At 43.5% G+C, this 108,129-nt stretch overlaps 2 protein-coding genes across 2 annotated transcripts in view; one reads left to right on the forward strand and one right to left on the reverse strand.

Annotated features, from left to right (window-relative positions):
* Positions 1 to 992: 992 nt before the first annotated feature.
* Positions 993 to 95,287, reverse strand: LOC144268742 (nardilysin-like). Its single transcript, XM_077823922.1, has 31 exons — positions 95,088 to 95,287; positions 81,615 to 81,906; positions 81,155 to 81,236; positions 75,751 to 75,904; positions 73,936 to 74,009; positions 68,918 to 69,013; positions 67,628 to 67,750; positions 64,043 to 64,100; positions 61,987 to 62,060; positions 61,674 to 61,743; positions 58,349 to 58,426; positions 57,702 to 57,822; positions 57,555 to 57,613; positions 51,286 to 51,340; positions 41,143 to 41,247; positions 40,750 to 40,873; positions 40,033 to 40,119; positions 39,223 to 39,342; positions 32,230 to 32,281; positions 30,905 to 31,055; positions 27,071 to 27,198; positions 11,718 to 11,880; positions 10,310 to 10,341; positions 9,799 to 9,937; positions 9,108 to 9,155; positions 8,587 to 8,639; positions 7,169 to 7,252; positions 3,349 to 3,439; positions 2,705 to 2,821; positions 2,024 to 2,113; positions 993 to 1,172 (listed from the first exon to the last, which is right to left on the reverse strand). The coding sequence occupies exons 1-31, from the start codon at positions 95,285 to 95,287 to the stop codon at positions 993 to 995; spliced, it is 3,300 nt and encodes a 1,099-aa protein (XP_077680048.1).
* Positions 95,288 to 106,046: 10,759 nt separating this feature from the next.
* Positions 106,047 to 108,129, forward strand: part of MAGOH (mago homolog, exon junction complex subunit) — a 7,267-nt gene continuing 5,184 nt past the window's right edge. Inside the window, exon 1 of the mRNA XM_077824944.1 lies at positions 106,047 to 106,237. Coding sequence (XP_077681070.1) covers positions 106,150 to 106,237 — 88 coding nt within the window. The 5' untranslated portion in view covers positions 106,047 to 106,149. The remainder of the gene's footprint in view (positions 106,238 to 108,129) is intronic.

Here is a 108,129-nt window from a genome sequence, read left to right on the forward strand (position 1 = left end):
GTCATAATTAAGTTGCCTGAATTGTCTGCACATTACTTCTGCATCATTAATTTGTCATATTTGCTGTTTATTAGTCTCTCTGGTTTTGCTAATCCCACAGATGGCATGAAATCAGATAAGTCATTCTATCTTTTCTAAACTAGAAAATAAAGCTGTAACCATGATTTAAATGCTTAGGGCCTGTTTCTTTGCTGCCTGACACATTGTGTCGTCTCCCCTATGCAAAGTGGATGTAATATGTTACCAGTCTGATCTGTAGTATTTTACACCGACTTTGCAATCCCTTTGCACAGATAAAAATTATTTCACAAGGTACCATTATGATCCCTTTATGCTGCTCTCATAGCATAATGGAGTCCAAAATGCCCCCTGGGGAATTGCTCCAGCAGCGCAGATGGTCCTATGCTGCTTCCCTGTGCAGACACTGGTGTAAGGATGTGTTGGGGACGTGGCTAGTGCAAGAATGGATGGAGGCTATTCTGGGCTGTGAGACGGCCCACTGGTTAAAAAGCTGTTTGAAGGCAAATTTTAAGTACGGAAATTTGCTGATATGGTGCAGTATCTCTTTAAGGCTCTTACAAGTACCTTTGCAGCGTAATGAAGAGTTCAAAGAGATCTCTGAAATAGTGTGTCTAAAATATAAAGACTAGATTATTAATGTTTTAAGTTTACATAGCATGTTGTATTAAACACAGTAAGAACACAATAAAAAAACAGGGGAGGGAAAATTACTTGAAGCATGTTAAGAATGGGGACAGGAGTTATACTTTCCATTAACAACTGTTAAAAATTAATTTGTTTCAGATTTCAGAGGAGGAGTGGGAGAGAGCAAAGTGGATGTGCAATGCTGCAAATCTTCATTAAAATAAGAGAAGAACTCATCTACCACTGCTGAAAATACAAATTCATTTAGTGAGGCTAAATGATTCGTAGTGTTCTCAAACTGAAAATTACTTAAAGTACACTTAAATGCAGGGGAAAACAACTATAATTTATTTTAATATCTTGTGGTAAGGGAGGAAGTTACGCATTAATGTGAAATTTCTAATGTCCCTGATGTAAGAGGTATTCTTCATATAGGAGGAAGGGGGTAAGAATGTGAGTTGATATATTTCACCAGGTAAGGACTGCTGAACATCTGAGTCGCCTTCTTGTTTACCAAATCCAACCACCTGAAAATTCAAAGGCCAGAGGGTTACCAAGAAGACAGTAGAAGTTTGCATGCTTAAAATCTAGACTAAGAGTGAGTCATTTTAAGCATATTTTAGCTAAACACTAAGTTTCAATCTGGACTCCATGGACACTCAATAACTATAGCAGTGGAGACCAAATTAAGGGTATGTCTCCGCCGCAATCAGAGGTATGACCACAGCCCGTGCAGACATACCTGCGCTAGTGCTGATCTAGCTAGCTCAGACAACAAGAGCAGTAAAGCCACAGCAGCATGGGATAGCTGATAGCCACTTAAGTCTACACCCAGGGTTCTAGGTGGGTTTGTACAGCCTGCGCTGCCAGTGCTTCACTGTTACGGTTATTCACACTAGCTAGAGAACAAAACTCGCTCTAGGGTGTCTACACTTTGCTGCAGTCACATCTCTGATTCCAGTGTAGACATATCCATAGGCTTTTACTTCTTTCTGCAACTTTCAGAGTTAAGCAATTTATTCCTAATACTATGAAAACTTTACATAGACAAAATTAAGGTTTATTCCTCTCCTCTGATATGGGTTTAAAGCAGTAACAAGAGTTCAGATATTAATAGCTATAGGAATAGATATTTTCAATTCTATCATTTAACTACTTTTTAAAAAGTGAAGGTTGTTCTTTCTGTTAGGGTGCTTCAAAGTGCTGCAAAGATGACTTACATAAGCCTCTTCACAGGAGTCTATTTTAAAAGAAGTTAGTCACAGAATGTGGGAAGGAAGAAAAGAACAGGCCATAGAAATTAAATAAGGAGGTTACTCTTAAGTCAATGGTGTGAAGCAATCTCACCTAACATCATGATGATTCCAAACATACTCACATGTATACTGAGTGCTTTCCTCTCTTTGCCTCTATGAGCTTGGAACCAGTCAACAAGGTCTGATTTAGTTAGTGATTGTAGTGCTTCAACCTAAAACCCACAAGAGTACACTTTTCAAATGTCCAAATTTCACACACATCTTTTAAAAGCACCCTAATTCCAAACAGTTGAACAGTATTTTGAACATCTCTACAAGTTTTCTGCCCTTGTCCTCCAGTTCATCCCAGAACAAACACTTGTAGCAAAATTTTAAATCCTGAAAGCAGCAGTTAGTGACAGAAACACTTGCTGATGCTTATGAAATGGAATTGCTAGAAGTGTCTATGAATTCTGAAGATCAGGTTTGAGTTGTAACTACTATTCATCTTGACACACTTAAGATAAAGATTTCTTTATACAGGTCTCTCCAGGTCACAATGCATTCAGATGTTGAGGTACTGACTCCACCCTCCAGGGCTCCATATTAATTCCTAATACTAGGTCACTGTATTGACAAGAGGTTAAACTTTCTATTCATGAAGCAATATTCATTATTGGCATAAGCCTGGCGCCAGTAAAGTCAGAGAGAATTTGCCATTGACTTTAATTGAGCCAGAATTTCACTCTATATTTCAAATATAAGTATCTAGTGAGACACAGTAAGACAATAACATTGGTTGATTTTTAAGTTTCATTCACTACCTCATAGGCAAGTCTGTCAAAAAGATACTGCTGAGACATTACTTCATTCCAATTTCTATCCACCTCTTCTCCAAGATAGGAATCTTCACATTTTTTAATATGTATTAGAGCACTGACCTGTAAAAACACACTGATTATTATTACTCTTACACAGAAGGCACCATATCAGGAAAGGGGTGGAATTCTGCTTCAAAAGGGTTTAGCTAGCTCAGGCTGCTGTGTATCGTATGATTCAAAGTAAAGGTTGAACTTGTGTTAAATGCAACTGTCGGCCTCTAAGGTTGGGACATTTGCTTTGAGTACTGAAATACTACTAGTCCTGGCATCCATTGAACAAGGCTGCATGTGTCCCCTGAGCTCATCGGGAGCCTTCCAGAAAAACAAGAGTCCAATCTCAGGAAGGGAAGAGTCCAAAGCCAAAAAAGGAAAAAAATCGAAGTGCCCTGTCCTTAGTTCAGTGCCAATTTCAGAAAATGCTACTGTGCACTGCAGCCCATGCCAGGAAGCATGACCATGGAGCACCAGTATCTCATCACTTCCACTTTCTCCCTCTACAAAGATCTTGCATGTTCTGTTTTTAACAATATGGGAACGATCAGAGCCATTCTTATGAGGCTGTGTTTGGGCTGCTTTTCCAATTTTACCTGAGTCCTGAATGCTTTTTCAGTTAGAAGCCTCATTTTCCCCTCAAAGTACAAAAGAAATTCTTCTATTTTCTTGTCAACTAATTCAGAGCTGAAAGGAATAAGGGAAATGTTAGGAACCATATGAATAACATTAGCAGAACTTAATAAATATGTGGGGTGAAATCAGTAGTTTTAAATCTGGAGCTAAGAACATGCTTTGCTGTTTGCAAAAGTGAGTCCTTCATTATCCTAAGGAGAAACTAAACAAGAAGGGATGAGGAAAAACAAGATTTTTGAGAGGCATGGAAAGCCCACAGAACACAACCTGTTTGCTCAGGAGCATATAAAGGAAAGACACTGTCAGTTTCAATTTTTAACCTTTCCCTGTCCTAAGAAATAAGGTAACTTGACAAATAAAACTAGCCAGTCCTTTCACATAAGACCACTAAAGATTTATATGCAGGAAGCCAATACTACTTCTACTTCTTTTAATCCTGATAGGTAAGGGCATGGCAGAAATTTGCAAGCAAGCAGTTCTAAGCCATCGAGAAAACATGAGCCTGGGTCCCAGACACAAGCTAAAAGACTGTAGGGAAGCAGGTGTGATAGAGGTGTGAACACTGTTTAAACAAGCGTTTCCCAACTGCTATGTCCATTGGGCTGACATTTCCAAGGAAAAAACATGCAGCAACTTGGAGGGGTGCACAGACAAAGAAAAGAAGGCTGTATATTATGATTGTTTCCAGATTCCCTGCTTCTGTTTTGTTAAAAATTAATGATCAGCAATAAATCTATTTAAAATCAGTGATAAGATGTTGAATCAAACCAGTTTATCATGAACTCTGAGTTTAAGATAAAATAGCATTTGAAAGGGCCATTCACTTAGATCGTTGAAAACTGAGATGGGTTTTACTGGCCTATGAAAAGTAAGTCAAGTATCATTTAATATACAGTAGTCTAATGTTCTTGTGTGTGTCATAAAACATTAGAAATGCTGTGCCGTGTGACACTGAAATAGAGAAAAGGAGGAGTGTTCTCAAAAGTGATGATCTTGAAAAGTGAGTGGGGGAAGTAGTTTGCCGAGCCCCCTCATGAGGGAACACCTTACACTGCACTTTATCGCTGACCACCCATCAGGATTTCAGAGGGAGAGTCCCCACAATGCCCCTAGGGACTATGGGTAGACGAAAAGGGAACCCTGACCTTTCCCCCTCCATCTGAGCTCTTTGTAGCATTAGAGCCTAAGATTAAAACTGTATGTGGAAAGTATGAGTCATGGCTGTGATTACACAGAATCTACTAAAGAAGTGCACCCTATGGAGCTAACTGAATACCACACATGCATACAGCTTCAGAGAGAAGGCATGCAAGAGTCATCTTTGAAGCACCCTAGCAGAGTGGACAATAAAAATCAAAGGTGAAATAAACCCAGCAAAAAGATTAAAATGCTTCACTCAGTTCAGTGGTAAATGAAGTTGGAGGAAATATAAGCACATCATTGTTGTCTTAAATAGACCACAATGTGTGGCATGAAAAGACCACCACTGGTTGATCAGATTCACACATGCTCAAAATTTTCACCATTAATCACTAATTTCTTAAAACGTCAGTAAATTCTCTATCAAATAAGGTTGATATGTTAAAACTATACATATGTCATATGTCATAGGGGCATTTTACACGCTCGAAAATAAGAAGTCACCTAACTTAAATGGAGAATCTGTGGTGTGATACTTGTAATATGGACATCAGACTCTGCTCCTAAACAGATTGCAAATGAGAAGAACCACCCAGGACCAGCTCTATTGTGTGAGAGCCATGAGGACACTTTTCAGTGCAGGCAAACTGTATTACACAGGTTTCAGAGTAACAGCCGTGTTAGTCTGTATTTGCAAAAAGAAAAGGAGTACCTGTGGCACATTAGAGTCAAATAAATTGGTTAGTCTCTAAGGTGCCACAAGTACTCCTTTTCTTTTTGTATTACGCAATTCAGCCACTAGGTGGTGCAATGGACAGATTGGAAATAACATTTAGCAAGATTTTACTTTGCAACCAAACTCCACAAGGAAACTGGAGACATACAGACATAGTCTTTAATTTATGCTATGGAGAAGCATATCTTTAAATATTTTACATTTACTGAAGACAGTCACAGAAATTACTATGAAAGGGCTCTATCTTCGACGCATACTTTATACCTCAGAGAAATGTGATTTATAAAAGGGCATGTTTACACCAAAAAATTCAACCACCAGAAGAATCTGTTGACTCTTTTATCACAGCTTTACTTGCATTGACAGAAAACTGATTTTGAGACTGTAAAACATGAAAATATTGGAGATAAATTAGTTACAGGGCTTGCAGATAAAAATCTTTCACAGCAGCTAAAATTAAAAACAGACTTAATCCTACACACAGCTATTTAAATAGCAAACTAGTCTGAGTTGATGAAACAGCAAAACCAAGAGCAATTCACCAAACCTAAAAAGCAAGAAACAGCTTAGGAGCTGTAAACAGATGCAGCATAACTGTTGAAAGTAATTATCATAAGACCCCTGAGAATAAAATGGACAAATTCCAAGCTAGCTACAAAGCCTTTCAGCCTAAATGCAGGAGAGATGGAAAAATTCATAGCCCAAGACATGTATTTACAGCCAAAGGCGCAAGATATAATAAATGCACAAAATACAGACATTTTGCAGCTCGTTGCTGCACCGAAGCAGTCAGGGAGTTGACCCATATTACAGACAGACAATCAAGAGTCACTGTTTCTTGGATCTATCTCATGTGATCATACAGAGCCTGCCTGGAGAGTGAAACTGAATATTCATGGAAAGACTATTTACTTTAAAACTGATTCAGGAGCAGATGTGACAGTTGTATCAGAAGAGACTTACCATAGCCTACAACCCCTCTCAGAGGTGAAATCATCTGAGATCAATAGAGCAAACTTTACAGATGGCAGATGCAGAAAAAGAAGATGATGACTCAAAGACTCCAAACTGACCAGAGACAGTCACTGCAATTAATGGACAGCCAGATGACCAAGTTGTTACACATTTGGGTTGTGTAATTAGAAAACCCATACAATTCAGAAACACTTAACAAAATGATATGTACTGAACTTTAAAGATAGCATGATAGTGTTTATTTTGTAAAATTTTATACATGGTAGGACTGTAAAACTTAAAGAGGGAGATGTAATGCTAAACTGTACTATACTGTTACCCACTAGGTGAAGCCATGTATAACATATCTTATCTACACATACAACAGCTCTAACTGGCGGTGCATTAAAGATGTCTTAAAGAAAACACATCTCCTGTATCTCTCTCTGGGATGGAAGCTCTATAACCAGTCCAAGACAGATTGCCACAAGACAGATATCAGTGCTAAAGTACTGTGGAAAAACATCAGGGGTCCTGAAATATTACTTGGCTATATGCTTACAAGGTGGTAGACAGCTACTACTTCAGCTGAGATCTGGAAAGTTTAGCTCTGAAAAGCCACAGAAGCCCAAAGGCCCCTGAGATGGAAACACTAACATGCAATTTAACCACTCTTTTAAATTATTAAGAGTAATAAATTCAGTTTAAGAACAGAAGGGACCACCAGAGCATCTAGTCTAACCTCCAGTATATCACAGGACGCCAACATCACCCAGCTACACCACACTAACCCCATAACTGGAAGTAAAGCAAAGAATTACAGCCCTCTGGAGATTTAACTATTGTATGCCCCAGGCAGAAAGCAGGAGAAGGAACTGAGGTAAACCAATGCTCGAGGCCTCTGCAATGGCCAGCAATTGATTAAACGAGATATACCCATAAAAACTCACTTGTTCTTGGTTGCTTGTGTGGTTACAGTAACAGAGAACCCAAGAATTCCAGATGTATTTCTACATTTAGGGTACACATGGTAGCTTAAACCAAAAGGAGAAAAAAAAAAAGTTCACAATTACAAGTCACTTTACATTTACCATCCACAATTACTAAATTAGAATATTGTCAATACATAGATCTAAGGTTTTAGCAATGAGGCAGCTATCAATTCAAGATTCCCTCTGAAATAACAAATATCAAATCTTTGCATCAAGTGCCCTTGGCCTTTTCTTGTTCAGCAAACAAGTTAAGGTGAGTACTCATGTTCTGAGAAATCCTGCACTCCAGCTCTGTGAAATTACAAGAACCCTTATAGTAAAAGCTAAGATTCTGTCATGGGTATTTTTAGTAAAAGTCAGGAACAGGATGTGGGCAATAAACCAAAATTCATGGAAGGCTCTGACCTCTCCCTTCCCTGACTTTTACTAAAAATAACCAGGGTGGGGGAGGACTAACAATCAAGCACTGCCAAAGGGCTGACCTCAGACAGTTTCTCCAGCCCCAGGAGGGCTGACCCAACCCCAGCTGCTGCTTCAGCCCTGGGGACCACTGCTCCAGCAGTCAGCCCACTGGCCAGCTGCTCTGGAAGCCCCAGGGCCAATCGCCAGCCATTGCTCCAGTGGCCCAGGGACTGCCCTCCAGCAGTGGCTCCAACCCTGCCACTGCTCCAGCCCCAAGGGGCTGACCCAATCCTTGGACACTCCAGCAGCCATGGGGCTGACAGGTACTCCAGCCCTGCCACTGCAGAAGAAGTCCCATCGGTCCCAGAAACCGTGATTCTCCACGACATAATCATACCATTACCGACAGTCCAGGTACTGTGCAGTCAGAGTTATTGGAGCCTCTTAGTTCACAGTAAAGAGCCTAAGTAGAACGGGTTGTAGCTGCAGTTGTGACAGGAGTTAATTCAAGTTCAGCAATCCCCACCCTTTTCATATGTGGTCCTGGTAAAGCTACAGTGGTGGCTACTTGGAAGACAGAGTGAAGGCATGTTACTTTTGAGGAAGTCTAGTTCCACAGCCAGAGTCAATGCTGATCACCAAGCTAAACAGATAGTCTTCTGCTTAGTCAAAATTATGTTGCCTTCTGGTTATGTACTCTAACCTGGAGGACAAGCCCTTGCTGACAATTATTTTTTCTGATGAGTAACTTGACCAGTTTAGAGGAGCTTTACTGCACATAACCTTGCCATTCTTACATGGCACCAAAGAAATTGGTGGTTTTGGCTTTAGTATGTTACACTGTACTTTCAGCCACACTGTGTCAGGAGTTAGTTATCATGCAGTAGGGAGTTTCCATAGTAACAAAGTACACAGGACTCATCATATATGATAAAGTAGCTGAACAGGAGCTGTACCCAATGCAGTGAACTTACCCAAGGGTTTGCTTGGTTCGTAGGAAGTTGAAGCAAGGCTCCTCCATGTGCATCTGAATACAGCATGAGTTCAGTCAGAAGACATTCATACTTAGAGCAACAGATATCCCACAATGGCCGCTTTCACTCAGACTTAGTACCGAAAAATTATCAAAACAAGAAACAATGGAAAGCCTAAACCTCAATGAATCTCCTCGCCCCAGAAAGAAATTAGCATGGAGTAAAACTATAACCATGTAACCGGATTACAAGATATCCTGATATTCAGGAAGTTTTATAGGAAGAAAGTTTACTCCACTGAATTCATGAGTTAAACCACTCATTGGGTTTCCCCAAACACTTATAGGAGAAATAAAAGGCTAATTCAAGTGGGTCACATGTATCACTAAGATCTGTAGTCTCATCTTGACACCAGCCATTGTTTTCATGGCAGACACTGTCATGTATAGGACACAGATACTCCCTCTATGGACACACATTAATAAACACTCAAGCGTTATTAGGAAATGAACAAAACTTACCACAAGCAGCTCCATAAGGGTGTATTCTCTTAAACTCCTAGCCCCAGACTAAAACCAAAAACATTAATTGAAAACAGTTTAGGGGTTTCTCATGGAGCTAAGAGCTATGGTCCAAGTTACTAGAGGGGCCTTTTTGAGAGAGAGAGAGAGAGAGAGAGAGAGAGAGAGAGAGAGAGAGAGAGAGCGCGCGCGCGAGCGCCATTCAGAGCGGATTGCACCATTAAGTACATTGCAATTTAAAAAAAGCAATCTGACTTTCTGGCCTCCAATGTGTCCTCAAAGAAGCCCTCTGAGTGGAAGACAAGGGCTGCTCATGGCAAAGGGACCAGAATGGGTGAAAACACAATCTTGAGGTAATCAAAGAATAGGGGGCATCAACAGGCACAATCTGTGGGAGAAAAGGCGAGGAAGGAAGGCAATATCACAGTGGAAGTGGATGCAACAGGCCTGCATAATGCATAATAGATCTAGAATTTTCACAAAACAATACAGACTATAACTTCATTAAGAGTTTTTAGAAACTTGGGCCTTGTTCATGTGTTTATGGGATGACTAGAATTCAAGACATATTCTTAAAATAACGGTTGGAGAATTTTTATGCTGATGGCTTTCCTAATCCAGACTGCACAACAAGTAGCAGCAGTCATCACAAGGAAAATAAATGAGTATACACAAATGTTTAACACATTACCTGATAATAGACTGTCACTTCAGAGTTGGCATCACCTCTGTTAAGGGTTTTCACCTTGCAGAGTAGGTGTGTGTTTGGCAGGTCTACCACTCGAAATTGAACAGGACATGGGTGTGGCAAGGGAAAGAACTGCAGTTTTCTGAAGGGAGTCCAAACAGCAAAGTGTCAAACACTTGTCCATTCCTTAACCCAAAACAAAGAACCATAATCTTCATAATCTAGGTGCCTCAATACTCAAAACAGCTTCAATCCCCTCCCCCTTCTACAACAAATCTAAAATCACATCCTACTTGAACCACCATCAGATCTGAACACCAAAACCAGAAGATTTCCAGAAAATAGTGACACTATAGTTACAACATTTCTTTTAAAAAAAAGGAAATTTCAATTGTTTACAACATTCTTCTCCTCTCCACAAAAGAAAAGTAAATGTTAACCAAGACTTATAACTTTGTAATATAATTATAGTTCCCAAGGGTGAAAGGTGAAAGAACCAAAGAGAGATACTCACAGAACAACATAATTCAGAAAATCCTTTGATTCCTAGGAGATAAAACATAAACATAGCTTTATTTAGAAGAATGGGATTATTAACCCTTTAAGCATCAGCTCCAATACATTCTACATCCATCCAGAAAGGGGCCAGCAAATACAGAACTGTCCAGTCCTCCCCAGCTTTGCCACATAGTACAGCATTTTGGCTAGAGGTTAGCCCAGCAACAAGTTTCTCACTTCCCCTACAAGGTGACAGCATGGTCTCATCTATGTTATTCTGTGGGAAGAAACAGACATCTCCAATCCAGTCTCTTGTTTGGGAGTTTGTAGCCTCTCAACAAGGCCAGCGTGGAAGACAGGAAAGAAGAAAGGAAATGAGAGAAATGATTTACAGAGTCTGCTGAGACTCTAAGCTTCAAGGGATATGCACAAAAGGAGTCAGTGGGAATCTGTGAAAGAGCAGCTTGGGCACCTGCTGAGGCAGTGCCAACAAACAAGAGAAAAACAGCTGTTTATGGTAAGTGCTGCAGGACCTCGCTGTGCAACTGCAGGGCATCCAGGGTCCTGAAATTCATTTAGCTCACAAACTACAGCACTTAGTGCAAAACATCTCAAATGCTCCATAATACCCATCCATCACTAAACCTCAATTTCTCCTAACAGCCGATGCCCATGTTTGTCATTACAAGAATCCCCACTCCCGCCAATATAGGGGTGTATTTCCCAAAAGGCTTGACGATCTAAGGACAAATGTTACCGATCAAGGGAAAAACTGATGAACACAAAGCGAAGACAGCAAATGGGTTCATGCACCATACTCACTGATCACACAACGTTTGTGACACTGCATCAATGGGGCCAAACCCTGTTATATCCATGTTTAAAAAAGCCAGTTAGACTAGATCAGACCTATGGCTGGATCCAGCAGTCCCCAGGAAAAAGCCTTCATCGACTTCAATAGGAGTTTTGTACGAGTAAAGATAACAGAACTGGATCCTAGCGAGGCTTAACATGGTTTGACTTTGCTACATAGGCTGTACCTACATTGGCAGTTTTAGAGAAGTTTTCCACAGTTGTACCAGCACCAGGGGAGCTCCACTGGTAACAAACACTGGGAGCACAAGTGCGAACAGGCTTTGGCCTTTTTTACCACCACGCAGTTTAAAAATTACTGAGCATATTTAAACGACATGGGGGGAAAATCAGCAGTGGCCAGTCTACATTTGCTGTCCCATAGGTTAACAGGGTAAGTTGCACTTCCATGAGATACCTCTAAAACTGCTAGTATAACAAGTAGAGTTATAGGCTGGCAAAACAGTGTTATAAATGCGGTTTGTGGCAACTGTGTTTGAACAACTTCTAAAAGTGATGGTTTGACCAATTAATATAGACTTCCAGCTTCAGCTGCTGAGAATAGTACTCACTCTGCTTGTGACGTTTCCTTGCACTAGCCCCTCCACATATAGATGTGATTTGAAGCCCTTAACAAAGGATGAGAGGGACTCAGTGTAAAGGCCCTTCATTAATCTCCTGTATCTATCTATCATAGACCACTTGCCATGCTCCAAAATTAAAGAATGCACATCTCTGTAATAAACAACAAAAAAGAATAGTTTTAATTAAGTGTCAATTCAGAATGCGTTGCCCAATAGGGACTTTAAATCCTGAACTACTTCTATCCACGCTCTGTGACCAGCACAATTTCAGCTAATCCTAACCAGAAATACCAAAGTACTGGTTAATCTGCCCTAGAGCTTCAGTCCTACCTCAGCTCCAAAATGTCTCGGGTAACCTGAGCCCTCAGTGGCACAACTGCTTTGGAATATCCCTGGGGGAAGACTTAAATACTGGTTTGCCAGGATGTGTCATAACGCAGATTGTTTTTCTTTTCTAGGCCACTTATTTAACTCTGTGGACCTCTATTTCAGACTGCTGGTGTTTTTTAACCCACAATGTTACTCAGCCAGCTATAGGAACTCCACAAAGTGAGCTGTCATCAGAAGCAGAATTGCAGAGTAGCACAGGCTGTTTAAACAACAGAAGAACATATTAATAAAAACATCTTAAATTTTCACTCTATATATTTGAAAACTGAACAGGCAGAGGGTTAATTATAGGGTCCAACCAGTAAGAGCTGAAGCCAACTCTACCTCCCTCCCTCTCCTCCTACTCCCTCCCCGCCCAGCATCTCCCAGCAATATCAAGCCTGGAGGAAATAGAAGTGAACCCAAATATGCTATGAGGGCTAATGTGATTCTTGGATGTAGGGAGGAGGTATGAACCATTGATAAGATGATTATTGGAATACTGTGTCCGGTTCTGGTGTCCACACTTCAAAAAGGATGTTCAAAAATCGGAAAGGCAAAGCCAAAGGCAGCAGAGAAGGAACTGACGGGGGGGCTTGGTTGCACAGCACTATGTAACCGCCTGTGGCAGCGCAAGATGGGGACAGCACATGTACAACCCAACCACGCACTGCTACCACAAATCTCCGATTACAAGTGCAGTGGCACACAATTAACTGTAGCCCCTGAATTTAATATTACTGTGTATGCCCCAGAATTTGACAGTACTATAGTCAGGTATCTTGTGAGTTCAGCCACTGTCAGCTGAAAACCAAACATCAAATAGCTGCATGTTTGCAATTTTTCTATCAGAATGGAAGGTTGGGACAAAAAGTGAAGATTCCATTAAAATAGAGGGAATGTTTCGACAAAGACCTTGGTTTTAGGTGCCTCTAATTTGGAAGTTTATTGTTGTTATGACTAGAAATGCTTTGATGCTAAGGAGAATAATGAACTGTTATTGTCTGTTACTAGAGAAATTGTTAGACTATTAGAGGCTATTATGAATTATGCACTTTGTCTGGAGAAAATGTATAAAGAGTTTAGTAGAAAGGGTGCTTTGGAGCAGTTTGAGGAAGTTTTCTTTGGGCAAGGATCTGATATCTAAGTTCACCAGCAGCTAGATAGAAGGTGGGCCCCCCCGAAGCCTGGCTTCTGATTCCTCAAAACCATCTCTTGGATTTAAGTAAATAAAAATGTTTTAAGATGCTCTAAACCTACTGCAACAGCATACGTATAGGTCAGCTTGAGATCTCAAAAAAAAAAAAAAAAAAAAAAAAGTCATTTTCGGTGAAAGCAAAGACAGTTACCTTTTCCGTAACTGGCGTTCTTTGAGATGTGTTGCTCATGTCCATTCTACATTATGTTCATTCCATATTAGGTGTACGTGCTCGCCACATGCACCGATGCCGGAAGTTTTTCCCTCAGCAGTATCTGTAGGGGACGGGCTCTGGCTCCCTCTGGAGTGGCGCCCACATGGCATGGTATAAGGGGCACCACCGGCTCGCCCCCACCATCAGTTCCTTCTTGTCGGAAACTCTGACAGTGGGGAAGGAGAGCAGGTCACTGAATGGACATGAGCAACACATCTTGAAGAACACCAGTAACAGAAAAGGTAACTGTCTTTTCTTCTTCAAGCGCTTGCTCACATCCATTCCATATTAGGTGACTCCCAAGCAGTACCCCTGGAGGTGGGTAGGAGTTCATGGACATGTAGATTGCAACACAGCTCTGTCGAACCCAGCATCATCCCTGGCCTGATGAGTGATAGCATAATGAGCGGTAAATGTGTGAACAGATGACCACGTTGGGACTCTACAGATGTCTGGGAAAGGGATGTGCGCCAGGAAGGCCGCTGAAGACGCCTGTGCTCTTGTTGAGCGGGCTCTGACGATCAGCAGCAGCAGAACCCCCGCCAGGTTGTAACAAGTCTTTATGCATGATGTAATCCAATTGGAAATCCTCTGTGAGGACACGGGGTGACCCTATCCAGTGTAGCGACAAAGAGTTGAGTCAATTTTCGGAAAGGCTTGGTACATTCTAAGTAAAAAACCAAGGCCCTTCGGATGTCCAGGGCATGAAGACACCTCTCCTTGTACGGTTTGGGACAGAACACCGGGAGGAAGATGTCTTAGGTCACATGGAAAGCGGAGACCACCTTTAGCAGGAAGGCCGGGTGGGGCTGCTACTGAACCTTATCTTTGTAGGAGACCATGTACGGAGGTTCTGAGGTCAAGGCTTTAATTTTAGAGACCCGTCTTGCTGACGTCATTGCCACCAGCAACGCTGACAGATGGGAAAGGGAGCAGGAACCCAGCGGCTAAAAGGGCAAGCCGGTGAGCCTAAAGAGGACCAAGTTAAGATCCCACTGTGGGACAGGGGCCCATACCTGTGGGAAGAGTCTCTCAAGCCCCTTCAGGAATCTGACCGTCTTGTCATGGGAAAACACTGTCTGTCCTTGGATCAGTGGATGAAAGTGGAGATGGCCACAAGATGCACTCTAATGGAAGAGTGCGCCAGGCCCTGGTGCCTCAAATGAAGCAGGTAGTCCAGGACAGTCTGTATGGAGGAATGCGAGGGAGAGATGCCCCGTTCAGACGCCCAGAGGGAAAACCTCGTCCACTTAGCCAGGTAAGTCAGTCTAGTTGAGGGTTTCCTACTTTCCAGGAGGACCTGTTGCACTCCTTCTGAACAGGTCCACTCCTCCAGAATCAGCCACTCAGCATCCTCGCCGAGAGGTGAAGGGACCCGAGGTTGGGGTGTAGGAGTTGACCATAGTCCTGTGACAGCAGGTCCGATCCGTTGGGCAGGGGCCAGGGAGGGGCCGCTGACAGGCTCGTGAGCGTGCTGAACCAGGGCTTGCGAGGCCATGTTGGGGCAATCATGACAACCTGTGCCTTGTCTCTCTTGAACTTTGCCAGGGCCCTGCTGATTAACAGAATCAGAGGGAAAGGGTACATCAGGCTCCCTGACCACGACAGGAGGAAGGCATCGGAGAGGGAGTCCTTGCTTAGACCCTGTTGAGAACAAAACTTGAAGGGCTTCAGGCGTCAATGGCACCTGAAGCTGTCTGGGGTCTGCATCACTATCTAGAGTCACAGGCAAAGCATGGTATGGGCTGCACTGCTTGATTTGAATGGGGGCCCAACTTCCCGAGGGGGATGTTGAGCTGCCCGACACGGATCTTGGCTCTCCCCCTGCCCTTTCCTTTCCCTGGTGGGAGGTAGGAGACCTTCCCCTCACAGTTTTTCAGCTGCTTGACTGGAGCCGTGGAGGGAGACTGGTGCCAGCTCGTGGACGGTGCCAAGAGAGCACTGCGCACAGAGGCCACGGTGCTCGGTGCGGAGTCAGACCGCTACTCCTTTATCGGAGTGAGTGCCGACTCCATTAGGAATGCCCCTAGAGAGATATCGTGCTCCTTCTTTGTCCTAGGTTTGAAGGACTTGCAGATACAGAACTTGTCATTTATGTGCCCTTCACCTAAGCACCTTAGGCAGCTGGTATGTGGATTGCTGATGGGCATAGGCCATTTGCAGCGATTGCAGGGCTTAAAGCCTGGGGACTGGGGCATGGCCTGATCCCCGGCAGGGTCCCGTCCACACTAACGAAGAGTTCGAGAACTACTACTCAGGGTAACTAAGAAACTACTAACTATATATAACTATTTTACAGGATTTCAAAGTTCGCAAGAACAGAGAAGAAACCAATGCTAGCCGAAGCAGCAGATGTTCCAGCAACATCACTGGTGGCAAAAATGAACTAAGGGTGGGGGGAGCTGGCGGTGCCCGTTATACCTTGCCATATGGGCGCCACTCCAGAGGGTGCCAAAGCCGGTCCCCTACGGATATTGCTGAGGGAAAAATTTCTGGCACCGGTGCATGTGGCGAGCACACACACCTAATATGGAATGGACATGAGCAAGCACTCTAAGAAGACCTTTAGCTTGTGTCAGTTATTTATCAGAGAGATGAGCTGTGCCCCATTGATTTATTGCTGACCGCCTGGAGAGAAACAGATAACTAAACTGCTTTGGGTTCTGAAAACCCCGGGTAATAGGACCTTCCAGGATAAAAAGGGGAAATGGGCAAGTGGCCGCGAAGGACACCGCTTTTCAGAAGATTCCGGAAGATTGTAGCATAGGCGTCTTGATCCCACAAATGGGAATATGCAGAGGCCACTCAAGAACCATAATTATTTGGGGGGTGGGGCATGGAATGAAAAAAAATTCTTTTCCCCAATTCGTAATCCAAAAGACTTGTTTCTAGGTATGTACAGATATGAACATAAGAACTGTGGAAGTATAACATTGCATAAGGGGACATGCTGGATACATTGTATATGAGAGGGCATGCCAAAACATGTTACAAAGTATCTGAGGGAGCACACGTAGGGACAGTTAGCTTTTGAATGGAGAAGCAATTAAGATAGAGCCAGCACATCTAAGAAGCAGGCATCAGAATGGAAGGTGTGAAGGGCAATTAGTTAAGTTAACTGGAAGCTGTTAAAGGAGATTGTTAAGGGTGGCAGGTAATTGAAGATACATGACTGGTCTCAGGGATCTCGAAGGGTGGTGACTAAAATCTTTTTTTTCTTTTGTCTGCAACTTCTCTGTAACTTGTTCTCCGAAAAACTGTATAAATTAAAAGACACAAGCCCCACTCGGGGGGCTCACTTCTAAATGTATTATTAGCAGAGCAGCTTTGCTAATAAAACAGAGTGGTCTGATAAATTGTGAGTCTGAGTCAAACTTTGACAATTTAGAGGTCCCACCGAGATGGCAAGCGGCTTCACTGAGGCTGTGTGATCCCTGACTGCCTTGCAGGACGATCGTGGCAGCCGGCGCCTGGACGCTTAGTCCAAGGGATCCTCCACAAGACAGAAAGGTACACAGCAGCAGCGCAGTCTACGCCATTGAACTTGTTGGTTCCCACTCTGTTCGGGTAGGGGTCTTTGGATCCAGCTTCTGGAATCAGATGTCTCAGGTAATTATTATTTTTGTGCTTTAACCGGTTTGAGGACTGTCTTGTCTTTGTGTCTATCCGTCTTCCCCGTGGTGTGTGTGTGAATCTGGGAGCCATCTCTGTCCAGAGACTGGCTGACCAAGGGGTCCCCGTCCCCACGGTCTGAATAAGTGGAATCTGCGCAGCTGCAGCCGCACCACGCCTTGGATATAACCCCTGGTGTGAAAGCAAGGGCAGTTGAGGCAGTAGCCTGTGGGCTCCTTTCTGTGTGTTGCACCGGGTACCGCTCTGCTGAGCCCGAATTTCCTTCTTGTGTGAGTGCTGTGTGAAGTCCTCCTGGATGGGTAATCAGAAGTCTAAGGTAGAACAGTTCCCTAAGGGAACTCCAGCTTATTTTATGTATTTTAGGAGGGGTCCGGACTCTTGTAGGTTTCTTGAAAAATGGTCCAAATTAGCTCTAGAGAACCCCAAATTACAGTGGCCACTGTTAGGTTCTTGGGACAAGGATCGAGTGGACGCTTTAAAAAGCAAACTCGTCCTCCCAAAAACCAACTTGGAGAGAGGAGAAGTAGACTGCTTCATGCAGTGGTGGGAAGAGGCAAATCGTAGATGGACTGAGTCAAAACTCACCTCTCTTAAAAATTCTATCAAAAAACTAACAGTTCAATTGGATGCAGTCTCTCCCACCACTAGTCCGAGCGCTCCCCTTTGCCCAGTCCTGTGCAATGATCTGGATCAAACCCAACCCCCACCATACTCCTGCGCAAATAAGAAATCAGAAAAAGGAAAAATCTTCAGTGACTACAGATAATGAAAGTGAAGAAGATACCCTCATTGGCCTCACAGCTCTGCAAAATATTATGAAGAAGAAATCCAAAGCAGACTGCAAAGATTCTCTTGACATCTCTTCTTGGAAAAGAGAACCTGATGGGAGGTTAATGAGAGACTCTGATCAAACTGTTGTGGCACCCTTACGAGTCCTTAAGATGGGAGAAAGTGAGTCCATATGGGATTATAAGCCCTGGACTCGTACGGAACTTTTATCTATAGTTAAAAGTTTTCCCAAACGACAGGAAAATTCTGTCAAATTTGCTGAGGAGTTTCTGTTAATCTGTGAAACCTATGAACCCTCTGAGACAGATCTCCTCCAACTGTGTAAATTGTTAGCTCCTGCCAGTTATTATGAAAAATGGTTGGCTGCCGCAGACTGGCCAGCTGAGGCACGCCACTCAACCATAAAAAGTACTGGCCCAGATTTGGCATACAGAGACCGGTGTATGGCTCTTTGGAAGCGCCTGCATCAAGCCATTCCCAAAGCGTGGTCTCCTAAAACAAACTGGGCAGCAATACGTTGCTGTAAGCAAGGGCAAGGAGAAAGCCCAGGCGACTATTGGTCCCGGCTAACTGACATTTTCCTACAACATTCAGGAATACAAGAGCCCGATGTAAATGGGCAGGGGTCTTGGCACATGCATTTGTTGTTGGTCTTCTCCCTGCCACAGGCAGCGTGTTAAAACAAATAAGTGTGTGATGGGAGACTGAAACCACGGATAAATTGCTGGCAGTAGCAGAGCATTGCCACCGCACTTTAAAAGGAAAGGAGGAACAGTCCTCCCAAAAGTCAATGGCTCTGCAGATACAGCATTATTCAGGACTAAGCAGACCACACCGGGGACAGGGACGGGGTTGCGGAAGGGGGCGGGGGGCTGGATTAACTGGGGTTTGTAACTACTGTAAACAGCCTGGACACTGGAAAAAAGAGTGTCCAAGACGACCTAATAAATGTATGGGAAATCAAGTGAACCCCTCGCTGGTTCCTCCAGCTGATCCCCAACCCTATTTTTCACCCCAACAATGACGGGATGCTGGGGAACCTCACAAAGTTTTAGCTCCCTTATTACCTCTGTCCCCTACTGGAGAATGTGTCCTGACTGTAAATGATCTCTCTCTCCCTTTCCTTGTTGATACTGGAGCTTCTCTTTCTACAATCCGCACCACTGACTTGCCTGAGGTTCCCCGATCTGGAAAATCTGTGTCTGCTGTTGGCATTACAGGGATCCCTACCTCTTTTCCCCTCTCAAAACCTTTGTCTGTTCAGGTCGGTCCCCTCTCTGAGGAGCATGCATTCCTCCTCTCTGATTCCACCCCTGCAAACCTTCTGGGACAGGACTTGCTATGCAAACTTGGCTGTTCTATTTCCTGCTCCCTAGATGGTGTCTATCTGCAAATCCCTCAGTCTTCCTTATGTGATTCTGTAGCCTCCCTGCTGTCTGAAACTTCCCTCTCCACTCCGGTCCCTTAACTCCGTCCCTAGAGCACCTAATCTCTCAGGTTCCTTCCTCCCTATGGCCATCTCACCCATCTGAAGTGCGCTGATTAAATACTGACCCAGTTCGGATTACTGTAGACAATTCCAAACCTCTGCCTCGCCTGTCTCAGTATCCTTTGAATCCTGAGGCACAGGCTGGGATTGCTCCAGTTATATCTGCATTAAAAGAACAAGGAATTATTGTCCCTTGTTCCAGCCCCTGTAACACCCCTATCCTCCCAGTTCAAAAGACTGAGGGCAAATCATAGCGATTTGTTCAAGACCTTCAAGCTATTAACCGTATTGTCATACCTTCTTTTCCAGTGGTTCCTAACCCTGCTACAATACTAGCGTCTATTCCTCCAAATGCAACCCACTTTACTGTTGTAGATTTGTGCTCCGCTTTCTTCTCTGTCCCAGTTCACTCTGAATCCCAGTATCTCTTTGCCTTCTCCTACAAGGGTCAGCAATATACATGGACTACCCTTCCCCAGGGGTATACAGAGAGTCCATCCTATTTTTCTCAAGCCCTAGCCAGGGATCTCGCTGATCTGGTTTTCCCATCAGGATCCACACTGATCCAATACATGGATGACTTACTCCTGTGCTCCCCCTCTCTGTCTGCCTCAGAAACTGATTCACTAACACTTCTCACAGCTTTAGCAAACAAGGGTCATAAGGCTTCTCGCACAAAATTGCAGCTCTGCCAAACCTCTGTCACATACTTAGGCTTCCTTCTCTCCCAGGGCTCCCGTATACTCTATCCAGCCCGGGTACAAGCCATCCTTAGCTTTCCCCAGCCTTGCTCTCCACGCCAGGTCAGAAAATTCTTAGGCATGACAGGGTTCTGTAGGCAATGGATTCCCCAATATGCTTGTCTGGCTAAACCAGTCCAAGAACTCACTCGATCCTCTGTACCTAACCCCATGCCATGGCCACTTGAAGCAAATGCTGCTTTCATCTCCCTTAAGCAGAATTTAGCCTCTGCCCCTGCCTTAAGGTTACCTAACTATGACAAGCCTTTTACCCTTTTCTGTCACGAACAATCTGCTTGTGCCCTCGGTGTTCTTACTCAGGAGCACGGTGACAGAAATCGCCCGGTGGCTTATTTTTCTGCAACCTTGGACCCTGTAGCCCAGGGTTTACCCCCTTGCCTACGCGCTGTAGCTGCTGCAGCACGCCTGGTCGAGATATCTGAGTCCCTTGTCCTCCGCTCTCCTCTCACTCTCATGGTTCCCCATTCTGTGGAAACTCTCCTTCTGCAACGCAACACTGCTCACCTCTCCTCTGCTCGCCTCACTAGGTATGAACTTTTGCTGCTTTCAGCCTCACATATCACTATTAAGCGCTGCTCCCAGTTAAACCCTGCTACCCTCCTTCCTTTACCTAGTGATGGTGAACCCCATGACTGCCTTGCAACTGTCTCCGCTATCACTGTCCCGCGCCCCGACCTTTCAGATGTACCTCTCCCTAACTCTGACCTGGTATTATTCACTGATGAGTCCTGTTACAGAAATGACCAAGGCCACCTTCTTGCAGGGTACGCTGTGGTCTCTCTCTCTGAGACCATAGAAGCTGCGCCCTTACCCTCTGTGACCTCTGCCCAGGTGGCTGAACTGATTGCTCTAACCCGTGCCTGCTTTCTAGCCAAGGGGCTCTCTGCCACTATTTTTACTGATTCTCGGTATGCCTTTGGGGTTGTGCATGACTTTGGCACCCTCTGTCAGGCTCGAGGTTTTCTTACCTCTACTGGTACCCCTATCAAGAATGGCCCCTACATTGCTGCCCTCCTGTATGCAGTTTTACTACCGTCTGCCTTGGCAATTGTTAAGTGTACTGGCCACTCAGCAGCAGACAGCGAGGTGGCAAAAGGTAATGCACTTGCTGATGCTGCTGCAAAACATGCCGCCACTATAAAACCTTCACCAGAAGCGTTTCTTGGTCCCCTCTCTGTCTCTGTAACGCCACCATCCCTGTCTCATCTCGCTCAGCTCAAGGATTCTGCCCCAGAAACAGAGAAAGACTCCTGGAGTGCTTTGGGTTGCTCTTTGCATTCTGATTCCCTTTGGCGATCACCCACGGGTACCTTTGTAGCCCCCCTCTCACTCTACCCATCTCTAGCCGCCCTGCTACATGGTGTTTCGCATGTCGGCAAGGAGGGGATGGTCTCTGCTATGAGTAAGGCGGGGTGGTGGGCTCCCCATTTCAGCTCCTTTGCAACCCGCCACTGTGCCGCTTGTGTTACTTGTCAAAGCCACAATGTAGGCAAATCTGTAAAAGTAACACAAGGGTTCCGGGGTTTGCCTCAAGCACCTTTCCTACACTGGCAACTTGATTTTGTACAAATGCCAAAGTGTCAGAAATATGAATTCGTTTTAGTTATAATATGTCTGTTTTCGGGTTGGATTGAAGCCTTTCCCTGTCGCAAAGCTGATTCATTGTCCGTTGCAAAATGTCTGTTAAACCACATTATCCCTACCAAGGGAATTCCTGCCACTTTGTCTAGTGACCGGGGAACACGTTTTACTGGAAAAATTGTTCAACATCTAAACCAGGTATTACATGTCACCCACCTGTTGCACTGCCCTTACCATCCACAGAGTGCAGGGGCAGTTGAAAGGCGAAATGGTGTGCTTAAAAATAAGCTGGCAAAAATCTATAGTTCCACAGGGTTAAACTGGTCAGCTGCTTTACCACTGGCCCTTATGGAAATTCGGTCATCCCCATCCCAGAGACACAAATTGAGTCCATTTGAAATCATCATGGGACGCCCTATGCGAACAATGGCTACTATTACCCCAGCCCCAGACCTAAACCTAACTCACAGCACGCTCCTCCAGTACTGCAAAGGGTTAATGCAAGCTGTGAGCTCCTTCCATTCGCAGGTGCGAGCAGCTTGGCTGACGGAACCCACCTCTGCTGCCTGTCACACTCTTGAGCCTGGTGATTGGGTCTACCTGCGGCACCACCTTCGGAAGCACGCCTTGGAACCCCGGTGGAAGGGTCCATACCAGGTACTGCTCACCACCCAGACAGCAGTGAAATTATCCGGCATCGCTGCATGGATCCACGCCTCACAGTGTAAGCCAGCGCCACCTCAAGGGGACCAAGCACCTCTGCAATACCACGCAGAACCAGCTTTAACCCCAGAAGACAAAGAGGAACAGCCTGCAATACCTTACAATCTGCGCTCTCATAAGGGTTGCCAGAAGCAGAGGGTAAGCAGACAGCAGGACCCAACAAACAAGAAGCAGTAGTGAGCCTAGTGCCTGCTGCCTGGTGGACGTAAAACCGTGACTGCGGTTCCCTCGAAAGGGGTTGTCGGAACCAGAAAGGGTCCTGCTTCCAACATGTATCCTTTGAGAAGCTTAATCCTCAGCTACTGTGTCCTGAGGGTCTGGGGAATCCAGAGTGACAGTGACAATTCTTTCATCCAACAACAGGTGCAGAAAGCCCAGATCCTGAATATTTCTAATTGCTGGGTCTGCAGCCACATCCCAGCTCACTCACAAGCTAGTATCCCCACCATGGTAATCCCTTTGAATTCCTCAGAGCTTGCTGGAGAACCCCATCCACTTAAAAGGACATGGAAGGAAAATGACACTTGGGGGCTGGGAAAAACTATGTTCCTAAACTTATAAGTGTGGTGAAAGGAAAGGGCCACTGGTGCTGGGTGTGTAATGGGACAGGGCTGAATCTAGGGAGGAGCAGCTGTCTCCAATACATCATGTCCCATGGTGTATGGGACTATTCAAACAAGGTTGGAGAATGGCGAACCGGGTATGGAAAGATAAACTTCCTCTCAACCTGGGATCAAACCAAAGATTCAATCTCTTGCTCCCCCTACAGCCTCCCTGAGAAAAACAGCACCATCTACAAATGTCATGTGAATGCTACCTCTTCTCCCAGTGAAAATCATCCTGTGCCCTTTGGGGGATACTATTCCTCCTTCGTAAATTCTTACATGTCAAAGGGTTGCAGTCAACCCTTCCCAGCTTTAATGGGACATCATTGGGTTTGTGGGGAAAATGCTTACACTGTGTTACCAGCAAATTGGTCAGGTATCTGTTATCCTGCTCAGCTTTTCCCACAATTCCGGGTGCTTCAATCCCTCCCACGAAATCGCCTCCGTAATTTCAGGCGAAAAAGGAACGACTTGCCAGATGCTAAATGGTATGTGGATAACATAAGCCCCCTAACTTGGGAAGAAGCTGTTGGCATTTCTTTAGTTGCAGTAGGGGGGGTAATCCACCATGCAAAAAGGCTTTTAAGGTTACAAGCGGTGGTTGAGATCATGGCCAATGAAACAGGAGAGAGCTTAAAAGCTCTAGCCAAAGAAGCAGGAGCGGTCCGACAAGTGGCCCTCCAAAACCGTCGGGCATTAGATATAATACTGGCAGCCAAAGGAGGGACCTGTGCTCTAATTGGAACAGAATGCTGTGTATACATATCTGATAATACTAATGAGGTAATAAATCGTGCTAGCCATCTGAAGCAAATTGCATACCTTCCCCACGAAGAACCAAGTTCCTTGTGGAAATGGATAAGTAACTTATTCAATTTCTCTAGTCTGGGAAACTGGTTGTTTCAAGGAATCCTGACTATCCTATTTGGAATTCTAATAATCTTTGTGCGTTTTCAATTGATTTCTTGTTGTATCCAAAACTGCACAAGACACACCATCCATCAGGTTACCCCTAACCAGAGTGCTAATCTAATGTTGTTAAATGTCACCAGTGAAAGTAATGAAAAAGAACAACTGATGTATGGAATCCAGTAAGTCATTGGTCATGAGCGTAGCCTTGACCAAAAGGGTGGATTGTGGAAGTATAACATTGTGTAAGGGGACATGCTGGATACATTGTATATGAGAGGGCATGCCAAAACATGTTACAAAGTATCTGAGGGAGCACACCTACCGACAGTTAGCTTTTGAATGGAGAAGCAATTAAGATAGAGCCAGCACACCTAAGAAGCAGGCATCAGAATGGAAGGTGTGAAGGGCAATTAGTTAAGTTAACCGGAAGCTGTTAAAGGAGATTGTTAAGGGTGGCAGGTAATTGAAGATATGTGACTAGTCTCAGGGATCTTGAAGGGTGGTGACTAAAATCTTTTTCTTCTTTTGTCTGTAACTTCTCTGTAACTTGTTCTCCAAAAAACTGTATAAATTAAAAGACACAAGCCCCACTCGGGGGGCTCACTTCTAAATGTATTATTAGCAGAGCAGCTTTGCTAATAAAACAGAGTGGTCTGATAAACTGTGAGTCTGAGTCAAACTTTGACAGAACGGCCATACTGGGTCAGACCAGTAGTCCATCTAGCCCAGTATCCTGTCTTTTGACAGTGGCCAATACCAGGTGTTTGAAAGGGAATAAACAGAACAGACAATCATTGAGTGATCCATCACCAGTCGTCCTCTCTCAGCTTTTGGCAGTCAAGAGGCTAGGGACACCCAAAGCATTGGATTGGAGCCCTGATCATCTTGGCTAATAGCCATTGATGGACCTATCCTCCAGGAACTTGCATTCTATTTTGAACACCGTTATAATTTTGGCCTTCAAACTTTCCCAGGCAATGAGCTCCACAGGTTGACTGTGCGTTGTGTGAAGAATTCCTTTTGTTTGTTTTAAACATGCTGCCCACTAATTTCATTGGGTGACCCCTGGTTCTTGTGATATGTGAAGAAGTAAACACCACATCGCTCACTTTCTCCGCACCATTCATGATTTTGTAGACCTCTATCATATTCCCCCCTCACTCGTATCTTTTCCAAGCTGAAAATGCCCAGGCTTTTTTCATCTCTCCTCAGATGGAAGCTGTTCCATATACTTAATCTTTTTTGTTGCCCTTCTCTGTACCTTTTCCAATTTTGATATATTTTTTTTGAGATGAGACGACCAGAACTGCATTCAATATTCAAAGTGTGGGCATTCCATGGGTTTATATAATTGCATTATGATATTTTCTGTCTCATTATCTGTCCCCTTCCTAGTAATTCCTAAAATTCTGTTAGCTTTTTTGACTGCTGCTACACACTGAGGATTGTTTTCAGATAAATATCTATATCATCTCCAAGATCTCATTCTTGAAATCAGCTAATTTAGATCCCATCATTTTGTATGAATAGTTGGGACTATGTTTTCCAATGTGCATTACTTTTCATTTATCAACACCGAATTTCATCTTCAAGCCTGTTGCCCAGTCACCCAGTTTTGTGAGATTCCTTTGTAACTCTTTGCAATCTGCTTTGGACTTAGCTATCTTGAATAATTTTGTACTGTCTGCAAATTTTGCCATCTCACTGTTTACCCCCTTTTCCAGATCATTTATGAATATGTTGAACAGCACTGGTCCCAGTACAGATCCCTGGAAGATACCGCTATTTACCTCTCTCTCTCTCCATTCTGAAAACTGACCATTTATTCCTACCTTTTGTTTCCTATCTTTTAACCAATTACTGATCCATGAGAGGACATTCCCTCTTATCCCAGGACTGCTTACTTTGCTTAAGAACCTCTGGTGAGGGATCTTGTCAAAGGCTTTCTGACAGGCCAAGTGCACTCTATCCACTGGATCACCCTTGTCCAGATGTTTGTTGACCCTGTCCAAGAATTCTAATAAACTGAGGCATGATTTCCCTGTTCAAAAGCTGTGTTGACTCTTCCCCAACCAATCCAGTTCATCTAGGTGTCTGATAATTCTGTTCTTTACTATAGTTTTAATCAATTTGCCTGGTACTGAAGTTAGCTTTACCGGCCTGTACTGTAATTGCCAGGATCACCTCTGGAACCTTTTTTTAAAAATTGGTGTCATATTAGCAATCTTTCAGTCATCTTGTACAGAAGCGGATTTACATACCACACTTAGCGGTTCTGAAATTTCATATCTGAGTTCCTTCAGAACTCTTGGGTGAATACCATCTGGTCCTGGTGTCTTTTTACTGTTTACTTTATCAATTTGTTTCAAAACCACCTCTACTAACATCTCAATTTGGGACAGTTCCTCAGATTTGTCACTGAAAAAGAATGCCCTAGGTGTGGGAATTTCCCTCACAGCGTCTGTAGTGAAGAATGATGCAAAGAATTCATTTAGCTTCTCCACAACGGCCTTATCTTCCTTTAGCACCTTGATCATCCAGTGGCCCCACTGATTGCTTGGCAGGCTTCCTGCTACTGGAGTACTTAAAAAAAAAATTACTTTTAATCTTTGAGGCTTTAGGTAGTTGCTCTTCAAATTCTTTTCTGGCCTGCCTAACTGCGTTTACACTTGATTTGTGAGAATTTATGCTCCTTTCTATTTTCTTCAGTAGGATTTAACTTCCAATTTTTAATGGATGCCTTTTGGCCTCTAACCGCTTCTTTCACTTTGTTGTTTAGCCATGGTAGCACTTTTTTGGTCCTCTATGTTTTTTAATTTGGGGTATACATTTAATTTGAGCATCTATTATGGTGTTTTTTTAAAGTTTCTGTGCAGTTTGCAGGCATTTCACTTTTATGACTGTGCCTTTCAACTTCCATTTAACTAGCTTCCTCATTTCTATGTAGTTCCCCTTTCTGAAGTTAAATGATACAGCGGTGGGCTTCTTTGGCATTTTCCCCCCATACATGAATGTTAAATTTAATTCCACTATAGTCTATCTAATTAGCCTTCTCACAGACACTCACTTGGCCAGCATCTCTGGCTTGATCAGAATATTAAAGTAAGTCTTTTTTAGCTGCTCTGTTATCATCTCAAAAACCGCTGCAGTAAAACTGAAGTCAGACAAGTGGTCAATGATGAGCTGAAAGAGCAGCTGGAAAGAAAATAAAATATGGTTTTCTGAACCATTTTTACCAAATAAAAGAATATTTTTTTGCCAGAGAAGATTATTTTGAATTATATCTTATATGAAAAAGGAGGCTCATCTAATAATCCATGGATCAACGTGAACTGCACCGTACAGATCTAGTAAACATTCTAATAAGGTCTTGAATAAATACATTAATTGGTTAAGAATAAGCTAACAACTGCCAGGATATCTCATGCTCAGAACATTCAGATCAATGAAGAATTTTGTTAAATCTGTATGGATCTCATTAAGGTTAAAAGAAAACTAACTATTTTTATATAGCTAATTTTTAATAATGTAAAATGCATTCACAGTTTGTTTTATTGCAGTGTTATAAATTAAATGCATAAAACTCAGGAAATGAAAGTTAAGATTCTCCTAGTGTCAAACTCACCCACACTGCACAAATATTTTGACTGCCGTGTTTGTAATTTAGGTGAATTAATGCAGTTTTGCCAATTTCAAGAGATTAAAAATCATGAGAAAGACACACAAAAATCATGAGATTGGTTCAGAAAATCATGAGTTTTTAAAAGAAGTTTACATGGTTTTTTAGGTCTGTCCTTTGAGTTTTGAACTCCCCCTGCCGTGTGTGCACATGCGCGTGTTTGCATGAATGCATTTTCCCTTTAAGACCTTCTCCACTCAGTTTATCCAGAACACCTTATTCAGTTCTGGGAGAGCACTTCATCCAGTTCTCTGGGATCCAGAAAACTTAGTTTGACTCTAGATTTCGTCAGTCAGGCTCCTTTATTTGGTGTTCAGAAAAGCTATATTGAGTTGATCAGACCCAAGTGTACATGGTGGGTATAGGGCGTACCACACATCCAATGTTACACAGAAAACCTCTTCCTTTATATACATTTACACATTACATTGCACCACACATTTTGGGATTGACTTGGTTACTTTTCAGGAACGAATCCATGTGCAGCATGCTCTGTAATGCATTCTCCACACTCCAACTACTCTTTACCTTCTCTCTACATTCCTAACTTATCTCTTCCACTGTTAGTAAGTGCTTTCTTGGGTGTTCTCCTCTTACCTTAGCTGGCTCAGATATTCTGTTTTCTTAGCTTACTAACCTAGTTACTGATCTTATTTAGCATAAACATTCTGTTTTCAGCCTAATGATCCTACCTTCCTAACTCTATCCTTCCAGACATGAGGCCTCCCTTCACATACTAATTACTCATGACAGGCCAGACCTCAGCTACAGTGAGTGTGTGTATGTAAGCGAGACAATTAGTGTTGCCCACTCTTACAAATGTATAGGGTAAGGTGATTTTGGCCCCTGCTGCAGAAGCTCTCACCCCATGTCCACCCATCCCATGCCCAGCAATTAATCCTTTTCCCACATCCCCCCATTAGTTCTGTCCCCACCAAGTTCAGCACCCACATCAGTCCCCAGCCTCCTCACTTCAGCCCCCACAACCCATTGCCCCACCACCACCTCTGCTCCTTCTAGGGGTTTCACCCTCCTCTCCCAGACCTGGGGGGAGGGGAGCTGCGGCAGGGTTCCCTCTTCCCCTTTGCAGACTAAGGGGGGCAAGCTCCAGGGTTCTTTACCCCCTTCTGCCCTTCCCAGGCAGGGTGCAGTGGAGGGAGAATGGGAAGGAGGAGCCAAGGTACCATCCTGTCAATTTTTCTCACAGAAGGGGACAGGGGAGCAAGGGAAGGAGCCAGAGCTGCCCTGAGCTGCTGGGCTCTTTGCTCCCTTCTTCTCCTCCCCTCCGGTGAGAATGGCAGGCAGAGCGGACCAGGAAGGAGGGAGCAGAGCTGCACTGAGCTGCTGGACTCTTTGCTCTCTCCGCCATCCCTGTGAGAAAGGCAAGGGGAGGGGAGAGATTCTGTTAGCTTTTGGCAGGCTGAACTTCATGAAGGGGCTGGAGGATATCACGAGACAAACTCTAGCACTTCTGAAATCCCATTATGCACCAAAAAAAAAAGTCATGGGAGCTGGAACTACTGTTAACATTACCAAGAAAATAATTTGCTCAATATGTAAGGATCCTGTTATCAGTGGCTGCGTTTGCAACTGATCTTCTACACCACCGATGGGTGGAGTTAATCCCATATCAAAGATTCTTCATGTAGATAGGGAACCCTGTCATATTGAACAAATTATCAGCAGTCACAGGCACCACAGAAGAGCAGTTGAGAACACACCTGTTGACAACAGGAGCTATACTTATCCAGGCAATGGCAGCAGCAGTCAGTAACTGATACGCCCATCAAGCCTGTTGCCCATACAGCCTACTAGGCATTGCCTGTTGCCCACCAGCCAATGCATCACCATGCCTCTCCCTGGCTTGTCTACGTTCCATGACCCAGATCTGCTCCCTCTCTTGATGGTAGCTCACCCTTCTTGCTCTCTTCCATGCTGTGTTCTTTGCTTCCCACTCCAATTTCACATGACATGGGGTATCTATGCCTCCCCACAGATCCTCCTCACCATTTGCCTTGGTCTCTAGGACACTCCTACAATCGGGGGGAACTTGCATCTTATCCATCTTTGTCTGGAAGGGCTATTCAGAAGTCACAGCTGTTTGAGGAGTGCACCAGCTGTGCTCCTACTGCAGTCCCCCTAGTGGAGTCATCCCTTCTAATTTTCTCCCCCAAATCTCCATGGCCTTCAGACCTTATCACCGAACACATACCTTTAAAAAAAAACCTCACCCCAAAAGATATTAATATGATTACATTTACACACACATCACAGAAAGACACGGTCAGTATTTACAAAAAACTATGAAAACTTAAATTATAATTAAGGTTCTTTATAACTCCACATACCCAGTGCTTTAAAGTGAAGAAAATTAGAAGTTAAAGTTCTTCACATCTGCATACTTAGCTATTTGAAAAAAAAAAGTATGTATCATTTCAATAAGTGTTCTAAGGCATTATGTAATGGGATATAATCACATTTATCTACTAGATAAACAAACATTCAAATCTTTTTAAGGAAAGCTGAGTGTGTGCATGCAAACAAATGCATACAATAAAGAAGGTAGAGGTTCAAGGTCTACATCATATTTTCTGTTATTTGGTATTATATATAAATATTAAACCAAAGTGAGGCACCTTTCAAAACAGCAACTTTCCTTACAAAATGTTTAAAATACTCCTGCCTCTTTGTTGTGTCCACATGCTCAGCTGCCCTTCTCCTGTCTCAAGGTTCATATATCTCAGAGAGCAAAGATGGCAACTTCCTGATTCATTGTTAGTTTGCTATTACATGACAAAGATATCCTAATCACTCCATGCAATTAAAGAATAATCTTTTTTAAAACTTTGGTTAAGATAAAATAAAGTATGTCAGATTTTGTTACTTTTAGAATCTTTTAATTGGATTTTCATGCCCCAATGCATCAAAGAGCCTGGTTCTTTCTCCCTTCCTACCCACTCATTATCAATCTTTGTCACAATGTCTCCCTGTTAACCTGCAAATCACTGATCCTGCTGGTTTCTGAGCGACTCTTCAGGAAGTCCATGAGTTAACTGGACTAATAGTATGCAAAACTATTATCAGTAAATAGTTGAAAAACTATTAATAGATTAATTGAAATTAAGACACCAATATTTCAGGCCTTTGAGTTGTTTAGAAAGTGACATTCAGCAAAAGGTTAGTTGGTCTGTAAGGTAAGGAGGACATAGCAATAGTACTTACAGGTAGTTTATGATTGAATCCTTTCACTCGAATGACCAAACCATGCTCTCCAGACACCAGTTTATATTCCAACTGAGCAACATTGGCTTCGTATGCCGGTTCAGCAAGGTTGTGAGAAAGTATATTTACAAAAGTCTCAAAAAGTACCATACTGTATGAATGAGGAAAGTGAGGGTGGGAAACAACAAGGGAGAGTGAAAAGAAACAGCCTTAAAGTCAATAGGTTCGAGAGTACACAGATAAAAAAAGTGTCCAATAGAAATAAACTATTTCACTGGGCAGCTAAAAACATTTAAAACTTAGAATTTAAAATAGTACAAAAACATTTATTTTTCTACAGAGATTTTTCTCTGGGCAAAGCAAAAACCTGAAACACAGGGTTCTGCATTTCTCTTTATTCAGTAAGCACACAAAGCTACTTAGTAGTTTTTTGAGATTAAATTTAAAATCTTTTTGGGTCAAAAGAAAAACATATTCAAATTACAAAGTATTTCAGAACAGTATAACAATCAAGCCAACTACTGCAGGATATGTGGGTAAAAACCTACCTGGTATAAATAATGGACTTTTTTAGGCAACATGACAGCTTTCAGTAAAATTTGTTTGTGGAATATTGGGGTAATATAGAAAATTATGTGTTAATGCTATTTGTGTAAAGGCATTTGGGAGACTCACAATTTTATTTAGCATTGGAAGTGCTATAATGGAGAATTAATATGTACAGAATCATAAAATCCAGAGGAGAACAAAAAAAAATTAGGTTTAGAAAACATGACCTACAAGGAAAGGTTGAAAGAATTGGGCATGTTTCGTTCAGAGAAGAAAAGGATGAAGGGGACATGATAACAGATTTCAAATATGTAAAAGGTTGTTATAAAGATGACGGTGACCAATCGTTTTCCATATCCACCGAGGGTAGGACAAGTAGTAATTGGCTTAGTTTTCAGCAAGGAAGATTTAGGCTGGATATTAGGAAAAGCACTGTAACCATAAGAATAGTTAAGTCCTGGAATAAATTACCAAGAGAGGTTGCGGAATCCCCACCATTGGAGGTTTTATGAACAGATTAGACAAACACCTGTCAGGTATGATCTAGGTATACTTAATCCTGCCTCAGCACCGGGGATGGACAAGATGACTTCTTGAGGTCCCTTCCAGCCCTACATTTCTGTGATTTCTATGATCTTGAGGTTTGTTTCATTCAAAGGAAGGTCTATGGGTTGTTGTTTGTTTCACCTGAAGACAAATTTTAACTGCTAATGCTATACTACAATTATAGTTGTGTCTTGTTCTGTAAGACAGATAAGAGAAAGATAAATCTTTACCTCTTTGCAGACTGCTGTATCAGTGGGGAGATCAGATGGAAACATACGTAAGCTGAAATTTGAACAAGGTTGACATGAGCAACTGTAGAAACAATAAAAAGAACTAGGAGTACTTGTGGCACCATAGAGACTAACAAATTTATTTGAGCTTTCGTGGGCTAAAGCCCACTTCATCAGATGCATGCAATGGAAAATACATGCATCTGATGAAGTGGGCTTTAGCCCATGAAAGCTTATGATCAAATAAATTTGTTAGTCTCTAAGATGACACAAGTACTCCTTGTTCTTTTTGCTAATACAGACTAACACAACTACCTCTCAAACCTGTAGAAACAATGGCAGCTTCAAACATGTATTTTTTTTCTCCAAACCATTTCTTATCTCCAGTTAATTTTCTATAAACTACATATAAATGGTTATTCAGAGATGGTATTTTTATCTGTATTAAGTTATCACCTCCAACACTTACTCAATATTATCTTTTTAACTGAAGATTTAATGATAAGCATAAAGTTGTACTTCAGCTTGCAAAACATTGCTTTATATTACAGGATACTTAAGGAGCACACATTTTTGGTGACAACAAATAATACTTATACAGGATAAAATTCCTCAGGGCAAATACCATATCTTTGTATGTTTGCATCATGTTTGCTTACATAAATTAAGTTTACACTTTTCTTTCTAAAACAACCTAAAGATGCTGTACAACAAAAAATATCTATATTATATATATACCCTATTTTAAAAAGCTTCTCACTGAAAATTAAAATGAGTCATGTTTCTGAGCAGAACAGCAAAAATGGAAACAGTTTTCATGATTTATGATTCCAGATCACATTTCCTCAGTTTGCAGGGGGAAAAGAGAAGTTGGTTTGCTTTTTTAAAAACTACTGGGCCTCCAAACTCAAGTTTGGTTCTTTCCCTCTCAGGTACTGTCACCTGTAAGATGCTTTTGGTGCCAAATTCGGCCCTCAGTTACTCCATTAGAAGAATCAACACCTGTCAAGCAACTATTAAACAGTGGTATCAGAGATACTACAGTCTCTCCCTGTACTAATAAAAAAAAAACAGTAGCATCAGCTATAATGTCACTGTATTAGAGGTACATTATTTTTAACGATCTACACTTCTATAGCACTTACCATTCAGCATTCTCAAATCTCTTTACAAACATTAATGGGCTAAACCTCACAACAATCCTGTAAGGAAGAGAAGCGTCATCTACATTTTATATCTGGTGAAATAAGACCCAAAGGGATAGAGCAGGACTGTAGAACGGGACACCTTCCAGGACCTTCTCGCGATCGGTCCACAACTGCAGTGATGGTGACGATCTTTTCCAGGTGGTCCCTGGATTGGGAATAGGTCGACGCCAGCCATTGCTGCGGGGGCCGCATGCGGAGCCTGGCATGGCGGACCACATATGTGCAAGCTGCCATGTGGCCTAGCAGGCGCGGGCACACCCTGGCCATTGTCAGGGGAAACGCGGACACTTCTGCAGTGAGGTCCGTCAGGGCCTGAAACCTAAAGGTAGGAATGCTCGCGCCCAGGTCGAGTTGAGCATGGCCCTGATGAATTCTATCCTTTGAACTGGAACTAACGTGGTCTTTTTGTGGTTGACCAATAGTCCCAAGTAGCGGCACATGGCTTATAGTACAGCGACATCGTGTTGGACCTGAGCCTTGGAGCTGCCTTTGACCTGCCAGCCGTTGAGGTATGGGTAAATCTGGATACCCCGACGCCTGAGGTAGGCCACGACTACCGCCATGCACTTGGTAAACAACCTTGGTGCTATAGCCAGGCCAAACGGAACAACCGCAAACTGGTAGTGGGCTAAACCCACTGTAAAACGGAGAAAGCATCTGAGTCCTGGGAAGATCGCTAAGTGAAAGTATGCGTCTTTCAGGTCGAGGGCGGCATACCAATCTCCCAGATCCAGGGAGGGGATAATGGAGGCCAGGGAGAGCATGCAAAACTTTAGCTTCTTTAGGTTATCTGTTGAGGTCTCACAGGTCCAGGATGGGACACAGATCATCCTTGGCCTTTAGGATCAGAAAATACAGGGAACAGAAACCCTTGTTCTGGTAAGGAGGCAGGACCTCCTCCACCACCCCAGCTCTAAGAGCCCCTGACCCTCTTGCTCAAGAAGACTCTCGTGAGAAGGGTCCCTGAAGAGGGACGGGGTGGGGGTGGAAATAAACTGGAGGGGGTAGCCGTACACCACTGTACTGAGGACGGCGTTATCGCTGACCACACTGGGAGGAAAAAGGAAAGGTGGTTGCAAAAAACTGGGAAAATCGGATCCAGAAACTAGACTGATAGCTCGCCCTCGGTTGTACCCTCAAAATGACTTTTTAGCTCCTTGCTTGGAGTGGGTTGAGCCTGACCAGGCAGAGGGTGGTGGCGGGTGGCTCGTATGCAGTCTATAGCCCTTGGGCTTTTTGTGCAGCGGGTCCTGCCAGGGCTGGCTCCCTTGCCCCTGGGGTAGTTGTGCTTTGAACTGCTTACGTGCCGGGCCCGGAACATGGAGCCCCAGGGTTTTTAGGGAGGTTCGGGAGTCCTTCAGCCAATGTCATTTGTTGTCCGCCTGCTCTGCAAACAGGGCCTGGCCATCGAAGGAGAGGTCCAAAATCGACTGCTGAGCCTCAGAGGACAACCCAGAGAGGAGCAACCAGGACGCTAGGCACATGGAGATGGTGAACACATGGTGCAGGCAGTGGAGTCTGCGCATCAGACACCACTTGAAGGGCCGCCCCTGGCAGCGGCTCTGCCCTCATCGAGGATCGCCCGGAATTCTTTATGGGAACCTTACGGGGGGGGGGGGGGGGGTGGCATTCTCGAACTTGGCCGCGATTTGACAAATATTAAAATTGTAGCAGCCAAGGAGGGCCTGGTGGTTGGTCACCCTCAACTATAAACTAGATAAGGAATAAACTTTCTGTCCAAACAAGTCCAGTCTCCTGGAGTCTTTATTTTTGGAGGCAGCTCCAGATTGCCCATGATGTTCCCCGTGATTAACTGCCTCGACCACCTGGGAATTTGGGGCACGATGGGAGTAAAGGTATTCGTGCCCCTTAGTCGGGACAAAGTACTTACGCTCTGCCCATTTGGAAATGGGGGGCAGAGAGGAGGGGGGTTTGCCACAAGGCATTGGATATCTTCAATACCCCTTCGTGGAGGGGAAGGGCCACCCTAGCAGGGGCTGTGGAGGAGAGGATGTCGAACAGGGAGTCCACTTGCTTCTCCAACTCCTCCACCTGCAGGCCAAGGTTGGATGAGACCCTCTTCAAAAGCTCCTGGTGTGCCTTAGCATCATCCTGAGAAACCGGCTGAGGGGGCTCCGTGATGGCCTCATCTGGTGACGAAGAGGAGGAGGCCAGTACCGCTGGTTCCATGGCATCCATAGGTGGTCCAGCAGGCTGTTCCCCTTGGTCCACATGGACTTGCATGGCCTTATCCCCTGGGGCCTCAAGCACCAGAGGGAGTTGGGTCGTTGAGACCAACGGCCTGTCCGAGGCACCCGACACCGAGCGGGCAGGCTGGGAGGGCTGGGTGAACCCCCATGGGTTCCTAGGGTACCACAGGGGGGTTTCAGTACCGACAATGCAGGCGGCACCGAGAGTCTGGGAGGCTGCCCCATGTGGAGCCTTGCACCGTACCAGAGCCACATCCAGAGCGATTGCTCCTTGGTGACCAGGATTCACTGGAGTGGTGAATCCATGCCTGGTGATAATCGTAGTTGCACCTAGAGGAGGACTTGTCCAAACGGAACATGCGCCTCCATGGGGACCTCGGTGACTGGCGGATCCGCGACAGAAGACAGACGATCCACACCTCGCACTTTGAGGCTGGTACTGGGACAAGGAGCAGGACCTGGAGGTATCACGGGCTGGGCACCAGGGGGATATCCTCGAATATGGTGACACCCATCTTTATGCATTTTCCCTGTACCCTGAGTTCCCAGATGTGCTCCATGGTCTTAAAGTGAAGCATCTGATGTTATTGTAGTAGGGGGAATCTGCAAGAATGGAACATCTGTGCAGGGTTTGATCAGTTCCTCTCACCAGCTCAGTGCTTGTAGAACACACCGGGGAAATGACAGTAACCTGCCTAGTCTGTGTTGGTTTGGTTTGTAAACTGTTCAAAGCCCTCCATGTAGATCTCAGAGGTGTAATCTGGCATGTTGGACTACAAAGACTCAAGATAACATGTGTCCCAGCAGTTGACAACAATCTCTTACAGTTAACTTGAGGACTTCCCTGAATCTTTGATATTGCCTTATACTCACCCATTTGTCTATACCCATCTGTTGTCTCTTCTCTTATACTTCGATTGTAAGGTTTTTGGGCAGGTACTATCTTTTTGTTCTTTGTACAGCACCTAGCACAATGGGATCCTGACATTGTAATGGCTCGTAGGCACTATGGTAACACAAATAGTATATAATAAAAAGTCCCAGGAAGGGTGAGGTTCCCCTGTAGGAGGGAATACATCATCAAGTCTCTTTAAGAATCTAGCAACCATAGTGTGTGAGAAGAAAAGGCCTTCCCTTAACACACTGGTGGTTTGCTGATATAGATGACAAGTAGACTCTCAAAGAAGAAGCAGAATCCATGAGACTTTAGATGGAGCACATAGTGTAGAATGAGAGATATCTTAGCTTGTGATGGGACCAATTGTTGACTCAATAAATAAGAGGAAAATCCTTTCCATCTATGGTCAAAGCATTTAAAAGTAGAGCTTTTCCTGGAGTGAAGCAGTGTAGTTTTCACCCTCTCTGAACATGACTTGTCTGTGATGATCAGCAAATTATCCTCTATGTTGCCAAAGAGTCTCTGTCTCTCGATTGGGATATAGAGTACTTGTCCACTTCTCTGAGATAGGAGATTTTGAGACAGTGACAGAAAGAGAGGTGATTCTCTGGACAGCTATAACAGGTTTACACACCAGTGTTGTTTGGGTCATGCTGGGGCTACCAGACTGACTTTTGATCTGTCCTTGACTTTTCATTGCACTCTGAGAATGAGGTCTTTTGCTTTACTCCATCAGGAAGGTGTCCATTACTTTGTCTCTGCATGCTTTCATTCATTACAGCGGGCAATAAGGTATTGTCCTGAGATTCAAATAGGTCCACCTTTGGATATGCCCACTTCCTGAAAAGCTGGGAAGTCACTGATGCTTTTGAGGACCATTTATGCTGGTTCTGAGTCCTCCTGCTAAGAGATTCTGCTTACACATTGTTTTCTCTTATCAGATGCAGAGCTATTGGATGAGAAACTAGAGATGGTCACTTTGCTCCTGAGCATATCATCAGAGCTGCTGCTTGAAAGAAGAGGAGGTGAATTGTGTTGAGGAATGCTGGAGGTTTTTGTTCTTCTAGTGTTGAGGTCTCCTCTGGTAGGCTTGTGTTGGGTGTGATTAGAACCTCCTTTGAAAGTAGTAGGTCTAAAAAGTTGTTGATTAATCCTGCTTTGCAATTGGAAAGCCGACAGGAGGATTACTCCTGAGGGCATTCTGTGCCAAAAAATGAAAAATTCTGCAAGTTTTATTTGTCAATAAATAAATACAGAGGCTCCAGCATGGCAGTGGGGAGCACAGGTCACTGGCTGCACAAAGGTGGGAGATCACCCTGCAGCCTCCCCAACCCAGGGACACAGACTCTGTGGTGAGACTGCACTTGACCCTGACAAAGCACAAGGCCTGGCCTGTCCCAGAAGCACCCTTGCACCTTCTTTTTGCTTCCCTATCAGAAAGTCATTTTTCTGCAGGGAAACAAAGAAATCTGCGGGGGACATGAATTCTGCATACGCACAGTGTCGCAGAATTCCCCCAGAAGTAGAGGATGAATGCGTCTCAGAAGAACTGTAGGGCTGGGGAAGGCCAAAGGATCTAGCTGTGGCCCTGCTGGATATGATCTTCTCAAGTACTTTTACTATGCTTCTCGTTAAAGAGGCTCTGGGATTCTGTAGTCAGGCCTGAGGGGCAGAACCGGGAATATCTTTGGTGTACAAGGGAGTAGCCACAATCTGAGAAGGGGCCTAGGGCTAAGGCCTGGAGAAATAGAAGGGGTTTGTGGGACTTGTATGGGTGAAACTTCTTCAGACACCACACCAGCCTACTTGGGGCCATGGCCTCCAGTGCTAGAAGCTGTGAGTGCTGCTCTGAGGATGCTGACACTGAGAATCATGTGTCAGAGTGCCAGGTGGTTAAGAGTCACAGTTCTTCTTCTTCTTCCTCTTACGTTGAGTATACTCAGTGCTGGAGTGCATACATTTTTCCTTCTGTTCAGAAGGTGGGTCTTTAGAAACATCCTCCAGGGCCAAGAAGTCAGTGCCTGGACCTGATGGGATGGGTCAGTGCCACAGTAGATGTCGCCGACCCTTTAGTAGGGTTTAGGGCAGGAGTAGGTGTCCATTTAGTTGGTGCCATAAAGGCAGTCAGAGGCACCATAGCTGGCTTAGGCACAGGAGTCTTAGTAGGTGCTGGCAGCTCCCCAGCCCAGATTTGAGTTGAAAAGACCTGGAATTCAAGCATTTTACTGAGGCTGGTGCTAACACAGGTGTGAATATCTGCTTCTTGGGCCCTGGAGGATGACAGCCTGAGCGCAGAACTAGATCCCTTCTGTCCTCTGCAGTGGTGAAGGAGGAAACGGGACAGTTAGAGGTACACATTTCCTTATAATAACTATGATATGTGAAGTAAGACAATGCATTTAGGAACCTGCATACTCCCCAACAGACACGGCTTGGAAAGAGCATTCCACATGCTCACCATAAGGAGTTAAACACCTACAAAAGTGGGTTTATAACCAAAATGCCAACTGGCACTTAACAACAGTGACATTCTGTGCTGCTTGGGATTTTGGAAAAAAGAGGAGCTACAAGTTCTACCTCTAAACAAATTGCCAGTACTATTTAGGTGCCAGTACTATTGCATAGGAAAAGCTTTGTTTTGCACATTTTGTTTAATACATCAGCGAACGGGGGTTACCTTTGGGGATTTTGAATTTATTGTCCTTCTTGTACCACACACAGCTGTGTTGTGTACTCAGAATTTTGACTGGGTACTCCGTGTCAGGGCAATCAGATGCCTTCAGAGCGAAGTCAGTGGCTAATATAGAAACAGAATATGTGGGTTACTATATTTCAAATCCACAGCCACTGGCAAAAGTGTGCAACTTGCAAAACTGTAAACAAACTGCTCTCCTCTCGTCTATGTCACCATAGTGTATTTAATAGCACACTGCCTTCTGGAACTAAACGTCATGAATTTAGATCCCATACCAGATCTTTGGCTCATATCCAGTGCCAACCCTGAAGTGAATAACAGATAGGCTAGTGAGTCTCATTCAAGAGATAAGTTCTTCATTCTCTTTACTTCTGATGACAGATGCAGTTGCTACAAGAGTCTGTGTTACTTTTCCCAAAAGAACCGGGATAACCAAACAACATGGCCTCTCCCAGTAGATGAGATTCTAAGGTCTATAGCTGCAACAAGCTACTCATGAGTGCATCATGGCTGCTCTGTTGGGCTACATGGTCCATGCACTAAGAATATCTTAAAACAGACATTTTCAGATTAAATTTGCCCTAAAATTTAAACTTATTAAAAGCATGCTTTTATAAAAGCTCAGACAAACAAATGATTCCATGTTTTCTCTCTATTCCAAAAGGAACAGTTTAAAACCACACATTCATTTAAAAGAAAAAGATCATTTCTCAGAACCTCCCATTCTGAAAATGAGCAGAATGGGGAAGAGAAACATGACAGAGTCCAACCAAATACTAGTGTCTCACTCACCTATATACTTGTTTTCTTCAGGAAAGTGCAAGTCCTGGTTTAACTGAAAGTCACTGGCCCATAAATCACTCCAATATTTGTCAATATCTGTGAAAGACATGAAATTAGGCTATTAACAGCAGATAGATTTAATAGGGCAGCAGCTACTGTATCAATACCTAGTTGGTGACCACTAGAACTAGATACCTTCCTTCTGATGTTTCTGTCTGCGTGTCTATTTGCAGAATGACTGGAGCTCTTTTCCTGATGCCATTTTGGCTCACCTTCACCCTTTCCTCTTAACTCCCCTCTTAAAACTCATTTCAAGCAGAATTAGAAACAATAGTCATGTTTAAAAGTAACTCAGAACAGCGTGCATTAGCATTGCAAGTTACCACATCGTAATCTTGTCTTGACCTGCAATACATGTATTTTCACCACCATTCATTATTTATTTGGGATGGGGAGGAAAGCTCACTATGATCCCTCTTTCTCCTTCATCAGAAAGACTCTGCCCTTCAAGACAGATGGGCTGGACTCAGCTAATGCTAAACAGAAGAGAGTTGCCAAAGCACAAAGCAACCAAGCCATTACTGACTCATAATGAAGTCAGGATCACAGCTGAGACTTCATCCTCCCACTCTCACTCCTGTGTGGTTGCACGTTGCACTGTCACCTTTTTAATGGTCTCAATGAGCACTTTAAAAGATCTCTATATGCTTTAACAGTTCATTTTACCCTCCACACTGTACTGTGTTCCAAACCATCTCTCCTTTAGATGACACTCTCTTTCACTGGCAGCAGACAACAGAACTAGGTTTGCTCTCAGAGGGCAGAGCTGGTTAAGGACATCAGCAATGATCTACAAAGATAAAGGAATAACAACTCAGTTAAAATGCAACTTTAGCTACTCCTGTCCAACTGTATTTTTAAATTACTCCAAAAGTTCAGAAGACAAAGGACTACAAATAAAATCCTAAACCAAGCAATTAGTTTTCTGCACCCAAAAAGTATAAAAGTGATCCAGTTAATCTAGAAAACCTGATTCAATATGCCTAAATTCCCTGTACACCCTCAATAAATAAATTATCCAGCTCAAATATACACATTGAAAGCTATAGTGCTACTTACTTCAGGCTTGTATTCAAGCAGAAGCTGATCGCCTGTCAAAAAGTCCTCCTTACAAAAGATATGTATGTTCTCACAAAGACTTTCAACATAATCAATTGGATCAGCCTGTAAAATGAGTAAAATTGTGTTTCACACAACGGACAACTAAAACTTAACATTTTTTGCTGAGTAGAGCTTGTGTGCTGCATTGCAGAGTTTTGGTTTTGGTTATTGAGTCTAAATGTAATTCATAAACAATTACGCATCATTAGAGGGGCCTTCCTTAAGAAGAAACAATGAAGACATGGTCCCTTCTGACTAACTAGTGATTAAGTAAAGAAAAATAATAAGGTTTGATGCTACTTTTACAAAAACAAAGAGAATAACCATATTATCCTAGCTAGAATTATGGCCTTGTCTATACCATTGGTTGAAACACATATATGCCCCATATTCACAGGTAGCAGCTGTCTGTGTTGTTGGTGGGCTTTGGGGGTTTTTTGGTTGTTTTATTAAAGGTGCTAGTTGTACCAGTGGGTGGCCACAGCTGGGGCAAGCTTTATAGTTCACACGTGACTAATGCAGTGAAGGCTACAATAGTTTCTTACCAGTGCAGAGGGGAATCCATAAAATATCATTACTTCTGCGCTAATTCAATGATTTAGCCTAACTCCATCCCACAATTCAGACTGGCCTTACTTTCTGAAATTACCTATAAGCATTGCTCTCAAAAACAGTACTGAGGAGACTCAGAATGCACTGGTGCAGCCATGGTAGTAAAAAGCACGTGGGCATGTTGAAAGAGTTCTGTCAAACACAGTGTTGCTGCATGAATCCCCACACTATTTAAAAGATAAGCAAGACAATCAACCATTTCATGCAATCAGTGTCCCCACAACAGCTCCCTCACTTATGGCCTATCCTGTGATTTGCTGAGGACATTCACCTCCATTTAAATCAGAGGGAATTGAGTGCATTAGGTCCCCTTGCATGGGAACCCTCTCTGAGCTTCAGTTTCTCTCACCGTTATCCTTGAGAAAAGAAATGAAGGTTACTTACATGTAACCAGAGTTCTTCAAGATGGATTCTAAATGGTCATACTCATGGGATGGGCAGGGAGATGCAACTCAGAAGGGGGAACCTTCTCACAGCAGTGCCCATTGGAAAATTCATACACCCTTCCTACTCTTCCCCTTCTGTGTTCCTGAACATTTTGAGGACAAGGCTATAAAAGGGGCACCCTTTGCCATCTCATTTTATTCTTTTAACCTCCTCAGAGTCAGAATTCTATTAGAACTCCAGCAAAGGTGGGGAAGGAATGTGAATATACAGAATTCATCTCAAAGAATTCCAGCTACAAGTAACCAATCTTCATTTCTTTGACCATCCTCTACATACTCCCACTCACAGGACAGTTTGGCAAGCTGTACCTCACAAACAAGGTGGGACTCAGAGTCCTGATTGAACAGGAACTGTAGAACTGCTCTACCAAATTAAGTGTCTGATCGACTGTGACATTATCCAGAGTACAATCTGGACTGATGAACAACTGTGCCCCTTCAGTTCTCCAATCTGGGGTGCCTTTTACACTGCTTTGCTGTGAAAGGTACCACTCCTGGTCTGCTCACACACAGCCTCCAGCATGTAAGTTACTCCCAGTTATATTGTAGGAGTGCGATAGCCAGCCACACTTGAATTACACTGCAGAGCAACAGCAGCAAATTCCCAGCCCCAAACTTTCTCCAGAAATGTAAGTCTTGAACTGCCTAGCTCTCTCCTGGACAATACAAGCTCATATAAAGTCTGTCATTTTATTAATAGAAAATTATATGCACAAATCCTGTTATCCCAAATGGAGTTTCCCAAATGCTTCAACCAAACACACTGGTTTAGATAAAACAAGTTTATTAACTACAAAAGGATAGATTGAGTGAATACTAGTAACGAGGGTATAAGAGTCAGAACAGATTACAAGAAAAATAAAAATAAAAAGCATCTAATGCCTAACTTAACAACTGAAGTGAATTCAAAGCGAAGTCTCTCTCACCACATTTCAGCAGTCTAACTGGATGAATCTCCTTCAGTCAGGATCCCTCCCTAAGTCCAATGCTGCTTCAGGTCTTGTGCATGTCGTGGGTAGAGAGGAAGAGATCATTTGAGGTGTCTATTGTCCCTTCTTATAGTTCTTTCTCTTCTTCAAGAAGCATTTCCAGCTGAGGTTCATGAGTTGCATTAGCACTAAATTGAGGTCCCAAGATGGTATTTGGGTCTTTTATAGGCAGTTGCATATTGGCATGTCCCTTCATAAATTTCTTGACTTTGTTTTGTGCCAAGATAGATTTATTATCTGTTAATGCACAGTGGACTATAGTTGCTACATATCCTTTAAAGGAGGAAATAGAAAGACCTGGAAGACTTGAATGAACCAAATATTCAATAATATAATGTACTGGTGCGCCAATGCTGATCAATATGTTTCTCTCTTATTCACTTCACAAATCTAGTCCTCCTGTGATTGTTGCTGGTTTTCTAATGTTAATATTTCCTGCACTTCTAAAGGGCAAGATTTTCCAAGGACCATTCAAGTCCTATAGCCCATGCAGTCAGGTGTAGTGATTAAGGGTCCAGATGATAAATTCTGTTCTCCTGTTGAGTTAATAAGTTCAGTAACACCAGGAGAGGTCTGTATACTCACTGGAGAGCTGAAGAAGTCCGAGTGCCACTGTTGCCATGGCAGTGGTGGGCAACCAGAATTATCCTTGCTCCATCCTGTCTTATCTATTTAATCACAAAATGGATGAGAGGGAAGGGTGAAAAGCATAGAACAGACACTTCCTCAAGTTCAGGAGAAAAGAGTCCAATATGGGTAGATTGATTTTCCCTGCTCTCAAGCAAAACTTGGGACACCTTGAATTCTGTCTGATCATGATCAGATCTATGTCCAGAAATCCCCAAAGGGTGAAGATCTTGTCTATCACCAATTTCTTTAACCACCACTCAAAGTTCCATTGTATCTTTGCTCTGTTGACCCACCCACCACCAGACTGTTGTCACTGTCTATTAAGTATACAGCTACCTGCTGTTGTACTAGATACTCCAGTCCCATAATGTCACTGCTTTCTTGCATAACAAAGAAAAGTGAACCCCTTGCTGTCAGTTAATATAATACATTGCTGTCATGTTGTGTGTGATGGCCTGCATGCAGTACCTCATTCCGATGCAATATAGAAAAGATCTGAGAACCCAATGAATTGTTCTCAGTTCCAGGATATTTGTACGCAGTCTCCTTTCCTGAGTATTCCAATTACCTCAGACTGTTAACTAGTTGAAATGTACTCCCCATGCCTGGCTGGAGGAAACGAAGGTGATTGTTTTCAACAGAGCTGGAAGGATAAACACTACTCCAAGGTCACTGGCACACTGAGTCCATGTCAAAGATAGCAGTGTCTCTTTTAGGGTAATCAATCTTGTGAATGTGCTGTCTATAGTTGGTCTGTAATTTAACGCCAGTCAGTGCTGCTGACTTCTCACTCTGAGCTGAGCATAAAGAACACCACAAGTGTCTGAAGACACAAGGCCCATTAAACTTTAAAAGAACATACACAAGAACCCTGTTTATCCGATCTAATTGGGACCAGGGCCTGATCGGTCAGATAAGCTACTACCAACAGGAGAGTGGGGTTGGGGGGGGGGGAGAAAACCTGGATTTGTGCTGGAAATGGCCCAACTTGATTATCATACACATTGTAAGACGAGTGATCACTTTAGATAAGCTACTACCAGCAGGAGAGTGGGGTGGGGGGAGGTATTTTCTCATGCTTTGTGTGTATAAAAAAGATCTTCTACACTTTCCACAGTATGCATCCGATGAAGTGAGCTGTAGCTCACGAAAGCTTATGCTCAAATAAATTGGTTAATCTCTAAGGTGCCACAAGTACTCCTTTTCTTCTTTCAAAGAATGGGAAAGTGCAATGCTGCTGCACCCTCTAGTGCCCACAGGAGATATCACCCCCTTCTAGACCTGTGTTTGCTGGTTCTCTGGTTAACACAGAGCCAGAGATAACGGATGGTCAGATAAACAGGGTTTTACTGTTCTTTCCAAGTAGGATTTTGATGGGTCACCATTTTGGCAGATAGAAGTTTCAGAAATATCTTCTGGAAGAAATGGTCTGACCTCCTTAGAGTTGAGAACTGCTCCTATAAACTAAATCCACTGTGAAGGTAGCTGAAGAGACTTACAATCATAGAATATCAGGGTTGGAAGGGACCTCAGGAGGTCATCTAGTCCAACCCCCTGCTCAAAGCAGGACCAATCCCCAATTAAATCATCCCAGCCAGGGCTTTGTCAAGCCTGACCTTAAAAACTTCTAAGCAAGGAGATTCTACCACCTCCCTAGGTAATGCGTTCCAGTGCTTCACCACCCTCCTAGTGAAAAAGTTTTTCCTAATATCCAACCTAAACCTCCCCCACTGCAACTTGAGACCATTACTCCTTGTCCTGTCCTCTTCTACCACTGAGAATAGTCTAGAACCATCCTCTCTGGAATCACCTCTCAGGTAGTTGAAAGCAGCTATCAAATCCCCTCTCATTCTTCTCTTCTGCAAACTAAACAATCCCAGTTCCCTCAGCCTCTCCTCATAACTCATGTGTTCCAGACCTCTAATCATTTTTGTTGCCCTTCGCTGGACTCTCTCCAATTTATCCACATCCTTCTTGTAGGGTGGGGCCCAAAACTGGACACAGTACTCCAGATGAGGCCTCACCAATGTCGAATAGAGGGGAACGATCACGTCCCTCGATCTGCTCGCTATGCCCCTACTTATACAGCCCAAAATGCCATTGGCCTTCTTGGCAACAAGGGCACACTGCGATCCAGCTTCTCGTCCACTGTCACCCCTAGGTCCTTTTCCGCAGAACTGCTGCCTAGCCATTCGGTCCCTAGTCTGTAGCTGTGCATTGGGTTCTTCCGTCCTAAGTGCAGGACCCTGCACTTATCCTTATTGAACCTCATCAGATTTCTTTTGGCCCAATCCTCCAATTTGTCTAGGGCCCTCTGTATCCTATCCCTACCCTCCAGCGTATCAACCACTCCTCCCAGTTTAGCATCATCCGCAAATTTGCTGAGAGTGCAATCCACACCATCCTCCAGATCATTTATGAAGATATTGAACAAAACCGGCCCCAGGACCGACCCCTGGGGCACTCCACTTGACACCAGCTGCCAACTAGACATGGAGCCATTGATCACTACCTGTTGAGCCCGACAATCTAGCCAGCTTTCTATCCACCTTATAGTGCATTCATCCAGCCCGTACTTCTTTAACTTGCTGACAAGAATACTGTAGGAGACTGTGTCAAAAGCTTTGCTGAAGTCAAGAAACAATACATTCACTGCTTTCCCTTCATCCACAGAACCAGTAATCTCATCATAGAAGGCGATTAGATTAGTCAGGCGTGACCTTCCCTTGGTGAATCCATGCTGACTGTTCCTGATCACTTTCCTCTCATGTAAGTGCTTCAGGATTGATTCCTTGAGGACCTGCTCCATGATTTTTCCGGGGACTGAGGTGAGGCTGACTGGCCTGTAGTTCCCAGGATCCTCCTTCTTCCCTTTTTTAAAGATTGGCACTACATTAGTCTTTTTCCAGTCATCTGGGACTTCCCAGACTTTTTGATGTTTACCATGGAGTCCTAACTTCTTGAAGAGGAAACATGTGTAACATAGGTCTCTGGAAAGGCCATCTTCTAATGAGGCTTTATTGAGCCAATCTTTAAATAAGGATAAACTAAAATACCCTATTGTGTCAAACAAGCAACTACTACAGATAGGTATTTTGTAATTTCCGAAGTGGGGGAAAGGGCAGAGGAGTAGAGAAGTTAAACATTGTATTGGAAGTTACCTTGTCCAACAACGAAACAAAGGTATTTGCAATGCCTTGGTCTGATAGAGATAAGCACTTTTTAGATCAAGAGCTGCAACTTCAGCTCTGACCCTGGATTCCCATTCCTGAGTATGGATTCATGCTCTAACCACTAGGCATGACTCCTGCTCTTATCACTGGGCACTGTCCCAGTTGCTGACATTCAGCTGTCACGGCTGGGTCTAACTGCTGATATTCTATTTGAGCAACAGGCTCGTCTTCTTCCTTAAATAGAGTATCCAGAAGTATAGTGGGAGATTCCTTACTGAAAGCTGGTGAAGGGAAGGATCCAAGGATTTCAGCTACAAGGCACAAGCCATTTTCAGACCCCTGCTGGAAGAAAGGTACCTGCACTGATGAGACTACAGTTTATTTCTACAATTCCTAGGTGACCACCAATAGGGCCATCCAGCTTACAGTGGGATCTGCGGATTACCATATTATGTTAATCATGCTAATAACCATATTTAGGCTCCATCTCCTGTCTGGAAAGGTATGGAGATCTGTAGTCACAATATTTAGAGGCATAATCCTTCTTATTGGAAGTGGGACCGAGAATATCTGTAAGTCTAATATGATTTGATTCTTCATTGGACTTTGGATCCGATCTTAAATTGACCTTGGATCCAATACTGACATTAATGGGGAAATTACAGGACCTCGGATGTGTAAAATGGAGAAGGGAAAAACCACCTTATTAGGAGAGTCTGAAAGCATTTTAAGGAGCCACAAGGAAGTGTCTGAGGATATCTGAAACAACTCATCCAACCTCCTTCTTTTCTTTGTGGGGAGATCCAAGGAAAAAAGTCTTCCTTTAGGCAAGAAAACAATCCCTGCCTCTTGTGAATCAAGTAAACAATCCAATTGCAGATCTTCATAGTGCACTTGTGCCACAATTGTAATGGTTAATGCCATATAAATGGATGATGAAAAAACTACTGCCATCTCCAGAATAATCTTCTGCTCCAATACTATCTTTGGAACTGGGGAATGCATCTCAGGCAGAGATTTACCCTTAGCCACAATCTTGGACTTTAATTTCAGATCCAGTGCTCTTGGATCTGGGACCAAGGTATCCAAAGAGTCTCCTGAATGTGACTTGTCTCTGCTAACAAGAGCTTGCTTGTCTTGCACAATCTTTTTCAGAACCAAATGTAAGTGGACTGGAAATTTTCTCCCGTCTTCGGCTCTTATCTCTGAGACTGGCACCAAACAAGTCTCTGAGCACTTCACGTTGGATCCATTGACTTAGGAAACAACTGTACAGAACCCTTAGAAACTAATCCCAATGCAGAGATTGGAATCTTCTGCATAGCCTTCTTCTTAGTCCCTGAGTTGTCAGGAGCCGACACTGGTGTATTCACTCGGGCTACAGATCCTTTACAGGAATTAGATCTGGGAGGCTTTATGGCCAGATCTTCTTGAAGCAATAAGACTTGCAGACTAATCTGGAGCTTGTTATATACCCTTGGGGTAAATGAACTGCAGAGAGAGCACCTTAAAGTGGAGTGACCCTCTCCAAAGCACAATAAACAGACAGTATAGGCATCCAATACTGGGAAGACTGTTGGACAAGAGATGCTTCTTTTGAATCCAGTTATCTTAGCTTTCAGATTTGCCATGCAACCACTAGTCAGAACTGAAGACTTAACTACCAACTATCCTAAGAATAAAACTTTATCTAACAAAATAACTAACACTAAAACTACATTAATAATAAACTTTACTAACCTTAAGGCACTGATTTCTTCTTGAAAGAAGGATCCAGATCTGATGGCTCCAGGAAGTTTACATTCATCTGCTGCAGCAGTTGGAAGGAACTGAGGCAGCAGAGGGCACCACGCCCCCTTTTATAGCCTAATCCTCAGAATTTACAGGAATGCAAAGAGATAAACTCCGATGAGAAGACTTCACCATCAGAGCTGCACCCACCAGCTCATCCCAAGAGTGTGAATACTCAGAGGACACTTAGGGTATGTCTGCACTGCACCATAAACCCAGGGTTAGTAGAATCTGAGTTAGCCGTCCCTGGGTTTGTTAACATAAGGCTTGAGCATCTACACTCATTTGTAACTCCAGGTTATGAATTGTTGAACTCTGATCTGGGGCTCCAGCATACACACTGCATTATGCAGGCCCAAGTTCAATTACCCATATCCTAGACTTCCTAGTGCTTCCCAACATGTGGCCACGTGTAAGGTCCAGAGGGTCTCAAACACAGGCCTGCAGAGATGCCAGCAAGGAACAACCTCCACACTGCCACCCAGCAGCTGTAACCAGCTCACACTCTCCTACCCACAAACCAGTGCAGACGCTGACCACAGAAGTCCAGCCTCAAGGGGTTCAATAGACAGCAGCATCATAATGACTGATCAGTTCCTCCTCCTAATTCAACCCAAGGGAATTTCAGGAAGTGTCCAGACAACAATGCAGATCACTAACTAGCCCCCCACAACCACTCTGCATTCTCAGTTACTAATACCCTGGGTCTGAGCCCTAGGTTAGCACGATTTGTGTGTAGATGGAAGGGGGCTTAGACTTGAGCCTGGCTTTGAATCCTGGGCTTACAAAGCAGTATCCTTAGGGTACGTCTACACTGCAAAAAAACACCTATGGCAGCAAGTCTCAGAGCCCCAAGTGACTCAGGCTCACACGGTTAAAAATAGCAGTTTAGATGTTTCCATTCAGGCTGCAGCCTGGTCTCTGAAACACAGCAAGGGGGAGGGTCTCAGGACCCAGGCTCCAGCCCAAGCTTGAATGTCTACACTGCTACTTTTAGCTCTAGAGTATAAGACCCGTAAGCCTATGTCAGCTGTTGCAGGTTCTGGGACTCCCTGCCACAGGTGTTGTTTTGCAGTGTAGGTGTACCCTTGAAGAAAAAATGAGGTTTCCATAATTTTAGGTCTGACGGAGATCACAGATCTAAGGGAAACTCCGCACCAACAAGAGTCTGCTTAGCTGGAGGCTTCCCCAGTACTGAAATTCCAGCCAAGGGAACTACACCAGCCAACTCCAGCCTGGGTAAAAGAACCAGAGCACCCAGCACTAAATGTGCCCCAGATGCCAGGGCAGCTTCATAGCTGGACTCAGTGTTCTGCTGATTTGGAGCTGAATGAAGGTGCCAGTTCTAGCACCAAATACTTCTGTTTCCCCGTTTGCATTCCAGTAGCATCGAGTATCACCAATCAAGAGTCAGGGCCTCAGATCAGGCATTGTAAAGACAGGCAGTAAAAGATACACATTCTGTCCCAAAGAGTTTAAAAGAGCTTACAATCTATGTTCAGCAGGCTTTGAAAAGAACAAAGGCCTATTTCCATCCCTGGAGGGATCAGGGCCCTGACCAGAGAATGGATCAGGTGAGCAGCACATAGAACAAGTCCTCCCCGAAGGTACATCAGGCAGTGGATATGTGCATCCTATTCTAAGAACAAGGAGGGTAATGAGATACACTGCTTAAACCTGTTCTTTAGCACCTAGATTAGACACAATGCCTGCAACCAAGACAGAAATAATCCAATCATCTTAACTATTCAACAGTAGAGAAATTACCTGAAAATGTCTAAACTAAAACTAAAAGGTTAAAAGACCCCTGGTCACACAGCAATGGTGCCTATACCTGAAATTATCCATGGAAAAGAAGTTGAGGTGGTTAGGGACCACATGGCTTCTATAACATCAGCACTGAACATTTGGTGCCATGAAGGGGTATTTATGTGATTCCCATGGCCATTGTTTTTCTGTAAATTCCCCAAAGTTCAGCAGTGCCGGGAACTACTTCCCACAAGTGAGAATATGCAGAAACACTAAAAGAAAATAACCACAATTGTTTATAGCACAAGAGGGGAATAAGATATGGGTCCTGTAACAAGTATCTTACAATCTAAACTGAATGATAAAGAGAAACTGACCTTAAGGAGTGGGAGAAAACAAACATGTGGAAAAAGAAAACAGCTTGGAAGAGCACCATATACCAAAGAAATCAAATCATGTTTTGGTTTTATTAAAGAACAACTTCACAAGTCATAAAGTTTAACATTTCTCTGTCTAGAATATAAGTTTTCTACTTAACAAATGTTCCTTCTCATCTATGTAAGACTATATTTTCAAAGACTCATGAGGTTAGAACCATCTAACTCTCACTGACTATGGCAAATTACACAGCAAAAACCCCAGTTACAATTCAAAAATCTAGGGCTTAACATCTATACCCCCATAGAAAACATCTGAAGATTAATTTAGTACCTGGTCCTGGAAATAAAATTCATTAGCTTCAATCTTCTGAATCTCTTCCCAAATTCTGTCGGTGGGGGAAAAAAATGTACCTATTACCCTGCCACATTTACCAAGTGACTAATCACACACTATTTCTAACAAGATATGAGGCTGACAATTTAAGCCAGTTTGTCTGCAGTAATAACAATTTGTACATCTATATGACCTAGATACCATGGTGACTGTGCATGAGAAATATACATAAAACTCTTTGTCTAGGAATCACAAACATTTAACAATTGTCAATCAATCCTCATTACTCCTGCAAGTTTTTATCCCCTATTTTCAGATGGAGAAACTAAAACACAAATAATCAGTGGGAGACACAAAGTAAATGGAAGAGCCAGCAACAGAACTGAGAACTCCTGACTCTCAGTTCCATAATCTAACCCCTACACTACACTTAATTGCTTGACCTCACTATTTGGGAAAGGTGTGGCATGCGGCAGTTCCTTCAAACAGAGTTTTCCATTTGTTGGGTTTTTTTCTCCCCACTAAGGGCTTGTCTACATAGGAAAATTTTATCAGTTGTACTAGCATAAACTGGTATAATCTCACATGTGGCCACTCTTATTCTGGAATAATATTGGCTTTTTTCTGTTTAGTTTAAACTCCTTCCAAAGAACATAATATAAACAGAAAAAAGTCAGTCTTATTCCAAGATAAGAGTGTCTGCACAAGGAGTTACACCAGTATGGCCTGGTCTACACTACAAAGTTAGATTCATGTAAGTCACCTTGCATTGTCTTATTTGCATGTGTCTACACTCAAATTTGTCTCTACCAATGTAAGTGCCCCATTACAGTGAAGCAGTAACACCACCTCCCTGAAGAGCACTGAGCCATGGTCAACATACTATGGTTGACACAGTGCAAGTGTAGAGACTGCATGACCTCGGTAGACCCTAACAGTCCTCCAGCAGCTGTTCCACAATGTCCAATAGTGACCACTCTGGTCACAATTGTGAACTCCACTGCCCAGGGGTCCTGGAAACAAGAAGCCACACCACTCCCTTTAAAATCCCCATATTTTTAAAATGGACTTTTCCTGATTGCTCAGCTTGGCAAACACACCTAGCAGTAGCAGTTCTCACTTGTTGTGTGTAATTACCCAACCGACCATGCCAACTACACAACACTCTAGACCAGTGATACTCAGACCTCAATGGTTCAGGATCCAAATTAGCGATCAACATTACCCAAAAGAGCCACAGTAATGTGACTTCATTATTTCATTTACTATAGTACTATTCATACTTAAACAGTATGACTGGGGAAATATTTAGTCTCTTTCTCTCTATATACATATACATACACACTCACAGAGCAAATAAGTTAATTTTAGTGCAAGCTGATAACTTAATCTGTTAACCAATAAGGATGCTTTTACTATGTTGTTAATAATTAAATCACAGAGTGTTTTAATATCATGCTGCAAAGAGCCCTGCAGGAGACACATTAAAGAGCCATTTGTAGCTCAAGAGCCACAGTCTGAGTATCACTGCTTTAGATAGACTCCTGCCTGAAGTAGACAGCAAGTATTGGATCTTCAGGGCCTGTGGAGAGAAGAGACTGAGCATATGCAGCTACATATCAGTCATCAAAACATGGACGTCTATGAAAAGATAGCACAGGAGGTGCATGTGAAGAGGTATGATCGGGATCAGCAGCAGTGCTGCATGAAAATGAAGGAACTGCAGCAGGCATTCCAAAAGACCAGGGAGAGCAAGAGTTGATCTAGTGCCATGCTGCAATCCTGCTGCTTTTACAAAGAGCTGCATGACATACGTTGTGGAATGCCTGTGGAATCTCCATCAACCACAATGGATACCTCAATGAAGCCCAAGAGAGAGACCCTTGCCTTGAACAGTGAGGAGGAGAAGAGAAATGCCATGAGCCAGGTTCTTTGAGACTCCACCACAGTCTAGCTAGTCCCATCAGCTGAGCACCACTGAGCCCAATCCAGGAAAAGGTATCTCGGGTAAGTGTGTGCATGCATTCTCCCTTAAAATGTTTAAATGTGAAGATGGCACCCAGCCCTACCCCAAGTTAGCAAGGCACAGTAGTCTACTTTTCAGTGTTTTACTCATATGAGAAGAAGTAGAGGTACAACAAAGAGGGAACAAATCAAAGAGGGAATCTGCTTTTGTTCTCCTGTAGGATTAGGCGACGGGGGGAGGCACGCAAAGCAATTTGTTTATATACATAAGGATGTCCCTTGTATCCTCCTGAAAGATCTTGATGGAATTTTCATAGAGTTACTCTGCAATTCTCTCCCAAAGGTTTCTGTAATCCTCCTCTCCCAAAGGTTCCTAGGGATGGCTGCCTTACACTTCTTCCCGTATGGTAGGACACTTTTCCACAACACTCTGAGATGACTTCGGCAGGTACCATTGCCGTAAACAGGCTAGCATCACACAAGCCCACATGGCTTCATGAGCCTAGGAGTAACTGTGTTCTCTGTGCCTTTGTGACCCTCAAGAGTGAGATACCAGTTAAAATCACTGCTGCTTGTGGAAAAGCGTTCCAGTACTCAGTGCCATTGCCCTGTACATGTACCCATGGAAATAAGGCACATTTTATTGCTTTACACTACAAATTAATTCCCTCCTCACTTCCACCCCATCTTGGCAGGCCATACTAACAATGGCTGCAGCTGGAGAGCACTGCTGTGCAGAGGCACTCCAAATCTGAAGTGTCAATAAGCAGGTCGTATTTAAAATTCTTATACCTATAAGGGAAAGGTGTTCTCAAACTCATCTTTCATTTTACGTTGTGACTGTAAATACATCTTTGTATGATGTTTTGTATGTAGCTCCCATCATTGCGGCGTGAAGGGATGCCCCCACCACACCTGCAGAACACCTGACACTGATGAGAAGGAGAAGAGGACTAGGGAGGACATGTTCACCAAGATCCTGCAAGCTTGTGCTGCATCAGATCATGGAAAGCCTGGAAGATGAATATAGCAGATAGCCTGGAGAACAAAAGAACAGACAGGAGAAAGACTCAGGAGTCCCAGCAGGAAAAAGAGATAGATTCGCCAGCACATAATGGGGCTTCGCAGGCAGCAAACAGACTCTTATTGACCATACAGTTGGAGTATGTTTCACAGAAATGGACTGAAATGGAGACAAATGTTTTCTACCATTCTGATTTTAAAGTTCTGTTCCATTAATTTACTTTATGTTTGCGCACTGTATTGATTTTTAATTGCACATTAATGTTTTGCTGTGTTTTGGGTATGCAATAAATTTTAATTTTTTGGAAATGAATTCATCTTTACTATTTTATAACATATACTGCAGAACAAATGGCACGACTCAAAGAACAGGACAATTCTAATTGTAATAGAACAGGATCACAGAACTCCTAGGTTCAATTAAAAACAATGTGTAATATTATAAATGTACAATAAGCACAGCATAATTAATAGGTCCATTTAAAGTGTGATATTCATAAATTCACAGCAAGCATTACACAATTCCTAACACTTCCAAAACATCCAAAAATATTTAATAAAAAGGCTAGGTAGAGCACATTAAGTGGCTGACCATTAAGGCTCTTTCAAGGCCTCTCTCAGCCACATATCTTCACATTGAGCTTTTCTAATGGCCCTTCTGTCTGGCTGTTCAAAGTCAGCAGACAGCCATTCTACCTCCACCCTCCACCTCAGTGGCAACTTTTCACCTACCACCTCACAATTATTATGCAGGACACAAAAGGAAACTATAACCATTGGGATATTTTCCTCACTGAGATGTAATCTAGTGAGGAAGCACCACCAGTGTCCCTTTAAGCTGCCAAAAGCACACACAGCTGTCATTCTGTACCTGCTGAGCCAGTAGCTGAATCTTTCCTTGAAGTTGTCAAGGAGGCCACTGTACAGCTTCATGAGCCAAGATCACTATTGGCATGTCAACATTGCCAATAGTAATCCACCGTCTGGGGAAAAAAACAACCCTGCTTGCACCTTCCTGAATAGTCATGTGTTCTTAAAGGTGCAAGCATCATGCACCTTCTCTGACGAGCTCAGTGAAACATCCCTGGTTATCCAGCAGTGCTTGCATAACCATAGAAAAGTAGCCCTTTCATCACAGCCTGGGAGTACCTTTCCAGGATGTGAAGAAAACCTCTGTCTGGCTCAAAAGTTCATCTCTCTCACCAACAGAAGTTGGTCCAGTAACAGATATTACCTCACACACCTTTCTCTCTCCAATATCCTGGAACCAACACAGCTACAACGACACTGCATATATTAAGTACTTAGGTCAGACACATGAAAATGAAGTACGGTAACAATATTTAAGGTTGTGTTTTTTGTAGGGCTGTCAAGCAATGAAAAAAATTAATTGTGATTAATCACACTGTTAACCAACAACAGAATACCATTTATTTAAATATTTTTGGATGTTTTCTACATTTTCAAATATATTTATTTAAATTATAACACAGAATACAGTGTACAGTGCTCACTTTATATTTATTTTGATTACAAGTATTTGCACTGTAAAAAACAAAAGAAATTGTATTTTTCAATTCACCTAATACAAGTATCATAGTGCAATCTCTTTGTCATGAAAGTTGAACTTACAAATGTAGAATTATGGACAAAAAATGACTGCATTCAAAAACAAAACAATGTAAAACTTTAGATCCTACAAGTCCATTCAGTTCTATTTCTTGTTCAGCCAATCGCTAAGACAAACAAGTTTGTTTACATTTGCAGGAGATAATGCTGCCTGCTTCTTGTTCACACTTTCACCTGAAAGTGAGAAGAGGTGTTCTCATGGCACTGTTGTAGCTGGTGTCACAAGATATTTATATGCCAGATGCACTAAAGATTCATATGTCCCTTCATGCTCTAACCACACTATTTCAGAGCTGATGACAGGTTCTGCTCAACAACAGATGCCACCAGCAGAGGGTTGATTTTCTTTTTTGGTGGTTCGGATTCTGTAGTTTCCGCATCAGAGTGTTGTTCTTTTAAAACTTCAGAAAGCATGCTCATCCCTCAGATTTTGGAAGGCACTTCAGATTCTTAAACCTTGGGTTGAGTGCTGTAGCTAGCTTTAGAAATCTCACATTGGTACCTTCTTTGCATTTTGTCAAAACTGCAGCGAAAGTGTTCTTAAAATGAACATGTGCTGAGTCATCATCCGAGACTGCTATAACATGAAATATATGTCAGAATGCGGGTAAAATAGAGATGGAGACATACAATACTCCCCCAAGGAGTTCAGTCACAAATTTAATTAACATTTTTTTTTTTTTTTTTTTTTAACAAGCGTCATCAGCAGGGAAGCATGTCCTCTGGAACGGTGGCCGAAACATGAAGTGGCATATGAATATGTTTAGCATATCTGTCACGCAAATATCTTGTAATGCTAGCTACAAAAGTCCCATGCGAAAGCCTGTTCTCACTTTCTGGTGACAGTGTAAATAAGAAGTGGGCAGCATTATCTCCCATAAATGTAAACAAACTTGTTTGCCTTAGCGATTGGCTGAACGAGAAGTAGGACTTTGTGAACTTGTAAGCTCTAAAGTTTTGCATTGTTTTGTTTTTGAGTGCAGTTATGTAACCAAAAATAAATAAATAAATCTGTATTTGTAAGTTGCACTTTCACGATAAAGAGACTGTACTACAGTACTTGTGAATTGAAAAATACTGTTTCTTTGGTTTATCATTTTTACAGTGCAAATATTTGTAATAAAAATATAAAATGAGCACTGTACACTTTGTATTCTGTGTTGTAATTGAAATCAATATATTTGAAAAAGTAGAAAAACATCCAAAAATATTTAATAAATTTCAATTGTCATTCTATTGTTTAACAGTGAGATTAAAAGTGCGATTAATCATGATTAATTTTTTTTAGTTAATTGTGTGAGTTAACTGCAATTAATCAACAGCCCTAGTTTTTTGTTAACCCTGTAGTTACTTTCTTTGCATCATGCGATTCATAGATGTGAGTGTGGTTGGCAAACCCCAGTTGGTGACAGTTACCATTTCCCTTCTGTTTGTCACACTGCGTTTTTATGGTGACCTACAACTAATTCTTCCTTTTTTTTTTTTTTTTTTTTAAAAACAATGTCATTTTCCACCATTTTCTCATTGCATCTGTTCTAATATCTGCTTATCCAAAAAGAAAAAGCACACTATAATGCAGAAAAGGATGGAAAAGAGGGAAAACCCCAGTGATTTCTGGCATCATGATCACTTGATTCAAACCAAGTTACCTTTTATCTGGCCCTCTTTTCTGCAACATTTTCAGATACTGGAACACAACATGCGCAACCTGAAGACCGAAGGACAAACTGATGAACTTTCTTTAACTTTTGGACATAGCACAATGGTAAGAAATCCAATCTACAATGGAATTTTACCTCATAGAAGTGCTTGTAACCTTCATCAGTCAATGTCACAGAAATGCTGAATATAGAGTAGGTGGAGTTCTGTTCAAATCCTGTCTCACCATTTCCCCCATATAACGCAAGAGCCCAAAATCTATTGAAGAGTTATATCCACTATTAATTACTCCAGTTAAAAACCTTCTTGAAGTCTAATTATAATCACAGCATCATTGTTCAAGCTTATTTCGGACCTGCCTAATGGAGGCCACTTTAAGGAATTTAAAAGTTAATCTAAAGCAAAAAGGAAGAATATAGCTTTCTACAAGAACACAAAGCACTGAAATTCAAAAATGCAGGGCATACACCTTTTTTGGATTTATTCAGTGTGAACCAAAATATTTTTGAAAATGCAAGTTTTCAGCTAAAGTGCTTTCAGTGTTGCTCTGGAGATTCTCTTGTAGTTGAATTTCTTGTATTAGAACTAAAGACACCACCGGGTACATTTTCAGAGTATTTTGCATTGCTTAAGTCACATGACTACTACAGGTTTTAAAGAGAATCACTGAGTTTGTCTCAAGCTTTGTAGATCACATTTTTAAATTTTTGAGGAAATATTTCCGCCTTCACTCTTTATTTCAATGCACACAATATTAAAGTCTCACATTTAAAGAAATACATACTTTTTCCGAAGAAAGGAAAGAACACTGCCTTTGCCTTCATGTCCTACCAGCCAGGAGATATAGTGAAGTGGCTTCACCCTAAAAAGAGTTAAAGAAATGTAAAACTCCAAAATGTAAAACTCTAATATAGATTAATAATTAGCAAATCAAAATACAGATATTTAGATAACATCTTTCATCCAAAGATTCCAAATCACTAGACAAACAATTATAAATTCACTGCCCACTTCACCCACTACTGAAGTGTCACCTTTAAACAGCAGTGCTATGAAAAAGAGATTGTATCCTTTGAAAATACAAAGGAATTTAAATAGGTAGAATACCGTTACTGATCTGAAAGTTAGCCAGGCTGCTGAAGTTAACAACTATACTTTGGCTGAAAATGCCACAACATTTGAACAAACACAGATAGTCATGACCTTTGTTTTACAGTAGAAGCTCAGAGTTACAAACTGACCAGTCAACCTCATTTGAAACTGGAAGTACACAATCAGGCAGCCGCAGAGACACACAAAAAATAGCAAATACAGTACAGTTCTGTGTTAAACGTACACTACTAAAAAATAAAGGGAAGGCATTTTTCTTCTGCATAGTGAAGTTCCAAAGCTGCATTAAGCCAATGTTCAGCTGTAAACTTTTGAAAGAACAACCAGAGTTACGAACATTTCAGAGTTACAAGTTCCATTCCCAAGATGTCTGTAACTCTGAGGTTTTATTGTAAGTCTCACTACAAAGACATCACCTCCAGCAACTTTGTGCCTCCTACCACTGATTCAAAAGGAAATGCCCAGTAATAATGGGGTTAAGAACAGAATCTGAGAGAATTGTGTTACTCAGTGTATCACCAACACAACTTCATGGGCTACTAGGCTTTCTTTGGAGGTCTTCTGTCCAGGGACAGACCAGGCCCAATTTGTTTATAAAAGTTGATTGGATCACAGACTAAAGTAATATGGCTGCAAACATATTATAAACAGATATTACATTCAACACATCTACAGTTTGACTCTTAAGAAACCAGACTTTATTGCATACCTTTCCACTCGTTACCACAGCAATATCAAAAGTACAACATGGATTTATAAGTGCTGTATATCAGAAAATTAACTTTTGAACAATGAATTGCAAAGAGTAGGAGTATGAAAAGCAAGCCTTAAAAAGCATGTAGTATCAAAGAGAACCTATTCAAAGAAGTCTTGTCACGCCTCAGCACAAGATCCTGCAAACCACAAGTTCTAGCTAACAGCCTGTAAAATGAAGAGCATCAATAGAAAGAAGATAGTATGTCTGTTACTCCTAAAACTGTTAACAATTTACCATGTGTGACCCAAGGTGCCTAAGGTAGCCCACACTGAAAATACCAGGTATGGGCAGGCTGCAAAAAGGAGAACAGAGTCTCCAAAAATGGTGGTAAACACTGTAGGTTAGATTCCCCAACCAGCCACAAACCATGCTCCTGATCCCCCACACTGGATATCAAGAAGCTTGGGGGAGGGAGGGGAAGAAATCACCGAGCCCCCTTTATTGCATCCCAGTCTCTGGCTCCCAATCAGCAAATAGGTCCAGTAAAGTGAGAAGTTCTTTAAAACTCTATTCACCATACAAAATGTTCTTCTGATCCCCAAAAAGCTAGCCACATTACCAGATCAATATTAGTTTGAATCTTACCCAATATACTATGCTGGAAGCCAATCCTTTAGTATCTAAAACTAAAGATTTACTGTAAAAGCAAAGCAAAGCAAAGCAAAGAAGTTCTTAAATGGTCAAAGCAAACAGATATGGACTCTGAACTCATATGTTATGCATCAGATTCTTAGCAGCATTGGTGGGTTTGCTGGCATGTTAAATCGCTCTGGAACACACCCAAAGCTTGGATGGGTCATTCAGTCCTTTGTTCAAAGCTTCAGTTTGTAGAGAAGTTACTCCAGAGGTGAGAAGCAGAACTGAAGACAAAATGGAGAAAGTGTAGCTGCCTTTTTATATTCTTTGCCATGTGACTTGTACATCCTTTGTCCCAAACACAAGCTCACAGCACATGGGCATGGAAAAGCTCTTGGAGTCCCCTGTCCACAAGCACATCCCTATATGTCCTGCTGACTCATAAGTAAGGCTAAGTTTTAGCCATGGGTATTTTCAGTAAAAGTCATGGATAGGTCACGGGCAGTAAACAAAAATGCATGGGCCCCGTGACCTGTCCATGACTTTTACTAAAAATACCCATGACTAAAACTGGGGGTGGGAGGAACTCGGGGGGCACTGCAGGTGCTGCGGAGGGGGCTGCGGGTGTTCGGGGGCAAGTCACAGCCCAGGGGGTGCCGTGGGTGCTGGGGAGGGGGGCGCAGGTGCTCTGGGTGCGGGAGGGGAATTGCGGCCCGGGGAGCCGACGCAGGTGCTGGGGGTTGGTGGGGCTGAGGCAGGTTCCCTAACCAGCTCCTGGGAAGCGGCGGCCCCAGCTCCTAGTTCCATGTGCTACCTTTGCTCTGCCCCAAGCCCCGGTTCTGCAGCTCCCATTGATTGGGAACCGTGGTCAATGGGATCTGTCAGGGTGGTGCCTGCGGGCAGAGGCAGCAAGTGGAGCTAGGAGCAGAGGGAGAGGAGCCCCCCGCAGGTAAGCACCAGCTCCAACCCCGAGGCCGCCCCCCCAACACCTGCTGCTGGGGGGCGGGTGGGCCCAGAGACTGCCCCAGCAGCAGCCAGTGAGTCTTACCCGGGGGCTGCCCGAGCTGCTCAGGCGGCTCCTGGGCCAGCCGCACGGCGCTGCTGCAGAAGTCACGGACGTCACAGAAAGTCACGGAATCTGTAACTTCCACGACCTCCATGAGTGTAGCCCCTGGCTTCTCTCAGTGGGTTCATTCTACAGCTGATTGCTCTTGATGGGCCATCAAACAGGCTACATAGTGCTGATGCCAGTCTGTCTGGGGATGTCACCCAGAAACAGAGCGCAGGTTTCAGATGCAGATATATTGCGCATATATATATAAAAACTTAGGATACAAAGATGATACATACATATAAACAAGATCATCATACTTAGCAAATCATAATTTTTCTACTGATACTTTACATGTCAAATCTTGTATGATTCATTGCAATTTTTTAATATTCGTATGCATGTTATAATAAATGGTCACTCATATTCCATACAGCTCCATATTCCATTCACACTATGCGATTCCAAAAATCAAAGATCACAAAATGTTTTCATTTCATGAAATGATTCTTTCTTGCTGAATTTAACAGGAGAGAAAGTCTTGGTTATTTGATTCTTTATAAATACTCATCTATACCCAGAGTGTGACATCAAAAAGATGTAGTGCCATCTTACCTGTAATGTCTCTCCTGTGGTGGTAGTCCCCAGGCAATGCTCAGTGAATGAACATTTCTGATTGGAACAACTGAACAGGAAGAAATTTATAAATTGTAATGCAAATGCATGATTATTCCTGTCTCTTTAATACTACAACGGGCAAGAGATTTTACTTGCTGTAGAAAGGGTGGGGAAGATTAAAAAAACTACATATATTAATTCAATGATGGTAAATCAACCATTCTAAAACCCAAAGAAATAAGAATCTACGCAGTGGTATATTTAATACATATTCAGAACACTTAACACAGAAGACACCAAGGTCACTTGCCTCTGTAAAGCTTGTAAAATTCAGGTGTGTCAAAAGGCTGTGTCAGATGGCCAAAGTTCGGTTTGGATAAACCACTTCAAAAACAAAAAGAAAATTATAGCATGATGTTTACTGTTCATGATACAGGACAACAAAGGGGAGAGTATAAGATGCTCTGTGCCCATAGTTCTGAAATGATAAAAACCTGATCTTTTAATGGAACCAGAATATTTCCTCTTTTGATGTGCCCTAATTCAGTGTCACATCACAAGATCCACTCCATCCTGATTAATAGAAAACTTAACAGCCACTATTTCCCTGACCACCTCCACAAACACACACTCTAGTTATGGGCATATCATCTATTCCTCCAGTTCCCTCTACTTGTGGCACTGAACCTCCAAAAATCTGTGCCATGTCATTTTCAGGAGTGTGAGTAAGGTCACACAAAGATTTGCACCTTGCCTCTGGGAGAGGCCCCAATCAAACGCCTTTGTAGATTTGCTTGCACAGAAATTCATTAGCAGAATAAAATGCCTTCCAGATTTATGCCTGTGAAGAGAACAAAACAGCTGTGCATCTGTAGCATGTTTCCTGCACAACACCAATAAACTGTAAAAGACAATAAAGTGTAATACTTTATAATAGGAGGAAAAGCAAGCACAAGGTGATTTATTTTAAAATAAAGGGAAGTGGAATTATGGACAATCTGATGCCACTGTGCTGCCACAAGACCATCCAATACACGAGTGATGTATGGTTTCTTAATACGTGTGCTGAAATAAACTAGGAGAAATATTTGGTCTGTACCACAATACTTAGCCCTTTTACGGTTAGTACAGAACATTACATTTGCCAGTCAGTCAGCCTCAAGCATTACCCACGTTCTGGGGAAAAGGAGTTAATGCAGCTTCACTGACTTCCCAAGGAGAAAGGGGAACCAATGGTAACACATAAAAGTGGCTGCAAGATTACTCTATGGGGAAAGTGGAGACTCAGAATTATGGTAAGTAGATAAGAATCACTAAAACACATACACAGACCCTCCATACACACACGCCTGAGAGTCTTGTGGGCTGTGAAAGCATCCTTGGATTTTTCACCCTCTTATGTTTCTAATGGAAAAGCTAACAGGACACACTTTTGTTTCCTTATCCATTTTTAAATAACCATGGTCTTGTAAGCAGGGATGTGCAGTTTCAAGAAGTGTTTGTTAGCCAATCACTTGACTATGATTAAGGCTAAGATTTTGTCATGGTTATTTTTAGTAAAAGTCACAGACAGGTCACGGGCAATAAACAAAAATTCACGGAAGCCGTGACCTGTCTGTGACTTCTGCTGCTGCGGCTCCATGGTTTCCCCCACCACCATGGTGGCTGGGAGCTCTGGGGTTCTTCCATCCCCAAGCACGAGGCTGTCGCCTATCACTAGAACCCTGCAGGGGGAACCTGAGGAAGCTGTCACCTGTCGCTGGAACCTGCTGGGGCCCCTCTGACTGCCAGCTCCAGTCCCTGGTCCTAGGGGCTGAAGCAGAAAATGTCAGGGAGATCTCTGGAAGTCACGGATTCCATGACTTCCATGACATAAATGTAGCGTTAACTATGATATTACATCACAGCAAACACACCAAAATACTAGCTATGAGATGAGGGAATAATGAGAGTCATTTCTGGGCACAAACTGAAACATTTTGTGTCATATATAATTATATTTTGAATTAAGGGGACACATCTTAGGATCCCAACAATTATCAGATACAACAAAATTTGCATCGAGTGTCCAAATCTTAGACAGCACACTTCAATGGATAGTATTGCATTGAATTACTTTGAAAACCCACATTTAAAATCTGTTACAGCCATATAAAACACTACAAACTACTCTCTCAATTTGTATTTTGTACTAATTATCTTTTACACAAAGCGAAGTCATAACATTTAGTACACCTCAAATGCAGACTATAATTCTCCACCCAACAAAGGAGGCACAAGCATAGGTGTAGCAGACATCAATCAGCCTCTAGCATCAAGGCCAGCACCACACATCAGATTCTTTTTGCATCAGTAAAGTATCTTACTTATTTGGAATCTGTGAAAAGAGTTCCTTCACCCACTTCTCCAAAGTATCCAAAGTTTCTAGTAAGGAAAGAAAAAAAGAAAAAAGCTAGAAATGTAACTCACTGACAAGCATGGAGCCAAGTTTTCAGGAAAAGGCAGGCTGAAAAATCTTCCACCATTAATCCAAATTAGCTTGAGGGACCCAGACTAAACAGACTCAGAGCCCACAAATCAGTATTCAGTAATGCTAGATAGACCCAGAGGGTAAACTTCAAAGACTGTTAGGCTGATTTCCCCAATTTTACCAAATCCCATAGATACCTGTTTTTGGATTATGCTTTGATGATGGTCATATGTGTCCATTAGAACTACAACTGAGAGATTAGGTGGCACCCGTGGCTTTATGATTTGCTAGATCCTTATAGTATAGCAGATCCACTCAACCTTCTCAAGCACAGTATAAATAATGAAGTGGTCTCCAAAAGGGGTCCATCTGGCACAGTTGTGCACCTGAGCAGCATATGGTGACCCTAAGCATTACTGAATTTACACCCTACTGCAATATTATTTGTACAAAATATATCTTGTGAGGTATCATACAAAAACTAATAACACGCTGGCTATAAATATCATCGTAAAATGAACATGTTAACCTTATATTTCAAGTTATTCCCTCTTTATGATGCTATTAAAATATGCTTAAAATAAGACAGTCTAGCTTAGGTAAAGGTGATAAACTGGTCTGTCCTAGACAAAGGAATGTGAGTTTACCTCAATTTACATATTAGCAGTAAACAAAGATATTGAGCTAAACCAGCCAGGGTTATCCTGAGTCTGGACTTGAGAGACAGAGAATTAACATAGCTCTTGCACGCCAAAGAGAGACAGGAGGTTGAATCCCCAGGAGGCCTTCCTCACTTGTAAGACAAAGACATCCCTTTGGGAATATAAGGAACAGAGAAAGACTCCGTCTTTATCCTTCATCTTAAGGAGACACAGAAACCAAGCAATTTGAGCTCTGTGATGAGTCCTAGACAGACCGGCCAGTAAAAAGCTGGAAAGGAGACTGGGGGTGAGAGAAACCAACTTGAACAAAGAGATAAACCCACATTGCTTTGTCTAGAGCAGACCTGTTTATCATCTTTGCCTAGGTTAGGCTGTCTTGTCTTAAACATGTTCTAGTGACATCACACAGAGGGAATTTATAGCTTCACATATAAGGTTAACACATGCACTTTACACTGATATTCATAGCCAGCATGTTATTAGCTTTTACATGATATCCCACAAGACATACTTTGTACAAATATCATTGCAGCAGTGTGTAGGGTCTGAATACAGTGGTGCCTATGGTCACACATGCTATAGAGTGTCAAATGGGGAGCATTTTTTCCTTATAAAGGAAGGAATACAATACTTAAATGTAAACAACTGACAAAAATTTTGAATAAGAGAAAGTGTCGGTACCAAGAGTTCTGCATCGCAGCTAATACATTAGTGGTTCCTGTAGCATAGCTATAGTGATTATGTAAATCAAAAAGAAAATAATATTTTCTTCAACAGATATGGGACTATGAAAATAAGCAGTGTGGTTACTGACTTCTATGCATTTCTTCCCAATGACTGGCCATAGTTGCAGAACTTCTGTTCACACAGTCCTGCTTTTTGCAATTATTACCCAAATATATTTGCAAATATTCAGGCAATGCACCGAAACATAGTATCCGTTACAATTATGGTAGCATCAAGATCCCCTAACCAAAACTGGGGCACCATTATGTACTCCTGACAGAATTCTGCGCCCCTGTGGGGCCACATTTATCTGTGGCCCCTGCGCAGAAAAACGTAAAATAAATCTGCCGGGGAACACACGCCTCCTCCCCAACAGCCCAGGCAGTGAGTCTGTTCCAGTGTGCCTGGAGCAGCTTCAGAGAGGGAGACGGGAGCTGGGCATGTGTACCTGCATGGTTGATCACTGTCAGGGGAGAGAGGACGGGGAAGGAGAGTCAGGACTGGGCCAACAAACTAGAGAAAGAGACTGTCCCTCTCTCTTGCAACTACAACTTGCTGGCATGGAAGGGTAGGGATTTTTATTATGCCCAAGGAAGGCTAGAGGCAGAAATGTAGCAGCTTGCCTGAGTTAATTGATCTCATTCTCTGAGGCACAAATTTAGCAGCCTCAGTGTAGTAAGGTTGTTAACATTGCTGTTGATGGTTAATTGATCTCCTTCTCTGAGGCAGAAATGTAGCAGCCTGCCTACATAGTAACATTGTTAAAGTTCCTATTGTTAGTTAACTGTTCCCATTCTCAGTCAATTCCCCCAGGAGCATAAAACCTGTGAAAGTTTTAAGGCCCTTACATTGCCAAAGCGATGTAAAGGAGCCTTATTATAAATGACAGTAAGGGAATCCTAAGCTAGGAAGATCTATGTGCTTTCTCAATTTTTTCCTGTGCCAAAGTGGCACAATGGGGTGAGATTACAGCTCAGGATTTATTTTACTTATCCATTTCAAAAAGACTTTGAGAGCAAATAAAACATTTACCATGCAGTCAATAAAATGTCAGGACAATCAGAACCAAGTACTTCCCAAAGTACCCAGCCAGGTCCAGGACAATGATTAGCAAAACTGTATGACTTTCATGTGTGAAAGTCTGAGCAATTTAAAATAACATTCTACTTTTTTTTATTGCTGTTTAGTATTCTGTAATGTAATTTAAATGAAAATCCAGGATTATAACTGCAATGCAGAGTATTAGTTACCAAGTGCTTGTAACTTAACTTTCATGTGTTTAGGAAATGCTGAATAGTTGTTGTGACTTTTTTCTGTATTGTAGTTTAAATAAATTACCAAAACCATTGAAACCGGTGTGATTATATTGCATTATTTTGACAAAGTATGCAGAATTTTGAATTTTTTGGTGCAATTAGTAATTATGCTAAGTACTCTGCATATAGAGTACAAAACAATCCATGCCCTGAAGAGCTTACAATGTAAACAGACATGACAGAGTGCATTATCATCCCCCATTTTACAGATGAGAAACTGAGAAATACAGAGATTAAGCAACTTGCCCAAGGCCTCCTAGGGAGTCACATTTATTGTGTCTTTCAGCCCAAAGAAACCAAAAGCAATCCATTTCTGTACAGCACATTCCAGAGCTGTCCGCAGGCAAGAGTTTTGGCCATGGACAAGTCTATACTCCAATTTAAAAAAATAATCATGGGACCACTAATATCCACACAGAGAAGACAACTTCTCTGTATTAAGGTCTCACCAAAAGACCCACAAATAGTAAACTATTTTGAAATCAGTGAATGGACCACAAAAAGAGCTGAGACAGTCCTGTTGGGATTCAAATGTGTGGTTCCCAGGAGATCAGGTATTTCAGTCTTGATGCTTAGATCTCAATCACCATTACCAGGGAATTTAAATAGAAAAAAAGCTAAGCACTGGCATTTTCTATGGGTTTATAAACGAATACAGGTGACTACAGTAGAATCATTGTTACCTAATGAGCAGCAAAGTGTAAGTTCTGAGCTGAAACAGTCCTCTACTTTAAAGCAGTATGTAAGAATTTGTATTTAAGCAACAAATGATGTTACCTTTAGACTGGACAACTAAGTTCATATAGTGAGCAGAGTAATAGTGCTGCCAAAAATCCCTCAGTCTGGTGTAGATATCTGTATTACTCTTTTTAGGTTCATGCTTTAGTGTCTCTGCATTACCTGTAAATGTTAAAAAAGTAGCTATTTGGCCTCACATTACTAGTGCTTTTCTAATCACAAGATCTAATCTCAGAATCTAATCTTGAAATCCTTATGCACAAGAATTTCACAGTTTTGGATGCGCAAGGAATGCATGATGGAGCACAGAATGTTCAGGCCATGAATACATGAACAAATACTGAGATAAAATACATACAAAGGAAAAAAAGTTTTAACTAATATTAATATTGTGGTTAAATACAATGACTGCCAGGAAATTCAGAGTTCCAGGGACAGCAATTTTAAAAATTACTCTTCTCTGAAGTTTTTTAACCTCCTATTGTTATAAGAAACTCTTAAGAGTACTGTAACAAAGATTAGAGACAATATATTTTTCTGTATTTTGCAGTTTATTCATTTTGTGCACTACACAGACCCTTGTGCATAGCCAATTTCACTGTTTACCCTGTTTGTATGAGTCTTTCATAACATGGGAGAGAAAAACATGATTAAAGGAAAATTTTACTATAAACCACAAAAAATGTCAGGAGAGATTCAGATGTAGGTGTAGCACCTAAAACTTGTTTTTTTTTTAAAGACTAGACTGCAAGTTGACAGGATCTAAGGCTGGTTCTACCTTCTAATTAATGCACAGTAGCACATATGGGGTTTGGTTTTACAGGGACTATATTGTGCGAAAGGAGGAAAGTGAATTCTCTCTTCAACCCACCCCTACTCACAAGGCTGTACAATGGCTGTGAAGCTGTCACTCAGCTGCTGTTACAGCTCTGAGGCTGAACCAACTGCTTTGAAAAACCTTCCTTGTGAGCCCACAGTGACCTTGTCTTTTACATCCAAGATGCAAATACTATTTTTCCAAGATTTATAATGGATAAGACATAAGGATAAGGGAGGCTACGTGAACCACAGCTGCCCTAGATGACACTAACCATAAGTTACAATGAATGGGTATGAGGCAAATAGCAAGGCTGGAGTTGAAAATATCTTCAATTCATGTAGCACTTTTTATCCTGAAGTTTACAGTATTCAAAATGCAGAATTGCTTTCCCGTATTTCAGCTAGCACCAGAGTTTGGTGAAATACTAAAGAATCTCATATTGTTAAGACATCAGTTTTTCTGTATTACACATATTTGTTAAAGTCTTAGAATGTTAGGTCAAGACTCACCCCAGAAAAACTTTTTCATGGGATGCCCAGGTCTGGCAAGGCTTCCAAGTAGCAGCTCCCTCCTGTTTGCATCAGACGGCCTTGCTAGTTGATACTCTGTTAATTTTATAGATTTAGCACTGTATTAAACCACTGGGCAATGTTCTAATGTAACTAACATCAATTTTCAACAGGGCCATACATAGTACATGGAACAGCACTGGAAATGTTTTTTGTCAGGTACACAAAGTAGTAGTGAATTAGTTAAACTACATCACTTGCTGCCAATGCTCAAAAAGGGAAGACAAAACCAAAAGGGAAAGAAAAAAAGACCACTCAGCCCATTGCTGAGAAACAGAATATGGGGAGGAAAGAGAGAAAAAGGTGGTTATTTACCTGTACTATAACGGTGGTTCTTCGAGATGTGGGTGCAAATGCGTATTCCACACAGGCATGTGCATGCCCAGTGCACCGAAGCAGAGAATTTTCTTTCCCAGTACCCAGAGGGGCTGTGGTCATGCCCTGTGGCTCTAATTCTCTCCTGGCTATTTAAGAGCAGCATTGCCCTTCACATCGAACGTCACATCGAACATCAAGAATAGAGACTCCGATGCAGAGATGACAAAGGATGGATCATGGAATACACATCTGCACCTACATCTCAAAGAACAATAGTTGCAATAAAGGCAAGTAACTATCTTTTCTTCTTTAAGTGCCAGCAGACACGTATTCCATTCAGGTGACTCACAAGCAGAACTTGTAGGAGGAGGGGCTCAGAGTCTACTAAAGAATGACTGCAGGACAGGCTTCCCAAAGTTTGCATCTGACCTTGACACCATGGTAATCACATAGTGTCTGGTAAAAACACGTACAGAACACCAGGCAACAGCCCTTCAAATGTCAAATACTGACATATCATAGAATCATAGAATATCAGGGTGGAAGGGACCTCAGGAGTTCATGTAGTGTAACCCCCTGCTCAAAGCAAGACCAATCCCCAACTAAATCATCCCAGCCAGGGCTTTGTCAAGCCTGACCTTAAAAACTTCTAAGGAAGGAGATTCCACCACCTCCCTAGGTAATGCATTCCAGTGCTTCACCACCCTCCTAGTGAAAAAGTTTTTCCTAATATCCAACCTAAACCTCTCCCACTGCAACTTGAGACCATTACTTCTCGTTCTGTCATCTGCTACCATTGAGAACAGTCTAGATCCATCCTCTTTGGAGCCCCCTTTCAGGTAGTTGAAAGCAGCTATCAAATCCCCCCTCATTCTTCTCTTCCACAGACTAAACAATCCCAGTTCCCTCAGCCTCTCCTCATAAGTCATGTGTTCCAGACCCTTAATCATTTTTGTTGCCCTCCGCTGGACATTTTCCAATTTTTTTACATCCTTCTTATAGCGTGGGACCCAAAACTGGACACAGTACTCCAGATGAGGCCTCACCAATGTCGAATAGAGGGGAATGATCACGTCCCTAGATCTGCTGGCAACGCCCCTACTTATACAGCCCAAAATGCCATGGGCCTTCTTGGCAACAAGGGCACACTGTTGACTCATATCCAGCTTCTTGTCCACTGTAACCCCTAGGTCCTTTTCTGCAAAACTGCTGCCAAGCCATTCGGTCCCTAGTCTGTAGCGGTGCATGGGATTCTTCTGTCCTAAGTGCAGGACTCTGCACTTGTCCTTGTTGAACCTCATCAGATTTCTTTTGGCCCAATCCTCCAATTTGTCTAGGACCCTCTGTATCCTCTCCCTACCCTCCAGCGTATCTACCTCTCCTCCCCGTTTAGTGTCATCTGCAAACTTGCTGAGGGTGCAATCCACACCATCCTCCAGATCATTAATGAAGATATTGAACAAAACTGGCCCGAGGACCAACCCTTGGGGCACTCCACTTGATACCGGCTGACAACTAGACATGGAGCCATTGATCACTACCCGTTGAGCCCGACAATCTAGCCAGCTTTCTATCCACCTTATAGTCCATTCATCCAGCCCATACTTCTTTAACTTGCTGGCAAGAATACTGTGGAAGACTGTGTCAAAAGCTTTGCTAAAGTCAAGGAACAACACATCTACTGCTTTCCCCTCATCCACAGAGCCAGTTATCTCGTCATAGAAGGCAATTAGATTCATAGATTCATAGATATTTAGGTCAGAAGGGACCATTATGATCATCTAGTCTGACCTCCTGCACAACGCAGGCCACAGAATTTCACCCACCACTCCTACAAAAAAACCTCACACCTATATCTGTGCTATTGAAGTCCTCAAATTGTAGTTTAAAGACCTCAAGGAGCAGAGAATCCTCCAGCAAGTGACCCGTGCCCCATGCTACAGAGGAAGGCGAAAAACCTCCAGGGCCTCTTCCAATCTGCCCTGGAGGAAAATTCCTTCCCGACCCCAAATATGGCGATCAGCTAAACCCTGAGCATATGGGCAAGATTCATCAGCCAGATACTACAGAAAATTCTTTCCCAGAAAATTCTTTCCCAGGTAACTTGGATCTTACCCCATCTAAAACCCATCACAGGCCATTGGGCCTATTTACCGTGAATATTTAATTACCAAAACCATGTTATCCCATCATACCATCTCCTCCATAAACTTATCGAGTTTAATCTTAAAGCAAGATAGATCTTTTGCCCCCACTACTTCCCTCGGAAGGCTATTCCAAAACTTCACTCCTCTGATGGTTAGAAACCTTCGTCTAATTTCTAATCTAAATTTCCTAGTGGCCAGTTTATATCCATTTGTTCTTGTGTCCACATTGGTACTGAGTTTAAATAATTCCTCTCCCTCTCTGGTATTTATCCCTCTGATATATTTATAGAGGGCAATCATATCTCCCCTCAGCCTTCTTTTAGTTAGGCTAAACAAGCCAAGCTCCCTGAGTCTCCTTTCATAAGACAAGTTTTCCATTCCTCGGATCATCCTAGTAGCCCTTCTCTGTACCTGTTCCAGTTTGAATTCATCCTTCTTAAACATGGGAGACCAGAACTGCACACAGTACTCCAGGTGAGGTCTCACCAGTGCCTTATATAACGGTACTAAAACCTCCTTATCCCTACTGGAAATACCTCTCCTGCAGCCACAGGCTTTTTTCACAGCCATATCACATTGGCAGCTCATAGTCATCCTATGATCAACCAATACTCCAAGGTCCTTTTCCTCCTCTGTTACTTCTAGTTGATGCGTAGATTAGTCAGGCATGACTAATCACTGAGGAACACTATCAACATCGCTTGGGCTCTCATCAAATGAGTTTGCAACCTCTGTGAAGGCATGATCTGAGCTACTGCATATGCTGATGTAATGTAAGAAGTTATCCACCTGGAAATCATTTCTACAGAGACTGCCTGACACCTCATACGATCCGCATAAGAGACAAACATATGAGGTGATTGAAAAGTCAGTCTCTCCAGATAGAATGCCAAGCCTTGTCTCATTTCTCACGTGTAAAATTGTTGTTCATCCACATTGGAGTGCAGTTTAGGAAAGGAAATCCGTAAATAAATCATTTGGTTAAGGTGAAACCGCAAAAACACTTTTGACAAAAAAATTGGATGTGGCGATAGGGTCACTTTATCCTTGAAAAACTGTGTACACAGGGGCTCTGCCATTAAGGCCTGAAGCTTGCATACTCTCCTTGCAGATGTTACAACTACAAGAAATGCTGTCTTCTGGCACAGGAGGGACAGAGAACAGGTTGCCAGTGGCTCAAACAGAGGACTCATAAGGACAGCCATGACAGTATGAAGGTCTCACAAGGGAACAGGCTCTTCCACATGCAGGTGAAGATGAATGATTTTCCTTAAAAACCTCACCACCATGGAGTTTGAGAAAACTGACTTCCCTTGGGTGGGCAGATGAAAAGCAAAAATAGCTGCCAAGTGAACCCTCAATGAGCTGACCAAGATACCAGAGGACTGAAGGCGCAATAGGTACTCCAAAATATCCTGAATACAGCATCGCCTGAATTTCCAGAGCAAGCGACCGAACTGAAAAACACCTCCACTTGACCAAATAAGTCACCCTAGAAGAGGGCTTGCAGGTGTTAAGCAACACTTATCAAAGAGCTTCCAAACACTGTTCCTCCTTCTCATCTGGCCATGTAGCATCTATACAGGCATTGCAAATGGCTCTGAGCTCCAGAACATTGATATGGAGGAAATTTCCTGTTCCACCTACAAGCCCTGAATTTTCAACACCCCTAGATGCACTCCCCAGCCTACAGAAGAGACAACAGTGACCTAGTAACCTTAGCAAAACTAAACAGAACACAGTTTTGGCTAACAATTATTTAATTCAACTCCCTGAGCTTTTCTGAGGTCTTTATTAAATATATGACTCTCCTACCCAAGTCTTCAACGAAGAGCAGAGAAAGCTCACAATGCACATTTGAGGTGTTTAACACATCCTCCAGCAAAACCAGGGAAGACCAGACATGACATTCCTAACTTTAACTTAAAAACACAAGCAGGAAAACAATTAAAAAAAAACTCTTAAAAACCTACATTTTTAGCCCTTCTTTACATATCATGAAGCATAAAGAAAAGGCACCAATCCATTTTTGCCCCTTTGCAGATCTCTATTAACCTAGTTCTATTTTATTCTTTGCATCAGTTTTTCATTACACCAGGGGATTGGTTAAATTTTTCAGAGATACCTTTTTGATCAGAGGAAGTTTCTCCTTATTTACAGACTGATTCGCACTCTAATTATTCTCCCTCAAATGTACTATTTTTTCACAAGACTAGTCTCCCTATCAATGTTAATACCAACATTTGCTCTGCATTGAGGGGTGAACACAACACAACTTGACTCACACCCACATAAATGTTTATATTTAATTATGCTCAAGGAATTAATAAATTCCATTGGCATAATTTTAGCCCCTAGTTAAATAAAGGACATATAAAATATTATGCATCAGGCTTCACAGCACTTAATACCTGAGAATCTTGTCAAAAACTTCAGTACAGTCAATGCTGTAGAGCTCAAAAAAAAAATTTATAACAAAAATATTACTCTTACCACTATCAACAGCCTCAACTTCACGATCAATAGCATCCCTGATCATTAGTGGGTGAATGAAGAACTGTGCCCACCTAAAACAAAGAGAAAAATGACAAATCTTTCCCGTTGTCTGCTGAAAGATTGTACAGAAAGATTTTTTTATAACAAAAACTGTCTTTATGGCAAACAATAATATTCACTTTTTTTAAGGTTTAGGACTTGCAGTAACTCAGAAACAATTATACAGTTCTGGACTCTTTTGCCACTTGTTCTTAATGCCTCTGAAGTAAAATGAATAAACCCAATTATTTAATATTTTCAGAAAGACAAAGGACAAGGTCTTTTGAGTGGAAGTGGACTGGCAGAATATGGCACCAAAGGATGCAGAATCATCGATAGCCCTAATGTATATAGATAATATTATTCACAATTATATTTTCTCCCTCACCCATAAAGATATGGATGATGGATAGGGCAGACTAGTGGCCTGAATGGAACACTGGTGCACGAGTGGGGATTCTATGTGGGGGTGGAGTTGTAATTAAATTTTGGATATACCTATGTGGTTGCCAGGGAATTTTGATCTTGGATCTCCTCACAGTGGTCCCTTCTGGCCTTAGAATTTTTGAAAATCCTACTAAGTTCTTTGCCTCAACAATCCCTTCTGTTGGAGTTCCACACGTCGATTATGCAAAAACGCATTTCTTCATCAGTTTTAAATGTGTTGCCTTTCAATTTCATTAACTTCACACATGTTCTTGTATGAGTAATAATGAATAGGTGTGCCTGTTTATCCCGCAGATACCATTCGTTATTTTATAAACATGTATCACGTCATCCCTGCTTTGTCTCCTCTCATCTAGCCCCAGCTTTTTCAGTCTCTCCTCATATCCAAATCTTGCCATATGTCTAAATATCTTTGCTACCCATCTTTGAGACCTTCAAAGTAGCCAAAGCTGGTTTGATTCCCACCTTTGGAGGGATGAATTCTGCCCTCCAATGTTTTACAGAAGGCAATCATAGAAGCAACACTCCCATTGTGTGTACATTCTAGTGCAGAATTTAGTTCAATCACCACATTAATGGCGTTGATAAAAATGCCTATTTGCAGTACAACCTAATTTTCCGCCAGACAATTTTGTCAATATCAAAAATATTTAAATTATCCTCCCCATCAGAAGACTGTTTAATTTCCTTATGACAGAAATGGAGCTTTATTGTATTGACATATCCTATGACATGATAAGAGTTAATTAATGATCCTTCCTGGCACTGAACATATATTTTTTTGAATAAAGCAGTGGATCATTTTACTGCACCTTTTTGGTGGTACACTGCCATATAAGAATCAATACTTTTTTTTAAACAGAGATTGTTAATAAAAAATTAAACAGCCTAACAGGGCACATATTTAAAAGGAACAGGCCAATAAAAAGATTCTCCTTTAAGTAGCCAGGTAAATGGAATGAACTACCAATTGCGACAGTGGGATAATTTATGATAGTCCTACAAGTAATCTGGCATAAATACATATTGAAATCTGTCCTACTTTCATAGCAGGTGCATAAATTACATCACTCCTAAGAGACTATACACTACTGGGGTACTACTACTCCCTCAAAAGACAGTGAGAGATCTAAGGGAAAGTCACAATCTCCTTCCATCTATAATGACCTCAGTTGTAATAAGGGGACCTATGGAAGCTCAGCAATGACAGGCTCCCTTCAATCAGGCCAAGACAACGCAATGCAAAGTTATATATGCAGTTTCAGAGTTCATTGTGTTAATCTATTTTAAATAAATCAATGCTTTATTTGGTGTGATCACGGTTACCTATCGAGTGCTTCTTTGAAGTATTTCTGCTGGATATCAAAATGGAAGACTGTCCTTTCACAGTCAGTTGAAGCGTTGTCACTGCCCCCATGTTTCTTCAGGAATGCATCAAACCCATTCTCATCTGGATACTTCAAACTGCCCATAAATACCACTGAAACACAATCGATCAAAATTAAGCAGATATAGACATAATGATGATTTCAGAAAGGCATAGCTACATAAAGACAGCATGATTTCCCACTGCTTTGCACCTTGTGAAGGCATTTACACAAAGCAACAGTGCATTACCATTTGATTTGACAACATTTTATGTCCATTTACACAGGTGTAAATTACTACACAAGATGCAAGACGGTGGGAAATCTAGCCTGTAGCAATTGACCAGCCTAAAAATGCAAGTTATAGAATGGAATCATTTCAGAATATGGAAAACACTTGGTTTCAAGTATGATTTTAAGTTACACCTTAAAACTGAGCACATCAGTCTCAATCTAGTCCTGAATAGGTCACCATAGAGAAACAGACATACAAGCACTCAAATTTATCTGAGTATGACTAATGTTGAAGGAAGTATAAGAAAAATGCAATTACTATTTCAGTCCATTTATTGAAAATAAATGAATAATCTAAAGTGCACTGTCGGGGCGGGGGTGGGAGGGAGATTTATGTCCAAGGCCAGCAGTACCCAACTAGTGGCAATATTCTGGACTAGACTGCCCAGCAGTGAGAGTCACTGGTTGCCTTGCCTAGCAGCTTGAGTCAGCAGTTATGCCACCCAATGGCAAGAGTCGGTGGCCACCTTGCATAGTGGCTTGAATCTGCAGTAATGTCACCCAACAGCGAGAGTCAGTGGCCACCTTGTCCAGCAGCTAGAATCGCCCAAAGGCAAGAGTCAATGGCTGCCTTGCCTAGCAGCTAGAGTCTGTGGCCACCATGCCTAGCAGCTAGAGCCAGTGTCACCCAACAGTGAGAATCAGTGACTGGGGTTAGGTGAACTTGGCCCCATGCTGCTCCACCAGGTTCCAACACAGGGACCTTCAAAATAATGGTCCAGACACATAGCTTACGGACAGGCACCAGCCCTTACCCCTGTGCCCTGGGTCACTTCCTACCCCTGCACCACTGGTCTGTCTCCAGAGTGTCTTCCCCTATTGGCAGTGACATGTCATCCTCGGCCCCTGCAGATGAAAGGCCTGCATGGCTTGACTGTGAGCCCTGTCCCAGCTGCTTAGAGCCTCAGTGGCTTCTCTGCAGGAGGCTACAGCATCCAACTGCTCTACTGCTTGGTCCGCCTAGACTGAGCTGAGCAGCTCCCTTTTGAACTCTCCCTCCACTGGGAGCATGTCCAGCAGGGCGTGGCTGCCTATGTCCATTACTTACCCAACATGATTAATCCCAAAACAACTTTCAGAAGTTGAGCTCAAAATGAGAGGAGGCTGAAATACAGTTGATGAAACATAAAATTGAGTTCCTTCCTTGTCTTTTGAGTTAAAATATCAATATCCAGATTTCTATGCGTGTAAAGGAGCTTATGTAACAATTTGTTGAATCAAAATAGAAGTAAAATTAGGGAAGACGGAACAGCTGAATTACGAGTTTTGTTAGAAACCTGCACCAGCACTCCTGTCCCGTTAGCTCAGGATCAATCGTGTGTTTTAGACCCTTGCAGGTTTGAGCGATTTGGTCAAAACTTCCTAACAGGCTAGATACTGAACAAGCAAATGAGTCCTTTACACTTCTTCCTCTAACACTTTGAAGAGCCAGACATTTCTATCAGTACAAACCATCAGATCTCTTCTCCAGACCTTTATTATGCACCTTGATTACTCTATTCTCCTGTCTGGACTTTTTGCAGGAGGGACTGATTTAAATAATTTATTTTAATCATGATTTAAATCAGCAAGTAGGAACCCCTGATTTAAAGCATCAACTGTAATCTTGTTTTGAATTTTTACTTTTTAGTTATTTTCCTAAAGAAAGGATCATTCTCAGTGACTGATATAAACATTAGGACATGTTAATTTGCAACTCAATATAGCCATTACACTAAATTTGGTACTTCTTTTTACTAACCACGAGGATACACTATATCTATATGCATTTATTTAAGCAATTATATAGCTTAACATACATTTATTAGGATTCCTATATTTTACAGTTTATTATGTTAAAAATGGTGAATGTTGTACTTATTTACTGGAAAATGTTTCTTTTTCTACTCATGATTTGTATCTCACTGCATTTGGATGGAAATTTCAATTAAATTAGAAATGCAGAAAAACAGCTTTTTAAATTTGTTTTTATTAGTTAAATACAGCTACCTTAAATGTGCTGGACACAATGAAAAAAAGTAAGTTTGTCATAACATATTTTGCATTTAATACAAGCTGATTTGTTAAAGAAAGAATTGACTGTAGTTAGTGACTTGAACCGATTATTTCTGGTCACTATGTCCTTCAATATTTTGGAACTAGTTCTCATCCTTTTCTATCTCGTTTTTATTCATGGATTAGATTAGGAAAACAAGCTTTCCTGCTTTTTCAGCTCCCAATTTTGAATGAACTAGTCAAAATTCTCTCTCTCTACCTGCAGAAGAGGCAATTGCCATCAAAACCTTATGTAGCTTCAAAAAAATCTGGTTCAAGGTTCTTAGCCAGTTACTTCCACCAGTTCACTGGTCTGACTTTCTTCAAAATTTGGCAGCAAACATGTTGCTTGAATAGTTCTATTCACCCCCACTCCTGAAATCTATTCTGATTGATGGATGAATATTAGATGCCCATGCCATAGCAGCACTTCCTCCTCAGCAATTAAGTGTTTACTGTGATACTTTGTATTGAGAATACTGGCCAAAAAACAAGGCAGAGTAAATGCTTGATCTGCTTGTTCGCTGCTTGCAATTTAGCTTTGTTTTTTAAGTGTTTCCTTAAATTCTTGCCAAATTTTAACAACATTAGCAGTTATCTTTTTGCAATTTGTCCAAAGCAATGGAAATAGATTTTAGTATAGTCAGTATAATTTCTACATTTCTCTTTAGCTGGATGTTAACTACTCTGGTCTGTGAAATTTCCATTTATTTTGTCACAATTCTTCACAAATTGACATCAAGATAGGCCAGATCTTTAATAAACGCTTCAAAACAGTCAACCACTAAATTCCATCATATATCTTAGAGGAGAATTAGCTGTGATCCTCCTCTCTTCAGTGAAGCTGAAGCAAAGTGATTGTTAAAAAACAACAACATTTCAACAACATTTTCCATTATTCCTGGTATACCTCCGTCTTTGACTAAAAGATACATCAAATGAGCTCTGTACCTATATAAATTTCAAGCTCACTTTTTTATCCACTTCTAAATTTCTTCTCACCTTAGTGTCAGCATTTTTATTCATTTTAATTATTTTTAACATATAATAATAAATTTAAGCATTGTCATAAATTGCCATAATTTTAATTAGGTTTATTTTAATAAGAAAATAAATTTAATTTACATTAAAAATTTAATTTAAATTAAAATAATCTGTTTTTGGGTTTTTTTTAATTATCAATTTTTACCCACCCGACCCTGATGCCTCCAAATTAGCCTCCCTCATATCCATTTAAAATGTTGCCATTAGACTCATGTTCCTAATGGTCATAGTGACACACAACAATGGTTAAGGGATAGTGTGCAAAGATCACTGCCTGTCATGCTGACCAATATTGCTTCTTTGTTCACTTGTATTCTCCTGTGATCTATATCCATCTGATATCTCTAGTCTTTCCCTTAGATTGGAAGCCCCCTAGGGCAGGGACCATCTTTTTCATTCTGTGTTTGTACAGCACCTAGCAATAATGGGGTCCTGATCCTTGATTAGGGCTAATAGGCATGACGGTAATATAAAAAATAATGACTGCTGTGGTGGTTCTCGGGCTATCCAGGACAGAGAGTCACCTTGTTACCCCCGGCCTCCCGCATGAGGGAGTCGGCTCTCTAGCGCCACCAGTCTTTCAGACACTCAAGCACTCTCCTCTGGGCTATGCCAACCTGCAAGGCAAAGAAAGGGCTAGCAATAGATGCACCCCATACCTCCTGAACCATTCCCTTGTGATATCCAGCCCCTGACACTGGCTACTCACAGAAATTCCACAGGCGCAGTATACCCCACTTAACTTTTTTAACTTAAATCACCGCTCCTGCATAACACATAGCACTTGCAATAAAACACAAGAAGGTTTAAGGAAGGATAGAGATTCTACTGGAAACGAGAGAGTGATGGAAACAAGTTATTACAACCCAAAATAAAATATGACCCTAGGTCTTCACTTATTAATAGTTACCTTTCATGTCTAATAAAGTAGGTTTTTCCCCAACAGTTCTGTCTTTTGCAGAGCTGGCTGGATTCATAGGAATCACGATCCAATTTTTCATGAGAACAACCTGCTCCTCAAAATGTCTCCTCAGTGAAATCATCCAGAATACCTTTCCCTCATCTGTGTTATCTGAAACAATCTTTTGTTTCTATTCATGGGCAGGGCATCCCTGTCTTGTTGTAACATTCATTTTTTTACCCTCAATAGCATTTGATGATTTGCAGTTGTCTCTTATGATTTTTCCTTGATGGTTTTGGGATTGAGCAAGGCTAAATAATCAAGCCTTGCATTGCATCACCAACTAAACAGGACAGAGTGACAACTCCCTCCTGCCTGAATGGCCCACCACCAAGACTTATCTCCTAGTAACTAATTTTTTACTCCAAGTCTATAAAGCATACTTTCAATATAAATTCATTATTCCTTAAATATCACCCATACATACACCTTGCAAATATATGAATCTTGAAAAGTTACTAGCTTTTTTGGAGATATCCTAATGTTACTCTTTATGGATAAATTTCCTGTAAAGCACATGTTTGGTGTAGTGAATTTGTCAGGTCTGAAGTAGGAGTTGTTTGCAAAGAACGGGGGGCCCTTTACCTAGGAGCCTCTGTGTCACAATCACCTCACCCACTCTTCACTCTACCATGCTGTCTCTACCACATCAAGCACAGCATGTGATCCTCATCTTTAAAGCCCTCCATCATTTAGCTCCACCCTACCTTTCAACTTGTTTTTATTATGAAGTTTAACTACCCCCATCAACTTTGTATCACCAGCGATGCCAGCCCCATTTTCCCACATTCACCTCCATGCATTCTTCGTGCAACCTCTTACACTTGGGAAGAACTCCCCATGATAATTCATGAATCCCCTATCTTAGCCTCTAACATCCCTCCTTACAACCTTTTTGATGTGGTACCTACATATCACACCCATCTGGCATTCTGCTTCTAGAATTTTTTAAACAAATCAATAAATCCAAAATAAGGTCATTAAATTTTCCACTTTGGGAGGAAAGACTGAAATGTAAGCTGATACATACTGTGCTCCAGAAAATGTGCCAACCCAGGCAGATCCTCAGGATCACAGAAACTGCCAACAGCAACACAAAGAGCAGCTGCAGACTGCAAAATAAACACACAGACACTGAGGAGTCACTTCTAAAAAAAATTGCAGTCATTTTATCTAGTAGACGAGAACTTCAGTTCTAACAATCTCACAGAGCTACTCTATACTCAAAGAACAGAAGAGTGAAACAGGCCAGAATGTTCTGCTGGAAATAAGAGCTATGAGTCCATAAGTAATGGCAATATAGGCTCAACCCTGAACAAGAGAGGTAGATGCTCCGATACCAGAGACAGAGGCCATATAAGTAACTAGATTGATAGGACATTCAGGAACGGAGGACTAGCCTGTTTGTCTTACCACAATATTTAAGAGCTTAGGACCACGACAGTAGTTCTCCACTTAACAAGCTTTCACTCCGTAGCATTAGCACATACCAGCTTCTCTGTTCCACTTCTCTTATTTGCTTCTTCCTTTCCTGTTAGTTCTTCCATTTCCATATCATCAGAATTATTGGAATCTTCCTCATCATCATCTCCATCATTGTCATCATCTTCATAATTTTCCTTGTCCTCTTCCATCTCTGCTACCGAGTCATCATCTTCATCAGTTTCAATCTTGATTTCATCATTATCCTCCCATTCCAAAGACTCCTCAGAAGGAACACTATCCATGGTATTTGCATCCGAAATCAGTAGTGCACACAAGCCATTTTGTAATGTGAGATACCTGTGAAATCAAGTATAATAATAATATTTTGAATCTTCAATTGTCCACCTAAAGCAATGGAACTCCCAAAGAAAGTCTGAAAAATTCTGAATTTTTCATATTTGTTCTAGGCCAGCGGTTCTCAAACTGTGGGTTGGAACCTCAAAGTGGGTCGCAACTCCATTTTAATGGGGTCACCAGAGCTAGCTTAGACTTGCTGGGGCCCAGGCCCAGAGCTGAAGCTCGAGCCCCACTGCTTCAGGCCTGGGCGGCAGGGTTCAAGTTACAGGCCACCTCCTTGCAGTTGAAGCCTTGGGCTTCAGCTTGGACCCCACTCTTCCCCCCGGGGCAGTGGGGCTCTGGCTTTGCCCCCTCCCTCTCCTCCCCCTCCACCCACCCACCCGGGGCAGTGGGGCTTGGGCGGGCTCAGGCTTTGGTCCCCCATCCTGGGGTCACATAGTAATTTTTGTTGTTAGAAGGAGGCCAGAGTGCAATGAAGTTTGAAAACCTAGAACCCCTGTTCTAGGCTTTTGAACTGCATTCCCTTCCCCACAGTGATGTTCTTGAAGATCTGCTAAGCATGAAAGGCATAATTTTGCCATTTAATTATATTCCCAGACAAAAACTGGGTTAAAATGGAGATAAGGTTGAGAGTACATCGGTAATTTAGAGTAAAAAGCACAACAGGGATGTTGTAATTACTCCCCTCCCCAACACACACACACTCAAAACCAAAAGCATTATAAAACCAGGCAGTTCATAGTTAAGTTTAAATGTAAGAGAAAGCCGAATGTTTTCATTTTATTCTATATAGGTTCTTATACTATGCTCATTACCATAGTATTTGAACACCTTTCAGCACTGAACTGAGCAATGTGGCTAACATCTATCACATGTTCTTTGTTCTCTCTCGCAGCCTCTTCCTGGGGAAGAATTCTGTGTGCATGCAGGTGTTTTTTTAGTAGGATGTTTTGTTTTAAATTATATTATATATACACACTCACACACTGTATGTGTTTATATTAGAGAAGGGAAGGTCAAAGAAATGCAATATGCACATAGAGAAGTGTTGAAGTTTGTGATGGTTCTTAGCTCCTGTGAGTTCATTACACAATCTCAGACCAGCCTGAGCGAGATCTGTCTCCTGCACAGATGAGCTTTTCCCTTATTGTAGAAAGGCCCATTGTGCCAGAGGAGCAGAGCTGTTGACCATGGTGTTCATGTTGGACTTCTAGGTAATATTTTAGATATCCCAAGCTATTGAGATCTTGATGAAAAGGACCAAGACCTTGAACTTGACATTTTATAGGAAGCCAGCATAGTGAGCCGAGGACAGGTTTGATGTGATAGAGTGCTTCTCCTGAGTGAAATAGGCTAAGCGCTGAAGGCTTCATGCCCAAGTATACTGCATTGCTTTAGTCTACATGAAAGATGACAAAGGCATATATAAATGAGGCCAGTTCATTGGCCAACAGGATGGGATGAAATCTCCTAGCCAACTGGAGATGATAGACAGCATTACTTAGATGCAGTTATATGACCTCTTAGTGCCAGCAAATAATCTAAAAACACTCCCTAAACTACAGACTGGATTGATCAATTGTGGGTGTGTGTCTTTAAATAAAGGAGACCTCAACTTTTCAAAATACTTTCCTCTGCCCATGAGCATAACCTCTGTTTTGCTCAGGTTCATCTTAAACCTGCTATTCTTTATATATGAAATGATTTTGTCCAAGCCCTGGACCACCTTGGTGATAGTAGTATGGTCTTATGTGGTAAAGAATAAGTAGAGCTGTATGCCATCTGCATATTGCTGGCACTTGTGTCCATGTCACCTGAATAGTTCCCCTAGTGGCTGCATGTAGATGTTGAAAAGAGGTGCTGAAAGAATTTATCCTTATGGGACTCCACAAGTGAGGGGGGCTATGATAATTAGGCCTATGAATTTACCCTCATTGTAAACTCAACTGTAAAAGTGAACATTCATAAACTGTCACAATGACTTGTTATATAAAGTAACCTAGTTCTTTAAAAAAAAACACACATGTAAGAAGGAGGCAGAAAGGCTGAACTAATTTAAAAAGAGTTTTACTGATACTACTTCAAGGACTGTTACTATTATGACTGACAAACAAGAGGAACAGAGGTCTGAAAATCAATTAACCAAAATAGGTGCATCAGAAATTCGGCCTATTGGTGGACACAATACTGAGAGGATAGATTATTCAACCCAACACTCCCTTCTGGGGGGCGAGGGTGCTGTCTTAAAAAGAAAAGACTTTTAGTAAAAATTAGCAGAAGAAGCAGGTGTGTCCCAACAACGGAAGCAAATTTTATCACCATTGTTGCCACCTCACTATCTCCTGAAACCGCAGATATTCCTCATCCTAATCCTGCGAGATGTCCTGACCAGACCACGCCTGATAGAAGGAACCAAATGACACTATCACCTGCACTGTCTCTGGCTAATTTCTGAACACCAGATGGGATATGAGACTTCATCTTTCCCCCTGGCACTCTCCATGTGTCCTTTTCTTTCACAACCTTCTTTCTTAGAGTCTGGCTTTGATGGCTGTCACATGCTGCTTGTACACGGTAGATTGCAGGACTGCTACAAGTAGGTCAGGCTTCTGTACCAGTTTTGGACTGGCTACAGAACATCCATCATGAAGAGAGATACAAGAGATGTGTTCTCTTTAAGATACTTTAAAGCACTGTTAGGTATGGCTGTTACCAATCCAGGTAAAGTATGTTACTCATAGTGCCACCTAATGGCTGAACATTATAATAGTTTTAGCATTCCATCACACGTCCCCCTTTAAGTTTTATATTCATACCATTTGCAAAATTTTACACTATCAAGCAAACTTTAAAGTTCAGTACATATCAGTTTGTTGTTTCTGAATCATAATGGTTTCCTAATTACATGACTCAAATGCCTAATAACTTTGTGATCTGGCTGTCCATTAGTTGCAACGGCTGGCTGTGGTTGGTTTGGAATTGTTGTATTCTTCTTGTTCTGCATCTGCCATCTGTAGAGTTTGCTCTGTTGAATTGTTCCTTCTGAGGAACTGAATATGTGACAACTTCTCTTGAGTTCTGAATTTTTCCATATCTTGTGAATTTATTCTGAAAGATTTTGTAGTTAGGGACTTGTCCCTCTTTCCCACAGAGGGTTTATGATACTTTTATCAGTCATGCTGTGTCTCTTTACTGCTTCTGAGCTAGTTTCTGTTTTTTCAAGTTGCTCCTGGTTTTTGTTTTGCTCCTTCACTAGTTCACTCTACTTTATTATCTGGATAGCTGTGTGTAGGGTTAAAACTGTCTTTAATTGTACCTGCTGTGCGATGCTTTTGTCTGTAAGCCCAATAATCAGTCTCTCTGATATTTTCATGTTTTACAATCCCCAAATCTCAGTTTTCTGCCAAGGTATGAAAGGCTCTTACAAAAGATTCAACACATTCCCCTGGTTCTTGAGCTCTCTGGTGAGAACACACCCATTCATAAACCACATTTCTCTAAGGTATAAAGTATGCATCAAACATAGCCAAACTCTTTCAGTCATCCTTGTGACTGTCACCAGTAAACGCAAAGGATTTAAAGATATACTGTCTGCTTCCCCATAGCATAAATTAAAGACAATACCTGGATGTCTCCAGTTTTCTGGTGGAGTTTAGTAGTAATGCGAAGTCTTGCAAAGTACTTCTTCCAGTCAGTCCATTCTGAATGTCTGTCAAAGCTGAAGTTTTCTGGTGCATCAAAGAGGGATATGTTGATTATATCAGTCCTGCAACCTTTGTTGTTGTTTTTTCTTCTGTTTGAAACCTTTGTAGCTGATTTCCAACATTGCATATTTGCAATACTGCTGTAAGCCTGTGACCAGAAAGAGGCAACTAAAAGAAATGTCCTAAACAGCCTGATGCCGGTTCAAGTTTCCAGATCTCAGAGTGGATGACAAGACTGTGCATTGGGCCTATGTTTTCCCAACAGTGAGTTTGCATTTTCTTTCTTTGCTATTCTTTACTTCACCCTTTTCTGTGTGTTTGTCTTGTTTTAGCTTCTTAGGAAACAGAACTTTAACAACAGCAACAATATAAAAAGCTCCAGCTCATCTCAACTAACTTCTCTTTTTCCCTCAAAAAAAAAAACCAAACCAAAACAAAACAAAAAATCAAACCCCACTGACACAGAATACTTCTTTCTTTGAAGGACTCAGTTTTAAACTAAATTTAACTCAAACTAATCAACAGATTTAATTATCAGAATATTCCCTCGAAGAGTAGGTGCTGTGGTTCTGAGGCAGACAGTCTATCCTTTACACATAATAAAAGTTGAATCCCTGTTTTGTGTGTAAAACTCAACTCAAACTTAAGTACAGAACTGCATTTGGCACCCTCACAATTAGAGCTGCTTGAAAAATGCAGACTTTTTTGTCAAAATTTTAAATTTAAAAATACTCAATTACTTCATAACAGAGGTGGGCAAACTCTAGCCTGCAGGACCGTCCTGCCTGGCCCTTGAGCTCCCGGCCGCGGAGGTTAGCCCCCAGCCCCTCCCCTGCTGTCCCCCCTCTCCTGCAGCCTCAGCTTGCCATACCACCAGTGCTCTGGGCAGCAGGGCTGCGAGCTCCTGCCAGGCAGTGCGGTGGCGTGGCTGGCTCCTGTCGGGCCGCATAGCTGCCAGTCCTGCTGCTCTGAGTAGCATGGTATGGGGCTGGGGGGGGGTTAGATAAGGGGCAGGGGATCCCGGGGGGCAGTCAGGGGACAGCGAGTGGTTGGATGGGGCGGTTCTGGGAGGGTGCGGTCAAGGGACGGGGAGGGTTGGATAGGCGTGGGAGTCCCGGGGGGCCTGTCAGGGAGCAGGGGTGTGGATAGGGGTCAGGGCAGTCGGGACAGGAGGGGGTTGGATAGGGGATGGGATCCTGGGAGGGCAGTTGGGGCAAGGGTCCCAGGAGGAGGCGGTCAGGGGACAGGGAGCGTGGGGATTGGATGGGGGTCCCAGGGGGCTGGTTGGGGGGGTGCCCGGGAGGGGAAGGTCGGGGACAAGGAGTGGGGGGGGGATTGGATGGGTTGAGGGTTCTGAGGGGGGCAGTCAGGGGGCGCGAAGTGGGAGGGGGCAGATAGCCTGGCCCCCACCCCCTGTTTGGGGAGGCACAGTCTTCCCCACCTGGCCCTCCATACAATTTCAGAACCCCAGTGTGGCCCTCAGACCAAAATGTTTGCCCACCCCTGCTTTATAACCTTGTCACAAACATCAAAGTTGAAAAAAAAAAATCAGGGCAACTCTAATAGGCGTTTTTAAGCTTGCATAAGCCTGATTTTAATAAACAAGCCATAACTTCTGCATTTTTAAACTAGATAGTGATAACACGGGTCATTCTTCAATTCACACTTTGTGTGTGTGGATTTATAAAGCAAGGAAGAGTAGGGTATGTTAACCCTAGTTGTGTTGTGTTTACTCAGAGCTGGATTAAGGCAGTCTGGAGAACATTACACACCACCTGTGGCTTCACCCACCCCCATTTGGAGTGGCAGATTCTCACTGAGATGCATATGGAAGTGTACACTTCTCAAAGCTATTGGTTCAGACTGTCTACATATTTAGCCAGCTGTAATTGCATCAGTTACACCCAGGTCAGAGACCTTTCACGGGGGCTGCAGGGCCCCCCAGCTGAAACCCAGTGCCCGGAGCCCTTGCACTCCCCCCAAAGCATGCAGTGGCGCGGTGCGGAGCTGAAACCAGCAATGGCGCGGGGCAGAAGCTGGGAGCCACTGTGCCCCCACAGTCTGAAGCCACGAGTGGCGCGGGGTCAAGCTGGGAGCCCCGGCGCCCCTCCCCCCGCTGAAGCTGGAAGCAGTGAGGGAGCCCTAGCAACCCCCCCTCAGGGTGCCCCCCTGGGCTGAAGCCAGGAGCAGTGCAGGGCTGAAGCCCAGAGCCCTGGCGCTCCGCGTGAGAAGAAGCCCATAGGCAGAGATGGGGGGACACAAGGATGTTGTCCCCCCAAACTGCAGTGCCATATCCAGAGTGGGGTAGCCCTAGGGGGACGCTTCAGCCCCCCCTTTCCCTCCTCATCTCCCCCAGTTCCCCTCTGGCCAGGTTGTAGGTGAGAAGCCAGAGCCAGGCAGTGCAGGGCAGAGCCAGGCAGTGCAGGGCAGCTGCTCCTCTGGCTAGTGGTGTCATGGAGCAGGCAGCTGTGGCTTTCCTCCATTTGCTGCTGGTGCCCAGGGTTGTGGCTGCTCCTCAGCTCCCAGCCCCTTTGACTGCTTATGCAGCTGGTAAGAGCTGCCTGGGCAGAGGGACCCAGCTCCGGGACAGCAGAGCCCTCGGGGAGCAGCCATCAGAGGAGCCTTCCCAGCACACAGCCTCTAGCTAGCCTCCCTGCAACCTGAGCTACCCCCCTGCCCACACACAGCCCCTAGCTACCCCTCTACCTACACCAAGTGGTTTTCAAACTTTTTGAATTGAGTCCCCACTTTGAGTTACATTTTTTGGTTTCATCCCCCCTGGGTTGCCTGCTGAGGTGAGTCAGGGAGTGGAGGTGGCACTCCCTCCCTGGACCGCGTTGTGCGGAGCTGGCCCAAGCCCTACCGGCCCTTGCCCTGCATCCCAAATAACAGTCAAACTACACCTATGCCCAATGCCCCCCTGACTGGCCCCAAGCCCCCCTACACCCCAGCTGGGCCCTGGAGTTTTTACAGCATGTTGAGGGGGGCCTCAGAGAGAAAAAGGTTGAGAACCCTGTTCCAGAATATATACAATTGTAGACCCTATACAACTTGTTAAATTTATATTACTGTAGTGTGAACAGAGTCACTTGTCTTCACGTCCTACAACAAAAGCCTTGTACCCAAATGGATACTGCTTCTGCTAGTGACCATTATAGCATAACAGAGTTTAAGGCCAGAAGGGGCCATTATATCATCTAGCGTGACCTCCTGTACATCACAAGCCACTACATTTCACCCAGATACCAATATAGTAAGCTCAACGACTTTAGTTAGTCTAAAGCATTTCAGTCCTCAGGGCAGTAAACTTTGTGCCACAAGCAGAAAACAGGAAAGACAAAGGTGCCACCAGTTCCTAAGATTCATAAATTCATAGATTCCAAGGCCAGAAGGAACCATTGTGATAATCTAGTCTGACCTTCTGCATAACACAGGCCATCAAACTTCCCCAAAATACTTCTTAGAGCATACCTTTTAGAAAATATACAATCTTGATTTAAAAATTGTCAGTGAAGGAGACTTCACCAAGATGCTTGGTAAATTGTTCAAATGGTTAATTACACTCACTGTCAAAAATGTATTCCTTTTCCAGTCTGAATTTGTCTAGCTTCCAGTCATTTGATCAAGTCATCCTTAACGTTCTCTTTGTTAACCTAAATTGATTGAGCTCTTTGAGTCTATCACTGTAAGCTATATTTTCTAATCCTTTAATCATTCTCATGACTCTTTTCGGAACCTTCTCCAATTTATCAATATCCTTTTTGAATTGTGGGCACCAGATATGGACACTGTGTTCAGCAGTAGTCATGCCAGCGCCAAATATAGGGATTAAAATAACCTCTCTACTCCTACTCAAGATTTCCCTTTTTATGCATCCCAGGATCACATTAGCTCTTTCGGTCACTGCATCATGTTGGGAGCTCATGTTTGCTGATTATCCATCATGACCACAAAATGTTTTTTACAGTCACTGCTTCCCAGGACAGAGTATCCCATCCTGTAAGTACACCATACGTTCTTTGTTCCTATATGTATATATTTACATTTAGCCATATTAAAACACACATTGTTTGCTTGCGCCCAGTTTACCGATCAGTGACCTGTCCTATTCACTATGCCACTCCCCCAGTTTCTGTGTCTGCAAACTTTATCAGTGATGATTTCATATTTTCTTTTAGGTCGCTGATAAAAAAAGATGAATAGCATAGAGGCAAGAACCAATCCTTGTGGGACCCCACCGGAAAACACTCACTTGATTTCAGTTAGCCAGTTTTAAATCCATTTAATGTGTGCCATGTTCATTTTATATCATTTTAGTTTTTTAATCCAAATGTCGTGTGGTATTAAGTCAAAACACTTCAGAAGTCTCAGTATATTACTTCAACACTATTACCTTTATCAACCAACCTTGTAATCTCATCAGAAAAAGATATCAAGTTAGATTGGCAGGATCTATTTTCCATATACCCATATTGATTTGCTTTAATTACATTAACCTCCTTTAATAATTTATTGAGTACCGTATCAGTCACTCCATTATCTTGCCCAGGATCAATGTCAGGCTGACAGGCTCATAATTACCAAATCATCCCAATTACCATTTTTTTTAAAAAATTTATATTGTAATGGCAGGGAATTTATTAGGTAAGATATACTCAGATGATCCCAGCAGGAAACCAAACCATTTGCTTCTGGGGAGAGCAGGGAAAAAAGAAAGTCCCTGCCAATCTGACCTGTGGGAAAATTCCTTCCCAACTCCAAATAGGACAGTAAGTGTGTCCCTAAGCATGTGAGCAAGACACACAGCCAGGCATCTAGAAAGAGAATCTTCTGTGCCACCTCAGACCACTGGTTCACCCTGAATGGTGTTCCAGCTCTAGTTGTAGCCAATCTAGCCAGCTGTGCAACAGGGGAAATAATTCCTGCCTGATCACTGCAGGCAACCAGCTGAAGCCCTGAAGCATAAGATTTAATTATATAGAGCTGCAAGTGTTATAAGCATGGTGAGCACACAATTATATGAAGTGTAGCAACGTAGCTTCCGTATAATTTCAGAAGAGAATATTTTGACAGAAATCTTAAGCCTCTTTGGCTATTTCTATCCATGTTTTTATCCTTTCTAGATCTTTGTATTTCTTTACACACTTCTCCAAATAAGTAAAAGGGAATATAATAATACTGTTCTATTTACTCCCATCTTCAGGTCAACACTGATGATGTTTACTAAACACAGCAGGAAAAAGTTTCCATTATTAAGGTCAGCGATTAACTCAGGAACAGGTGAAAGCAATTGGGTTTTAGCTAGCAAAACTAAGGTGGGAATCTCAAATAGTGCTAGATAATGCTGAATAGTGATGCTATTTGGTCAAGTGTTCTTTACTTTTTCCAAGTTGAGTTGAAGATGGAAAGGAAAAGATTATCCATACATAACTGAATGCTAGTCACTGAAAGCATGACACCCACATCTTTAAGAACACAAGACTTATCAGAAAGCTGCAAGCAGAGACATTCTTTCCCAGACAGTGGATTACCACTGGCGCTATTGAAATGCCAGTAGTGATTCTGGTGGATCCAGCTTACCCCTTGCTCCTAGGGCTCAGAAAACCGTATACTGGCCACCTCAACCACACCAAGGAAAGACTCAATTACCAGGTCAGAAAGTGCAGAATGACAATTGAACATGCTGTTGGTTGAGTGAAGGGACACTGGTGGTGTTTAAATCACTAGACTGGATCTCAATGAGAAAAATATTCTAATGGTTATAGTTACCTCATGTGACCTAAATAATATTTGTGAGGCAAAGGGGGAAAAAGCTGTCACAAGGATGGAAAGAGGAGATTGGCTGTTCAAAGTCTGCTCTGACAACAGCCATTACAAGAGCTCAACATGGAGCTATGCAGTTGAGTGAGGCTTTAAAAGAGCACTTTAACAGTCAGTGATAGCAGTGCTCTGTACTGGAATGTTCTGTGGACCTGAAGCTTTGAGTGCTGTTAGGAAATGTGTAGTGCTTTCTGCATATTTACACACATTATGTTTTACCAAAGCTATGAATTATCTGGTGCTTGCTGTACATTTATAAATATGACTGGGGGGTGTTTTCCAGAACCTCTTGAGTTTTGCAGTGCTGTACATTTACACGTACTCTGTGCTTTGAGCATTGCTATGCATTCTGAAATGTGTTGTGAACTAATAAGAATAATTATTTAAAAAATAAGAAATTTGAGTGGCAAAAACAGTGCAGAAAAGCAATGTGCAAAAAACAGTAGGCACTGCAATACAAACTTTGAACTGAATTTTTAGAATTGGAAAGGCAATAAACATTTGTCCATTTCAGTATACAAATGTCATCCCTTGTGCTACACACATACTGACCTATGTTGTTGTATGTTAAGCAGTGGTTTTCCTTGCAGTCCACATAGGGATTAGGATGTGGCCCATGATGCCACATGATATGCTTTGGGGTCTCAGGACTGCTTCTACAGAGCTCTCTAAGGACTGCAAAGCGCGGGGAGTCTGAGATTTTGGGGCCTGTAGGGCAACCAGCATCTGCAGCATTTGAGTTTGCTGCCTGAAAAGCTCCTTTATGTCTTGGTGCATCTCCCTTTCCCCTTCCTGCTGGGAATCCTAGCCTTCCCCCATCTGCTTTTTCATTCTCCATAACATCTGTCACACTGGCTTTCCAGGACCTTTGTTCATGGTCTGAAGCAGCAATGGCTTGCAAGATCTTGCTGAGCTAATCCTCTTCTTTCTCCTCTTCAGGATCAGATGTTCTGCAGCTGTGCAAGGGGAACCCCTCAAAGCCACAATGAAAGCTGCTGATAAACAGGCAGATGTATCATTGGATTTATAGTCACAACAGAGAGGGAATAAGTTTCAAACTCGCTTCCCTTATGCCCATAAAAAACTTAGTAAGACTTGCTTATTGACATTTCAGCTTTGAAGTATCTCTGCACAGCACCACTCTTCAGCCCCAGCCATGGTGAGTATGGGCCCACCGGGGGCGGAGGAGGAATTCTGGTTGCATGAAACAATAAAATTTCGGTCCCTATTCCATTCTATGCATATAGAGCAATGGCACTGAATATTGGCATTATTTTCCATAGGCAGTGGTGGTTTTAGCTGATATCTCACTCCTGAGGGTAGCAAAGCCACAGACAGCACAGCTGTTACTGGCATCATGAAGCCACCCAGGCCAACATGCCACTAGCCTCCTTAGTGCAATGCTGCCAGCTGAACTCATCATGGTGAGGTGTGGGAAAGTATCTTCTGCAGAAGAAGAAATAAGGCAGCCATCCCTAGAAGCCTTCAGGAGAGGATAGCAGAATATCACCATGAACGTTTCATTGAGATCTCTCAGAAGGATACAAGGGACTTCTTCTGTATATAAGTCTGAAACTGCTCCACATGGCCCTCTCCATGTCCAATCCAGCGGAAGAACTAAAAGCAGATACCACCCCTCTCTCTCTATTTGTTGTACCTCCATCTCTTCATGTATGAGTAAAACTACTAAAAGTTTATACCAGTGTCTTGTTAACTTGAGGATGGGTCGGGAGACATCTTTATATTTAAGCACCATATGGAAAAATGCATGTACACGCTTACCCAAGGTCCCTTCCTCTTCATTGGGCTCATCCATATTTGGTTGCCAGGACTGACTAGACCATGGTGGAGTCTCAGACAGGTCTTGATTTGTATGGTTGGACACCCTTCCCACACCCCACATCTCCCTTCCTCCTCTTCCCTGTTCATGGCAGGGGTCCACATCTCAGACTCCTCCAAGGTATCCACAGTGGTTTGCAGAGTGCTGGTGGGGCCTCTGTCAAATATGGCACAGTTTGTTGTAAAAGCTAATCAGCAGCTCACCACTAGATTGATTATTGGCTTCCCTTGTCTTGTAGCATGCCAGCTGCAGTTCCTTCGCTTTCCTGCAGCACTATTTCTGCTTCCTGTTGCATCTCTTTGCCTGCATCCCCCATGCAATCTCCTCATAGATGTCCACATTTCTACAGCTGGTCCATAGCTGTGCTTCCACAGCCTCTTCTCCCTACAGTCCCAGGAGACCCAGTATCTCTTGTATACTCCAGGCAAGAGCATGTCTGGTGTGTTGAGCCTGGCTAGTTACACATGGTCAGCTGGCTAGTTACACATAACAAGGGAGAGTTCCTAGACAGGTTCACCAAGGTAGACAATCAGGAAAAGCAACGAGGAGTCCTTGTGGCACAAGGACTCCTCATTGTTTTTACTGATACAGACTAACACAGCTACCACTCTGAAACCAATCAGGAAAAGGCATTTCAAAAATACCATCAGTCTCTGTGACCCCTGGGCAGTGGAATTTACAGTTATAAGAGCTGCGATTGTTGCAGCAAACAGGGCATTATGGGACAGCTGTTGGAGCACTGTTAGGGTCAATACATATCATGCACCATCTACATGCACACTCAATAGATCACCCATTTCTCTACACTGGTCAGGCACGTAGTTTAACTGCATTGCAATAATTAGGTTCTTATGTCTGCCAGAAACAAATCTGAGTATAGACACATGCACAAACAGGTTGACAAAAGGCAACGTATACCAACCTAAAGATGGAGCATAGATCAGGCCTTGTTTGCCATAAGTTAGCTTTGGTTAGATAGTGTAAAGACACAACAATTTGGTGATTTTTTTTTTTTCTGTCAATGGACAAGTGCATTATTCTGCAGCTGCTAGCAGGGACTTCAAAAAATATTTTATGCCAATTATCCAGGCTCAAAATTTCAAGTTAGAAACAACTTGCCCAGTGTGAAAAATCAATAACCCTGGCTGATGGAGACAAGCATTTCTCTACAGGCTGTATAGGTACCATCCAGCAGAGTTAAAATTTCTTAACATTAACAGGTTTCAGAGTAGCAGCCGTGTTAGTAAGTGAGCTGTAGCTCACAAAAGCTTATCCTCAAATAAGTTGGTTAGTCTCTAAGGTGCCACAAGTCCTCCTTTTCTTTTAACATTAACAGTGTATTTGGTTGATGCTCCATGACCACGAGACAGAGCACTGAAAAGAGAGGCTGAGGGGGAGAAGGAGCAAGTAGGCAGGGGCAGGAGGGGGTTGAAAAGGTTAAATTCCTTATGAAGAATCTTGGCAGATAACACTGCTTTGCTTTCTCAACTCCCAATAAAAACAGTCATATTAATCGAGGGCAGGACCTTCACTGCCACAGAGAACTAAAGCACCATCACTGTGACCCTGCTACGTTTTTAAATTATTCATGAGTTCACGTTTGCTGATATGGAAGCAACTAGAAATGGGGGGGGGGGCCGGGGGCGAGGAGAACAAGTGTGTTTTAGTTTCTTCTTCCAGGGTTACTATAAGGCAGGGGAACCGCCTATCCCTCTGCACCATCCCCGAGCTGCTTGGGGGTGGGAGGGGAGACGGTGCCTCCACCTTCTTCCCAACACGCCCCCCTCCCCTGCGGTGCCTGAGCCCCTCCCCCTCACCTGTACTGCTTGGGGTCACTGGGGGACTTGACAATGGCAGGGTCCCCCAGTCTGGGGTTAGCCCTGCGGCCCCTTCCTTGCTCCTCAGACTCCTCCTGGGGCAGTCGGGCTGTAGCACCTCGGCCGCCCGCGCCGCCTCGCTGCCCCACGGCCAGCTCCGGGCAGCTGCAGCTAGACAAGGGCTTGCCCTTGCCAGACATAGGGTCGGCTCAGGCGCCGTTACCAGCTCACAACGGCCGGCTACGGAAGGGCAGTCCCGCGGCCTCCTTTCCCGCCTCCCTAGCGCCAACCCTGCGCTCCCCGCCAGCCCTAGCGCAGCCGGGAACGGCCGTTCACCCCTACACTGACGGTTGGAACCTACCCAACCAATCAACATACAGCTATGTGGTGACGTACCTTATCGCCCTATGACGGTTAAATCAAGCCAGTTTTAACAGCGTGAGGGGGGGGGCAAACCATGGTGATCGTGGGGGGAGAAACGCACGCGCCTCACGAAAGCCCCCGGAGCTCAAATAGCAGCGAAGAAGGAGCTAGAATATAGACGAGGCTTAAGGTCTCAGCTCCCCCGCCCATATTTCAGGGTTCGGACTGATTCACTGACACACACACCCCCCACATCCCCCTCTGGACTCTTCCATATACGGTATTGGAAGAGGCGGGCTTTCCCCCAAATGTTTTCTCCCACTGGTTCAATAAGCTGTCGTTGACTGTTTGCGGAACGAGTGAGCATGCGTGGAAGATCCCAAGGTCCTGGATGCTGGGAGAGGTGGAGCGTTCCACGTGGGGAATCCAGGGAACGGGGCAGAGGTGTCAATTCAGTGAAACTTAACTGACCGGAGTGCAAGAGCTAGAGGCCTCCGGCAGCTCTGCGTGTGATGTGGGTACCACTTGCCCCCAGGTTAGGGGGCTCACTCCCTTAGTATAGAGGTGTTTACCCAACAGGGGGTTAGCAAGTGCTGGGCAGTGTAATCCTCACTAGCACCGTTCCCTCTAAGCTGTGCGCACACAGATCCTAAACCCCGCACACATGGCGATACGCCACGCACACAAAAATTTGCACAGAAGCACAACAATTTGCACCAAAGAAATTTTTTGTGCACATGGCCTGTCAAAAATTAGAGGGAACATTGCTCACTAGGAGACAGGTTTCAGAGTAGCAGCCGTGTTAGCCTGTATCCGCAAAAAGAAAAAGGAGTACTTGTGGCACCTTAGAGACTAACAAATTTATTTGAGCATAAGCTTTCGTGAGCTACAGCTCACTTCATCGGATGCATTCCAGGATGTCTACCTAGTCAGGCAGCAGTATAATGCCAGAGGATATAAGTATTGCGGCTTTGCAGAGAAAGATTCAGGATGCCGGTTAAACTGGGGAGTTTGGTAAAGTGCAAGCAATTTCACAGGCAGAAGATACCTAGTGTGCAACCTCTGATTTTTGCCTTTATACATCTGAAATGAAAACACTTTGCAGAACTCCTACCCAAGCAGAAGTAATCCTTCCTTGCACTTGGAAAAACGTCACTTTCAAGAATAGAATGGGTGCTTGCCAACAGGAAACTTTTTTCATTACACGGTGCTGTAAAGAAATAGGAATTTAGTGGTCCTGATATTCCAGGGTGCTTGATTTTAACAAATGCTTGCATATGATAGGCTCTCAAGAGCCTACTATCTGAAGTAGTGAGGGAAAGTTCAAATAGAAACATTTTCACATTACAACCTAACAGCCAGTGTTATTTTACAGCCTAATGCTAGCCAGCAACATTTCATTATCCAATTAACTACAGCCTCATTGAAGGGAATGCATTGGTAAAGTGGTGTCCAAGTGGAAAAGTCTTCATATGCACGAGTGTAGCATTCATGCAAGGTTCATGCACTTGGCAACATTCAGGGCACACCTGGAGTGTTGTGTAGGAGCAGTGCACACACGGCTTCTCTCAAGGGCATGAACCTTGGAATCTCGCCCAGATGACATGAACCGTGGGAAGCCTCCCAGGACTGGGCTCAAGGCCCGAGAGGAAGGAATGGAGTAGATAGAAATTGGCAAATAAGAATATTATACAAAGCCAGTGTATTCCTTTTATCTGTTGGAGAATGTAATGCGCGGGGAGAGAGAAAGAATAAAAGAGAGGGTGGAAAGCTGGCAGACCAGCCCGTCGGCAGACCAGCCTGCTTGCTTGCTTAAAGCCTTGTTCTGTCCTGTATTTGGACCGCAACAACTGGTGCCCAAACGTGGGGCCCTCAGCACTCACCTCGCCCGGCAAGGGTTTCAGATGCGTCACTCATCCGCTTTGCGGATCCCGGTGAGTATTTTTCGTTGTGGTAAGTATGGGAAGTTCCCTCTCTGCTTTGCAAGTGCAACACCACAATGAGCTACAGTATTTGCTGCGTAAAGCTCAGCATAATTGCCCCACTCGAGAACTCACTCTCCTGCTACAGGAGGTGAGTGCCCAATGCCCGTGGTACCCTGAAGCTGGAACCCGTAAGCTAGCGGACTGGGAGCGGTTGGGCCAGACATTGCACAAAGAGCTTCGGGCGCCCGTGCAGGCTTTACATGCCTGGCACCTCTGCCGCGACGCGATACAGCGTGTCGCCTTGGAAAGGCCCTCCCTCGCACCAATGGAGAGGCTGGTGATCTCGCCACTCCCATCCGCTCCTGCAGCCATCCCCCTTCCTGGCGATGCGACACAGCGTGTCACCTCGGAAAGACCCTCTCCCGCGCCAATAGAGGGGCTGCCGATCTCGCCACCCCTTCCGCTCCTGCAGCCATCCCTCCCCCTGCTTCGCCCCCAGTGCCTCAATTACTGCCGCCTCCTTTGTCTTCCCCTCTGGAGCTGGTGTGTGATCACCATCCCCCTGTGGGGCCCCATGCTCCAGGGCCCCCCAGGGGGTCATCCGCGTCTGCTCAGGGGCTTTCGCTGGTGCAACAAATGGTTCACGCAGCAAAGACTCGCCCAGATCTTACAGCAGAGGAATTAGCTGATCTGGTCTCAGTTTGCCCGGTGACCTGGCAGGATGATGGCCAGGGCAACCAGCTTGCAAACTGGGTCAGTTTGCTTTACTCGGTGATCAGAGAGGTAAAGAAAGCGATTCGCGAGTTCGGCCTCACTAGCACGTATGTACGTGGTCTCCTTGAAGGGCTAGGTACTGGGTACACCCTGGTCCCTGAAGATTGGAAGGCGCTGTTGCGCATGATGCTGACACCCAGTCAGTATGTTATTTGGCTTAGTGAGTATCGGCAGATGGCGGAACGCCAAGCCCAGGTATATATAGTGCAAGGTGTCACTTATGAGCAGTTAGCAGGGGAGGGCCCGTTTGCTACCGTTCAGATGCAGTCTCAACTCCCTCAGGCCGTCTTCCCCATTATTTCCGCCTGCGCCCAGCATGCTTTCCGGAAGGTCCCGGATTCAGGCAGGCCTACCAAAAGCTTTGCCAGTATCCGTCAGAGTGCATCAGAGTCCTTTATGGATTTTACCAACAGATTGCAGGAGGCTATCCTCCGACAGGTGGATAACCCTGCGGCAGCTCAGGAGATTCTGTTAAAAATGGCGGTTGAAAATGCGAACGAGGATTGCCGCCGTGCTCTCCAGGCGGCACAAGCCTCTGGAATTCTAGAGCTGTCAGACATGCTGCGGGCGTGCCAAAACATCGGAACTGAAGCACGTAAAGCTGGAGTTCTGGCCGCCGCCCTGCGGAAAAGCGGGAAGGAGGGGAAGCGTTGTTATCGCTGTGGTAAGGAGGGTCACTTTCAGCGGGAGTGCCACTCATCGACGGCGCCCGCCTACCCCTCAAAGAAGTGCCCCAAGTGTCGGAAGGGCTATCACTGGGCTAATCAGTGTCGTAGCGGGTCGGGAAACCACACGACGGGTCCCCCCTGAACCAAGGGCCAAACGGGGGTGTTTCCCACTCAGACAACCGTTCCTCTGCCTTAAAATCCATAGACTCCATGATGGCGGCGACTGCCGGAAGTGCAGGGCTTGATTTGATTATGCAGGAGAACGCTGATTTTCAGTTGCCGGGGGAGGTTTGCGCCATACCTACACAGGTGACAGGACCTCTCCCTGCCAGATTTGTGGGTCTGGTTCTCCCTCGCTCACACGCTGTGAAACAGGGATTTTTTTGTCATCCCAGGGGTCATTGACGCCGATTACACCGACGTTATTAAGGTTCAGGTGTGGACCCATTTTCCGCAGTCGCTCCCGCATGGATGGTCAATTTCACAATTGATTTTAGTCCCCTATCAGGTGCTAGCCGCAGAGGATCGAGCCCGGGGCGGAGGCAGCTTTGGATCGATGCTGTCTCAGTCGCCGCCTCACGACACGTCCTCTCAACTTGTTGCTCTAACAATGTCGCTCCGCCCCTCGAAACCTCAGTTAACACTTCTTTGAAATAATTTTCCTTTTACAGGGCTGGTGGACTCTGGAGCTGACGTTATGGTGATTCGTGATCAGGACTGGCCGGTCAGTTGGCCAACAGTTCCTTCTAAAGAGTTGTGGGGGATCGGGGGTAGCAAACCCAGGTGCCAAAGTTTGTCTTGGGTCACGGTCTCTAAACCAGGAGGCCGTGCCATTGCTACAATCCGCCCTTTTGTGCTCCCTGTCCACCTCAATATTTGGGGCCGTGACTTACTTGTAAAGCTGACACCATCCTCGATATTAATATATAATGGCCCAAAACCCTCCCCCACCCACCTTGCCCTCCGCATTACCATTGGTATGGCAATCCTTAGAGCCCGTATGGATTGACCAGTGGCCCCTCCCCCTAGAAAAGCTGAAAGCGCTTCATTCACTTGTACAACAACATTTGCATGCACAGCGCTTGGAGAGCTCCACTAGTCCTTGGAACACCCCGGTGTTCGTTATTAAGAAAAAATCTGGTGCATGGCGGCTGTTACACGATTTAAGGGAAATAAATAAATGCATCCAACCCATGGGCCCCTTGCAGTTTGGGTTGCCAAACCCGAATTTAATTCCTCAAACCGATCAGCTTTGTGTGTTAGATTTAAAAGATTGTTTTTTCACAATTCCCCTTTGCCCACAAGATCGTGAAAAATTCGCGTTTACGGTGCCAGAATATAATAATCAGCGACCCTCTCAAAGGTATCAGTGGAAGGTCTTGCCCCAGGGAATGCAAAATAGTCCAGCCTTGTGTCAACTTTTTGTGGATCGGGCCCTCACCCCTTTTCGTGCCCGATACCCCATACTAAAGGTCTACCATTATATGGATGATATTTTGCTTAGCGGTCCCCAGGTTACGGCACAACAGCTTGAATATTTGTCTCAGATTCTTGGCCAAAATGGCCTGTTAGTGGCACCAGAAAAAATCCAACGCTCTTATCCCTACCAATATCTCGGGCATAAAGTTTTACAAACTTATGCTGCCCCTGTTCGCTCGGAAGTGGTCCTACCCCAACCCCTAACCCTCATTAAATTACAACAAATTTTGGGTCATTTCAATTGGATTCGACCCTACTTCCGTCTCCCCACATCGATGCTGCAGCCGTTGTTCGAGCTCCTATGTGGAGCTCGGGCACCGGGCACAGTTATTGCCATTACTGAGGAGCACATTGCCTGCATTCGACAGATCAATTCAGTGTTGAGTCAGCAGTTTGTGGATAGGTTTCAGAGTAACAGCCGTGTTAGTCTGTATTCGCAAAAAGAAAAGGAGTACTTGTGGCACCTTAGAGACTAACCAATTTATTTGAGCATGAGCTTTCGTGAGCTACAGCTCACTTCATCGGATGCATACCGTGGAATGCACGGTATGCATCCGATGAAGTGAGCTGTAGCTCACGAAAGCTCATGCTCAAATAAATTGGTTAGTCTCTAAGGTGCCACACGGTATGCATCCGATGAAGTGAGCTGTAGCTCACGAAAGCTCATGCTCAAATAAATTGGTTAGTCTCTAAGGTGCCACAAGTACTCCTTTTCAGTTTGTGAATAGACTCACTGAGGTTCGTCCCCTGCGGTTGGTTCTCCTTGCCACCCGTCATACACCTACTGCGGCTCTGTTTGTACCTCGTACAGACACAGCCGTCTCTATTATAGAGTGGATATATTTGTCTTCCACTCCTCCTCGGAACATTTATCCTTATTTAGACGCCCTCTCCGACCTTGTTCGTAAAGCCCGCCACCGTGCAGTACAACTCACGGGCACTGATTTAGTTGCCATTGTTTTCCCCTTATCACGTAGTGAATTTGATTCCTTGTACCACACCTCCTTGGCCTGGCAGGTTGCTCTTTGTGATTATGTGGGCGAGATTTCTTATAATCCCCCAAAAGATCCTCGGTTGGTGATCACATAAAAGGTGCCACTAATCGTACATCGTCTTAGCCGCTCTCGACCTATTGTTTCAGCTATCACTTTTTTTACTGATGGCTCTCCACATCGCGGTGTTGTCACCTATCAATTAGGTGACCCCCCCTCATTGGCATTCTCGTTTTACGCTGCCTCAGCGTTCCGTGCAGCGCTCAGAACTGGCTGCTGTTATTTTGGCCTTTCAATTTTTTGCTGATTGTCCCTTTAAATTAATTGTGGACACCCATTATGTTTATCAGGTAATTGATTATTTACCCCTTGCCCTCATTACCCCTCAGGTCGATGCGGACCTTCTTCGCCTGTTTTTGTCCTTACAGTATCTCATCACCACTCGTAATTTCCCTTATTTTGTTGCTCATATTCGCAGTCATACCCCTCTGCCTGGGCTACTCACTGAAGGCAATGCGCGCGCTGATCACGCATTACGTGGTCAGGTAAATTCCCTCTTTTCTGACCCCACTGAAAGCCATTCTTTTTTTCATCAGTCTGCCTCTGTTTTGGCCCGACAATTTCACATTTCTGCTGATCATGCCCGTTCTATTGTTCGTTCCTGCCCCCACTGTGCCATTGCTGCCCCACCTTTTCTTATGCCGCTAACCCCAGAGGTACCGCAGCGAATCAGCTGTGGTAAATGGATGTCACTCACGTGCCACAATTCCGCCCCTATTCGTTTTTACATGTTTCCATTGATACCTATTCGGGATTCCTCTGGGCGACCCCACAGCGTGGGGAAGCCACTCCCAAAGTTATTCACCATTTGCTAGCCTGTTTTGCTGTTATGGGTCGCCCAAGCCAGATAAAAACGGATAATGCCCCAGCCTATTGCTCCACAGCCCTCTCCACCTTTTGTGCCCAATGGGACGTCCGTCTCAAACACGGGATCCCTTATAATTCCACAGGCCAAGCTATTGTTGAACGTGCAAATCGCACGCTAAAAACCTTGCTTGACAAACAATTAAAACAAGGGGAGCTGCGTCTCCGAACCTTAGGAGACATTCAGCAACAATTGCATGTCCTTTTGTTTACTTTAAATAATTTAACACTGAATACAGATCAGCAGACCCCCGCAGATTGGCATTTTCATAAGTCCGAGGTACTGGAAAGACCACGTGTCTATTACCGTCAGCTGCCCGATCCGCAATGGTTGGGCCCAGTACCTTTAATTACTTGGGGTCGGGGATATGCTGCTGTGTCTCTCCCTGCAGGACCGTTGTGGGTTCCGGCCCGGTGTGTGCGACCGGCACTGAAACAGCATGGCGTGGCACCAGGGGCTGTCGAACCCCATACCGGAGTTTCAGCTGACCTTGGAGGAGAACGCGGTGCCTCCCGGGTCGACAATGGCGGGACGGAGACGGAGGAGACGTAGCGTCCCAAGCCAGCCCGTGACATGGGGAGCTGTGAAAGCATTGGTCGCCACGGCTCAACGAAGACTGGCAGCAAACCAACAGCCAGAGACTCCTGAGACTCTGTTTGTGGCCATTCTCGCCCAAATCACTGCTAATTCTGTATTGATTGTGTGCCTTATGTGCCTGCTATTTCCTGTAGGGGTTGACTCAGGAGCGCCTCCTCCGTTACGGGCCCGAATGACATATAACCTATGGGAAAGATTGGCTTCAATAGCAGATGTTACCCACTTTTGTTTATTTGATTTTGTAGCAGCTGAAGAATTGTTAGGTATGTGCCTTATTCCAGTATGTTGTCACCCTGAGGAAATAGGGAATGAGATGATGCTCGCTGCTTATGCGAACCTCTCTTCCCAATACTCTAGCATGGCTAATTGGGGCCCAGGCAACTACACTTTACCTTCTTGGGCTTATTTTTTGCTGTTGCTGTGTGCAATGTATTTCCTTTTTGTTAAGGCTTTGTCGAGAACCGCCCTGGCAGGCTCCATGAGTTATACCTTGTCTGTCCGGGAATTAATGGCTTGCAAAAACAAATTGATGGCTACCATGAGATGGCCGAGCACAAATAAACAAAAAAGGAGGGGATGTAGCATTCATGCAAGGTTCATGCACTTGGCAACATTCAGGGCACACCCGGAGTGTTGTGTAGGAGCAGTGCACACACGGCTCCTCTCAAGGGCATGAACCTTGGAATCTCGCCCAGATGACATGAACCGTGGGAAGCCTCCCAGGACTGGGCTCAAGGCCCGAGAGCAAGGAATGCGGTAGATAGAAATTGGCAAATAAGAATATTATACAAAGCCAGTGTATTCCTTTTATCTGTTGGAGAATGTAATGTGCGGGGGGAGAGAAAGAATAAAAGAGAGGGTGGAAAGCTGGTAGACCAGCCCGTCGGCAGACCAGCGTGCTTGCTTGCTTAAAGCCTTGTTCTGTCTTGTATTTGGACTGCAACACACGAGAGCTTTCAAACAGACAACAAGGCTGCTGGCTCTGGTCATGGATTTAACAATTTCTGTAACTGGGCTCAAAATGAAAAAAATGGCTTTTATTTTTGTCTGCACTCTAACTAATGGAACTTGTGTCAAACACTTGATCTTCATTAGGAATATCCTGAACCAACCCCTAGATAACATACTGTAGGGAGCAATTCTTCAGGGAGGAGCTAGTTCCTCTAGGAATAGATGTTTTACTCCTAACACATGTGGATCAAATCCTGAGACGCCTGTTCAGTTTTTACTCAGGGAAAATTCACTCTCAGCTCCGGATTCAGCCCCATAACTCTGCTCCTCACAAACACACAGAAGCAAAGAGAGAATGAAATAGCTTTGGAGTGTTTTGGTCCTGCTTTGAGCAGGGGGTTGGACTAGATGACCTCCTGAGGTCCCTTCCAACCCTGATATTCTATGATTTTATGAAGGGAAACCAGGTGCGGCTGGAGCGCCACTATTAATACAAAAAGGAAAGGAGTAATTGTGGCACCTTAGAGACTAACAAATTTATTTGAGCATAAGCTTTCGTGAGCTACAGCTCAAAGCTTGTGCTTAAATAAATTTGTTAGTCTCTAAGGTGCCACAAGTACTCCTTTTCTTTTTGCGAATACAGACGAACATGGCTGCTACTCTGCAACCTATTAATACAGTGAATGTTAATTAAAGTGTGAAGTGACACCGCTTGCTGTTGGAGAAAGGGAAATGAAAACACAAATAGTTTTGATGCAACTCGGTTTCCGAAGAAGTTAGTGGTGACTTCATACTAATCCCCAACTAAATCATCCCAGCCAGGGCTTTGTCAAGCCTGACCTTAAAAACCTCAGAGGAAGGAGATTCCACCACTTCCCTAGGTAACGCATTCCAGTGTTTCACCACCCTCCTAGTGAAAAAGTTTTTCCTAATATCCAACCTAAACCTCCCCCACTGTGACTTGAGACCATTACTCCTTGTTCTGTCATCTGCTACCACTGAGAACAGTTTAGATCCATCCTCTTTGGAACCCCCTTTCAGGTAGTTGAAAGCAGCTTCAAATCCCCCCTCATTCTTCTTTTCTGCAGACTACACAATCCCAGTTCCCTCAGCTTCTCCTCATAAGTCATGTGTTCCAGTCCCCTAATAATTTTTGTTTTCTTTTTTTCATTTTGTTGTCTTCCTACCAATTCAGATTCTCTTCCCTTCTGCACCATTGAACCTAGTCTTTGCTTTGCTTCCTTGTGACTTACAGGGCAGGCTCTAATCAGCGCCAGACATGAGCGAATGTGACATAAAGGTTGTGTGCTGCCACTGCTGTCACATCAAAAGCTGCTACCAGTAAATTTTGCTCACAATTATTGACACATAACGATTTTTTTTCGTACATAGTCAGAATTTGTTTTTGAATTTGAATTTGAATTTCTTCAGTATTTGCTACATCTTACCTGTTACAATCTCTGGGCTGGGGTCGCAAATTTTGACAGGGCCTCAAACTAAAATTTCATACAGATAATGACTTGTTTATACTGCTCTGTATAGTATACACTGAAATGTAAATTCAAGATTAATATTCCAATTGATTTATTTTATAATTATATGGTAAAAATTAGAAAGTCAGCAATTTGTCCATATTAGTGTGCTATAACACTTGTATTTTTATGTCTGATTGTATAAGCAACTAGGTTTTAAGTGAGGTGAAACTTGGGGGTACACAAGACGAATCAGACTCCTGACAGGGGTACAATAACCTGAAAAGTTTGAGAGCCACTGTCCTGTAGCACCTCAGCACGTTATATCAGACAGAGAGAGCTGCCCTATTTACGCATTGGGATGCCTGTGCCTTTAAGAACCCAGCCTTGGGAAGCCCATGCTGAGATGTACTATCCTGTGAGAAGGGAAATAAAAAAGCCCCTCTGCCCCCGTATTTTTGCAAACACAGCAGGTGGCTGATCTCAGCGGGGGTAACTGTTACCCCCCATGCTGGGGTTTTGCCCCGTCACAGTCTGGCAGCGCCACCCCCTGGGCTGAACCCCAGCTCCTAACCCCACCCCAAGCCCTGATTTTGCCCTGAAGCCGATCTCCTGGCCCCAGCTGCTTGACACCCCCCGCCCGCCAGTCCATTTCCGCCTCCGATTTGCCCCTTTGGACCCCGCTAAGGAGCACCAGCAGAACCGGACCGGAGCAAGAGCAGAGTGAGGGCAGCAGCTTCAACCGCTGCTACTGAGCATGCGCAACTAAGCCGCCGAGCCCCCCCGGCATTGCGTCATTACTCTGCGCCTGCCCGGAAGCTGCCCCTGCGCAGCGTTGTTGTGGGGCTGTCTGGTCTCCCGGGCCGGACGCGCGGTGCACGCTGGTCTCTCGGCGGTCGGAGCGGAGTCGGTGGCCATGGGGAGCGATTTCTACCTGCGCTATTACGTGGGGCACAAGGGGAAATTCGGCCACGAGTTCCTGGAGTTCGAGTTCCGGCCGGACGGTGAGGGCCTGGGGCCCGCGGGGGAGGGGGGCAAAGCGTATTGGCTCCCTGGCGAAGGGGGTGGGGGGTGGCACATGGCTGCAGGGCTCGCAGGGGCCGGGGCGGGCCGGGGCGGAGGGGCTCTTCCGGGGAACGGACAGGAGAAGGGCGAGATGTGCGCCCACGGACCCGAAAGGCGGGGGTCTGCGGGCACTGCCCGGACAATGACCGCCGGGTCCCAAGTTGTGGCTGCTAGGCGGCCCCCAGCTTACAGCTCAGGCAAGGTTAAACATTAATTGAAATGGTTTCAGAGGAGCAGCCGTGGTAGTCTGTATTCGCAAAAAGAAAAGGAGTACTTGTGGCACCTCAGAGACTAACCAATTTATTTGCGCATGAGCTTTCGTGAGCTACAGCTCACTTCATCGGATGTCGTCTCAGGTACGAAGCTGCCCCAGGCCGCCCTGGCAATCGTTGTGCTTTCGCTGCTACCATCACTTATTTGTAGAGGTTTTTCTCTTCCCCTGCTGCTTTGTGAAAGACCCACACAAACGGGAGGGGAACTGAACAGGGGGTATATAGGAAGGAGAAGGCGGCACTGGACTGGGATTTGGGAGATCTGGATTCAATTCCTGGCACTGCCACAGAATCCTCCTGTGTGACCTTGAGCAAGTTGCTTAATCTACCTGTGCCTTCCTTCCCCATCAGTAAAATAGAGAGAATACTGCCTTTTCTCCATCCTTTGACTGCTTGGGGTTTTTTAATCTGCAAGTACTGATTGCAGCCCCGGTGGAGTCTTCCCAAAAGCTGGGGAGCCATGGCCCCCCGCCTCCTCTGTGGCCCTGCCCCTTCTGCCTGAGGCTCTGACCCGGCCAAGCCGGAAGCTGGAGTGGGCCAAGAGTCAGGGACCCTCTACCTGCCTCGGAGGGGGGAGGGCAGAGAGCAGCCCAGAGTGTCTGTGCCCCTGGCCAGGGGAGGTGGAGGGTTCACGGCTCCCCACAGCTACACGTGTGGCTCTATCCCCAACCTGGCTCCAGCCCAGGGATGGGGTCTCGGAGCCGCAGCCCAGCCATGGTAAGAGACGCATGGCCAGGCAGCTGTGAGGGGCCGTGGACCCTCCACCTGCCCTGGGCGGGGGGCTCAGGGACATGGGCCGGGGACTGCTTTCGGCCCTCCCACCCCAGGCAAGTGGAGGGTCTGTGGCATCCCCCGCTGCCCGGGCTCCCCAGCTGGGCTCCAGCTACTCATGGGGCATCATGGGGAAGAGGAGGTGCACCTGTGGTGAAAAGTGAATGGGCCAGTCCTGTCCACTTATAAAAAGCAGGAGGGCAGTAGTGCTCTAGCCCCCCCACCCCGGTGCTGATGACTGATTGTTACTGTGTATGTACTACATCCAGGAGGTGCTAAACTGCACCTGGTACGTTTGGGTACCAGCTATGATGGGGTACTATAATAATACAAAATAATAAGAGTTCTAAAAATTCAAAAGTGATATTTATCTTCACTTGGTGTTGTCCCTTAAAATAATAGGTAAAATCTGATTTCTTTGACTAAATATTGTCAAAGTGTTGGTCATAATTATATTAACAAGATTTTTTTTGTAATAGGTTACTAGCGAATTCAGAAGTGATCATTAAATGTTGCTAGTGCAGTTAATTGCCATATTTCCCAGTATAATTGTAGTGCAAGCCCTCTAATCAGTTGCGTAGTTTTGAAATAATAGAAAATACAAATAAAGTCCATTGCAGCTATTTAAACATTTACAACTCCTGCCTTCCAATGCTTTATGCATCAGTAATAGTCTGCTAAAAAGGGATTTAGGAACAGATTTAGTTTCTTAGTAAATATTTAATACACTAATGTATTTGATTTCTTTCATTGAGCTCTGCTACCACAGGAGATTCTAAATTGCACAC

This window comes from Eretmochelys imbricata, chromosome 8 (genome assembly GCF_965152235.1).
Source record: "Eretmochelys imbricata isolate rEreImb1 chromosome 8, rEreImb1.hap1, whole genome shotgun sequence".
NCBI classification, from domain to species: Eukaryota; Metazoa; Chordata; order Testudines; family Cheloniidae; genus Eretmochelys; species Eretmochelys imbricata.

Excerpts from the sequence above, each read along its gene's own strand:
- LOC144268742 (XM_077823922.1), bottom strand. The coding sequence starts at position 95,287 with ATGTCTGGCAAGGGCAAGCCCTTGTCTAGCTGCAGCTGCCCGGAGCTG. Across the intron at positions 81,237-81,614 it reads GAAGTGGAACAGAGAAGCTG|TCTGCAGCTGCTCTTTGTGT; the intron begins GTATGTGCTAAT and ends TTTATTTTGCAG. Across the intron at positions 64,101-67,627 it reads CTTAGTTGTCCAGTCTAAAG|AAACTTTGGATACTTTGGAG; the intron begins GTAACATCATTT and ends TTTCCTTACTAG.